Genomic DNA, 138,066 nt, shown 5'->3' on the forward strand with positions numbered 1-138,066 from the left:
TCAGCTGTGTGAGTTCTCTGACATCCGTAAAGAATGGACTTTGCCGTGGCAGCAGACAACTTAATGATGCAGGCTGGGAGACGTGATGAGCGCTATCTTACTTTCAATTTGCACTGTCTCAGTGTATATCAAGATGGCCTTCGAAGAAACCTTGACTGTGAATTCCTGGAGCTGTAAAGGCAAAGCACCAAGCCCTGAACTTGGTGTGTTAGAGGGAAGCCAGTGCTATGAGTGGGGTTGGGTGTGACAGCACAGGGAGCACCTTCTGCGCTCTTGGTCCACTGAGGTTTTCTGAGTGCAAAAACACCTTAGTCTAAGCAGGGTGCCTCATTGTACACCTGGATGACAGTGAAGTCTCATGTTAATGAGGCCAAGGCCCTGTCTGTAACAGTGACATACAGTCACGGATGGCAGACTGAATTGTCTCTGTCCACCACTGTTCAAGAGCTCTGTGGTTGTCAGGAGCCCAGGAGACTCTGCAACATCACTAGGGCAAGATGGTAAGTGTCCTTGATTGAGGAGTTTACTCCATGGCTGCAAACAGCATCTCTTTTGAGTGGGCCTGACCTGTGTCTGGGCTGTGAGATCCCCAGGGTACCGGGCTCCTACTAGGTGGGATTGAAGTTGTTGCAGGCTGGGAGAATGTCGTGGGGATGTGACATTATGTATTGCCTGTTCCCAAGTTCTTTCCTGGGCAGCTACTTTTGGCTGCAAAGACAAGAACTGGGCTGATACATCTGCCTTTTATATGTCGGTTGGCATTTAGCTGGCTTCTTAGCAACATTTAAGGGAAGAGAGATTTGATACTTGGCAAGTGTTTTCTGAATTCATTGCAGGATTGGAGCAGCCTCTTTGGTTTCAACTGGACAGCTACTTGTGTAGAGGAGGAAGGGGACAGTTATTCTATGCTTGAGAGGCTGGTTGTGCTGTTCCATGAGGGCCTCATCAGTTAAATATTCTTGTTTCCACATTGCTGGTACAGAGATGCTTTATGAGTCAGTGACACCAGGGGGCAGAAGAAAGAGAAGTTGTCATTAAAAACTAGTTTAATGTGGAGTGGCAGTCATTTAAATGACTTAAGTATAATTGTAGCCATTCCAGGGCATCAGTGTAGGATAGACCTAGGAATTTGGGGGTGCCTACACTACATATTCTCATTTTAAACGTGTTTGGATTGCTTTTTGATATCATCTCAAGGATGAATGGGTGTGATGCATTTCCCTGTTGGAAGAGTTCAGCCACATGATTGTTTTAAGTGTAGTCTCCATTCCTTGGAGATATTCAAAGCCTGACTGGGCAAGGCTCTGAGCAAACCTGCTCTAGCTGACCCTGCTTTGAGCAGGGGGGTTTGGACTAGACAATCTCCAGAGATGCCTTCTAACATCCACTATTCTGTGATTCTATGATAAGGATGTCAGGGGGTGAGTAGAGGTATGGGTTGATTTCTCTGTGAAGAGATGCCATATATAGACTGACTGATGCAGCTTAGAAAGAAGACCTTGAGAGTTATGGACATTGGGGTGAAAGAACTTAGTAGTGGTTCCAAAGTGAATGAGGACACAGGAGTCTCAACTGCCTTTTATACTTCATAGATGAAAAAGGTGACAGCCTAATTTCAAGGATCCAGTTTAGAATTTTGTTGGGAAAAATGGTGAATAGAGCTTAGCTTAGCTTCGCTTGTTTTTCCTGACCTGGGAGCAGGGTGCATGACTGAGCAGGCTGTTGGCTGCTTGAAATCATGTCAAAGCTGGGTTTTGAGCTGTGTCTTGCTTCCCAGCACTCCTTGGTCTCAGACCTGGGAAAAGGTCTGGGCTGAAGGAGTCAGTTCTGTGGTATTTAAGAGTGGTTGCAATACGCTGGGAAAAGAAGGCTTGAAATTTAGCACTTCAGCTTAATGCTAAAAGCTTATCGAAATTTGGAGGCCCTCAAAAGGTGCATGCTTATACACGCGTTTGTTTTTGGGGGGATTTGGTTTTAGTTTAGCAGGCGGATGCTTGACTTGGGGTGATAGTCTCAGTGTGAAACAAGGCAAACACTGTAAGTCAGTGAGAAAATAATCTCACTCATACTGAGGGGTGTTTTCTTTGGCAGGTGGCTGATTTTTCACTAATGTGACTGCTGATGTGGTTTTTATATCTCTTTTTGCTCTTTTCCTTGCTGACAGAATACTTTGGATTGCATGCAGGTACTGATATAATCCTATCAAGTAGGACGTGTTTCTCCTCTGCCCTAACCTTGCTTGATGTATCTATTTTAACTGTACTCTGTAAACGATTGCAAGAGTGTCATCTCCAAAAAATAAATATAATGAAAGGAGCTACCACTACAAGTTTGATGGAGCAGCTGCTCTTCTGTTTAAAAGCTTTGCTTTCTCAATCAATTAAAATTTGGAGCTTTTATTGGGCTTTTCCAGATTTTCATTTTTGTCAAACTCTTCACCTTCTTCTGGTGTTACATGCATTTGAAGGTCTTTTGGGAAATACTTGCAGTCCAAGATTGAAGTGTTTCTTTCAAATGAGACTGTGATGGAGAAAAAGGCAGGTCCTGCTGGCTTTGTAATTGGTTGGAGGGCAGGAAGCAGAGATTATGAACAACTGTTTTCACAGAACCAGTAGTAACTAATGAAATAGTAAAGGTGTTATACTCTGGGAGCTGTGCTAGTCAAGATATTCACAAAAGATTTGGAATGATGTTTTGTATCAGAGTTATGAGATTTGTACCTGATGAAAAATTGTTTTTGACAGTCAGCTTCAAATCTGACTGCAGAGAGCTGTGGGAAGATCTTATGAGTAACTGGGAGATTAAATGACAAATATCAGTAACTATCAGAAAGTGCAAAGGCATGCACATGGAGGAGAAGCCACAGGCCTTATCAAAAAGGTAAATGCAGCAATTGAAACTTTCAGAAAAGGAATTGGCCCCGGCCCAAGGTCGTTATTAGGATATGACCACATCTTGTAGAAGTAGCACCCACGTCTGTGTGCAGTGCTGGATGTTCCTTTAAACCTGATCAAACTTTGGAGTTAGCCATCCTTTAAGCAGGAGGTTGGACTGCAGACCTCCACAGTCTCCCCTTCTAAACTAAATATTTCTATGATTCTCTGATCTCAAAAACATATAGCAGAAGATACAGAAAAAGGTAGCAAGGGAGATCTGGATAGGGAACATCCTCTATATGAGGAGAAACATAGTAGATCAGCCAAGAAGGAAAGTGTCTGGGATGACAGGAATGTGCTGGTGGTGGTTGGGTCTAGCTTGGTGGGAAAATAAGAGCAAATTCCTGAATCAATGGTTAAATTCACACCAACTTGCTCTGCTCCCTGCTCTTGCAGCCTGTTCTAGTAATCATGCTGCTCAATTGCAGTTGGTGTGTGGTTCCTCTTTCTCCCCCTTTTGGGTTAGGCATAGACACAAAAGTCTCCCTTCTCTCCTATGTCTGGAGTTTGGTTTCTGCCTGTTCCCTGCAGTTCCTGATCATGTCCTCAGGTTCCCCCTCCTTGTCCACCTGCTTCCTAGCACTGCCCTGGAAACTCACCGCTTGCCTAGTTGTGTGTGAATCTCTGAGAGCAGTCTGCTAGAACTATACATGGTTTGTGATGTGACAAAAATATTTAGGGGATGCTTGTGCATTGTTTTGAATAACACAAGATGTAAAAGACACCTGACCATTTAATTAGGTACCTCAGAATCGAACTCAGGATTATCCAGGATGTTGGCTTGGCCACCACTGTAAATGGATTTAAACTGTGATTAACAAACTTACAGGATGGAGGTTTATGATGCTGTTAAACACAACATCCAGATGCATCTGCTGGCTCTGGTCTCTGGATCACAAGATGGGAGAACCCTCCATGGTTCCTCAGTCATTCTGTACCTGTCCCTTGTCAAAGGCTGTGTCCCAAGGTGTGATCAGGGACAAGGTGCTGGTCTAGAGGAAGTCCTGGTTTGATCCAGTACAGTTGTCCTTATAGTCTGTAGTTTCTTTTTTTTTTTATTAAGCCCAATGCTTAGGGAGGAGCATTTATGTTAAAAATCTTAATTGAAGTAAATATAAGCCCTCATGATTGCAGAGAAATCCTATGTAACATGGCTTCAGTGAACAGGAAATCCTAAAAAACAAAAGGCAAGTAAAAGAATATCACCTGTTGCCATTGCTTACAAAAAAACCTCATAAATTAAAAATGGGTCTCATGGTTTCTTTGAACTCTGGGACTGATAATGCTGTCAGAGCACAAAAGCACCGTGCTAAAGTGGTAGATCCAGGTATCTGGAGGGTAAAGGAATGATTGTGCTTTTTCTCTCCATTTCTGGTGTGACGTGGCTAATAGAAGGAATTGGCTCTGAGGAAGTGGAGAATGCAGACACTTCTGGAAGCTGTTAATGAAATCTAATAATCTCTTTCAGTATAGAGACTGTTTCTTCTTGCCAGATTTTGTATTGGTGAATTTCCTAAATAGTTTTTCCTTAAAGATGGAGAGCTCCTAGCCAGTGGGTAGGAAACAAGTGATAAACTGACATGTTTTAAACAAGTACAATGTGATAAAGTAAAATCACATGCATACTCAGAAGTTGGTAGGGAGTGAGCCAGAAAGATTTTGTGGTCCTCTGAGACAAGAAAGAAAGCTTCCTCCAGGTCAGATGTGTTTTAGAGCTGCTTAAAAAACAGACTTTCTGTCTCTCGAGATATTTCAAGGCATGATTCAATTTTTGAGGTGGAAGGAGGAGTAGACATTTAAAAAACATTTTATAGAATGGAAAATTTTGAAGAGCACAGTTCAGAGTCATCTGTTTTGATGTCTTACCTACACAAAATGATTAGATGAGTGACTAGAAAGCCTGATGTGATCTCAGCCAAAAGGGAAAAAAGGGAATAGGAAGCACTCAAATGTCACCTCCTGCAAGGCAGAGCTGCACCTCAGCCAAACGTGCTAACACCAAATTAAATAAGTTGAATTTTCTGCATGAACTCTGAAGAACTACTGATTAGATGAGAAATTCCTGTCCAGCACTGGTGATTTTTGTTCAGTTGTTACCTGAAGTGCATGAGCAGGTCCTACACAGCAAATCTGTCTTGGAACCTAGAATGAGCTGTTGTATGGTGGCAAGAGTGAGAAGAAGAAAAGGAGAAGTTGTGTTCTCCTGGGAATGAACTTGCCACAGCTGGGAAATACATGGGGGTGTATAGGGACAGTAGAAAGGGTGGCCAAGACTTGGCAGCATCTTGGAAGGGGAAGATCTAGAGATGGTAGAAAAAGACTACTAAGAAATTGAAACAAATATTTTTTCCCTTCTTGTAGTAGGAATGAGTATTTCCTTCTTTACAAGATGTCCCCAAGACTCCTCTACATCTCTTTGCTGACAAGTAGCTTTCTTTTACTTATTGTGTGTTTTCCTGCAGCAATTCACCCCTGTAGGACCTGGCTGCAAAGTGTGCAGGTTGCCTGCATCACACACATATTTTGCAGCATGTGCAGGGCGCTGAAGCTCTCTGCCCTTCCTGGTGCCTGGAGGAGCTAAGGCCCAAAGGGAGAATAGGGAATCCTGCCCAGAAGCGTTTGTGGGGAGGCCAGGGTAATGTTGTGGGAGCTTGCTGAAGCCTCTGCAGTGGTGGGGCAGATGGAGCATTGGGAGGGAAATTCCTTTTGGAGACGTGGTATCAATGCTCCCATAAATGCATAAAGCCTTCTCAATCTTTCTGTTTTCAAGGTTTGTTTATCTTTGACACATCTCACCCTGTCTTGTGCAGGGCTTGGATAGGACATTGATGTTCAAACCTAGCATTTCAGGGATATTCCTGATTCGGGGATTCCTAATTGAGTTTGTAGTTGGCCTCCTAAGAGGCAATGAGTCTGGAGTTTTCAAGGATAGTATAGGCATAGAGCTGCCAGCTCCTATTGACCATTCCTGGACCGGGGACACTTTTAGGTCCCTGGAGTTTGAGTGTCACTCAGTTTCTAAAAAGATGCAGCAAAGACAAATGCTGTTTGGAGGCTTGTTGGTGGTTTAGTTATGTCCTTGTACCTCACCTTATGTCTCTCCCTTCAGGCCCGGGTGAAGGATCTGGAAGACCAGTGCCGCAGTCAAACAGAGCAGTTCAGCCTCCTGTCTGAGGAACTCAAACAGTTCCGTCTTCAAACAGGAAGACTCGACCTTCTCGCCTCTACACTGGTGACTTCTGAGCCTCCTCTCAATTTGTGCAGCTCTACCCCGCAGCCCCACTGGGAGAAGGGTAATTGCTGGGTTTATCTGCAGGTGTTTTGACAAGCATGTTGTTATTGATGTAAATGGAAAGGTGTAAAGAAAATAATGGAATGTTTATTTAGCTTTTGGGATCTCTCTCTGGCTTTCTCTGTCTCTCTCATAAATACCTTTTCTTTGTTTTGTGGTCATCAAAGAGAACTCAGCACTTCTCTGACCAAAGAGAGCCCAGGGTATCTAGTCTGTTGCACTGTTAAATGAATCACATTTTTAGAGACTTGAGCTGCTTTAAAGGCACTTTGGTACTCGCTGCTGATCTTGTATTCTCCGTGTACTTAAAAGCCACAGACAGATTATTTTATTGCAGATTCGACTGTTGTCCCTGCATTGCTGACTCACCACGACACAAAGAAGATTCACAATGAGGAGGTTGAGTTGGAAACGTTGCAGCAGATGCCTGATGCCACTGTTGGCTCCCCAGTTGCTGCTACCAGCTCTCAGAAACAAGCCAAGAAGGTGGAATCTCAGTCAAACTCTTCAAAATCAGAATCCATGCAGAACAGTCCAAAATCCTGCCCGACTCCAGAGGTCAGTATGGGAGACCCCTCTGGGGTCTCTCCTTCCTAGCCAAGAGAGAATAAATGCACTGCTGAGAGAACTGTATTTCCTGGGTATTGCATTCCTTCCCTCCTGGCTGCCTGAAAGAAACAGTTGTGAAACATAAGAAAACCTGCATGAAAAGTTGAAAAGGCTTTGGATGCCCGTGTCTGTAATTCTAATTTGTACAAATTGCTGTGCTCCAGGAAGAAAGCAACTGTCTGTACAGCATGCTGTAAAACATGTTGTTGTGACCTTGGAGAAGGTGAGGGAAAGGCAGGGGGTTGGGTGGTGGGTAGTTTAAGAAAGCTCTGGCTAAGGTTCCTTGTGACATCTCAGCCTCAGATGACTGCATAAATGCTACAAACTGTTATTTTTAGCATTGTGAAGGACTGTCCAGACTGTTTTTGGCCCCAAGCTGTGGGTGGGGTTTTTGATGCTCTTAGGTGTAGAAGTCTTAGGTGGTGTAGGAAATCATGCTGAGTTTGCACTAGCAGAGGGATGAAGTTAATAGGCTTTGGTTGTTTGTCTCACCCAGATATCACAGATGACTGTTACTTCTCCCCAGGAGGTCATACGTGTAGTATTGTGTGGTTCATTTAAGCAGTCTTTCATACTCATTGCTATATATCACTTGATATGATAATTTAAGAGAAGACAGTGCTGTGAGTGGGAGTAGGTGTGATGGCATGGGTGGCAGCTTTTGCTGTCTTGGTCCACTGATTTCTGAGCGCTAATGTGGCTGAGGCCATGCGGAGTGCCTCATTGTACACCTCGAGGACAGTAACGTCTTGTGCTAGTGAGGCCAGAGCACTAATGGAGAGATAGAGTCATGACAGGCAGAGCCCACCACTGTGGAAGAGCTCTGTGGTTGTTAGGAGATAAGGAGAAGCTGTTCTGTTCAGTGACAAAGTGAAGGTCACACCAGGAAAGGAAAAGATAACTATAAATTATGTAGTGGGAGAAATGACAGTTGCTTAGTGTACAGAAGACTTGGAAGCCACCACGCCTTCATGGAGAGGTGAAGCTAGTAGTGCCTGGAGAGATCAGACTATGGTCTGTGGAAAAGATCTGATGTGTAAAGCATTGGACTTCAGCAGCACACGGTTATGGGCATCCTCCAAAGTGTTAGCCAGGCTACTGAAAGCTACTCCTTTTGTCTACCTGTGAGTGTTACAGGGTGCAGATGTTTGTTATTGTGAGACATGGTGCAAGATGGCATTTACAGTAAATCACAAGAAGTACATCCTTTCTTGGAAAGGCTAAAACAGAAGTTATTCTTCACACTTCTCTTGTTTAAAGATGCCATTGCAAAAATTGGGACATGAATACAGTCAGTGCAGTTGGAGAGGTCTGTGTTGCCTCTGAGCAGACCTTCACCCAAAAGAAAACATTATCTGTTAGATGCTTGAGCTTCCATTTTAAATAGGTGAAAGCAGTTATCTTCTGCTAGAATGTCACTAGGCCAAGATTAAAACTTGAAAATTGCGTGGAAGGAGCATAGTCTCACATTGATTAAACTAAAACAAATCCTTTGAACAGACTGTTTTGAAAAGGTGCTTGGAATCCTTTCAAGGATAAACTTTGGCAGTTCATATACTAGAACAATATCTACTGTGTGTTCTGGTGCCTGCAATGGGTCTTCATCAAAAATATATTTGCCTTGAAGTATGCTTAAAAAGGCACCTTGACTTGGTTCATTGGCACTGTTTCAAACAAACACAAGGGAAGTACATTGTCTTACAAAGTATGATTGCATTAGGTAACTCATTGCCATTATATGTGAAATTTCAAAGTATCAATGGGCTTGAAAAAGATTGAGGCAAATTTCTGGAAGCTACTTCTGCCAGTAGCCACTAAATGCATTCAGGATGCAACCTTGAGCTTAGGAAGTCCCTACATAGCTGATTGCTAGAAACTGAGAGGCTATACCTGGAAGACAGGATTTCATGCTTGTCCTCTTGCTTGAGCGCTACTAGCGTTTAACAGAGCCAGGTTTTGGAGTTGGATAGAGTTTTGGTCTGAACTAGTATGGCCTTCTAGTGTTCTGAAAGTAAATAAACATCATGTTGAGGTATTTATAGGTAATACAGGGGAACTGGAGGTGAAAACTTTAATAAGATTGAAATTCCTTATGTTGAAAGCCAGCTACAATTTTGAAGCCTGAGGCCTTTGGTGGAGCTTTTGCTTATTTTGGGTATTTTGTTACCAACCTGCTGGTGTGAGACAGGTATGCCTAAGGACTGTTCATGTGCAGAACAGTTGTGTGTTACTGCAAGGTACGTTCTGAAGGACAAATCAAAATGATTTAAACTTGTTTTTAAGGCTGTCACTCCCTGCCTGAATTAAATAAGATTAATTTAAAAATGAAAGCTGGACTAAGAGGTCTAATAAGGTCCTTTTTGTTCAGATTACCAGCAGGGCCTGCGTGCTGGCTTTTCTATTTCACATAGCCATTTGGAGGTAAGAGGAAGTGAATATACTGAACTAAAGAAACGTAGGGTGGAAGGGGCCTCCAGCGTTTCCAGTCCAATCTCCCACTCACAGTGGGACTGTCACCAACGCTAGATCAGGGTGGCCATGGCTTTGTCTAGCTGAGGCTTGAAACCCTTCAAGGGTGGAGATCCCCCACCTCTGTGGGAACCTGTCCCAAGGCTGCATCTCCTTCCTGGGGAAGGGGTTTTTCCTAATGTCCCACCTGAACCCTTGACACTGCAGCTTGGAGCTGTTGCCTGTTATTACTGCTTCTGCACTTCATCAGTAAATCTTCCAGATAGTCCTTGGCCCAGTGGGCAGACTGGCAGTGTACACCAGCTTAGAGGACTTGTTCACTGCTCTTGAAATCCTTTGAGTGTTCCTTTATTCTGGTTTGGGCCATATCTTATCCTCCATCTTTAATGCTTTTTTTAGGTGGACACTGCAAGTGAAATGGAAGAACTGGATGTTGACAGTATCTCTCTAATTCCAGAGCCAGGCAGCCAAGGCCCTGCAAAACTGCAAGTCTTCTTAGCTCGATACAGGTACTGTGTCATCTGTTGTGGTCTTTGAGATTAGACAGGTTATCTCACAGTTGCCTCCTTTACCCTGGTTGCCAGCATTAGCCACTGTTAGGGATGGGTATTAGTGTGTCTGTGTATCTGTGTATTCCTTCATGGGAATTTTTGTGACCTGTATTACCTGCACAAGCAAATCCAATGCACTTAGTTTAACAAAAACATAGCAAACTCATTAGTTACTCAGTGAGCAGCACTGGTTGAAACTTTTCTTTTGAAGATGGTTTTGGATGGAAAAGTGAGTTTTGAATTGACACATTTCATGAAATCTGTGATTTCTACAGGATAGTCTAGTCTTCTCCAAGAAAATCTTATACCTAAATACAATTTCTAAATTAAAATTTTTGGCCAAAGTCTTTCTGGTTGAAATTTCCAAAAAAAAAAAAAAAAAAGGCAAGAAAACCTAGCATTGAATAAGGCCAGATTCTTCTGATAACTGTTCCTATCCACTGAGTTGTTATGGTCAAACCCAAATCCATATTCACAATGCAAAGAATATTGACATATTACTCACCTTTTAGATTGCAGAGAAGGAGGAGGAAAACTGGGACAATTCTGTACTTGAAAGGAGCAGATCAAATATGATCTTTGTCCTCAGTTTGGAGTTTTGGGCCTATAAGGTCTCGCCAAGCTCATAGAGAGGATAATGTTGCTTTGGCATGCTGGAATCCCTTTTAAAGACAAAAGAGCAGCATTTAGCAGTAGGTGCTTGCAAAGACAAGATTTTTCTTTAGGCATTTTTCTGTGATAGGCCCTCTGATTAGCTTGAAGATCCATGGATAGGTAGGTTAGAACTACCTGGAGCACAAATCCTATCACCAATGTATTTATTTAAAATTTTCATGCTAGTGGAGCTTTTGGACTGCAGTTTAAAATATGGAGTTACAGTACTGGGAGATGTGTAGCTTGCATCCTGAAGACTGGATAGTTATGATGAAAAATGAGAGCTGGAAACGTTTTCTTCACTCTTATGTAACATTCTTCTTGCACAAATCAGATCGTTCAGGTTTTAAACATGAGAATTTTGAGATTCGGTGCTGTGCTTGTCCATGACAGCTGTATGTCTGGTTAAATATATCTTAAATGCTTTGGGCATTTTCAGTGTTTTTCCAAAACTATTATGTGCATGAAATGTAGGAAGTTATCTACATAAAATATTTACGAATGCAGATGGTTTTAAGGGTGTCAGTTTTAGAAATGCTGAATCCTACAACTTATGTACTTAATATATTAACATGCGGAAAACCAGCAGTCACACAGATACTTCAAATAACCATTTTTTTTAAAACACTTTTTCTTGAATCACTCTGCTCCAATTCCTTCAAACTTCACGAGATGTCTGTTCTGCTACTCAGAAGAGTCATTCTAGATGCTGTTTGAACATGGAGCAAGATGTTACTAGTTATATATAAAACCATAGAGTCTTGACCCTTCTCTGTGGAATTAGCTGCTTGCAAAAAGTAGGTGCTGTTCCAGTAGATTGTAAGCTTATCTAACATCACAGCTTGAAAGTGTTGCTATAAAAGTTGCTATACAAAGTAAGTTTTCTAATTGTAACTATTTCAGCTACAATCCTTTTGATGGACCTAATGAAAATCCAGAGGCAGAGCTTCCACTAATTGCTGGAGAGTATATTTACATCTATGGAGACATGGATGAGGATGGCTTCTTTGAAGGTGTGCTTTAGTAGAATGAAATGTGACTGAACGGCTGTAGAGATGTGATCTCCTTAAAGAATCAGAGAGGAATTTAGTATATCTTAAAACTATAAGAAAAAGGTTTTCTATCCAAAGTTAGTTTGTTGGAGGAGAGTGCAGATTGTGTTGGAAAGGAGTTTATTTATGTCATGATTAATTGAATCTAAGAAGTGGAATCCTGGTCTAGTGAATTCAGTGGGAATTCTGCCATTACTTTCAGTAGAGCTCCAGGTTTCATGCACATGTGGCCCCTCCCTAGCCATGGGGAAGAGCAACATTCAGTCCCTAGGCACCTTCTGCATTCCCTCTTTCCACTGGCTGCATAGTGAGCCAGAGCCTGTAGGCAGTTGATGGTCTCTTGCTCTTTTGGGCATAGCAGGGCAAAGCTAAGCAGCCCAAAATACAGCCTTTATCCTGTTTGGTGTCCTACAGTGTGTTTCTCTTTTGACACCTTTGAAAACATGGTTCTGCTTGATTAATAGGCAGATGCAATTGAAACTAAGAATTGTGGACTGCAAATTTGTAATGAAGTTTCTTTGTGGAGCTGGCTTACTTAATGGGATCTAAGCTCATAGCCTACTCAGGTGCTTTGCAAGAGCTGAGGCAAATGCATGCCATGTTGCTCTGCTTGCTCTTTGACTGCTCTGGCTCGCTCTTTCTACTTTGAAGCTTCTCATTTGTTTATTTGTTTGTTGCTTAAAGAATAAAAAGGATATTCTTTATTAACATTTTCTGCTTTCCTTGCTTTCAATTGATTTGCTGTAGGTAGGGTTTGAAAGGGGAAAGTATGCACAATCCTTACCCACTGCGCATTTGATTCTGTTTTGATGGTTCTTATACATACCAAGAGTTCTGTGGTATCAGTCATCCTCATGGTTTCTTTCTAGACATCTTTATTACAGAAGCTAGCATGATAATGGAGGGAGCTAAAAAGAAGGCCAAAGATGAATACAGAGCTGGAAAGATGGAATTTCATGAGGAGAATACTGCAAAAAACAAATCTGTGTGGCTGGGAGAAGAGACATGCTGAGAGTCTGCATAGTTTGGGAAGTCTAGAAAAAGAAAAAGTTAGTAAAAGAGCTGTGATCAGGAACAATGGGATAATGAAGAAGGAAAAATCCTTAAGCTGATTACTCAAAACACTGTCTGGTTAGTTGGCTCTGGAATGTATGGAGAAGCAGTGAGTTTTCTCACTGTGGCCATTGGGATCTAGCTAGGGTAGTCATAGGAAATGGAGCAACCTTGGCCAGGGATAGTCTCCCAGAGCCGCTTTTGTTCTTGACTGCAGGGCAGTTATGACCTGGCATAGATGATGCCACACTATCTTCATAGATGGTTTGGAAGGTTGAAAGGTAGTTTCAGCGGTAACAGGTTTCCTGTTTTTTGTTTAGGGGAGCTGATGGATGGCCGGCGAGGGCTGGTCCCCTCCAATTTTGTTGAGCGAGTTTCAGATGATGACCTCATGACGTTTCTGCCTTCGGAGCTGAATGATCTCACCCATAGTTCATACCAGGAGAAAAGTTTTGTCAGTGCAAGCACCAGCAGTGGAGATAAGAGTGATTACTCCATTGAAGATAGTAGCATCAGCCCATTGACCAGTAGAACAGAAGGAGACCAGGAGGAGCCTGTTAGTCATACAGCAGTGCCTTATCCAAGAAAATTGACTTTGATCAAGCAGCTTGCCAGAAGCATAGTTGTAGGCTGGGAACCACCGCTTTTACCAGCTGGCTGCCCAGACATACAAAGCTACAACATCTATGTGGATGAAGAGCTACGCCAAAATGTGAAGAGTGGCTTTCAGACCAAAGCAGTGATTGAAAAGCTGGATTTAAAGACAAAGGCTTACCGTGTGTCTGTGCAGAGTGTGACAGAGCAAGGGTGTTCTGATAGACTGCGATGCACTTTCTTTGTGGGGCAAGATTTTTGTGTGGCACCAACTATGCTGAAAGTCAGAAGCGTCACAGCCACATCTGCAGAGGTCATGTGGCTTCCCTGCAACAGCAATTACAATCATGCAGTGTATCTCAATGGGGAGGAATGTGACATAACAAAACCTGGGGTGTACTGGTATGCCTTCCGCAACCTGCAGCCCAGCACTCAATATGTTGCCAAGCTGGAGGCCCGGCCCTTGAAAACACCTTGGGAAGAGCTCCCAGAGGGGCAGGAGCAGAACTCAGCTGTGATACACTTCACTACCCCGCTAGCAGGTATCAGAGCAGTCATGCCCATCGCCACTGTGCATGGAGTGCTTGGGGCAGTGAGCTCTGTCATTATTTTGCTCTGAGGCCTTGGGGCAAAGGGAAGCAAGGTTTATTAGGTTCCAAAGAGTAAGATGCTGTACTGTTTTGTCTTAATATTTTTCTTCTTTTATTTCAAAAAATTATTACCTTTTTTGTTTTCATTTGCTCTGGGAGAACATCCCCCGTGCTGATCTGAGCAGCATGCCTCTCAGGCAATGGAATATATGGTTTGCCATGACCTTCACTCACCCTGCTCTAAGGGTTGCTGCATCTTGGCTTCAGCTACTTTTGCAAAGTTGTCTTTTCTGTGCATTAAAACTTTCACAGAACAAGACCACCTTGTTTGTTCTGGTTTTGTCTATCGTTTTCTGAGAATAGCATAACTATTCCAGTGTGATTCTGCAGTGGCAAATCTGGTGTAAGTTTGCTCTTTGCTACTAACCAAGGTTTAGTTTGGCATTATGCTGTAGTGAGACAAACGAAATGAAACTCTGATCTGTCGCAGGTACTCCCGATGCTCCTCTGGATGTCCAAGTGGAAGCTGGCCCTTCCCCAGGTATCCTAGTTATCAGCTGGTTACCTGTCACTATTGATGCGGAAGGATCTTCAAATGGAGTTCGAGTCACTGGTTATGCTGTGTATGCGGATGGACAGAAGGTATTGTGCTGACACTGTGCAAGGCTAATGTTTGTGCATGTGGTTGGCTGGAGGTTGGTGCTGCAGGTAGCAGGCAGACACAGAGCCGCAAGACCTGGAAAGCAACTGGTAACTGTGTGAGTTAGCCAAGGCATGTGATGAATGTTAGTTACTGACGTGCTCCTGTGACCTAGGCAGAACTGAGAGGTACTTTATATGTTAGTGAGGTATAAAGAGAAAGGAAGGCAAGGGCATGCTCTAAAAAGCAAGGAAATGGATTTTTACTGTGAGAGGACTTCTCTAATAAATATGTCATTAGCATGGTGCATGGAAGCCAGTGCTGCAGGCTGACAATGTAGGGCTGATCCAGGCTTGTGGGGTCCAGTGTGGGAGGCACGTTAACTGGTGAATATAACTGTGATGGCAGAACTGTTTCATGCTGGAATCCATAAGGGAGATGAATGAACTCCCATGTGGAAGTGTCACTGGCTCTCCTGGAGCTCAAGGAGAACCTCAAACATGAACAGAGTGTTTTAGGTCCTTCTGGGGAGAGTAAGTGGGAGAGGAGGCACAGGACTGAGGAGCTCAGCTCTCTTCCACTGACCCCTGCAGGCTGGACAAAATTCCTTCTGTGCTTCCCTTCTTGCTCTTTGTGGAATGGGGATCCTTCTCCCTGCAGCAGGAAGCCTCTAGGCTAGGTATATACCAGAAAGACTATATGCCTTGGTAATTATTTAGGCTAAATTCACTGGAGATAGAAGAGGCAAAAAACACAGTCTTTCTTCCTAAAGCTAAAGCAATTTTACAATATCCTGCCAGTAACCCTGTCTTTTACTACTCACTTGTCATTTCTTTTTGTAGAATCTCCATAGGATTTTGAACTGGATCCAAAGGCAAGGCAGGCTTCGTATCTTCTTGAGGACTCCCAATCTAGTTGCTCCATGAAGTGCTCATTGATAGTGTCTTAAGAATCTGATCTCTGCTTCCCATCTCAATGTGACGTTGACGCTGTCTTCATAGGGATCCCATTACTATTGTATTTCCTGCCCTGGCTGCTTCCATGCTCTCCCTCAGCATATTGGAGTCAGTGTCTCCATCCAGCCCAGGCAGTTGGTAACATAGTCCTAGTTCTTCCTGTCAGAGTCTGAAATTTCAGTCTGTACAGATTCTCTGTTCCTCATTGAGGTACTTAGCTTGCTAATTTGATTCTAAATTCTTTGGCATGTAGTAGCGCTTCATTGCTGTTGACTAAACAGTTTTCTTGAGCATGAACATACACGTTTGCATATGAGTCCTTCCTCCATCATAGCTGAGAATCTCATGAAAAAGCTCTTGGGGGAGCTCTGGCTGGCTAGGAGGTCAATGTTTTCAGTTAATAGAGCATGAAGCATTTGAACTGCAGGTGTTACAGAAACTCTTGGAGACATTCACATTTGAAACACTTGTGTTTTCAGTATTTCAGCTTTCAAATTTCATCTCAAATTTATTTATTTATTTGTATTTTCTCCTAGAGGAAAAAAAAATCAGCTTAGTTGGGTCTTCCAGGTGACTCAAAAGGGAAAACAGGGTCATTGTTTAGGAACAAAATCATTACTGATACTCACAGGAGGAATCTGTGGTTGGGAAAGGAAGTTTTGTGAAAAGGACTTGGAGGCATTAGGAGTCTTTGCTGGCTACCTGACTGTGTTCTCCAAAAATGGCGTTCTGACTTTGAGACCAGTCTTGTCCTTGACTGTACAAACTGGGGATAGTGAGTAGTAGTAGAAGTTGTTTTCAGTTTTGTTTTTGGCATGGATGTTACAGAACAGTGCACCAAGTCTTGCTCTCCACATGGGAAAAGGATAGTGACAGAAGAGGCTCCATAAAACTTCAGAATTGATTTGTGATCCAGTAAGCATTCCGGGAGGAGGCAATAACAGTACTTGGCCTGGAAAGAAATGATATCAGAGAAGAGACAATTTTGCCCCTACTTGGGCTGTTTGTTTTGACTGATGTGCACCAAAAAAGATATCTGTCCAGATTTGTGATGTGTTCTTGATTTAACTAAACTAGAGCAGTTTCTGTGGCAGGAGCCTTCACCAGCAAAACAGGACAGTTAGAGTGTCAGCCTCCTCTCTTTCACCCTAGCCTCATTGTAGCTTGATCATCCAGGCAGCAGTGAGCTTTGGAGACACCCTGCCAGCACAAACTCTTCTGATTGTTTCAGAGCAAGAGCATCATGAATCCTGAATCCCCAGGAAATACCCTGCTAATTGTGTCAGCAAATTGCCACTTCTGTGGACACAGGGCATGGGTAGAGAGAAGTACGCAGCCTTGTCACCACTTGGGGATTGTCCCTGGACCGAAAAGTGAGGTGTAGTTCTCCAGCCCATTCCTAAATCAAGAACAGGTAAAGGGAGAGGTGTATGAACAACCCAGTGTCTAATACTAATACTGATAAAGCAGCTCCAAGGATTTTCTATATTGAAACTGGCCTGCAGGCTTCTGCACATGTGACATTGTGCCATTGGCTGTGAGAGAGACAAGCCACAGCCATTTAAGGAAGTACAGTGCAAAACAGAGTGATGCTGTGTTGGATGTTTGCTGTTTATCATGGAAACGTCTTTTCCCTATGCAGGTCAAAAAGAAGGAATCTACAAAGTTTTGCCATGACAAAAGAGATGGGATGGCCTTTGAAGTGTAGGGAACAAGAAGAGTTAGAAACTGGAGTAGGAGGGAATATAGTTTTATTTTATAGAATATCCATGTTTCTCAAGTGGTTATGGTAATAAGTTCTCTTTACTGTTCTTGCTTTTTGATATTGTGCAGAAGGGTTGGAATCCTGCACTCCTGTTGTCACAAGCTTTGGGGACAGTTGTAAACTTTGGGTTTAGGAATTGGTGCCATTTCCAGAAGGCATGAGCTGTGCATAATAAATAGGTCCTTCCTGGTTCTTTGCTTGCAGGCAATAGAAGTTACCTCTCCAACAGCTGGGAGCATCCTGGTGGACTTGTCCCAGCTTCAGATGTTCCAGGTGTGCCGGGAGGTTTCTGTGAGAACAATGTCTCTGTATGGGGAGTCAGTGGATTCGGTTCCAGCCCAGATTTCCTCAGTCTTGCTGAGAGCCTCTCGTCATTCTTCACCTTCAGATTCTGCTGTTTCTACCAGTTTTACTTCTAGGCTGCCCTGTGGAGAATCCAGGGGTTCTCTGCCTATGCGCAACCCACCCACACACCAAACAGCTCCACTCTTTCTTCAACAAAAAGTTCCCACTGATGGTTCAGATGCCAAATTGACTGATCTTGCCTCTAGCTGTGATGGCTCAGCACAATCTCTGCTAGAGAAAGCCTCTTCACAGCTCCACTTCTCCTCTCCCAGCGCTTCCTTGGTGCAGGTTTCAGGCACTTCCTCACAGGAATCGGACACTGCACAAGACAAGAAAAGCCTGACTGTCCTTCCTCAGCAAGCTGGCAGCACAGTGCTCCCAAGTGAGGGCACAGAGCCTCTCTCTCCAAGGGAAGCAGAATTGAAAGGCCCAGGTGAAGGAATGGAAGCACAGGTAAGTGTTCACATTGCCCACCCAGAACCATGTGTACTGGGAAGAAGAATTAGATCATTTTGGGAAATGGAATGAAATACCATTGATCGTCTCTCTCCAGTTGTGACACACTGTCCCCTTGGGGCTGTCTTCCAGTGGCTGGCAAACCAGCAGGGAGTATTGGCTGCTCTTGTGTAGCTACAGCAGGATGAAGCAGGTGAACCTCACTGCTTGACTGCATGTGGGCAAGTAGAGCAAGAATATGGTCAGAAAGGCAAGAATTCAGCAGAGCTAGAAGGTGAAAAGGATGTTTCCCCTGATGACGATGTCAATGTTAGTCCAGCAGTCTTCTCCAGTCTAGTGAACTTCTGCAAGGCAGAGTAGGCAGTCTAGAAAGATGGGCACTTCTTAGGCTGCGCAGCGAGGTAGCCGTGTCTGGAGAAGAACTGTGAATCTGTCATGGCACTTGGTATTTTGACGCCCATAGGGTGGCTGGGTGGTTTCAGAACTCTGTAGGACAGTTGTCACAGCAGCTGGGAGATCCATAAGAAAAGAGGTGGATGATCTAGAAGGTGTTCAGGCTGTGACAAGAGGGAAGGGTGCATCTCGTAGGTGTGTGATGTATTATATCAGGAAGCAAGATCTTTTTTCCATTCTGACACTTGACATTAGGCAGGGTATTGTAGTTATTGCCTAGAACCATATTCCTTTAAGAAGGATTTTCTGCAGTGGAGGGCAGGCTCCCATACATGAAGATAGAGCCGCAGCATTCCTTAAAGGTGCCCATTGAATTCTTTGTCCCAACACTGAGCTTAGCTTCTTTCCGCCATCAACCTGGAAACAGTCTGGCTTAATAGCAGACTGTTTCTGGCTTAGCTGTTACATTTGGCATTGAAACAAAAGCAGGTAGTCCCAAGTATGTCACAAAGCCCCTTCTATCTTAACAGTCTTGTCAGAAAGGGAGAAAAAATACACTACAGACCCACCCATGGGGGGGGGGGGTGCCGGTTTCCAAAAGCAGAATGAGGCTGTGTGTTAAACAGAGGCTCCTGTGTTGACCTTGCAGTGACAGGGGGCTCAGGGGAGTTCTTCAAACCATCAAATTCAGTGTGACTTTATTAATCATGGCAGTGTGAGTTTGCAAAGGCTTAGGGTTAGAGAAAAGGATGGGAAGACTTCTGGTAACTGCTGGAGCATCAGCAGCTGTGTGGGCCCTAGACCAAAGGCCAGATAGATACACAGTAGAACTGAGATGTTAAGTCCAAAGCTGTGATTCTGATTCTTCATCTCCTGCTCATTTGCTGCCCATGGCACCTCAATTGTGATTCGTTTGCCCACATTTAGATGTCTGGGGTAGATGACTAAATATGAGTGGGTCACTTTGCCTTCTCTGTAGTCAATGGAGAAAAACAGGTGCTTCTAGGGTGCAAATCACCTTCTTTGTTGAGATGTCTGTCTTCATTCTGTTTCAAGAAAGGGAAACGGGAGAAGGGGTCTGACCATCAGATTATTCATGGGATCTACACCTGCCTATCTTTCACCTAAGCCCAGGGGGGATTTAGACTGCAGTGTCTAAATCTCCAGGGGCCTCATCCTGTAAATATTTTCGGTGTGTCTAGTAAATAAGGACAAAGTCATGCTCCATTGCAAAATGCAGTGGAGGTGACTACCCCTTAAAGAGGGTTAAAAAAAGAGGTGGTTGATGAAGTCCCATCTGCCTTTCCCTCTTCAGTCCTTGGGATTCCACTCCTCCATCTCCCACAGATTTCCCTAAACACCAGACTGAGCTGACCAATCATCAAAGACAGAAGCACTTATTGGAAAGAGATCAGAATTTAAAGTTTCTTTAATCCCACTAAGTGACCAAACCACTAATCTATGCAGTTGTATTCTCTCTGTAAATTCTTCATTCATTCTCATTTTCTTCACAGCACTCACCAGCTTCAATGAGTGCTGGGGTTATGTCCTCACCTCCAGCTCAAGCTAAGCTGTAAGCTGGTGCTTATGACATTCCTTTGGGACTGAGGTGGGAACTGGCCTAGTTGTGTAGGTTGGGCTCATCTTGTTCTTGCTGCTCGAAGACTAGTTATTGCCAATATGCTTCTGTGGCTCATGGGAGCCCCATGTGGCAGCATGACCCACAGTGTGGTGCATACCATGATGTTATAGTGAAAAGGCTGTGTGTCCCCTTGCAGCTAATGGCAGGGAAGAATTCATTCCATGAGAGGCCAGCCTTCCTGGCTACAAATTGAATGCAAAAATCTTCATATGGCAAGAGACACAGAATGCATGGTGTTTCCATCAGAGAGCTGGGGGGTGGAGGGGTAAAGGACCTTTCAATTCACAGTGTCTCTCCCAGGTTTCATTGCCCCATGTCAAGAAGGGGCTAGGTGGGGGATGTAGCAAAGTCCCAGTGCAGACTGGCTAATTGGCTTAAGAAATGCTGGTAGGGAGACGATGCTGGAAATTCTCAAACTGTCATTGACAGATCCTTCACAGAGGAGCAGAAGTAGGACACGCAGTGGAGGGCATAGGAAAGGTTCTGCAGCAGATACTGTTGTTTTCCTGATGATGAACTTTTTGGTTTCTTTTGCAGATGGAGCTCTCTGTAACAAGTGCACCAGAGCTGGAAAGCCAATACAACAGCAGTCTGAAGATATGTATGGAGACCTGCCTTGCATGCTCTGTGGAGGAGTCACCAAAAGGACCCAGTGCTGAAAGAGAGGCAAAGGAGAAGCACTTGAGTCCAGAGCCTCTGCCCTCCCCCTGCCAGGTTGAAGGAGTAGAGAGTACTTCCCAAGACTCAAGCACCAGTGGGAGCATCTGCCAAGAATTCCTGAGATTGTCCCCTGGCAAGGAGGTGATGAAAGAAATGTCCAGAGGAGACTCTGGAGTAGTGTCTAGAGTGAAGAGAGAGGTTTGTTTTACCTTTGTTGAATTGCTGTCCGGGGAGGGATGTGGATTGTATTTGACAACTTTGAGCTGCAGATAGGTTTTACAATCTTACGCCTACTGTTCTTCTCCTTCAGGCTGTAAAATATGCCTGACAGGGGTGGGTGGGTGTGCGTGCGCATGCGCGTGCATGCATGCACAGGCATGTGAGACCCTGCGCTGAGTGCTCTTCTATTTCTTGCTGCATTTTAGCTATATGTGTACTAGAGAAAGAAGGTGGAATGAATGCTATTTCGTTGCAAACGTCTTTCGAAATGTCTTTTGAAACAAAGACAGCCTAGAGGTCTGAGTTTGCATTGATGGAAATCTGTTTTGCTTTTCAATAGCAAGAAGAGAAAATGTCTGAAATGGGAAGACGGCAGCTGGCCCTTTTTGCTGAGCACAACCGTAGTTCTGACCTTTCAGATATTTTGGAAGAGGAGGAAGAAGAGGAACTGTCCTCAGAAGCTCTGGAAGAGAAGAAATGGGATGCAAGAGAGCCCTGTTACCAGGAGAATGGGGAAAAGGTAATTGCTAGCAGAGTAGTGCTTGTGGGGAGCACCAGTGCAACCATTCCATGTCATCAGCTTACAGGAGAAGGTGCCTGTCTGAGTCCAGCACTCTCAGTGCAGTGCTTAGCCAAGTTCCTGCCTGCTCTGCTTTACCTCTCAGTGTTGTCTTAAGCTAGTAAAAATGCAAGTTCCTTGTGAGAGGGGAAGGTATTTATATGTAATAAATGTGTCCAGGGTTTAATTAGCTGGAAAAATAGAAAATGTAACGTGAACTATAGAACCCAGAGTGAAAAATCAGTCCCATTGATCTAATTCTTAATATAGATACAAACAGTGATCATATAGGAATCTGTGAAGTTCACCCATATGTAAGATCCTATATCAACCCCCCCTCCCTCCTAAAGTAAAACTAACATGTAATAGTCCTGCTATTTGCACATAATAGTGCAAATTATTTTGCTTAGACCTTGGTGCTCTCTGTAGAGATGGATGGCTTGCAGGAGCAGTGCCGTGGCTGTTGTACAGTTCAGATGTGGTGAGCGAGGAAATACTGATTAAGCTGAACTATGAGTGATCATGTTCATTCATGTTAGAAGTTCAAACAGTTAAAGCTAGTGTATTATAATGCATCTGCAACAGGACATTTGCTTAAAACTGCATGACTGGAAAGTGGTATGTGATTATACAAATTATGGCATTTGGGGTGAGTGTGCATAAGGGAAAGTATTACAGTTGGATGTTTGAGAAATTAGAAAGATCTGCAGGAAATGTGATATGGTTGTATTGCAAGAGACCATACTAACTCCTTTCATGTACTCAAAGAGCAGCTGTAATTCGTTGATGCTGATCTATATGACTGCTAGCCTGCAGCACAGATGGGGTGGATCTGTTGAGCATTAATAGGTCAGCAGCAGACAGTGTGATGAATCTGGAGTAAATTTGCTGCCTCTCCTTTTCCCCTTCTGAAAGGGGTTCTACTTCCCTAGTGGGGAGGTTGGATTTGCAGTACAGTGTGCTGGGAGCCTGAGGAGAGGCCTCCTCCTCCAGCGGGAGCTGCTGAGTCTGCCCAGGAAGGACATACCAGAAAGGGCTTCTGGCTGTTGGGATTGTGCTGGAAAAAATAGGGAAGAAGCCCAGTTTTCCTGGGAGGAAAAAAGGGATGATAAGAACAGTCAGGAATGCTAAGTTTTGTCACTTTTTCCTGGATATCTTATTGTCTTGAATATTTTTTTTGGGGGGGGGGGGAATTACATGCACCCTGATGACTTGAGCAAACTGTTGTTTCTTTACTTGATAAAGTACTTGTTTTCTGTTCTGGCTGTGAAGACTTGAGGGAGTGAGGAGCACAGTGTGACGACAGATGCTGAATGGGGAGAAGGGCGTCCAAGGGCAGGAAGCTTTAGGGCACTGAGCTCCCTACTCTGCTTTTGTAGAATGAGGGAAGATGATAACTAGACTGGGTCAGGCCTCAGCAGGCCTGTTTTGTAGGCCTCTGCATATCTGATAACATTTGGGGTTATTTCAAGTCTCCTCAGCTAACTCTTTCAGGAATTGTGGGATGAAAGTATGGAGGAGTGCTGATTTTAAAATGTTTAACTTCAAATATGTTGTTAACAACTTTCTCCTTGATTACAAATGGGCGACAGAGTCCCATGTCCCCTCACATAATAGAAGTTTACTATTCTGCTCCTTTCCAAATACACAGCAGTGTTTTTTCTTCAAGATTTGTCTTTTTCAAATCCTTGGATTCATTTTGTTTCAGTATTGAAACCAAACTTGCATAAATGTACTCTTAACTTGCTAGAAACCAATTATTACATAAAAAATCCAAACAAAAGCCACGACTTTGTAGGTGGCTAAAATAAGTCTGACTGGATGTATTTTATGGTTGCATTAATAAATTCTGCTTATTATTATTTGGTAGTGGAGGGCTAACAAGATAGTCGGGGCCTAGAGTACATGTCCTGTGAAGAGAGTTTGAGGAAGCTGGACTTGGTTAGCCTGGCAAAAAGGAGGCTAAAGAGAGATATAGTAGCTGCCTAAGACTGTTTGAGGGATGGTTAAAAAGATGAGAGAGCCAAAGTCTTCTTGTTAGTGGCAGATGGTGTAAAAAGGGGCAGCAGCCACAAGTTGCTGCTTGGGAGCTTCGTGTTGGACACAAGGAAAAACTTCTTTCTCAGGAGGGTGGTGTGGCCCTGGGACAGGTCTCCGGACAGCTGAGGGATCTCCATTCTTTCATGTTTTCAAGCCTCAGCTAAACAAAGCCATTGATCTAGTGTTGGTGATAGTCCTGCTGCAAATAGGAGATCAGACTAGAGAACTTTGGAGGCCCTTTCCAACCAATTATAATTCTAAATATAATTCAAGACCACTTCTGTTTGGAAAAAAAGTTATAGATGTGAAGTGTTCAATAGCTCACTTACAACTGCCTTTTTCTCTCATTATGTTTCAGTTTTTAATTATCTCTAAACAGGACTGTTCATGGCTGTAGCTTATAATGTCGGTAGCTACATATGCTTTGTAAGCTATTTAGAAATGTTTCTAAAACATGTTGTGATCTAAATTGTCAGGGAGTTTGGATTGGACACCTCCAGAGTTCTCTTCCAACCCAAACTATGCTATGCTTCTAGTATTTTACCTTTTTATTTTATTATTAATATAGCAAGAGACAAAACGTAAATTACATTGTTGGTAGAAGACAAACTTTAAAGTGGAACAACGTTTTCTGGAAAGTTTTTTGTAACCTGGTAGGTTCTTACCCAGTTGCAAGTGAAATACAAGTCTGTGTGAGCCCTTTGAGGTAATGGTTTTCATGTTTATTCATGGCAACTCTGTGTTCACCTGGATTTACATGCAACAAACTTCTGTAGAGCTGGACCTTGGCAGACCAATGGAAGAGACTAGGGAAGGTTCTCCCACAGCAGCCACATCTCCAGTGGGTGTGCTGCTGCACAGTGCTGCTTCCTTCTGTTCCAGTGCAAGGACGCAGAAAGATTAGGGAGGACAGTGGGGTCCTTATGTGAGCACAAGCTGTGTGGTGTCAATACATTGATTCTTCTGGAGGGAGGAACCTGATCATCATATACAGTGAACAGCTGTGGAGGAACTGTGCTGGTCCTGCCCCCATCATCCCAGACACAGGATGCTGAAGCTCTAGGGAATGAAGTGGACAGGATGAAAGGTGCTGCAGAAAGTTGTGTGTGTAGAGGGAGAGGTTGGGAGAGAGCTGTTCCATGCATTGGCCTTTCTCGCTTTCCACTGCATTGCTAGCTCATCTAATTGGGTTTTTTTTGTTGTTTTTTTTGCCAGAAGAACCATTGCTATCTTTTGCTTCCTACCCTTGCTTCTCTGCAGATCACAGTCTCCGCTCCATCCTGCTGTGCTGGGAGGGAATCGGCTGTAATGTTGTCTCTCTTTTTAATGTTTATTTCCTCTCTTTTTTCCTTTGCTTGTCCTGGCTGTGGCTTTTCTCGGGGGCTGGGTACAGATGGATCTTTGTGATACTGACAGCGATGAGGAGATTCTGGAGAGGATACTAGAGCTCCCGCTTCAGAAGAACCACAGCAAAAAATTGTTTAGCATCCCAGAAGTGACTGAGGATGAGGAAGAAGATGAGGATGAGAAGTGTGTTCTGGAGGAAAAGGCAGAGCCTCAAAAATCCATGGAAAGACTTACTCACCATGCGGGAAGGACAGAGAAGCCGCTTGATATCCAGGAACCATTTCTAAAGCCAGATAGTAGTGATAACTCCCCAGATCTGTCTGCTCAGACTCTGCAGGAGGAGCATGCTGTTAAGGAGAGTGGAGGGGATGCTGACCAAGAGAATCCTGCCTTTGGGCAGCTGACCTGGAATCAGAAAAAGGCAAACTGGACCTGGGGCTACCAGGAGAGCAATCTGAAGTCTGTAACTGGGGCGAGTCCCCCTTGGAGCAAGAAGAAGGGAAATAATTATAGAGAGAGGATCCGGAGTCGGCCTGAGATGGGTAGGAAGAGACAGAATGATTTCACAGAGCACTGCAGTCGTCTGCTGGGCAACTGCAGCCAGATGGGAGGCGGGTTATACAGAGCTCCTAGCCTCAGAGAAGAGCTGAACGTTGTGAGCAGTGCTGGTGGTAAAGAGGGGTTTGATGTGTACAGTCGTGCCAGACAAGGCACCTCACGAAAAAAACACAGGAAGGCAGCAGTTTCAGGTCTTGCAGAAGCTCCTGTGGTGGCAACACACTGCTCCAGCCCCAGGAGCCTGGAAATAGACATTGAATATGACTCAGAAGATGATCAGGATTCAACCTGCGCATCCCCCCCTGAGGGCAGGCCGTGGCCAGATGGCAGACCAGAAGGATCCCAGAGCTGCCAGGGGGAATGGAGTGATTGTTCCAGTCAATCTGAGGTTGCCCGCATTGGTGGCAGAAGGGACCTGACCAGACGGGAGATGATTGAAGAACAGGGTATGGAGTGGGCTGGGTCTCCAAGCAGTCGCCTGCGATTCCTCTGCCGGGATAAGGAAGTGCTGAGGTGTGAGAGCAGCTCTGAGGAGCAGGGCTGGGAGTTGGACTGTAAGTCACCTGGCTGGAGAAGGAGGCTCGAACATCCTTGGAAGGGGATACGTAGCACCTCCTTGCACAAAAGGGTTGGGTGACTTTTCCTATTCTGGCTTTGAAGCAGCTTGTAGTGGCATTAGCTTTCCTTCTGCTTCCCCGGCCTGCCTGTATCTTGCTTTGTTCAGTGTTGTACAGAGAAAGGACCGTCCTCTAGGATTGTCCAGAAGAATATCTGGGAGATTCTATAGTTCTGTGCTGCTCTGTGGCTTTTCTCGTATTAGCTGCTTCTGCTTTTTCTGCTAAAAGGCATAGTGTCACTGATGCAGTATTCCTTTTCGCATTGGGTCTTCCTCCCTATGACAGAAGGCTGTGGGACCCAAATGAAAATTCCTAGTGAAATAAACTGATTTGTGAAAGCTCTATGTGGACGATGACTGTAATGTCATTGCCTCCCCTCGAAATGCCCTTTCCTGCTTCCTCATGCTCACCAATGGGGTCATCGCTTGTTTCTGGCAGGGTGCCTGCTTGTATTTGTTTGGTTTTGTTTTCCAGCTCCCATGGTATTTTCAGCTCTAGAGTGTCCCCGAAGAGGAATGTTGCATTTGGATGCACTGCTCTTTTGTGGAGTGCGTATGGGCTAAGCAGTGTTCACATGAGTCAGAAGGCAGAGGCTGCTACTAACTCTCTGGTGGTTCCTGTTGCAGGCTTCTGGTAATAAAGATCCTAGGGGCCAGGAGCTGCCTGGCTCAGCCGCCTGGCAGGCTCCCAGCAGAAGAGGGAACAAGAGCATAAGAAGAAGCCATATGCAGAAAACTTTGCTCTCTAGTCCAGGTGAGTGGGCAAAGGGGAGAGAGTCAGGCAGCAGAAGAAAGGGAGGCTATTAGAAATTTCATGGGGGAGGCTAGTAGGCTGTGTTTGAGGGACATGCAGGTCTATGGCAGGGGATCTCTGGGATATGGTGCTGACATTCTCTCTGGTGTATCCCTGTCTGCACACAGGTCTTCCAAGGAGCACAGCTTCAGAAACTGCTGTTAAAGATGATGCTGTTAGGATATTTGTGGCCCTCTTTGACTATGATCCCATTTCTATGTCTCCTAATCCTGATGCGGCAGAAGAAGAACTCCCGTTTAAGGAGGGACAGATCCTGAAGGTAAAAGCACACCTTGGTGAACATCTCTGTATGGAGCCATCCCATGTTCCAGGGACAGCTGAAACTTGGGAGGCAGAACTCCTTTATTTGGGGAGTTTCCTTAGCTTCCTTGTTCTACTTTTTTTTCTGTGTCTTGGTCCCCGTAGCATAAACTGGTCTCTGGCCTTTCTTTTCCCTTGCAGGTGTGTGGAGACAAGGACGCTGATGGCTTTTACAGGGGTGAATGTGCAGGAAGGGAAGGGTACATCCCCTGTAACATGGTATCTGAAGTCCAGGTGGAGAATAATGAAGTCAAGAAGCAGCTCTTAAAGCAAGGGTTCATTCCTGCTGACACACCGATGGAGAGTGTAGGTAGTGTAGGTACTGTATCTCCTTTACATGCTTGCCAGCATGTTTCTTCCCTGAAATGAGGAAAGCTCAGCCATGCTTTCAAGCGATGTGCTTTCACTTTGTGGCTATGTGATTTCTGGTAGATTTGTGTCCTTTGGCTAATCTAGTGTCTAGGAAGAGGTGAGTTTTCAGTGAGGCTTTTTCCTCACCTGAGACGTACATAGTTTCTCCTGTGTATATTCACTGGTGCTCACTGATGGCTAGATGCTTGTGGTGGCCCTTGCCCTGGGAAACATAAAAGGCTGCCTGTACCCTGCCCCACTGCATGTTCTCGGAAGCATAAAGGAGCTTAATAGCTCTGAGACTGCATGAAACATAGTGGAGCTGAAAGTTATCAGGTGGATGATGATGGTGAAAAAGACATACACGTGTGTGAATGCACCAAGTGTAAACCCTTGTTTCCTTGGGCAGCCAGAGTGTATATTCCTCTTTGTTACTTTCCTGCTGCCATAGACCTGTATTACAGTCTTGTAACCAGGAAGTGCCATATCTTCCACAGGCTCAACTGGGGACTCTTCTTGGGATGTATGTTCAGACTCCTCTAGAGATCCTCTCTTCTCGTTCTTCATGAACTTCAGGGGCACTTTGAAACATCTGTCTAGAGAGCACTGCAGTGTGCAAGGGCAATGGGTTTTGAGCCAGGGGGCACTTTATGGTGCTGCATAGCAGAAGAACAAGAGAATTGAATTGAAATTTAATTAATTCAATGTTTTATGAATTGAAACAGAGGTTTTGACTGGAGCAGGTGTCTTTCTATGAAGATAATTAAGCATTGGAATAGGGACCAAAGAGAGGGGGGAATTTCTGTCCTTGGAGGTTTTCAAGACCCAACTGAACAAATCCCTGAGCAACCTGGTCTGAATTCAGTATTGACTCTGGCTCTGCTCTGTGTAGAAGCTTGAATTAGAGACCTCCCAAGGTCCATTGCGACCCAAGTGATTTGATAGGGCACACTTCACCTGGCATTTTTCAGGTGTTGGTGGTGTAAGGTTTTATTTTACCCTTATGCTTCTGAAAGTTAAAATGCAGGGAAGTAAAGAAATTTGTCTGATGTGTTCTGTGGTATTACTGATGGGCATAAACATAACATGGATTTCTGTGTATGTTTGGGATGTGGATCATGCCACATCTGAGTCCGCATATGATAAATGGAGATTTGGCCTTTGCCTATGGAAATCACAGTGTCTGCTTCCCAGGGGAAGCATGTCATGCTACTCTGTTGCCTGTTCACTCTTCAAGAGGATTTTCACTTTCCATTCACTGTCTGTTTCTCTTGTCTATTTATTTGCTTTTTTGGATTTTATTAAGGAAATGGCACATTTTCTCCACCTCCACGCCGCCAAACCGTCCCTCCTCCAAAACCCAGACGCTCCAAGAAAGGTCTGTGTTACCCGCTGCTTCCTCTTTGATTTTTGCAGTAGGATTGCAGACTGCATTGAATTTTTACTACTTGCTTCCAGGACCCTCAGATGTTTGTCTCTGTACAACTGCTAGGAAGTGGAAAGAGAGCCCATCCTTTTTGGTCAAGCAGCATTGCTCCGTGCTACAAACCTGGCTCCAGTGTTAGAAGTTTTTAAGGATAATGATGTCTTTTATAGTTTTGGAGCTTGACCTCTACTTCCTATTAGGTCCCTGAGTCATGGTAACTGGCTAGACTTTGAGTTGCATGAATGGTTTGCTTTTGTTGTTTGCTACTTTGTTCTTTGTTCTTTTTATCGTTGCTTGTCACTCGTCTGATGTGTTCATTGTTGAAAGATGAATACCCACTGACAAAGTGTTTTCTTCCCCTAACAGAATTGAATAAACAGGAGAAGTACAAGTCTCATCCAGGTGAGAATTGCTCCTTCCTGTTAGAGAAGAGGCGTGTTATATTGACATGATCATAATACACACAAGTGCTTTGTGGTCATGGACTGAAGTTAAGGGCCAATGCAAGACCCTGTAGTCCTTTGAAGCATTGTAAGAAAAAGGCTATTCCCAGAAAAGAGAAGTTTTAGTTTATGAAATTTAGCAGTGGGTGTAGTGGCTTTTGGCTAAACAGGGAGCATTTGAAGGTGGAGGTTTTGCTTTGGAGGAGCAGGGAGATCTCTTATTGATCTAATGCCACAGCCCCTAAAATCCAAGGTCTCTTACACGGTGAGAGGGAAGGGGGGTTTCTCTGTGCTCTCTCTGCTTAGGTGCACAGTCATCTGTTGGGGTCAGGAGACACCAAGCCTGCAAACCCCTTCTTAGCCCATCCAGTTTTGGCCTGATGCAGGGATTAAATCCATAAGGTGAAGGATTGGACAATTTGTATTTTCTGTAGTGCCATACCTCTCTTTTGTAGGCTGTCTGTGAGTAATGAAGCCAAGCAGACAGATAGTTGTGATAACACAGCTTTCTCTGGGCTTCAAGGCCTGCCTTCCATTTGTCTGTCCTGAGCTCAGTGCTCCTGTGGCCAGACTGCTCGTTGAAGCTGCTCCCCTGGCTCTTGGAGGATAAATTTCGCAGCTCAATAGTAGAGCAGTGTGTGGAAGGAGGAGAAATGTCCTTCCAAGGCCTGTCAAAGCTAAGGATTATCAGGAGACCGTTGCTGGCTGGGTGATTCCTGAATATAGGTAAGACATCAGGTTGCTGGAGCAGGGAGATATCCCCAGTTCTGTGCTTGTAAGGTGATACAAGAGATCAAAAAACTGCTTTATTGGATATATCTGGGGCCTGTGAGATCTTTCCCCCATTCAGTTTTCCCCTTGGACTCTTTTCATACAATCCACTCCAAGAACAGTGAAGGAGCTGCTGCAATTTGGGATTTTGTCCTAGAATCTCAAGCTCAGGATATTCTGTTTTATTTTTGTCCTGCAGAACAAAAGCGTCAGGACTTTGAAGCTGAACTGCTCCCTGCTCGAAGTATGGTGGCTGTGTTTGACTATAACCCCAAGGAGAGCTCTCCAAATGCAGATGCAGAGGTAACCAGCAGCTGCTCACTCCTCTTATAGGTTTCTTTTTCTCTCTCTCTTTTTTTTTTTTCCTCCTATTTTATCCTATGACAGTACTTTGGTCAGAACCTACAGAGTTAAAGCTCAAAAATATAACTGATAGAAGGGATTGACTAAAGTTATAAAACACAGAGTTTGTTTGTATGTTCTTTCATGCATTCTCTAATAACTGTTTTCAGTTACCTGTGAAGAGCATGAAACAGTATACTCCTAATTATTTTCAGTATATGTGTCTCAATTAAACCACGTAAGCATCATGTGGCCTCCTAGGGTTCTCTAGTGCATTGATAGGGCTATCGACTGAGTATTTTCCTGACTGTGATTTTTTTTCAGTAGCTCTAGTAGAAGCCTAGGCTCTCATCCAGAATCCTTTATTCTTCAACACAGCAGAACTGGGAAAGAACCCCTTGTGCAAAACAACCTAAGCAAAAATATGCTCTGTTCTCTGCTCTTCCTTAGCAGCATTAGTCTGCTCTGAGCAAGCCTAAACAGGGAGTCTGGATTCAGATTCTTTCCATGCATACTGAAAAGAGTGTACGGCCAAGGACAATACAGATAATGTTTGCCCCCTCAACTGTCTCTGAATGTCTCGTGAATGTGACAGAGCCTGCTTCTGATGACAAAGTGTTTCGGGGGTGATAGATTGTGTTGGGAAAGGTGTAATGAGAGCATGTGTCAACCTGCATCCACGTAGATATTCACACATCTGGCCAAAGAACACTTCTGAGCCTTTGTCACAAGAAAAAGATTGTTATTTTTAGCAGTGATTTGACCTTCCCAGAACCTTCCCTGTGAAGGGAGCTTAAATTATTGAGACAAACTCATGCAGTTCTGTTGCACTGGTGGAAATGCTCCCCTGTTCACACTGCCAGAATATTTGGTCACCTGTTTTGCTGTGAAGGCTGCAGCTGCTGTTTGTGAACTTGCCCCAAGCCAGTTCTGTGCAGTTCTTTGTGTCTGTGAATGAAGTTCCCTAGAAGTTTCTATCTGCTAGAACAAAGTAATTCACAGCCAGCAGTATGGACCTGTGGCTTCAGGAGATAAACTAAGCACTAGAGAGTAAATATAAAACCTCCCTAGAGATCTCTAGAGGTCTGTTCCAGCCAATGCTTTTGTGATTCTGTGAAGTGCATATAAAGCCAGACTGGCTGGAGTGGGAGTTGTCCATTACACAGCCTGTTTGCAGACTCACCTTTTGTATCCTGGAGAAGCTGTTTCACTGTAACTGAGGGGTCTCTTTCATTAGGAGAGACTGCTTTGGCCTGGGTCTTGTGCTCCATGGAGTACAGGCTGGGGTGGCTGAAGGGATGGATGGATCTGATGGGGAAGGGTTATGTGTCTGTTTTCGGGTCAAGCCTACCTGTTTGTGCGCATTCCTACTAGTCACTAATCCCTGAGCATAGCACACAGAATAGGCTCGTACAAAGGAAGGGATTTATGTATCTGTATTTAAAGAAATATAAGGTATTTCTGATGCTTGTTCAGGTTGTTTTCAACATGCCTTTCCTGAACAGATTGTAGGCATCATTTTAATGCTTTATAGATATTGTTTTAGGAGACAAGCTTTGTTCTTATCTTAACTTGTGAAATGCTTTCTTTGCACTGCATTTCATAATGCCCCACTTAGAATCCTGTTCTGCATCCTGGTCCTGCAAGTCCTAACACAGTGGTTTCTCTTGCTTGCAGTGAGATCTTGCAAGCAGCTCAGGGTGACCTCGTGTTTCTGATGAGAAATTCCAGGCAGTGCTCTTCCTGTAACTGTTGTTCTCTTGCTTTTTGCAGGCTGAACTGACTTTCAGTGCAGGGGACATTATCACTGTGTTTGGGTCCATGGACGATGATGGATTCTATTATGTAAGTACCAGTGTCAGGAAAATCCAGTGGTTATGTCTGGAGTAGTTGGAGTCCATCTAGTGGCAGGAAAGCAGAAATTAGGGGATGAAATACTCTGCTTGTGGAACAAATGAACCCGTTGCTGCTTATTGCAGGGCAGATTGTTTGTCGCAGTCAATTCTCCTCTTCTAAATCCAATATCCAAATGGTTCTGAGTTTCTTTCTTTGCATAACTTCACTGTGGGTGTCCTGAAGCCTAGGATATGTCTTACTGCACGTGCATCAGCTGCATCAGCATCTGCTACAAGCTGATTTGTTACCAAGGACTGTGACACGTGGGTATTATCCAGGGCAGGAGTAACATAAGAAAAAAAATGTGCCAACCCCTATCCTGCCACACTTCAGTGTATCAACCTATATCAGTTTAATATACTATGGATACCTGGGGGCTGTGCCTGCCAGAGAGCTGTATATTGGACAGGATTCTTACTCCTTGGATCATCCATCTTTTCCTGAACAGAAAGCAGTGTGTCTTCACAGATCAGAGTTGAGGTTCACCTCCAGGTAAAGTCTGGAGGGATCATTGTGAATGTCTTGTTTGACCAACACTACGAAAGAAGTCAAACAATGTTACTGGGGTTGTTTTGTCTCATCCAATCACCTGTTGATGAATTGGAGACAGTTTTTAGAAAGAAATGGAAAGTTGGTTTGCAGCCCTAGGTGTCAGTGTGCATAGAGACAATGCTACAGGACAATTGTACCAGTAATACCTCATTCCTTAAACAAAAAGAAAAGAAAGAAGGATAGAAAAAGACAAAAGAAATACCAGGGCAAAGCAAAGGCCCTTAATAAGTCTGTGGCACAGTCATGTTCCAGTTGCTTCCAGCTTATCAGTGGAAATTTTTTGAGTTTGTAGAGTGCAAATAGGCTTAGTAATTTAGAATTTAGAAGTGACCAGATTTTTGTAATACATTTATCACTGCCTGCTGTCATCTTGTGTCACTTTACTCTGCTCCTCTATATTTTTGCGTTCTGAATTGTTCCACTACTAAGCAAGAATGCAAATGAAATTTGCTGAAGATCCTTCCAACATGAATGTGTGCCTGGGCCCCTGTTTTCTCTCAGGCCGTAGCCTAGCCTTCTCTGCATGGGGCTGCACCTCTATTTGTATCTGTCAGTCAGAAAACCTGATGTGAGAATTGAATGTTGATCCTGCAGGGAGAACTGAACCAACAGAGAGGGCTCGTCCCATCTAACTTCTTGGAAGCTGTAACTTTGGATGGAGGCACAGTTGAGGAACTTCATTCAAAAGATAAAGAAGCTTTTCCTCTGAGTGCTGAGAGCCAGGTAAGATTGCATGACTCTGTGCAGTACAGACAACCAAACTATGACATTGCTGTGGACTGGAGACCAGGGGGTTATGCAGCATGCTGCATCTGATAGAATCATTTATATTACTGCATGCAGCTGGGTGCATCCCATGGGAAAAGCTCAAAGGTTTAGAGAGGAGAACTAGGAGCTCTTGTTAAAGACTTAACTATAGTGCAAGAAAAGACTTAAAGCAACAATTCACTGGGGCCTCAAGTATCATGATGGTGGGGTGATCAAAAAGCTTCCCAGGTCCCACCAGCAAATTCTTTAGATCCAAGCAAAGGTCACTGGTGAAATCCTGCTGCCTGCAAAGCAGACCAGCCATCTCCCAAGACACAGGGAATTCCTCAATGCGTTCATGTTCATGCCAGGGAGTTCTAAAGCTGTTTATACCCAAACACCAATGGCCTTCTACCTATCCCAAGTTAGATATATCTTAATCCAGTCAAAGATATTTTCTGACACACTCAAAGCATGCTGAGGAATTTCCCAAATAGATCTATGAAATGGTTCTTAAAGCTTTGAGAGCAACCCACAAATCCAGGAAATACGTTACATTGCTGTCACTGTTTTAACAAATGGCTAAGATTTGGGTCATCTGCCAGATTCAGTCAGTTCTCAGTGGGTGAGGCCAAGAGTGTGGCGCTTCCTTGGTCACTCCCAGACCTCCATGCTATGTTATTATGGAGAATGGGATGCAGGGAGGGCACAACTTGGTCCTAGCCCATATGTACTCATCCTTCAACCTTTAGTTTTTCTTGGAAAGTTATTGGCACAGTCAAGTGGTGCCAGACCCAAAGAAACGTTGAACAGCTGGCCCAGATTGGCTCTGAGCTGGTCTTTAAGCAAGTATGTGGCCCTGAATCCTCCTTTGTCAAACTTCCCACTGGTGTCATCCTAGCTTTTCTGCTATTTGCACCTTCTCTTATCCTACTTTTCATGCTCAGCCCCTCCTTTTCTCTGTACCTGCCTCCCATCTCTCTACATTTAAGTGCTTCCTGACCTCCTTCAGGTATCTCCTTCAGGCAACTCCGTCTCTTGCTTCCAGGCATTTTGAGCTTTGTGGGTGTAGTATCTGTGCTACAGCCTCTGTGCCTTCCTATGAAGAGAAAGTGACAGGCCTGACTTGGAAATAAAGTTTGTGGATAGTTTTCTAGATCATCTTCCAAAGTCAACAGTGCCTTGTCCTTGCCTGTCTAGGACCTTTGCTCGCAATTCCTTTGCTCTCAAGTTGTAAGGACTGGTCCATGCTGGGGCATCATAGGAGTTAATGAGCTGTTACTACCAGGGTTTGCTAAGGCCATGAGGTTACACAAGTCTAACTTCCTGGGTAGAAACAGGTTTTCAGAGTGGGTTTTCGTCTCCACTTTCCCTCTTAAAATGATTTACTCTTCCCAAAGTATACATTTATCAGAACAGATGATGCCCAAGGAGACCTGTAGCAGTACAAATATAACAGTTTGAATTCACAGTGTAGCTTATTACAGATCTAACCCTCCTCTCCAGTGCTGACTGGCAGCAAAACGGCCCATTTCAGATGTCGGGGTCACTATTCCATAACCAGCCTGTGTCCTCCTGGAAATCTTGGGAAATTCAGCTAAGCTTCAGGGCAACAAGGTGGTCCTGCCACTTGCAAATGTGAAGCGTGTGGTTTAGCAAATGGTATTTTATTGAAGGGAGAAAAGAGAAACCCAAAAGGGTGATAAACAGAGTAACATACACAACAGATCTGCCCTTACTTAATGTATGCCTCTTTGCATCCCTCTCTTCTGGTTTCTTGGTGAGGAAACTGTGACACCAGTTTGGCCATGCCATGTCTCAGAGCTGTGTCATGAGCCCTTCTGGGTAAGAAGGCCGTGTCCAGTCTGCTGCTGAGTGGGAAGCATGAGCTGCTCCTACTCCCTGCTCTGCAGCTTACTGCTGCTCCACTTGCCTCTCTTCTCTCCACTGGTGCTGGGTTCAGTGAAAGGTAACTGTTCCTTCAGGTTACAGTAGTTTGGCCCAGATATCCCTGCATGTTCACAACTATAAAATTTTCTCTGGTTCATGACACCACTTTTTTTTTTTTTTTTTAAACAGAAACTCCTCTGAAATGTGATAAAGTGACCTACATAAAATCAACATGTTTCAGGCTTGTCTGCCCTTCAGTCTTTTCCATTTGTCTCCTCCTTCTCTCTGCCAGAGATCTACAGAGCCTCCTCTCATCTTGGCTCTAACTTTGAGTCTGCAGAGCAGGAAGCTGCTGCCTTAGGTCAGGATAGATTTGGTGGCTCTGGGATTTGACTGATCCATGAGCTGCTACTCTTTGTAGTCTGTGAAGTCTGGGGACTTGGAAAATTCAGTTGTTGATGATTAAGCCAATTTTATTTCAGTGGGAATCCATGTTAACTATCTAGGTGTGACTTTTTTTTTTGTTTCACCGTCTTGATGCCTCATTCTGTGCAGTGACAGGGCTCCCACATTCACCTGTCTTGCTGCCTCTGTGCTGCACCTGGATACTTTTCCTGAGTGATTCTAGCTTAGCACTCTTTAACAATGTGCAATCCAACCTCCTGCTTGTGCTTTGCAATCCAAGTCTATCTAAACAGCTTCCAAATATGAAGGGCATATTTGCCCCCTTTTAACAGCAGTGCATTTACCCTGCTTGTAACCAAGCCTGTATTAGTTAACTAGATTTAACTATGTTTAGTAATTACCAAGGGGAGACAGAACCTGACCCCGCTGTATTCTGGGCTCTGTTACAGCTTCCCGAGTTATGAGTAGAGCATCTGATGGGTAAAGCAGGAGGAATATGTCCTTCTGTTAAAAAATACATATTCTAAGGGCCAGCCCTGAGCTGAGATAAACTCTGACAGCAGTACAGCTATGCCTGAGGCTTTCCAAACTCCAGGGACATATTCACTTCTGCAGAGTTTAGGAACTTGCTAGTTAAAGTGTGTAGTTGGCATATATATCTAGGCACAACACAGACAGAGAGACGGATGGCTTGCTGGGAAGGGATGAGTTCTCACCTTCGCTGCTGCTGTTTGGGAAGGGGAGGGGGGCATTCGTCAACCAGTTGGAGTATGCAAAACATCAGCAAAGGCAAAAGATGCATGGCAGCCTCTAGAGAAGTATTATTTGAATCTTTTGAAAGACAGCATGATAAGTAGTCTTCCATCAAATTTACTAACCCCAGCCTGAGACCTAAAAAATCAGGGAGCATGTGTATGCACCATGATATCATGACAGAGCTTTGGGCTAGCTCCAGTCTTAACAGAAGCTTTGCCAGCATGATCATGAGTGATTTTTAAATCGCTTATAACTTCTTGGATTTAAAGTTTCCACCCAGTTTGTTTTCCCATTTATGTCCCCCCTGCTGCTATGTCAAAGACCTGTGAATAAGGATAGTTCACTTTCCAAATTGAACTGGGGAAGGGTGGGTCATTTAAATTATTTGTGAGTACATCTTAAAATGCTGGAAACTGAAAAAGGTGAAGAGATTTAACTTTCAAACTGCCAATGTTTTGGGATTAAGCTGAGCGATGAAAAATGCAGCCCAAAGAGGACTATCCAAGAAGTTATGATCACAAGCTAGGGCACTGAAACACTCATGTTCACTAACTTAAAGCAGTTGTTTTAATGCTGCGGCTATGGAATGAATATTTTTGCATTGGTAATATGCAGTTTCTCTCAAAGACTGATTGTAAAGCACCTTTAGAAAGTATTCAATTCTAATTGATTTCATGTATTTATTTCTGCCTATATTATGCACCCATGGCGCTTATTTTCTTCAGAGAATGAGGAAGAGAAGAGTCCAGTGATAGATATGAATGATACATAGAGAGAGAGAGCAACCATGTAAGTTTGTGTGAGAAGATCTCTTCAATCTCCCACCTAGCCCAGCAGATTAAAGGGTCCTGCACCTGCAGTTCACTCCTTTTCTTGCTTGTAGCTTGACTGGCTGGTTTGGGGCTCTGCTAGCAAGTCCAGCCTCAAATCATCCTGTGGCAGACCTTTACCTGCCAAACTGGGTCTGTATTAAAGAGAAGCCATGATCTGTTCAGCACATGAAGTGCGACTGTTTGGAACAATTATCTGGTGGTTTTGGGGACTGTGAATGGGAGTGTAGGAGCTCTGGATATTTAGGTTTAGAAAAGACCTGCTTTGTAAATCAGCCTGTCTCTTCTACCACTGTGCAAGCACATGAGCAGCCAAAGCTTCCTTTAGCCTTTGCAGGATCCTGCACAGGCTGACTACACCCATATTCAGCCTATATTTTTCTCTTCTTGATTTTACTCCTTCCAAAGTATATTCCAGAACAACTCCTGCCCACCAACAACTGAAGGAAATAGTAACATTTAGTCCCTAAAACTGACCCTGTGTGGATAATTGTTCTGTCTGACAGCACTTAAAAAAAACAGTTTCGGTGTGGGGGGTGAGACCCCTGCTTTTTGGGGGGAGGGGCAGGAGATCTGTGTTTTTCTTAGCTGCAAGCTTTCTGTTTTTTTTCTGAAACTGTGCAAATAATAATACCTGAGAGAGCACTGAACCCCCCCCTGAAAACTAGCATGACTCTTCTGTTTGTGAACCATAATAGCTTTTATCAAGATCTTGCCAGAGCACTTTTTCCTTCTTTTTTTTTTTTTTCCTTAGGGAAGAAACCCTAATTTTATTATCATTTATCTCTTACCAGATGAATCTGTGAACTGGTTCTGTTGCTTTCCTGTCATACAGCAACCTCTGAGAATATCTGTACATGTTTATGTGTGAGGGTGCCTGTGCATGTGGAAATCTGCCTGGGCATCATGTACCACAGCTTGGAATCAGCAGGACTTGCAGCCACAAAGACAGAAAACTACTAGTCATTTCCTTTTGACTGTTTGATATTTGATAATGATGTTAATACTGTGGTATCCTTATTACAGTAAATAATTGTAACATTTGTGAGTTGACCTGGGTACCTGAATCTCATTTTCCATGCAGTTTTCATGCCTAGCTCTAAAGGAAAAATTGTAGAAATTCTGCTGGGCCACTTCAGACTTGCCCTAAAACTGTCCCACCTTTGCCAGAGAGGTGGTTTCCAGTGGTGCATGGGCACAGAGCCTCAGCCACCCTGGCTGTGCAGGGGGCTTCACACCTCTCTTACATCCTTTGGGGCTGCTGAGCCAATGGCCCAATGCCCAAAGTTGCTGCAGTGGGAGTTCATTGGGGAGATCTCTCACTGCAGGTTGGTGAGAGCCCTTCTGATGTTAGCTTAACGCTTCTGTGCATTTTATCCAAGGACTTTGCATAATGCATAAATAGCACCTGGACCAGCACCCAGGGTTTCTTACCTTTTGCAAAGCAGCTAACCCAGCTGGCTACCAAGTTAGCCCTTTTCTGGCTTACTTTGTTTCTCTGCCTCCATAAATCTTGCATTACTGGCTGAAAGCGGCTCATTAACAGATTTATTTCTGGAATTTCCAGACTTGTCTAGCACTTGTGTCATCAACACCAATATTGTGCCTTGCATGTGCATGCTACAAGGAGATGTTGGGATTGCTGGAGATACTGCAACTCAGCTGGAGGTTTGGACCTTGCGTACAAAGTGCTGCACTCGCGAGGGCCAAGTTTTACTGTCAGCGTGTCAGATGGGGCCTTTCAACAAAGATAAGAGTACTGCATACCTGAAGAAACAGAGAAGTCCTCTGAATGAGTGGGGACAAGACTGCCAGGTGGAAATAGAAGATGAGGTCAGGAAAAATCAGCCACCATACTGGTCACTGTAAAGAAGAGAGGTGTCCGGGTAGTCCAATGCCTTAGTTCAGGCAAGAAACAGTCTGGTGACGCTGTCACTTGGGTCAGTTTAAAGTGATTGCTGCAAGACATTTGTTGACCCTCAACTATCTGGAGTTGGGAAGAGAGATATATCCACACAAAACCTGAGTTCTTTCAAAGTCCTGTACTCCAATCTGCTCAAAACTGATTTCATACGTATTGCACATATTGTGGCTTTGAGCTCTGGCTTTCTAGAGAAGATGTTTCTGCTCATCTTGTACCAGAAATACTTTCTTCCTACAAAAGAATGAAGTGACTGGAATACAGTAGGCATAACTTTGGCCTTCAAGGTGAAGAGATATCATAGCTGCTTTTTGTGCTCTTTTTCACACAAGGGGTGGGGTGCTGAAACAGCAGTGGGGTAATAGAGCAGTGCTGCATTTGCTTTTAACCCCAGGACATTTTAAATAAATGAACACACAAAGAATGAAGTGTGGCTGTGTTATAGCGATGGCAGTAGCGTCATGTCTCTGCATCTGCTTGATTCCCAGGAGCAACATGCTGCCAGGACCAAAGCATGTCCATTCTTGCCAGTGAACTACAAGTAGCTGCTGCTGTGACTCTAGGCACAGTTCCTCTGCAGGGCTAATGTCTTTGCTCTTCAATAACGCTTGTTCCCTTGACAGTGCATCCTGCTGCCTGTATCACTGACTCGTCTTCCCTGACAGAGCCATTGGCTGCTTGAAGACCCTTAAGGAGCATGCACTTGTCTCTTCCTGCCTTAGTGGCACCCAAGCAGAGTCACTGAGGGCTACGATGTTTCAACCTGCCAAGGCAGAACCCTCTTCCTTGCCACAGCTCCAGCCTCTGTCATGTTGTGTTTTGGAGGATAACAAGATAGGATATACAGCAGGGATCTGGGAAGATTATTCCTCTGTCAGGCACATTGAGGCTGGTTTGTAAAAGCTGTGTGGAAGAGAATGCAGTGGGACAAGGGTTCTTTTAGGCCCCAGCAACCCAGAACATCTCCCCTGGCAGGCTTTGCAACTTCTTGGGAAAGCACATGCTCTCAGACACCAAATGGTCACTGTCCGTACACCTACACCCAGTGAGAGCAGCTCTCAGGAAGAAGGCTGCTGCCGGGAACTGACCTGTCGCTGGCATGTTGTGAAGAGGAAGCTGAGCCAAGGACCAGAGCATTTTCTGACTTCCAAAAGCCCTTTCCAAAAAGAGTAGGGTACAGTGGGTCATTTGGAACTGTGGATCCCAGGTAATATTCTGGAATGTTTGGATAATTTAGGCTTATGAGTAAGTTCCCCTCTTTGAATTTGTGGAGGTCTTGCAGAGCCTTTGCTCTTATTACCTCAGTTTCCTCCTAATGGCTTGCCTTCTGTCCTAGTGTGTACTGGGAGCCCACTGGTCTCTCCCTGGCTACTGGCAGCCAGCAGGCATACTTGGATGTTTCCAGAGTAGTCTGCTGGGCCCATGTGATAATCCTGTTGGTATCTTTCCCTCCTGGCTCTCAGGAGGTGCTCAAACTATAGTTTCTTCAGCTGTGAAGCAGTGTCTTTTAACAAGTCCTCAGTGGGGGCTTTCCTGCTGTACTGTTCTTAGCCCAAAGCGTGGAATAAATTTTGGAACGTCTGAGCTCAGGCAGGGTCTGGATGGGGGGCAGGGGTGTGTGTGAATCCTTTGCAAGCTTCCTAACTGAATCTGCAGCTGCACAGAGTAGCTGAGCTTTGCAGGGCGAGGCACAGACTGACAGGGAGAAGGCAGGATTCTCTGGCTGAGGTTTATGTTGGCATAACATCCTTATTTGGCTCTAAAGTATGCTTTTTTATTTTGTTTTCTCTTTTCCTGCTTAGTTAAATCCAGATGGCTCTGTTGACCAGAGAGACTCCTCACCAACTCCTCCTGCTGTACCATCCTCCTACCTTCTCATGGGTGAGCAGTGTCCAGAGCAGGCATCGCTGGCAGTTCTCAAATGCAGTGATTTACCTGGTCAGAGTAAAAAGAAGAGAGGCTTCTTCTTCAAAGGAAAAAAGCTCTTCAAAAAACTCGGGTCCAGTAAGAAGAATTAACAAGGGATTTGTTGCTATGTGTAAGTTGTCTGTGCAGCCCACACAGGCACTGGAAATTCAGGAGAAGCCCTCTGCAATAAGCTTATTAGAGTATTTTCATAGGGAAAAAGTATACATTGAATAGAGGAGAACCCTTCAGTGGGTCTGCAAGCCATGGTCTCTGCCGAAAACCAACCCAGCACAGGCAGTGGCTCTGGACACAGTATCATGGCACTGGGGTGTATGAGGCCTCAGCTCTAGGATACAGCTACCTCCACAGTAGTGTGTCCTGCTCCATGCAGCCCTCAATGCACCAGTTCCCTGTAAATATTTTAATTTAAAAATGATATTCTGGCTGTAACTTTAGCTAAACAGCTTTTCCCAGCAAAGCCCCAGCCCCTTAGGAAGAGCTCCCTTGTACTATGCACCCTGGTATCACTGGTCCAAAGGAGGTTGTCTCAACTCCTTCACTTCCTTCAAAGAACATTTGCACTCTTCTGTTCCTGTGAATCCCCTTTGCTGTCTCTGGGCTGATGAGTGAGTTATTTGTACTGTAAACCTGTAAATATGCAGCTGTGCCTAGGAGCATCCCACACTGCCTCAGTCACGTTTCAGCGCAAGGGTCCTCATGGAGGAAGGAGCGATACCCTGAATGGGGCCAATACTTCTACATATAGCATGGGCTGCTGTAAGCTGCTGTTGGCTGGTTCACCTTGACCACATGCTGGCTGGGAACTCTGCCTTATTTATTTATTTATTTATTTATTTATTTATTTATTTATTTTTGTCCGCCTCTTTCCTAGTTTTATTTGGCTGTTTTAATGGGCTGCTCATGAGTTGGAGCATTTGGAGAGCAGAGCTGGGGATGGAGAGTTTGCAGCTATTTTCATATGATATGATGTGTTTCTTGAGTTAAGACACATCCCTTTATAAGCCACGGAGAGTTTTGTACTACATGGTTTCTATCCTTTTCAGTGTTTCTTTCTTTGCATGTTTCAATAGGGTATTTGTTTTAAGAAAGACGGTTATGTGAGGTATGTGAATGATGCCAGCACAATGTCCACAGTGTTGGTGATATAGTATGTTTTTATTTAATATCAAATTTTATTATAATAAAGTCTATTTTCACAAAAATACATTTTTCCTTAAAAAAGCAAGATTCATTGCTGCTTATTCTGTATGTGGGATGGTACCAATCACCAGTGCCTTGAGGATGATCCCCAGCACCTCACGTAGGACTTCACCTTGCCCACAATCATCCTGATAGTGGCCCTCTCTGAGAGTGAAGACCCTTTACCTCTCCAGTCTCAGAGACCTAATCCTGGAAGAGGAAGCGCCAGGGTGCAGTTACACAGCGTTACAGTGTGCCTGCATGCAGTTATATGGTGTCTGATCCTCAGCTGTACATGCACATAGCACTGTGTTGTGCTGTCTGGATGGCTTTATGCAGCATTAGTCCCTGATTCTGGACACTGGGCTCCTTCAGTGTGGCACCAGCGAGCCCTGGGGGGCACCTGCACAGCCACAGTTCTGTTCTCACCTACGTGTGGGTGTTCCTGTTGGAGCACATCTGGTTTCTCTCCTGAGGATGTGCTGTGAAGGGTATGGGGCTGAGGTGGCTGCCCAGACACCAGTGCATTCTGCAGGGGACCCTGGCTCCTGGGTTTGCATATGGGCAGGAAGGGTTGCCAGGCTGGAGAACTGCCAGGAGCACCCAGAGGGCACAGATGCACTCATGCTTCCATGTTGTGTTGCAGTAACAGAACAGTGAAGGCGGTATCAGGTGAGTTGGCTAAATCCAGAAAACAGTGTTTCATTCCCTATTGATTTTGTTCTAAGAACAGAGCAAGAATTAAGAGAAGTGCAATGGTGGATTTTCTCAAAGACACCACTTCTTCCTTTGAGTTTTAGATGCTTTAACTTTTTCCATTTTTGGATGGGGATTTTTGACCCCTAGAAAGGAGGAGGAAGAAAAATGTTAGAGGCCAAATGAGAGGATGCCAGTGCACTGTGCTGTTGTGACACCAGGAGATGAAGGTCTGCAGCAAGATTGGGTTGGCTGGAGAGCAGAGGGTTGAAGTAGATAAAAAAAAGTCCCATCCATTGGCCCCTTGTCTAAACAATGACTCATGGGATATGCTTTGGAAAAGCTGTGCCTGTCTAGGATCATTACACTTCAACTCTCTTCTCCTGGAAATTGCTCTCAAAAAAGCATAAGGTTCTGTGCAGCTTTGCTCTCTGCTCTAGCTGGCACAGTTCATTTTTTAAAATAAATTTCTTTAGTATACTTTGGGTAAAAGCATGAAAAATAAGGAAACCTGGAAAGCTCTGAGGTTGGGCCACAGATCTTGGCTCTGTACCTTGCTCTTATGACTTGCTGAGTCATGATGCCTCATAGCCCCATCTGTGGAAATACGGACACTTGAAATGGAGATTGCAGTGTTAGATGGCACTCTGTGAAGGCCAATAATGTGTAAATGTTGGATCCATTGCATAAAGTGTACATCAGTCCTCTGGAAATCCAGCCGAGGGGTCAAAAGTAGCTGTGGGGATTTCTGGAGATTTTGCAAAAGGATTTCCCTGATGGGGAGAACCTGGTTGGGAAGCTGCCGCTCCTTAGAGGTAAATGTTTCAGGAGGATCTTGATATGACAGTGCTCCACTCTCTCCTGTAATGGACTATAGTCAGGGCAAGGACAGCTTGAAAAGTTTCAAAGTGTTAAAGTTGCTCTAGCTTCAAAGGCTAGAAGTTTTCTTCCAAAACTTCTGAAGCAGGCTTAAGTGATGAAAGTCATTGGTAAGCCAGTCTTGAGGCTGGCTGGATGTCTCTCAAGTCTGCATGCATGCAAGACCCCTCTCTCCTCTGCGTTGGGTGTTTTCTTCCCCTAACTGCAGGATGTGAGACTTGCACTATGTACAGAGCTACATTTTTGGTAAATAGTCTGAAACATCTCTAGAAATGCCTTCCATGCACTGTAATCACTGTAATTTATCTTCCGCTTGCTCTGCCTTGGAGGAAGCTGGTTGCAGTTTTAACTGAATTTACCAGCTGTAGTTTCCTAAGCAAGTTGTTGAAGGTCTTTTGAAAGAAACTGTCTGTTGTTACACTTATTAATCTTTTCTTTGCAAGAGCACTTACAGAAATTTTCTCTACTACTTGCTTTTTCCTGATGCCAAACAGAAAAAGAAATTTTCATGAAAATATGATCCAATACATTCAGTGACTGGGAACGGTTTGTATGGAGAGGCAATATATTGAGATGGCAGACAGAAGCACTGAACTGATACTGAGAAACATGTGTGGGTAAGTAGGAGGTGTAGACGGAAAAGAGCAAGGTTAACATAAGCAAAAAACTCTGCCACGGCTGCAGAGAGGCAGTCTGAACATCTGTGCAATGTTACAGAATCGCAGAATCACAGAATGGTTGAGGTTGGAAGGGGCCTCTGGAGATCATCTAGTCCAACCCCCCTGCTCAAGCAGGGTCACCTAGAGCACAGTGTACAGGATCACGTCCAGGCGGGTTTTGAAAATCTCCAGAGGAGACTCCACAACCTCTCTGGGCAACCTGTTCCAGTGCTCTGTCACCCTCACAGTGAAAAAGTTTTTCCTCATGTTCAGATGGAAATTCCTGTGTTTCAGTTTGTGCCCGTTGCCTTGCGTCCTGTCGCTCGGCACCACTGAAAAGAGTCTGGCTCCATCCTCTTGACACCCTCCCTTCAGATACTTGTACACGTTGATAAGATCTCCTCTCAGCCTTCTCTTCTCTAGGTTAAACAGGCCCAGCTCTCTCAGTCTTTCCTCATAAGAGAGATGCTCCAGTCCCCTAATCATCTTAGTAGCCCTTTGCTTGACTCGCTCCATGTCTCTCTTGTATTGGGGAGCCCAGAACTGGACACGGTACTCCAGGTGTGGCCTCACCAGGGCTGAGTAGAGGGGCAGGATCACCTCCCTTGACCTGCTGGCAACATTCTTCCTGATGCACCCCAGGATACCATTGGCCTTCTTGGCCACAAGGGCACATTGCTGCCTCATGCTTAACTTGGTGTCCACCAGCACTCCCAGGTCCTTCTCCGCAGAGCTGCTTTCCAGCAGGTCGACCCCCAGCCTGTCCTGGTGCATGGGGTTATTCCTCCTCAGGTGCAGGACTCTGCACTTGCCTTTGTGGAACTTCATGAGGTTCCTCTCCGCCCACCTCTCCAGCCTGTCCAAGTCTCTCTGAATGGCAGCACAGCCCTCTGGTGTATCGGCCACTCCTCCCAGTTTTGTATCGTCAGCAAACTTGCTGAGGGTGCACTCTGTCCCTTCATCCAGGTCATTGATGAAGAAGTTGAACAGTACTGGACCCAGTACTAACCCCTGGGGGACACCACTAGCTACAGGCCGCCAACTAGACTCTGCACTGCTGATCACAACCCTTTGAGCTCTGCCATTCAGCCAGTTCTCAATCCACCTCACTGTCCACTCATCTAAACCACACTTCCTGAGCTTCCCTATGAGGATGTTATGGGAGACAGTGTCAAAAGCCTTGCTGAAGTCGAGGTAGACAACATCCACTGCTCTCCCCTCATCTACCCAGCCAGTCATTCCATCATAGAAGGCTATCAGATTGGTTAAGCATGATTTCCCCTTTGTGAAGCCATGCTGATTTTCCATCCCCTTTCCAGGGATGGAGGTGAGACTGACTGGCCTGTAGTTCCCTGGGTCCTCCTTGCCCTTTTTGAAGACTGGGGTGACATTGGCTTTCTTCCAGTCTTCAGGCACCTCTCCTGTTCTCCATGACCTTTCAAAGATGATGGAGAGTGGCTTAGCAATAACATCCACCAGCTCCCTCAGCACTCGTGGGTGCATCCCATTGGGGCCCATGGATTTGTAGGTGTCAAGTTTGCTTAAACGATCTCTAACCTGATCCTCCTCGACCAAGGGAAAATCTTCCTTCCTCCAGACTTTTTCTCTTGCCTCCAGGATCTGTGGTTCCTGAGGGCTGGCCTGAGTAGTAAAGACTGAAGCAAAGAAGGCATTCAGTAACTCTGCCTTCTCTGCATCCTTCGTCACCAGGGCACCCACCCCATTCAGCAAAGGGCCCACATTTTCCCTAGTCTTCCTTTTGCTACTGATGTATTTGAGGAAGCCCTTCTTGTTGTCCTTGACAAGAACATCCTCCCCTTACAAGGGAGGATGGACTGAAGAGCAAAACCTTTATGAAGAATAACAAAGGCTGTGACGTGTTAGGGTCTGCCCAGAGCCAGAGGCTGTCTGTCTGCAATCTGTGTGTGCAGGATGGCTCACTTGTGCCTGCTGCCCCCTTCCTCCCTCCATTCAGCTGTGCCTGTGCTACTAGCAGGTGCACATTGTTGCTCTGTTCCCCCAAATATGCTGGGCTGCCTTTCTGTCTTGATGTGGGCAGATTTTACTGTGATAGACACAAACTCGTGTCATTTAGCAGAGTCACACCAATTCAGTTGGTTCTCCAATACCAGGCCAGCTTTACAGCAAAGCTGAGAAAAGTCTTCTTGAGAAATGTTTAAGACTTCAAGGTTTTGGTAGCTAAAAGCAATAGACTACAACTCCCCTTCCCCTCTCCAAAATAAGATAAAATGCAAATACAGTCTAGATGTTTTGCTTCTGCATTCTTTGCTTTGAATTGTTGTGCTATGACCAAGCTATTGATGACACCCCTGGTGACTTCCAAAGCTCTGGATAGATATTTTTGGTTTCCTCCTCTGCCAAACTGTACCTTCTTTGTCCTGCTTACCTTGGATTTTGCTTTGGATACAAATGCAAGTGCAGCCAATGGTCAGCTGGGGAGTAGATGTCCTCTACTGACCTGGGTGTTGCTCCTGTCTCTGAATTCATGCATAGTCAGGGAATAGCTGTGGTACTTGGGTTTTCTTCCCCCACCTAAAGTGGGTGGCTGTGTTTCCGTTCTCAGGCCTTTGATGGGTAGTTATTGAATGTACATTCTCTTCAGCCTGATGACTCCAGGATGTTCATAGTTTTTGATAGACACATCATCAGTGACAACTCTGAGCATGTTCATTGCCAGACATGGTGGGCCAGGCACAGGACTCTTCTTTCCCTCTCCAGTATCCATTGGGTTAGGACCTCCTGATTCACAGATATCCTCTACAAATTAAAGTGCTGAAGAAGGGGGGAATGGGGTCAAAGCCAGTAGACAGAATTGTCTATATTTTTATAAATAAGTTCCCTGATAAGTTTGCTGTTCCCTAAAAGGTTTCCTCAGTGTCTTCTCAATCCTATACTGGGGGTAAAACATCAGTGTGTGGTTGGCCACAATTCGGAAGGTGGACTGGAGTACCTGAGCTCTGACAAGTTTCTAAGTTCACAAAACTTATTCCAGAAGAACAAGACTTGGGTTCTTTACAGAACTCAAGCAATGCATGAGTTAATCTTTGGTATCTCTATAGCTCTTAATTATGAGCTCTAAAAACTGAACTGAAAAAGTCTAGAAATATATAACCCACATAGCCAGTTGCTTTCCTAGAGAAGTGCTTCTTTAGCATCGAGACAGACCAGTGATCCCATCAGTCAGCGGGCCAGACAAGTATGATCAGAGCTACTTACTGCTGTTACTCTAGTGCTGTGTGCAGCGGGAGAAGCTGTGGATCTGCAGCTAGTGGTACCCAGAAGATTCCAGGATAGGGCAGAAGGAATTTCACAATGAAACCTAGATTCATCAGTGGCCTGGAGCCGGGTAACGATAAGGACAGATGATTCTCGTGCGGCTGGTGCCATGGGCAGGATGCGGGCATTAGAGAGTGAAGAAAGTCAGAGCTATAGATAAAACTGTCAATCCTGATGGATGCAGGTAAGTCAGAACTCACCCTGGGAGAGACCAGCTGAGGAGAACTTGACCTGGTCTAGGGGATCACTGCCATGGTCCCAGAGAGCAAGGGAAGTGGCATGTGGCTATGGGTAAGATAGAGGGGTGCAGAGGGGCTGGAATCGGATCATCTATCACCATAAGACACTTAATATGGAATCAGAGTCCAAAGCTGCATATTGTCTAGATAGCTAGCAGATCAGGAGATCTTCCTGTGTGTGTGCTATAGCAGACAAGCCCACTCTGGAGGATTTGCTCAGAGCATGACTGAAGAGATCAGCCACTTTCCCTCCTTATGTAGAGCTTTTGCAGAGTGTGCTGGGAACGTGGTTCAAATCCCTCTTGCACCATCCTGGCCTGTCCCCCCAGCATAGTCTTCTTTCCTGCCTATGTTGTGGTTGCCCATTGATGCTGTTTCTCTTGGATAAAGTAGGTTTCCAAGCATAGTGTAGACTCCAGGGACCCGCTTCTAGGTGCATTCCCCAGTCTCTGCACTACATTTTTGTTGTAGTGGTTGGACCCTGTTAATGGGCAACTGCTCTCCCCTCCCTTCCAAATATCTATGACTGCCCTGTGTGCTGTAGCCCCTGGAGACCTGTGGCACAGCTGTGGGGAGTCTGAACACTGGGCCTCACCCATGAAATTGGAGGAGCTCTGAGCTTGGGACTGCTGGAGATCCCTCTCCTTTTGCTGGCATCCATGAGCACAACCAGACCCAGAGACAGAGGGATCTTCATGGTGGGCTGCTGGGGGATGGGGAAGTCACAGCTGGTTTTGGTCTCATCCCTTTAAAGTGGGAGCACAGAGTTGCTGGCCAGGATACATGCTTGGTTATTCTGGGGCTTCTGGCTGCTCTTAGTCCAAGCATGTCTCTTAAAAAAAAAATGCACTAGATGTATGAAGCTTTTCCCAAAGATCAGAAGTGGTCTTGTTAAGTGTCAGTGCTACTGTCTCTGCTGCACTGCTAAGGAAATAATTGTCTCCATGAAAGTCGTAATTGAAAATGAGCTTTTGTATCTGCCACACTTTCTTCCTGATGGCTGGGAGGAGAGGTGCTATTTTCCAGTGGCTTTCTCATGAAAATATGATTTGCTTTGTAAAAAGGCACCTATTTTGTCAAGAAGCCATTTCCTGACAGAAAAGCTTTGTCTGGCAGTTTGGAGGGGCTGAACCATATAGTGCACAGCTCGAAGGAACCACCATAAGGGCAGCTAAATCCTCTTCTGCTCAGCACAACATGGAGCTGCACCATTTAAGCTCAGTATTTTGCCCTTAAGTACGGCTGAAGAAGGCCCTTGCTCCCTTGAGCTGCACCTGAGCATCCTGATCTGGCCGTGGATCTGATCCTGATCAGTCAAGTCAAGACAGGCTCCAGAGGGACCTCCCAACCAAAATTATTCTATGGAACTGCCCTGTTGGCACAGTCTGAAGCCCAGCTGTGATGATTCAAGCCAGGTCCAACCAGGAGGGCTATTCTCTGTCCCAGCAGCCTGAGAAGCTCAGTGCCTCTGAGTCTGCCCCATGAGTAGCACAAATTACCTCCAAACACAGCCACCACTCTGGTATTTCTTACCAGGTACACCTGGGGTTTCTCAGTGTTGCTGAGACACCAAATGCTTAGATCTGACCCTCCCAGGTGCATCCCGCTGGCTCTGCCCAGACTAAGCCAGAAAGACTCCTTGTAGCTGAGCTCTAGGGAAATGTCTCTGCTCTGAGGCAGCTTTGCTTGAACTGACTCATTCTTGGTTCTTTTTTCTAGAGGACCTCTCTGTGGTCTCTCCTTTTTTGCTGGAAGTGGTAGCAGGAAGGGCTCAGCACATGCACTGATGTTCAGCAGAAGGCTCAGTCAGATCACAGAATCACAGAATGGTTGAGGTTGGAAGGGACCTTTAAAGATCATCTAGTCCAACCCCTCCTGCTCAAGCAGGGTCGCCTAGAGCACGTTGACCAGGATTGTGTCCAGACAGCTTTTGAATATCTCCAAGGAAGGAGGCTACACAGCTTTTCTGGGCAACCTGTTCCAGTGCACAGTCACCCTCACAGCAAAGAAGTTTTTCCTCATGTTCAGACAGAGTTTCCTGTATTTCAGTTTGTGCCCATTGACACTTGTCCTATCACTGGGCACCACTGAAAATAGTCTGGTCCCATCCTCTTTACACCCTCCCTTCAGATACTTAAACACATTGATAAGATCCTCCCTCAGCCCTTCTCTTCTCCAGGCCAAACAGGCCCAGCTCTCTCAGCCTTTCCTCATAAGAGAGATGCTCCAGTCCCCTAATCATCTTGATAGCCCTTTGCTTGACTCGCTCCATGCCTCTCTTGTATTGGGGAGCCCAGAACTGGACACAGTGCTCCAGGCATGGGTTCATCTGAATAGAGGGGAAGGATGACCCCCTTTGACCTGCTGGCAATGTTCTGCCTAATGCACCCCAGGATACCCTTCGTCTTCTTGGCCACAAAGACACATTGCTGGCTCATGGTCAAATTGTTGTCCACCAGCACTCCCAGGTCCTTCTCCGCAGAGCTGCTTTCTAGCAGGTCAACCCCCAGCTGGTACTCCTGCATGGGGTTATTCCTCCCTAGGTGCAGGGCTCTGCACTTGCCTTTGTTGAACTTCATGAGGTTCCTCTCTGCCCATCTCTCCAGCCTGTCCAAGTCCCTCTGAATGGCAGCACAGCTTTCTGGTTTATCAGCCGCTCCTCCCAGTTTTGTATCATCAGCAAACTTGCTGAGGAGGCACTCTGTGCCTTCATCCAGGTCATTGATGAAGAAGTTGAACAGTACTGGACCCAGTGTTGACCCCTGGGGGACATGGCTAACTACAGGCCTCCAACTAGACTTTGTGCCACTGATCACAACCCTCTGAACTCTGCCATTCAGCCAGTTCTCAATCCACCTCACTATCTGCTCATCTAGCCCATTCTTCCTCAGCTTGTCTACGAGGGTGTTGTGGGAGACAGTGTCAAAAGCCTTGCTGAAGTCAAGCTAGACAACAGCCACTGCTCTCCCCTCATCTACCCAGCCAGTCAGCCCACCACAGAAGGCTATCAGGTTGGTTAAGCATGATTTCCCCTTTGTGAAGCCATGCTGACTACTCCTGGTCACCTTCTTTTCCTTCATGTGCTTAGACATGGCATCCAGGATGAGCTGCTCCATCACCTTCCCAGGAACTGAGGTAAGACTGAGTGGCCTGTAGTTCCCTGGGTCTTTCTTCTTGCCCTTTTTGAAGACTGGAGTGACATTGGCTTTCTTCCAGTCCTCAGGCACCTCTCCTGATCTTCATGATCTTTCAAATATGATTAAGAGTGGCCTTGCAATGACATCAGCCTGCTCCCTCAGCACTCGTGGGTGTATCCCATCAGGGCCCATGTACTTGTTTATGTCCAGTTTTCCTAAGTGATCCCTAACTTGATCCTCCTCCACCAAGGGAAAGTCTTCCTTTTTCCAGACTTTCTCCCTGGTCTCCAGGGTCTGGGATTCCTGAGGATCAATCTTACCAGTACTGAGATGAAGAAGGCATTCAGTATCTCTGCCTTTGCTGTATCCTTTGTCATCGGTGCCCCTGCCCCATTAAGCTGCGGGCCCACATTTCCCCTAGTCTTCCTTTTGCTACTGATGTACTTACAGAAACCTTTTCATTGTTGTCCTTGACATCCCTTGCCAGATAAAACTTCAGATGGGCCTTGGCCTTCCTAGCCCCATTGCTGCATATTCAGACAACATCCCTATATTCCTCCCAGGTTACGTCTCCCTGCTTGCACCTTCTGTACACTTCCTTCTTAAGTCTGAGTTTTGCCAGGAGCTCCCTGTTCATCTCTGCAGAGCTCCTGCTCCCTTTGCTTGACTTTCTGCTCATTGGGATGCACTGGTCTTGAGCTTGGAGGAGATGATCCTTGAATATCAACCATTTTTCTTCGACCCCCCCCTTCCCTCTAGAACCTTATCCCATGGGATTCTTCTAAGCAGGTCCCTGAAGAGGCCAAAGTCTGCTCTCCTGAAGTCCAAGATTGTGATCCTGTTCTTTGCCCTGCTCCCTCCTCACAGGACCCTGAACTCTACCAGATACAGGGCTTTTCCCATATGCTGTTATCTGGGAGTGAGTCTGAGGAGCCATCTTCATGGAAAATGAACTTTCAAGAGACAAAGCAACTCTCAAAACCTACCGCTTTCATGTTTCCTGAAGCAGCTTTGAGAGCAATTAAGTAAGTTCCTAATTGTGAAATGCAGTTATCAGCACAGATATGCACTAACTGTCTCATTAGCATTTTAAAAATCCTTATCCTCTTCTAACTGGTGAACTGCATGATACAGCAGAGGAAGTACACAGATAATGACTTTGAAAATCTGCCAGCTCTGCCCCTTTGCACAAGAACAGTACTGTGCTTGCTGTTGTGCAAGCAGGTGGTGATGGTGGTGGCTCAGAGAGCAGACTTCTGCTTCTCTGTTCAAATAAGCTGAGCTCACAGAATGACAGAAAAGTGCAGGGTGAGGGAACCTCTTCAGCCTCTGGTCCAGACCCTGCCCAGACTAGGGCTAACTCCAAGGCCAGGTGAGGCTGCTTAGGACCTTGCCCATGTGAGTGTTGAAAATCTCCAAGGATAGAGATCCTACCACCTCCCTGGGCCCTGTCCCAGGGCTCCACCACTGTCACAGGTGTTTTTCTTAAGTCTAATGGGAATTTCCCTTGCAGCAGCTTGTGCTCATTGCCTTTCATCCTTTCACTGTGCACCTCTGAAAAGGCTCTATCTCTGTCTGTTCTATTACCCTTCCATGAGATAGCTGAAGCCAATAATTAGATTCCCCCAAACCCTTTCTTCCCCAGTCTGAATAAATCCAGCTTTCTCAGCCTCTTCTTAAATGTCATGTGCTCTAACTGGGTTCACTCTAGCTTGTCAATATCTTTCTTGGACTGGGGGGCTGCAAACAGGACACATACTCCAGAGGCAGCCTCACCTGTGACTCATTGCAGATTTTGTCCCTGTGGGAATATGCAGTTTCTTTAAAACAGTAAAGTACTAATACATTGCTTTAAAGGGGTATGGCTCCACCTGTAAGTGAGCTTTGGGAACACAGACACTTTCAGAGTGGCTGCCAGAGATGCTGTACTACCAACACAGTTCCTAGAATTCAGCATGCAGGGAAGGGTTCAGCTAACAAGTATTTGTTTAACCTATCCCTGGTGAATACCAGTAGAGAACTGAGTGCTCTCAGCCTACTTGTGCTGCTAACTCAAGAAGTTTATATTACAGAAGGAAAAACACAATTGCAATAAGCAGGAGTCCCAGTTAGAGGTGAGCTGAGGAATTCCCTTGCTTCTCTGGACACCAGCTTATTCAAGCACATCATTTTCTTGTTTCACCAGTATCCCTTTTCCCTGAATGATTAGCACAGTTGTAACATGGCAAGTGTTTAAGTCAGGTAGTGTTGAAAAGTCCTGCCTCTCAAGTACAGAAAGAATAACCTGAACATCAAGAGTGCAGCTGATCCTGGACCTCCTTTGCTCGGGAAGTGGGCACTGCCTTGCTTCTTTGGCCTCACCCACTTGCAGAAGGGGGAGTTCCCACAGCAAGTGTGGGTCAGCCTGCTGCACATAAAGGTGCAGGCACAAGGGGGCTGTGATGAGGACAGCAGAAGATTGCAGGTGAGAGTATGGCCTGTTTCATGCTTGCTTTTGCTTTCATGGAGCACTTGCTTCTGTACTGTGAGTGGAGGGAGCCGGGGCTGTGTGTGTCTGGGTGAGGTCTGTGCTTCCCATTGTTTGTGTGACGGCCTCCTCCACCTTGCTCTAGGGCTAACAGAGCTGTTCTTTGCTATAGCAGTAAGGGCCAGCTGGAGCATAGTGAGGATCTGGCTGGACTGCATTGCTGTTGTTGCTGAGGACTCCTCCACAGGGAGAATCTTGTGTTATCTTTGCCTACTGCTCCATGGTGGGTGCTAAATGATGCTCTGCTGGCACAGTCCACAGCCTGGGCACTGTTCCTGATAGAGATTTGCTTTGGAGTGGCCTTGTTCCACATTGGAGGTGGATGAGTAGGGCCTGAGTAAGGTCAGCTTTAGGCAAAAACAGCTCAATTATCTGCATGTGGAGAACCTCTCAGGCTTCTCTGGCTGACCCCTCTTCCCATCCAGCCAAATCACTGGTAGCAGCTCTCCTAAACCCATGCATGGGCTCTCACTGCATGGACAGGTAGCTGCCTGGGCTCACTGACAAACCAACTGCCTGCTGAGGCGACAGCATGTCCTTCCCTCAGCTGCCCAGGAGGGCTGCCTGCAGGGACATTACTCTTAATAAAAGCATTCACTGAGTATCTGGGTGATGGACTTCTCCTAAGATGCCATGGAGATCGATGGTCTCCAAGGTGAGGCCCATCAGCATGGGGAGGAGAGCTGGGACTGGGCAGGGTTTCCAGGTGCATGGGCTGGGAGAAGACTGTCCAGGATGGCAAGGAGGTTGCAGTGATGGTTGCTTCTAGAAACCTGGGAACCTCTGCACTCACTGCATTTCACAAACCCTTGCTGTGTCTCTGCTTGGCACCAGTGCCTGCCTCCCCTTCCTTCCTTGCAGCTACTGCTTATATTGGAGCCAGGCAGCAGGACGTGGCACGGTGGCACAAGAGCAAGGGTGAACACCTGTGAATGGCTCTGCCTTGCCCCTTATTCAGGTGCTACAACATTTGCTGCATCTCGACTCTCAGACAGGTGAGTTCACCTTTTTTGTGTTGCCCCCACAGAAGATGTTGCCCCAAAACAGTGCATTCCCAACAGTATCTGAGGGCCCTTGGATAGTGAAGAAATCCCCTGAAATAGGAGGCAGCTCCCTTTCTTTTTGCCAGCCTCCTCCACCTGCTCCAGAAGATTCGAGTGAATTCTAAAAATACAGTTGTTGAATTATCCAGCTGCCTTGGGCAGGGAATCCTCTCTGTGGTTCGGCAAAGACACAAGGTGAGCTCCTGGGGCCCCATAGCTTGTATCCTGTGGAGAATGTGTAATTTAAAAGCTCTTGCCCGATCCTCTGACCCATGCATCCATACTGCAGGTTTGAAACACTGGCTGGGTGCAGGCTGGCTCACGATGTGATGCTGCTGGATTAGTGGGGAGACTCCAGACTCCCACACATCTCACTGGGCACAGGCCAATTCACCATTATCCACCATAGTCACCATATCATTGCAAGGATTTCCCTGGCAGCACACTTGCTCTCAGGGAGCATTGCGCTGGGAAGAAGACACCTTGGTTAGAGCTATGGGCTCCCTTAAGACATGCCATCAGCAGTGTGGAGACTGACATTTTCAATGCATGGTGAAATCCATGACTTCTTGGTCTTCTTCACTTCTTGCATTTTTTTTCAGGGATGAAGGCAGAAATCCTCTTTCTGGGGTTGTTGGTGACCCTCAGCCTGTTCCAAGCATCTGTATCATCTTCATATGGTATTGAACCTTTCTCAGGTTTAACAGATCAGAGGCTTTTATGTTCCGAGTAGGAAAAAGAATAAAGTTTAGTTTAACAGAACCTGAATTACTCTCTTGTAAACAGCTAAGACCCAAAGAGATATCAGGAATGTAGCCTCATGTACAGTTTGTATCTACTGCATTAGCAATCCTGACTATTTCAGGTTTTTATCAGTTAATTTCCTATCATCTGGTTTCTTAAAATCACATTAAGGGAGAGGTTAGTTCTCAGAATAGCTCTTGTCCCCACAGCACAGCTGTCCTCCCACCATGCATGCCATGCAAAACAGAGCACGAGTCCCTCCTGGGTGAGCATGGCTCAACTCTGCCTGGGCTACAATGCTGATAGCAGGTACCTCCATTATCACATTCATGTTATGTTTTTATGGAGGCTGGAATTTGAACTCCTCGCTTGCTGTGGGAGCTGATTCTCACTCTCAAAGCATGGAATGAATTAGTGTCTCTTTTTGAAGTGAACTCATTTCTGCTGCCATAGTAATTGATGAAGCAGAGCTACCAAGAGCTCTGATGTTTAGGCATGGGGCAGTTGCCTGGCACTCTTCCAGCCTTGCATTACTCCTCTAAAATCTACAGAGAACTCTGATTGTTAATTTATCATTTAAAATCCTTACAGAAACCACATGCCTGACCTTTCATTTGTCTCAAATATTGGTTCAGACAATTAGTATTCCTACCATAATTGTCAAAGACGTGAACTCTAAGTTGATCCAGGAAGATATTTTAAAGACTCTGGGAAGAATCTGGATATTTTTTCCCATTTGTGTTGTTTTCTGAAGTTTTCTCCTTCCCTAGAAGCTAGAGGAAAACACTCTCACTTAGAGCAGCACAACAATGGTTGTCCTCTCCAGTTCTGTTACCCACAGATATCAGATTACAGGGACACAGTCCTTGTGCTTCTCATTCATTTTCAGGAGCTCCCCAATGTAGGAGGAAAAGCAGTGAGAGTGGCAGAAGGGCTGGGGGTTGCAGAACATTTATAGACAGACAGACTGGGGAAAGCAGTGGGGAAATCCTTCTGCTTTGTGGTGTAAGGGAGATATATGAGCTACTGCTTTGGCTAGTTGGTGCCAAGAGGAAGCAGCCAAATTCAGCATATACATATCATCAAATGTGGATACAACCAGGCTAGAAGAAAAAGGGTGGGGACAAAGACAATGATGAGAAAAACCAGAAGACAAGAGAGCTCACTGCCCTGTTGTTCATCATGGCAGCCAGCAATATCTTGATTTTTGCACAGGTCCTCCACAGTTAGTTATTGCTGGAGTCATAGAAATAAGAAGAATCACATTCATTGGGGCTGCAAAATATCTTAAAGAAATATCAAATACTTCCCTGTAAGGCAGGAGTAGGCAGGACAGATCATGCCTGCATCTTTCATGGAGGCTATGTGAAGCCTCTGCTGATGGAGATACCATTTCCATGCCCAAGAGTGACTCTCACTGACTCCCCTGAGAAATATATATATACATATGTATATGTATATCTCCTTCTGGTTTCATGAGATTGAGCAGGGCCTGATAGGAAGTGGAGAGAGTGGTGACAGTTACTTCCAGCACTGCAGTGCCTGTATCCCTGGATGCTGGAGGCACAGAGGGCTGTCAGAGTAAGCAGCCTCAGCACAGGGAAGCTCTGACCTCTGAAGTGAGCAGGGTGGAAGACAGCATTCTCATCTCTGCCCTTTTCTTTCCTTTGATGAGATCTCTTAGAGGAACTGTCAGATGCATCACTCCTGAGCAGTGTCAATGAAGCGAAGCAGCTAGTGAATTCAGCCTACAAGCGCACACGTGACAGGTGAGAGTGGGGTCTGGGCTTAGCTGCTTGAATATGCTGCATGCTCTCACTGTGAGTGGGTGCTACTGTGCCTTGCAGTCCTTTAGCTACAGAACAGTTGGCTCTTCCTCCTAACTCCAGTATAGCATGTGAAGGTGCAAGGTTCTCCATGAACATGATGGGCTGCAACCCGGCATTTTGCCCAGCTGGAAAGTCCAAGGGTGTTATTATACTTCAGGCTGCAACTAGAAAAAGATCCCAAAATGCACTTAGTGCCACTCCTCCGGGTAGATGCAGCCCTGTGGGCCACACACTTGGGACAGACAACTTTCATAATGCCTTCTCATGCTTATGAGACCTGTCGATGGCCTGGGCTACTCTGTCACGTTTTGGAGGTGCCATAATCTTTCACTGCTGGTGGGTGTCCAGTCTCCCTTTCATATACGACTTCTGATTTTCCTACCCATCCTTTGCAGCCCACTCTCATCTACAGATCCTCTGGTGAGTAACCACACAGGGCTTTGCTAGTCACAGTCATGCAGCTTATAGTGCCGCCTGGTGCCTATTGGCTTCCTCCTATTTTTACATCATGTCTTCAGTCTGTGGGGTTATTTTGAGCTGGGACTCTTGTCTTCTGCATACCTGCTGTCCCTCCCAGCTCAGTATCACTTGGCTCTGTTTCATCCCTTATGGATATCCTGAGGAGGAGGGGAGCCCCTACTGCATTCCAGTTGTTCACCAGCTACGGAGGGAGTGAACTGCTGTAGGTCATAGTGAGGGTATTTTGGGGGTCTGACAGGAGAGCCCTGCTTTTGACGCCAATAGTTTGAGGGTGTACAGCTTCCTCCCAGCTCATGCACAGCCTCCATCAGTAGCTGTCTTCTGAAGTCACTTGCTGGCTTATGGAAGCCCTTGTTTAAAAGCTTTTCTGGGCTCAGGGCTCCAACTACTCCAGCAGCATTAAGACAGGATGACTTGGAGATGTTTGGGACCTTGTGGACCTTTGGATGGAGACAGGCATCCACTGGTGTTAGGGAATAGTTGACTGATGTTTGATTGCCTCAAGGATGTAAAGACCTAAGAGCTCTGATGTTTGTCTTCTGGAAGGTGGAGCTCTGTCATTTAAGAGATTTCCTTCATGTTACCCACCCTGCTCCTCTGCCAAGAGTGGCAGGAACAGCCCTGACCTCTCCAAGTGCAGGGTGTTAGACTGACCCTGCCTTTTTTGGCAGTTCAGACTAACATGCCAGGTGGTGAGCTGAGGTGCCTGAGAATCAGATGGGTAACCTGCAGGACTCTTGGGTTTGCCCCAGTGCAGTTCTGCAGAAGATGCGTTTTTTTTTTTCCTCCTCCCCTTCCCCCCTCCCCTCCACCTTGTAGCATAAAGAAGAACTTGCAGAACAATGCCTTGACCCCAATAGAGCTCCTGGGATATTTCAAACAGCCAGTGGCAGGGACTCGGGCTGCAGTTCGGGCTGCAGATTACATGGAAACCACCCTGACCCTCCTCAAGGAGAAGCTGCGATGGACTCTGAAGGGGGATTTCAATGTCACAGGTAGGGATGTCACTTTGCTAGGAGGAAGGCAGAGCAGTGCTCTTTCATGAAGATGTGGGGCTTGGTCAACAGGTCTTCGTGGGACCTGGGAGGAAGGAGTAAAAGGGGGGTTATTCTGGGTCACTTCTCAAATCCCTCCCATCTGACTGCAGAGTGAAGCCTCTTGTTGCTGTGCTGAGGAACAACCTCCTCCATGATGTGGAGGTCCCGACCTACCAGCAAAACCTGTTTGCTAAGAGCGGAAGGCAAGTTAGGGGCAGTTAGAGAAACAGTCCAGGGAGGAACAGGGAGGGCTCTTGCCATACATTAATGAACTCATGGGGATCCCTGGCATTAAGGCAAAGCATTGGCAGGCCAAGACCCGAAGCCCTGGCATCACTCCACACAGGGTGTGAGGGAAAAAGGGAGGCAGGGCTGGGGTTGGGTTTTCCCTGGGGAGCTCCACTCCTCTGATAGCACTGTTACCAGAGGGGAAACAGGTCTTGCTGTGCCTCCTCTAGAGCATGAGTCAGAGATGGCTGCTTCACAGTTACTGTGAGGGACTGACAACTCGTTTGCCCTCCTCAGGCTCCTTCCTCCCTCTGGATATCATACGTGCTCTGCGAGCAGCTGCTGTGTGCTAATGTCCATCTGGCACTCGCAGGCAAGAGGGCCGTGCAAGGGTGGCCATCCATCCAAGAGGCACAGGTTGAGCGTGCCCAGCTCCTGCCTCTCTGAAGTCAGAGCTCTGCCCCTCAGTACTGTTCAGAGGGACAAGCTTACCTGGCCACACGTCTGTGACCTCTCATCAGTGGGCATCTGCACAGGAGGCAGCAGCTGCTTCCTAAAAAACATCGATGAAACTGTTGGTGGCAGTAGTGGCTAAGAAACCTCCGAAAGACTGTAGTGAGCTAGCAGCAATGGCCAAGAAGGCTTCATTGGTTAATGTCAGCCACTTACCTCCCATTTCTAGGGGAATCTTCACAGTGGAAATGCAAAGCCAGTGTCCCCTTGTGGCGTCCAGCAGTCTGATCGGTTCTTCTCCGGACAGCAGTCCTCTCTCTGAATGTGTACTCAGCAGCAGTGGTGCAGACTGGTGGCTGTTTCCATAGCGAAAGAAACTTTTAACAGATCACTGGGATAACTGTAGCTTTTAGCAATTTATGGTGAAGATAAAGGGGAGGGGAGAGGAAGAGAAAAGGATTGTTAATGCCAGAAAATAATTCCCCTTCTGCCCATTCTTAACACGTACTTATATTTAAGATTTGAACACAGCATTGTGGTTTTTGATGCCATTCCAAACCAAAAAGAGAGCTCTGCTGCTCTGGAGAACATCCTCAGCACAGACGTGTCTGAGCAGGATGACCTTAAAAGACAGTCTCTTGCATTCTTCCTGTACAGGATGATACTATGATAGGAAACCAAATCAAGGTTACAAGAAGGGAATCTTTTTCCTGAGCCTGGGAGGCACCCCTACCCAGCAGAACCAGTATGTTCACTTCTTATTGTTATCTCACAGACATGCTCACACCAGCTCAGCTGGGGATGATTTTCAAGGCAACTGGATGTGACCAGCAAAATAAGAAAATAAACTGCGAATCTGCTTCCCGTTACCGAACGATCACTGGCGAGTGCAACAACAGGTGAGGGGCTGTGCCAACAGAGGATGGATAATTGGTTCCTCTCTCAGTAGATCAAGACCTATATCCGTCAGGATGATCCATATAGGATGCCTTCCTTAGGGTTTTACAACCCACTATATTGTTTCCTAGGCATGTGGAGATTTTAATTCCAGTCTCACTTCAAGGGCTTGTGGTGTTGTACATGAACTAGCTCTTTGGCCAAAATGCAAACAAATCTATATTGGTGACTGACCCTCCAGCCCAGAGCCTCTGTCACCAGGCTGCATTTTTCTGCTTTCTCCTGGTTTTGTCTGGCTCTGCCCCTTGCAAGGCATCAAAGTGCTTCCTAGCTTCCCAGGTTGGTATGTGACCTGGCTTCATCCCAGCTCTGTACTGCGGCATGATCTGGTCTGGCTCCATGCCCCACACTGTGCCGCCTGTGCCCAGGAAGAAATCTGGGCCCACAGGCTGGGAGGGAGCACCTTGTCCATGTCCCTTGGTTAGACAAATGGGGGGCAGGACTGTAAGGCAGGATATAAAATGTTATTTCTCTTTGTATCCAGAGCTTTCTTTGCATAATGAAGGGGAAACTGTGCTAAACAGTGGAGCGGTTTCAAAGGGACAGTATAGGAGCCCATCCCTCCGCAGTCACCAAGGTAGAGCATCTCCTGGGACATGTGGCCATAAAGCACCTCAGGCAGAGGAAGGAGTTCAGTCAGGTTTGTCTGCCTAGAGGATGCTTTAGCTTTCAGGTTTCTGTAAAAGAAGGGAGGAGAGAGCTACCTGCCTCCTTCACTTTTCAGAAAGTGGTGGCTTCATTTAGGAGGGGGGAGTCTGGTTTCTGGGACAGGGACGGATCTGTCAGACCTGAGCCAAACCGTGAAGCCCTGGTGTGCTGTGTCCCTCCATTGCTTGGCCATAGGCAGTGCTACATCCACAGGCATTATGGGCAATTAGAGAACACACTGTATACATGTACCCCGAGATCAAAATTTATTAGTAGTCTAACTAGGGCTTTAAAAGTCTAATCAATATATAACAACTACTTATTCTTAGTCCAGTTTCAACACAATAACACTCACAATGCAAATCACCCAATTTCCGTTAAGATCATTGGTAATTCAGTAAAATCAATAGGCACAAGTCTCTCCTCCTTTTCTCTGATGTTATGAGGGCCCTTCTTCCTCAGGTAGGATGATTCAGTGAGTTGCCAGAATCCACAGTTCTTGTCAGGGAGAAGTACAACGGTGAGGGTTTCTTCCTCCTTGGTGCTGATTTCCCTTGAGATTATTTTTATATGTTTCAATGCCACTTATGTTATACTCTTTGATATAATCTGATATACTTTTGCAGTCTTTAGTAGACCTATACTATTGGTCTACAAGGGCTAGTTACCCTGTTTACTTAGGTTAGCCCTTCTCCACGTATTATTTCTTTTAAAAGGAGAACCATCCATTTGCACATAGCTAGGCAAAACTTAAAAAACTAAAATGAGTAAGGTAATAATATAATTACAACAAGCTCAAGATCACAGGGCAAGTAACAGACACTGACCGTTGGCTGATTTTGCTGCTACAGCCAAGGCAATAGTCATCTGATCCTAGAGAAAGTTGCAAGCAAAGCAAAAGGTTCTCAAATAATTTTTAGCTATAGGTGAAGTCAAGCTCAGATATGTTCAAGACTAGGCAAGCCCAGGCAAGGCCTAGCATCTACTGAGGCCTGGTGTATATTATTATTATTATTATTAAGCCTGAGGCTTATTGTTGGAAGTTGGCAACACCAAACTGGTTGCACCACAGGGCTCCCGCATCTCCCCTGCTATTGTACGTAGCTGTGTCATCCCTTTCCAAGGTTTCCAGCTTTCTCCATCCTTATTTAGGGATCAGGCACTTACTAGTTAGTTACAGCAGGACTCAGATTGCGATTTTGTTCCTCTTGGGCTTAGCTGTCCCTCTGGTTTCGCTGCTTCATTTGAGGGAGTATGAGTCATTCGGAAATGTGAACGTATTTGCTGGGCTGGATTAGGCCTCAAAGGCACTCCTGTACTCACTTCAAGCACCAGGTAAAGATGAACTCCATCACCCTGTGGGAAGACCCTATGTGGTGTCTGTCTGCACAGCATAACAGTATCACATGGAGGAACTTGCTGGGTCACAACTCATGAGCTCTTGGCACTACCACGATCCTAATGCTACTAATAGTTTGCTGCTCTTTCATTCACTTGCACAGGAGAAACCCATCACTAGGAGCTTCAAACAGAGCCCTTGTCAGATGGTTGCCAGCAGAATATGAGGATGGTGTGTCACTCCCCCATGGGTGGACAGAAAGAAAGCGTTTCTCTGGATTCCCTTTCCCATTGGTAATATTTCTAACATTCGTCCGAAAATACAGTAACAGCGTTTAGGGATTCTCAGTGCTTGGAGATATCACAGGTCTCAAATGTAAGTCCACCAACTAGCATGGTGGGGATCAGCAGGCAGGAAGCTGAAAACTCTATCTTTAGGTGTCATTTGATCATATGTGAATCTTCACTGTGATTTAATAGAAATACATTCTAACTTCCCATGCTTGCAGATGAAGCAAAGGAAAATTAATTACTTCAGAACCACAGGACAAAGACAGATGATGCATTCTTTTAAATCAAGTGCATTTAAGCCAACTTATCTTGTCTTAACTCATCTTTTTTGATCTGGTTTGTGGAAGTTGGTAAATCATCCCCTGAAAAGCAACATCCTAGAGGATAAACAGAACAAGTGACTTCACTTGTCACAAATCAAAGAATATCTAGCTAGAAACTCTGTGTGGGGGTCCACAGGTGTGCATGGTCTGTGGGTGTAGGCGTACAGCTTCTGTAGTGCTTGGAGGGCAGAAGAGACACTGAGGTGGCTTCTGATCACTTGAGCTCGGTGCGAGGAGAGCTACAACAAGGAGCACTGAGATTTTCAATGTTAGGTGCCTTCTGCTCATGCTTTCATTGCAGTTTTAAACTCTGTTATACAGTACAATAGCATGGCTCGAGCAGAGTTTTGACCACTTCTTCTGTAGTGGTAACTGAAGAAAGAGCTGGTGGAAGAATTATAGTGGATGGGGGATGAACAAGAAGAGAAGGGACTTCAGAGAACATCCTGCCTATGAAAAGAGTGTAGCTTAACAAGAGGAATTTGCACTGTGAAGAATTCTAACTAGAGGAAGTTAGTAGAGGGAATTTACTGAGAAAACCTTCAGAAATTCCCACCGACCTTTTTTTTTTTTTTTTTTTTTTTTTTTACACTGCTATTTCAAAACAGTATTTTAAAATCTTTTGCCCCCATTTTCTGGTCTATTCAGTAGTGGCTCTTGCTTAACTGCTTCCATACATCCATGAAGGGATGCGCTTGGCTCATGCTAGAGGCTAAGAGACCTAGTCGGCAACAGGAACAGTAAAATGCTCGACAAAAGGAGCACCCAGCAGTGCCTTCCAACTTGGACAAAGGCTTGGCTTTTTCTGTTTAAGAGGAACTCACATTGCATGAATTTTTGCTGATGACCCCCAAGAACTGATGCACTCATTCTTATGGTCATTTCCTAATACACATGTTCTGCCTTAATCCCTTGCAGGTTCGAAAAGTGTCAAACGAGATTGTTCGTTTCCCCCCTGAGCAGCTCAAGCTGGACCAGCAGAGATCACTCATGTTCATGCAGTGGGGCCAATTTATTGACCACGATCTGTCTTTCAGTCCCCACACTCCTGCTAGAGTTTCCTTCAGTGGCAAGGTGGACTGTGAGACCAGTTGTGCCAAACAACCCCCCTGCTTTCCCATCAAGGTACAGTCAGCTGGCTTCTTTCAGGGAAGTGGGGGAGGGCACCCATTCGCTAGCTGAGAGTGACTCTCCCTGTGCCTAAGATGGGTGAAATTTAAAAGGGAGAAGAATTTACTGTGAGCACCTAGTCTGATAAGTTTTGCATAGGCCATGTCTCTGTCCACTGGATTCAGCTGCCCCTTTACGAGAAATCTTTTCTCCAAGTCAAGTCTCTTAGACGGCAGTGTCTCCAATTTAGCAGTTCTCCAGCTGGGGCTGTTTTGTCTGCAATGGGGCATGGACATGACCTGGCAGCGGAGAGTGCTGGCTGAGGTCCTCCTTGCATGCCACAGGAGAGCGTGCTCCCCAGGGCTCCAGCCTGTGCACCCAGCTCCCTGCTGTATCCCTGCCCACAGAAGGAAAGCCTCCCAGAGCAGGCCAGGGGGGTCAGACTGCTGCCTCTGAGGTGGCAGTGCTGGGCCCAAGGGGCTGCCCTGGCATATCAGGCACAGTCACAGCCTGTATTTCCCCCACTTCCAACCATGAGCCCCATCTCCTTCAATGTTATGGTTTTTCTCTGGAGGTATAGTGCAATGGCAACATGGATGGTGTGACGGTTATAGTGAGTGTGTCCGAGGCAGGGGCTGATGGGCGTCAATGCCCCATTAACAGAAAATACATGCTCATTTAATGGTTAAATGTCGCATGGGGTGAGGAAGTAGAGTCACTCTCATGAATGGCTAAGGCATTCATCTGGAAAGCATTACAGTCACATTACAGTCTCCGCTTTGATAAATGCTTAATAATGTACACAGAGTTGACCTACTCAGACAGGAAAGACTGAGCCCTAATCCAGGGAATGTGAAGTATTCAGCACTTAGTGTACTCTCCAATGGCGGGAGAGCTGTGCTCCAAATCTGCTCTGAATCTTGATCATCCATTTGTGAGCCAATGTATTGGGGGAAGATAGGCACCAGATCCCCTTCTGCCCATATCTGGGTGGGCTTAGACATGCTCAGAAAACAATCCAGCAGGTAGACAGCAGGGGAAACACTACACTGCGAACTTTGGGCCCTGTCTACACTGCAGTCAGAGGCATGGTCCACCCTGCAGCCCTGCTCTCCTGCCAAGAACTTTTGAACATGTACTGTAGCTCTTGCCCCCTCAAGAAACTGTATTTCCTTCCAAAGAAAACTGTGAAGGGATGGGGCATCACCTGAGTGCCCAAAGTGTACTTAAGAATACAGCCAGGGTCACAATTTGCAGACAGCTGTCCGCAGTGTAGATATGGACACTAAACTCCAGTGTGGGAAAGGAGCACTTGGGCTTGCAAGATTCAATCAGATATGTACATATCTAGAGGAAAAAGTAGCCATAGGACTTTCTTTAGGGAAATGTAGGCATCTCCAGGCTTTCATGGGTATTTGGGACTTGGGTTTCCAAAACAGCATCTCTGCTGTGAATGTTACCCTTCATATCTGGGATTTATGACTGATCTCCACACTATCTACCATGGGAAATATCTCTGAAATGGTTCCTGCCTGGCTTTTCTTATCACTGTAATATCAGTGCAGAGTTTATGCATCTCTGAAGTGGTGATGAATTATTCTTTTACCTTTTTGCAGATCCCACCCAATGACCCACGAATTAAAAACACAAAAGACTGTATTCCGTTTTTCCGCTCAGCTCCTGCTTGTGATGGAGGCAAAGCAATTCGAGATCAGATCAACGCACTCACATCCTTTCTTGATGCTAGTATGGTATATGGCAGTGAAGCACCTTTGGCCAACAGATTGAGGGACCGGACCAACCAGCTGGGCTTGATGGCTGTTAATAAGAATTTCACTGACAGAGGGATGTCTTTTATGCCCTTTGACAATATGCGGAAGGACCCCTGTCTTATGGTCAGCAAGAGAGATAAAATCCCATGCTTTATTGCAGGTAAGTTGAGTGATGGCATCCGGAAGCTCCCTAACACTGAAATCTAGAGTGCACAACTCCACTAGCTTTATTTTATTTCTTTGATTGCTTGTTTTTCTAATTTAAGTAGAAAATGAGGCATAGCAAAACATCATGAAAGACTTAAACAGGCTGTTCTAGGCAAACTCTAGGTACAAGAGAGTTCTTCTCATCTGAGTCTTTTTTGTGACCATGTGCCTGGAGTGAAACTGTTCCAGGTGTGCTCAGAAGCCCTTGAGTAGGACCTAGTAAGCACATGGTGCTGCCAAAGGGGCACTGGGAACCAGTATCAGATAAGGCTCGTGGATGGAGCTGAGCGAATGCAGCAATAGCAGACTAGCCTGAAGGTGCTGGCTTGTCTGTGCTTGTCATTTGGCGGCTCTCTCTCTCCCTTCAAAACAGGTGCAGGTGTGTTCGTGCTGAGCTGGGTCACTGCTATGAAGCATTTGCCTGTGCTGCTGTACTTTTCTGTTTCTACTGTACTGTGAGAGGATCTCAGGTCCTAGCTGGACCAAGAATGAAACAAGCTGCAGACTAAGGTGACCTTTTAAGATGTGCCCCCATCACCGAGAGTGCTGGGGCTGCACCGCTTCTGCACTCCAGCCGAAACACAAGCACAGGCCTTTAACACATTGAGATGGCCTCCTGCTCTATTTGTCAGCGCAGTCTCCCAGGACATCTTTATCCTCTGTCAGACTTCTGGCATCCTCTTGACCACCTCTTCTTTCCAAGTTAACTCCTTCTGTCCTGCACAGAGCTTCTCAAAACCATGCCCCCCACTCCAGTCAAAATACTGCACAGCCACCACCACTTTCCCACCTGCTGCTGTTTGCTGTCTTCTCATCTCCTCAGTGCGTGGGGGCCAAAATCACCTGATTCCCAAAGCTCTCAGCATTGCTCCCTTCTCCTTGGCACCTGCCAGTGAGGACCATTATGCTGCCACAAGCCTTTGGGGCCAGAAAGAGGAATGTTTCTGATTGCATCTTGTGAATTAGCGTCTCACTCCTTGGTCTTTTTTTTTGTCAGCAGGACCTTCTTGCTAGCCTCCTCCTGGCTCTGGTCGCACTGGGCTGCTCATGGCACTGGAGGAGAAAGCTTGAAGGTATAACAGATCTCCTCAGCTGTGGAGCTGATTTCTATTCCCTTGGTGCCCCAAGTCTGGCCCAAGCTTCTCTGGATGGAATCCTCTGGGTCCTTGGATACCATCAGGGACTGGCAGTGGGACCAGCAGAATAGCTCTGTTTGGTGCCATCCTCCAGTTCCCTCATTTTAAGCTCTTGATGTTTTATATTTCCTTCTATCTCTCAGATATATCTGTTTTCCCATCCATTGCTCCATGTCTTCAGTTGCTTCTCCAGTTCTGTGCAGGTCTTTCCTCAATGAGGATCCTGCAGGAATCATGGCCAAAGGTGGATGCCTGGTGAGGAACAGAAAAACAAGCAGGCATGTTGGATGATTCCTGGGACAGTCTCCCTGCCTCCAGTACTTTGCAGCTCAGGAGCTGCCTAAGCAGTTTCTATGTCATGTTGCTGGTTACATAGCCATCAGTGAATTTCTAGTGAAGATTTTAGGCTTACTCTGCAGCACTTTGCATCCCCCTGCAAACCATTTTCAAAATTCAGTGCCATATTTGTGACTTTTCCAGTCCTTGAGTACTGATGAAATTTTAAGTGTGCAGCTGCCTAGCAGGGTTCAGTGATTTCATACTCAAGTTCCTTTGGAAGCCCTGGGTGGATGCTCTCCACTCATGGCAACTTTCTGGCGCTTGTTTTGTCTGTTATTCCATAGTCTCTTACAGGAGCTTTGAGACAGAGTCTTCGATGGTTCATGAAAAGACTCTGGCATGGGAACCTCCCAAGTTTTGCTGTGCTGAAGGCAGGAGCAAATCCTTGCTTTGAGTATGGCATTATCTTCTCCAGGTGCCTCTTCCTACTCTCATCACCTGCTTGCTCTCAGGTTTCCTGCTCTAGATGTTTGAAGAGGGGATTAATATTTCTTTGTGCTACCTTTTGTAATTTATTCCTCCAAGGTTGGACACACTGTGTGTGACTCATCATTTACTTACCAGAGCACTTGATCCTGTCTGCTTGCTTTGGCCATAGTTTCAGTCGGTTTAGGGATGCCTTCTCACTCCTTTAGTCATTCCAATTTCCCTTTGCCCACTCTCATTGCTCTCTTCAGCTGTGAGACTGTGTCTCTAATATGGGGGCCTGGAGGAAGCCTACTGGTATTTAATGCCTTAAATCACCTCTAGTAGCTCCTTTTTAACACACTCCCCCATTTCTAGGTCATGTCTCTTTCTAAGGCTGAACATAATGGTGGTGGAGTCTCTGCTTTTGCTGCTTCAATGGGGATAAGGCTTTCTGCTAGAGCTCTCCAAACCTCTGGGCCCAGATGCAGTTTTCCTTCTACTACTGTGTGTTTCTTACCCATCTGCTTCATGATGAAGACATCAATACATCTAAATTTTCTCTGTGTATTGTTCCCAAGTGTGACATTTGCCTGCTCCCAGTGTAAAGCAGCCAAGCACACACAGCTAACTGTCAGTACAAATATTCTCACTTGTGATACTTCTAGGTGATTCTCGAGCAAACGAGATGCTGGAGCTGGTGTCCATGCACACACTTTTTGTGCGGGAGCACAACCGCTTGGCTAGAGGGCTGAAGAGATTAAATCCCCGTTGGAATGGAGAGAAGATCTACCAGGAGGCACGGAAGATCCTAGGTGCCATGATCCAGGTATCAGCCACAACGTCATATGTATTACTGTCTGTCCCAGCTCTTCCTCCTTGTCTTGCAGTCTCACAAAATTCACATGATGGACTTTGTTTGTGGAGGGTTTCTGAAGACTGCAGTATTTTGAGGGGCAAATGATCAAATGTCTTTTACCTGCCCCTTCGGTCAAAAGCAAAATCATCCAGAGACACCTGAAATAAGAAGCACAGAGGGGTCCCCCTGAATCTTTGGTGTCTCTCTAACATTGAATCTCCAAATTGCTGATGTGTTTTAAATTGCAGGTTTTTGTTTGAGGAATACAGAGAGAAAAAAAATCAGAGAAAAAACTTTTCTAAGCAGTGTTGTATGTGATAAAAGTACTGTTGATGATTGGTTTAAAATTCCTCTGGTTGTGAGTCTCCTCCTCTAAAGTAGCCCCATGTGCTGACAGGTACAATAGGCTGTGATAGTCCTCTGTCCTTACTGCTTTTGGTCAAAGAGCCTCTTCAGGACTGTGTCTATGTCTGCATCACAGATTTCCCTCTGATTGAGGTCCTAGGGTCATAGAAAGTTTTCTGTGCTAGGAAGGGACCTCTGGAGATCTCTAATCCAGCCTCCTGTTTGGAGCAGGCCTATCTTCAAAGCCAGATCAGGTTGCTCAGGTGTGATGTGTCAGAAGAGTCCAACTTCTATGAGAGAAGAAGATATGGGGAAAAACTTCTTTACTGTGAGGGTGACTGAGCACTGGAACAGGTTGCCCAGAGAGGTTGTAGAGTCTCCATCCTAGAAGATACTCAAAAGCCATTTGGACAGGTTCCTGGGAAAGGTGCTTTAGGTGACCCTGCTTGAGCAGAGGGGTTGGATTAGATCGTCTCCAGAGGTCCCTTCCATTCTGTGATTGTGTGTGATTTTGTGTTTCCAAAGACAGTCCTTAGTCATACCTAATTAGAAACCTGTCTTCTGAGTTGGCTGGACCAAAAAAAAAAAAACAAAAAACACCCTCTTTCAGGAATGTCGGAAGGTTTAAGTTTTCAAAACTGTCAAAATTAAGTATTATGGTATTATTGAATGAATATATCCATGGATATAGAAAAAAGCCTTAAAAATGTTGGGTAAGGCAATGTGGAGAGAGTTAAACAATTGCACTAGAAGTATGTGGTCCCTCATCATGTCTAGACCAATGCTTCCATTTTCTTATAATTTTCAGACAATTAAGACATTTTCATCCTACTGCCAATGGATTTATTTTTATGAGTTATCTTCTGCAGCCCCCTCAATATCCCAAGAGATCATGAGACCAGGGTTGGAAACCTCTGCTATCAGAGGATCCTAGGGCACACACAGAGGATGAATGTGGGACAGGCAGTAGCAGTGTCTGTGCTTCCTATTGCCTGATGTTGCTGCAACAGTTATGTCCACTTTACATTTTCATGCCCTTATCAGTGACAGAGAATGCTGAGATTCCACCACACATGGCTGGCAGAACCAGGAGTCCAGGCAGTGGCTTGCAGTGCTTATGTCTGTGCCTGGAGCTGCGCCACTGGTGACATGATACAATGGCCAGGTGAAGAAGCAGCTCTGAACCAATGCCAGAGCTGAAGAAATTAAAATGTCACTCAGCAATGCCACAAGGGATCCTCACTGGACTGTGAAAGTGATTGGGTTAAGGTCTGATGAGGTGAAAGAGAAGTTGGCCCTGGGTACTCTCTCCCATCTCTCCCCCATCTTGTGCTGGCAAAATCTCCTACAGAAATCATCTTGAAGCAGTTCAGTATGATAAATCCTCTGGTTTGAGACATAAGTGAGAACTCTCCCAATATTGTGCTTCCAAGGAAACTGATGTTTAAGCAATTAATGATTCATCCTTTCTGTGTTTCCCCCTAGATTATAACCTACAGGGACTACCTGCCTCTTCTGCTGGGAACTCGTTTCCGGAGAATGATACCTTGCTACCGAGGCTACAATGACTCTGTGGATCCTCGAGTATCTAATGTCTTCACTCTGGCTTTTCGTTTTGCACATGCTTCAGTTCCCCCATCCGTGGATCACTTAAATAAATATTACAAGCCTGCAGGCCCCAAAATCCAACTCAGCAAAGCCTTCTTTGCTGTTTGGAGGATTGTGAAAGGAGGTAAAGTCTTTCTTGCACTGCTGGGTGCATTCAGCCCTTTCTGCCCTCCCTGGATGAGCTCTTGCTTCAGCCAAACTTAAAAGTCATTTTCAATAAATGAGCTTTACTGCCAGCCAGAGCTTTCCACAATGTAACTGTTCTCTGCAGTCAAAATGTGACCCATCTTATTATGAAGTATGCAGCTTGATAACTTACTTGGTGTAGTTTCTGAGAACATTATTCAAAGCATTTTCTTTTTAATGCTTTAAGTGCAGGAAAATTGATTCTGACATGTAGTATTTGTCCCTTTTCCTAGGTTATCCAATTCCTTCCTTCCTTTAATGCACTTTCTTTACTATAGTCAACATTTTATGTAGCACACATCTCATTTTTCAGGAGGGGAACTAGAGATATGACATACAGTGAAATCACAGGAGCTAAGATGCCTCAGTTAAAGTGCAACAGTTCCTGTACTAGAAGGTTATAAGTAAATATAAGCAGCGTTCAACTTTCCTGAGCCTCTTTCACATACGCTTTCCACCCTACACTGCTCACAAATCACTGCATAATTGTTGCAGGTGGTATTGACCCCCTTCTCCGGAGCCTGATGGCTAATCAGGCCAAGCTGATGACACAGCAACAAATGGTTGTGGATGAGCTAAGGGATCGGATGTTTGAGCAGGTCGAAAGGATTGGATTGGATTTACCTGCACTTAACATGCAGCGTTGCAGAGATCACGGCCTCCCAGGTAAGCTGGATGCGGGAGCAGGGCATCCAAAGAAAAACAGATGAAAATCAGGCACTTTTATAATTGAACACAGATAAAGATCTCCAACTTCCATTCACATGCCCACACTTCGACATAAGTTGCCTTGGCTGAAATTCCTCAGAAGTCTTTTCCAATTTTTTCCGTGTTTTCTGTACTGCTATAGATAAGTAAACAGGAAGTTATGCAATGAAGTTAGAACCTGGTTGGAACTGTAGGAGACACATGGAGGCACACAACCAGAAGAAACTTTTGCATCGCACAGACAGAAGTGTTCAGTAACTAACTTATATGCATTGTTATTTAAATAGCAAAACCAGGAATCATTAATGGAATTGGGGCCAGAAGTGCACTGCGGCCTCTCTCCAAGCATTTGTATGTCTCCAAGTCTAGTCCAGCCACACAAATTTGGAAGAGCAGATCATGATGTATGAATCTCATCCTATTTTCTCTGTAAAGACTGTTTCCCAAAAAAGAACATGTCAGAACTGCTCACAGGGCTCTGCAAGATGCAAAAACAATGTAATGACATTGCAAGATAGTCTTGAGAAACAGATTAATGATAGGCCTTTACAATTGGATTCTGGGTGTGCCGGTGCATAACAGTGCTATCAGGCTGATGAAAACTGATGAAAGATGCTGTGTCAGTAACATGCTGGGAGTGGCAGTAAGGCTCACTTTAAAACTGTGATGAAAATAACGCTAGGTTCACAGGTTCTAAGCCCATACAGACGTTTGCAATACATTCAAATGCATGATCAAATCACAGGATTACTCTGCCTTTCCTGCAACAGAGGGATTTGATTTTCCATGCTGCAAACTGGGAATAAAACGCGATCTGAACGAAAATCTTGAGTTTCTATCTTCAGCTGCTGATTTACTGTGGTAGAATTAATATGTATATCTAATGTAAATCAGATTCTAGCCTTTGAGTTTCAACCTACCGCTGAGTGCTGCTGTGTTCCCTTATGTTAGACTTGTCTAGAAAGATGATAATATAGTAAGATCAAAAAAGCTTCCTAATTCTTTTTCTGATAAAGCAATAGTTGGTCTCATTGAACTGCTTGTTAAGGTTGTCATCCAGGCATCATATGCTGCATCTTTTTCTCTGAATTATACCCAATTTTTAAACAGCCCGCTTGCAGCAGAGATGTATGCTGCAGCATCATCTCTTCTCTGCACCTAACAGTTCATTGAGCTGGCAGGAAGGAGTATGCATTAGGGCTCCATAGACTTTTCCTCTACCTAAGCAGTCATTGATAAAATACAGAGAGAGAACTGATTCCTAGCATGTCCTTTGATGGGTAAGCAGCCTGTCCAGCAAGATGTAGAATTGTGCCCTAGTTCTGCTCCAGTGAATTTTCATTTATTTGCTGTACACAAAAATTAGTCTAGCTGGCAAAGTCCAGTGCCCCTCTCTCACCTGTAGTAACTCAGGTTATACAGAGCTCGTTTTGTAAAGTGGGATGGCTTGTCCCTGTAGCTAAAAAGGAAGACAAATGAATCCAAATCTGGAGAAGTACTTGCCCACTATCATATTGTACAGAAGGTGGTAGTAGCAACATCTTGTCTAGATACACTTTCAAAGAAGGTAACATCATGAGTTTTATGAGGACCTCTATCCTATTGTTGTCTGACTGGGCTCCCAGACCCCTTGGGTTCCTGGTTTGCAGTGAAGATCAGGCAGCAATTGGGAATGCCCAGAGCCTTCATATGGGCACCCAGAGAACAGAGTTAGGAGCAGTCACAACACACTCAAGGTGTGGTTCAGATGCCTGAATACAAGTCTCCACTGCTATTTGAAATGCCCTGGGGTCTATCCTCTGGCTTTATGCTGCAGCTTCAGCAGGGTGTGGTTCTTCTGCGGTTCCTGTGTCACATTGCCAGGAAGTTGTTTCAGATACACCGTGACTCTAGAGCTTTTGTCCAGGCATCTGCTTTGGCACTAAGTGGAAAAGCAAAACAACAATGGGAAGTGACAGAGTGACTCCCACTTGCAAAGAAATGGCCCTTCCCTAGACAACACTGAAATGCCAGGCAAGAAAAATTGGCTCTGGAGGAGTGGAAATGTAACGTATTAACAGAAATACGGAAGAATTTGGAAAAAGATTTTAAACATACTGAGAACCTACTTGTGCCCTGGATCTGGGAAAGAGAGGAAAAGTGTCCTTCCCAGGAAGGATGAATGAGTTACTGACTGCTCTCTGCTCTGATATCTGACTTTCTTGCAGGTTATAGCTCCTGGAGACAATTCTGTGGGCTCTCAAAACCTCATAATTTAAGGACACTTGCTCGAGTGTTGAAGAATCATAGTCTGGCAAGGAAATTCATGCGGCTGTATGGGACACCAAAGAATATTGATGTTTGGATTGGGTCACTTGCAGAGCCCTTTGTAAATGGAGGAAGAGTTGGTCCTCTCATGGCTTGTATCATTGGCACCCAGTTCAGGAACCTACGTGATGGAGACAGGTAAGAGAAGAGCTAGCTACACAATCCCCAGAGGACAAGGGAGACTGGGGATATGCAGATTTGTTTATGCACAGTTTGAAATCGGTTCTAGTTGTTTTTTATTACTCCTCCAGGTGTTCTTTTCCCTTTCTGGCAGTGTTCTTACTTCCAGTCTAGGTCTATCATGCTTGGGATCCTAGGCTGAGACCTCTTCCCGGACAAGCATTTTCTCTCTCAGACTGTTCAGCTGCCTGTCATTACCTATGCAAATTGGATTGCCTTTCTGCACACTGATAGTGTACAGTGTGAATGTTAGAGCTCTTTGTGTTCAGAAAAGTTATTTCAAAGATGACCACATTACTATGTGTTCAAACACTAGCTCACTTGAGCAAATGGAAACGTATAAGTAATACTTAAACAGAACAGAAGTACAGAGGAGGAACAGATGTACCAAAGGTACAGCTCTAAAGATGGAAAAAACAGACCCTAGATGGTTTGACTCCACCAGCTAGAAGCAAGCTGGTAGGTTTTATCAGCCTAAGTAGCTTGCACTGATTGATAGTCCTGTTAGATGCTCAGCATCTGTTGATGTGGTAGCTAGTGCCTTGGGTAGTTTTGAAAATTTGCCTATACAAAACATAAAGACTGTGTAGATTCCTCTAAATGGAGATTTGGTTCAGTGAGACACAAACTAGGAGGTGTGAATGCATGCTAGGTGATTTTTCTCAATGAGAGTGAGCCTGGTAGTTTCTCTGTTGTTAACCAATAGTTAAATTATACAGACTGGAAATTGCTTAAGGACTAGACTTCAAGACTATGTATAGGCAAAGGTCCAGGGCCTGCAGACCAAAGGATCTTGCTAAAGGGCTAGTACACTTTGAGGTTTGTAGGGAGTAAAGGAGATTAATTGCTCTCTCTTGGCTAAGTCTCAGCTCAGCCCAGGCTGCCTCCAGAGGGGCATTGATGGTGTCCCTGGCACCTTTCTGCTGGGAAAGAGAGATTGCTCCCTCTGGGCTGCTGCGCTAGGATCTGCCAAAAGCACACATAGGTCCACTTTCCGATCTCCTGAGCTTGCAACACACAACTTTGCGCTGCTCTAGTGTGCTTCATCTCCAGCTGTTGTCTGGAAAAAGGTAGGATCCAAAGCACAGTCAATGAGAAAGGTGTAACCAGCACTATTAGCACTCCAAGCAGCCCCTGGAAATTTATAGAGAATGGTCACTCACCATTACCATTAGGAGAGATGCTGAGGCACAATAGCAGTGTCTCCTGCGCCTCTTGAGAATCTTAGAGGTGATTTTTTTACTATTTCTCCTTTCCTCTCTAGCTATGAGTTGGACTCTTGTGGCCCAACACGTAGCAGTGTTTGGGCTTGCACAAGGAGATGGTGAGTCAGGGACTGCTTGCCAGCCAAAATCGTTTAATCACTGTTGTGCTTTCATCATAGGAGGACCTGAGGTCCTCGTCCTCCTTGGAGTTGCTCAGGGCATCAGTTGCAGAAGTGAGCTATGTGCCCCATTTTAAGCAGTGTTTCCCAGTCCTTTCTGAAGCAGAGTCCTTGTATGGTTTAGCAATATTTTCTGAGGATGGGATCATGACCTGTGTTTCTGCAAAACTTTTGTGCCAGATACAGACCTAGAAAGACTTACTATGGGCTCACAATCTGGCATTGGGAACTTAAAGGTGAACATGGTTTCCATTGCACATCTAGAAATGGTATTGATATTGCAGGTATAGGAATCCATTTTTTAAAAGAGAGGAATGATAGGTCTTGTTCCACCATGGTAGGTCTTGACTTGAATAATATAAATTTAAATTTATTCTTGGAAAAAGAAATGTTATTTGTGTTGGAAACTTAATAGGAAATAAAGTATCAAGAGTCTTGAATGCAGAGAAGCCTGGAGGACAAAATCTATTGTGTCATTTTCTGTCTTCCGCAGGTTTTGGTGGGAGAATAAAGGGATTTTCACTCCTCAGCAGCGCCGTTCACTGGCCAAAATCTCCTTGTCACGAATAATATGTGACAACACCCACATCTCTAAAGTGTCAAGAAATATCTTCCGGGCCAACAGATATCCTCATGACTTTGTGAGCTGTAGTTGTATCCCAAAGCTGGACCTCAGAGCTTGGAAGTCAAGGAGGACTGAAGAAGGTACAAAATGAGGTACAAGGTTTAAACAGTAGACAGTTCCCACTTGCAAACATGTGAGGTAACCAGGTTAAGTCCAGATTTTAAGGGTTTTCAAGTGTCTAAGCAACACATCAGAGTTACACAGGAAAATAGCTTTCTTAAATACTCTTGAAAAAGCCATGAAATGACTGTTGACATGTTTAGGCGCTCAAATAGCTCAAGAGAGCTGGTTAATATTCAAACATCACTTCCTCCAGGCTCAAGAGCGGTGCATCCCTATGAGTAGGAAGTCAAGCAAAGGAGGGAGGAGACCTGCATGGATGAGCAAGGAGCTCCTGCCAAAACTCAACCAGAAGAAGGAAGTATACAGAAAGTGGAAAGGGGGACAGGCCACTTGGGAGGAATATAGGAACGTTGTCAGAGTATGCAGGGATGTGACGAGGAAGGCTAAGGCCCGTTTGGAATTAAATCTGGCAAGAGATGTCAAGGACAACAAGAAGGGCTTCTTCAAATACATCACTAGCAAGAGGAAGACTAGGGAAAATGTGGGGCCTTTGCTGAATGGGGTGGGTGCCCTGGTGATGAAGGATGCAGAGAAGGCAGAGTTACTGAATGCCTTCTTTGCTTCAGTCTTTACTGCTCAGGCCAGCCCTCAGGAACCACAGACCCTGGAGGCAAGAGAGAAAGTCTGGAGAAAGGAAGACTTTCCCTTGGTTGAGGGGGATCAGGTTAGAGATCGTTTAAGCAAACTTGACACCCACAAATCCATGGGCCCCAATGGGATGCACCCACAAGTGCTGAGGGAGCTGGAGGATGTTGTTGCTAAGCCACTCTCCATCATCTTTGAACGGTCATGGAGAACAGGAGAGGTGCCTGAAGACTGGAAGAAAGCCAATGTCACCCCAGTCTTCAAAAAGGGCAAGAAGGAAGACCCAGGGAACTACAGGCCAGTCAGCCTCACCTGCATCCCTGGAAAGGTGATGGAGCAGCTCATCCTGGAAGCCATCTCCAAGCATGTGGAGGAAAAGAAGGTGCTCAGGAGTAGTCAGCATGGCTTCACCAAGAGGAAATCATGCCTAACCAATCTGATAGCCTTCTATGATGGAATGCCTGGCTGGGTAGATGAGGGGAGAGCAGTGGATGTTGTCTACCTCGACTTCAGCAAGGCTTTTGACACTGTCTCCCATAACATCCTCATAGGGAAGCTCAGGAAGTGTGGTTTAGATGAGTGGACAGTGAGGTGGATTGAGAACTGGCTGAATGGCAGAGCTCAGAGGGTTGTGATCAGTGGTGCAGAGTCTAGTTGGAGGCCTGTAGCTAGTGGTGTCCCCCAGGGGTCAGTACGGGGTCCAGTCTTGTTCAACTTCTTCATCAATGACCTGGATGAAGGCACAGAGTGCACCCTCAGCAAGTTTGCTGATGATACAAAACTGGGAGGAGTGGCCGATACACCAGAGGGCTGAGCTGCCATTCAGAGGGAACTGGAGAGGCTGGAGAGGTGGGCAGAGAGGAACCTCATGAAGTTCAACAAAGGCAAGTGCAGGGTCCTGCACCTGAGGAGGAACAACCCCATGCACCGGTACAGGTTGGGGGTCGACCTGCTGGAAAGCAGCTCTGCGGAGAAGGACCTGGGAGTGCTGGTGGACACCAAGTTAAGCATGAGGCAGCAATGTGCCCTTGTGGCCAAGAAGGCCAATGGTATCCTGGGGTGCATCAGGAAGAATGTTGCCAGCAGGTCGAGGGAGGTGATCMTCCCCCTCTACTCAGCCCTGGYGAGGCCACATCTGGAGTACTGTGTCCAGTTCTGGGCTCCCCAGTACAAGAGGGATGTGGCACTACTGGAGCAAGTCCAGCAAAGGGCTACCAAGATGATTAGGGGACTGGAGCATCTCTCTTATGAGGAAAGGCTGAGAGAGCTGGGCCTGTTTAGCCTAGAGAAGAGAAGGCTGAGAGGGGATCTTATTAACATGTACAAGTATCTGAAGGGAGGGTGTCAAGATGGAGCCAGACTCTTTTCAGTGGTGCCCAGTGACAGGACGCGAGGCAACAGGCACAAACTGAAACACAGGAATTTCCATCTGAACATGAGGAAAAACTTTTTCACTGTGAGGGTGACAGAGCACTGGAACAGGTTGTCCAGAGAGGTTGTGGAGTCTCCTCTGGAGATTTTCAAAACCCGCCTGGACGTGATCCTGTACACTGTGCTCTAGGTGACCCTGCTTGAGCAGGGGGGTTGGACTAGATGATCTCCAGAGGCCCCTTCCAACCTCAACCAAATAGCTCTACACCTGACCCTGAGGCTCTAAAACAGAGCTAACATAGGTCTGAATACATGTGTTTAGATAACTCTGTTTCATCAGGTCCATTGTGAGTAGATTTTCCAGCACTGGCATTAAAAGACAAAGCTAACTGCATTGCTCTCGGATTTTTTGTGGTAATGTTCAGTTTTCATTGATGTTAATGCTTTTCTGCGTGGGAAGTGATGCCTGGATCAGGGAGGATGGTCCTTCCATCTAGGCAGTTGATCTCTCTTACCTTGCACAGCTCTGAGAGTGCTGTCAGCACATCCTGGTCAGACCAAAAGCAGCTTTGCAGCTAAATAGAGATTCCCACTTCATAGAACAGTTTGTGGAGTTTGATTCCTGCAAGGAAAGATTTTGAACACAGTGATTTTTCCTATATTTGTGGTATTTACACCAGCTGGCTTCAGGATTTGTAAAGTTCTGGAGTTTTAACACTTTCCTTCCAAAATGCTCTGTGAAATTCCTGGGAAGTGAATCTGGTCAAAAGTGACTCTCACTAAGAAAAGATGGGCTGCTTTGGTGCCTTAGGACCATGCCTTTTACTAAAAACCATGATCTTTCCCTTGTTCCTACAGTCAGGCCCTTCCACATGATCATGCCCAGATTCAGACTGTGAGAAAGGACAAGTATCTGCAACTAAAAGCAATATTTAGGACCTCAGATAACTCCAGCTGCAGTCAGCTTCCACTTCCTGGGAGGATGTTTAGTCACATTCTCCACAGGGCTATGGATCATGAGCTTGAATCTGTGGCAGGGTGCAGCCAAGAATGTGATCTTCATGATGCCAGAAAGAGCTTAGACAAGAGAAAAACTGGCTTAGTGTTAGGGCTCTTCCTCAGGAGGAGAAAGAAGGTCTTTGGTCCTGGTTCCCACCACTGTTATTTACACGCCAGCAGTTCTGTTCCATCTATCTGCAGAGCACGCTGCCTCCCCCAGCCATCACCTGCAGGTAGCCCTGGACAGAAACTTGTAGGACCATAGAAAACTGTAAGCAGGGAGGGGATTCCTGGAGGTCTCTAGAGCAGCCTCCTCCTCAAAGCAGGGCTAATATCAGGCTTGTCTCACTCTCCCAGCTTAACCCATGGAAGTAAATCACACAAGATGACAGGGAGCCACAGCATGTCTTCTCTCTTTTGTTAACACATTGCTTTTCATATCCTGTAGAAGAAGCATCTGGTGACTTTCAACACTGAATGTTGAGGATTTCCCCAGACGTCTTGACTTGGAAGCTGCTCAGATTTTTTTTTTTTTTTTTTTTTTACTACGCTTATGCTTTTACTGCTGAAAATATTTGGGCATAATTGCTGTTATTTGCTCAATTTAGTTTGCAGGAAACCTTTTCAGTGGGATAGAATCCAGCGATAAAAGAACTTTATTAAAAGATGTTCCAGTTCCATGCAAATTACTCAATATCACAAAGCAGAACAAAATGACATATCAAGAAAGACTGACTACCAATCAAACGGACTACTTAAGCAATTCATATATACTGGATTTCAGTAAGCTTTACCATCAAAAACATATTTTGTACTCTCCTTTTGCATGACAGCAAATAGTTGCCAGCCCACACAGAAAGAGATGGTCTAACTAAGGCTTTGGGAACTTTTCACGTCTCTTGCTTATTTTTGCTCTGCAATGTTTTATTTCAAAAAATACAGATTTTAATTTCCAGAGGAAATCTAATTGCTAATTACATGGTGCATTTAAACAAAGCAGTGACATGAAGAATCATGGAATTGTCCACACAGAAGAAAGAAGATGTTGTCTCATCAATTCCTGCCCTTACTCCAGAATGATTAAGGCATCATCTAGTGTGAGGGAAAACTGTGACAACATATTCCTGTAGCCAGAAATGAGTCTGTATGACTTACCTCTGGTCTGTAGAGGTGATGGGATGTGTCCTGGCAAAGACTAGAACAATCTAAAATCAAAATCCAGGGAATACTGGTATATCTTAACCATGCTCCCTTTTTCCTATCCCCATCTCACCTGGCTCCTGCCTTGCTGGCAGGAGGAAGGTGATATGAAAGCCATAGCGACATTCTTAGGAAGGAAAACCTCCCAGCAAAAGTCAGTTTGGACTGAGACTTCTGGCAGATGCACTTTAGAGCTGCTTTGCAATGTCAGCCTAGTGCAAAGAAACTTCTGATGAAACAGAGACTCAATGTATAGCCTCATATACAGCCTAATTTTGGAGAGCCAGACTATTAATCTACATGGTCTTTTAATTTAAAATTAACTAGGGTAAAGCTACCAAAGATCTTCTAATATGGGAAAGCAGTTGAGAAATGAACAGCAGTCGTTGAAAGCCATATTGACACCATCTCTTCTGTTCAGAGTTGAGTTCACCTTAGACTACTGCCTCTGTCCTGTGTTGTATCAGAACTGTATTGAATTGAAATTGTATCAGAATGAGCTGCATTGAGAGAGGACCATCTTTGTTCTAACTGTGTGGTGTTACAAGCTTTTCTGCTGGCTCAAAGAATTAAAGGTATAATCAAAATCTGTGGCTGTTTCTCTGTGAAGAACTGGCAGTTTTCGGGGAAGTTTGGTACATGGTCCTCTGGATATGAACAAACTTCACTTTTCTTAAAGTACAAAAAAGGAATAGCTTATCTAGTTTCACTCCAAGTTTTTTGCCTCAATATCTTTTGTTGAAGGGAGCAAAACTGTTTTCTCCTTCTCCTGTAGTTTGGCAATCAATAAACATGTAGTTTATCAATCAATAAAAGATATTCTGAGCTGAGGCTGAAATGTTCCTCGCATATTGTAACAGGTGCAGTAACCAGAGGAAGGTGGAGGATGGTGATACGTTTTGTATGAGGATCTTGCACAAAACATATCCAAGTGAAGTACACACTTATTTCTAAAAAAAGAAAGTATTCATGGAGGAGCCTCTGGCCCGTGCTTCTCTGTCATGTGGCACTAGATTCCTTAGAGAAAGGGCCAGGGAATGATTTGGTTCTAATAAATAACTGACAATAATCTCTTCCTTATTTCTTCCAAAATGGGAAAAAGTCCCTAGGAAGTACTCAGAGAAAAGGAAGAGACACAGATACAAATTCTGACAGCATTTGGCTAGAGTGGAGAGGTGATGCTGGGGCTATGGTCCACCCCAGGTGTGTAGGCTGACAAACACAAGCCTGAAATTATTTTGAACATCAGTTCCTACATGCAAATGTGCCTAAGCCCACGATTTCTTGGGTATATCCCTGATGCCAAGCGCTTCAAGGGAATCAATAGATTTGATGGATGTGAGATGCCTGACTACAAAGGATGTTGTGTGTCTCAGTCTCTCTAGCTTTAGTTTTCCAGTATTAGTTATCTAAGTCTAAGGTGTGCACTTCCAAACGGTCAGTGTCTGTTCAGTCCATTGGTGGCAGAGGAGGCTTCATTCATTACCTTTAACTTCAGCAACTAACTTAAGAGGGAGAAAATGACTGGCTCAAAATCACACATGGGCTCTCTCTGTGCTAAGCACAGAGGACACATTCTTCCAACTTTAAATGAGCACAAGGCTGAAATTTAGAAAATTTAATCAAGCTTATCAGCTTGATCAAACTGCTTAATCAAGCTCATGGAAATGCTGGTGTGTAGTGGAATCAGGGCTATTGCATAGGACTGTCCAGAGTGTGCCTCTCCTGCTTGGTGGAGCCACGGAGCTGGGAAATGCAGCCTGCAAGAGATAGGTACCTCACCAGAACAGGGACAGGACCATTTATCATGCTCAGCCTGTACTGCTGACTTAAGAAATGCAGTGCTCTCTCCTAGCTCTGTCTGGGGCCTCTCATACACCTTCTTTCTCACCCACAGCCTACTCCAGGTGCATCAGCTGCAGGAAAGGATGTCCACCATGGCTCCATCTTGCTCAAAACCATCTCCCAGCAGTGAATGCATTTCACTTGAGTGGAGAGCTACCAAGTTGTTCGGGGGACTGGACCACATGATGCACAAAGGAAGACTGAGGAAGCTGGATTTGTTCAGTCTGGAGAAGAGAAGGGGAGAGAGGGTGATTTCATTTTCAGTCTTCAACTATTTAATGAGTAGCTATAAAGCCAGATATCTCTCAGAGTTGCACAGTGAAAGGATGAGAGGCAACAGACACAAGTAGCAACAAGGGAAATTTCCATTAGGCAAAGAAAAAGTCTTCCCCGTGAGAGTGGTGCAACCCTGAGACAAGGACCTGAGAGGTGGCGGAATCTCCATCCTTGGAGATACTCCAAACTTGGCTAGACAAGTCCCTGACTAACCAAATCTGTTTTTTGAGTTACTCCTGCTCTGAGCAGATGTTTCGACTAGAGACCTCCAACTGTCTCTTTGCACCTTAGTTTTTCTATTTGATTCTGTAATTTATAATGATAAACTGATTTATTCTCCAGTTTTTAGTTCACCTGGCTGTGCTATGCAATACCTCTGTGGATGAAAGGCCTATAGCATAAGCTATTATAGTCTGTTGCACTACATTGCTATCACAGCTACAATGAATTGCTCCAGGGTTCTCTGGATGCCATGGGAATCTTCATGAGCCTATGCATACTTTCTCACAGAAACCCTCCTTCTTCTGTGATTATGGAAATTTCCAGATATTCTTCACTCATAAGTGGGTAGCCAGAGTTAATCTGTGCCTTGTAGAACTGTTATGCATAGATTTATCATGAAGTTACAGCTAGAGCATGATAATTACAGTTTCCTGAGCCTGGAGAAGAGAAGACTGTGAGGGGATCTTATTAATGTGTACAAATATCTTAAGGGAGGGTGTCAAGAGGATGGGACCAGACTATTTTCAGTGGTGTCCAGCAAGAGGACAAGTGTCAATGGGCACAAACTGAAATACAGGAAACTCTGTCTGAACATGAGGAAAAACTTTGCTGTGAGGGTGACTGTGCACTGGAACAGGTTGCCCAGAAAAGCTGTGTAGCCTCCTTCCTTGGAAATATTCAAAAGCTGTCTGGACACAATCCTGGGCAACGTGCTCTAGGTGACCCTGCTTGAGCAGGAGGGGTTGGACTAGATGATCTTTAAAGGTCCCTTCCAACCTCAACCATTCTGTGATTCTGGGATTCTGATGACCTGTGTCTAATATATTCATCCTGGAACTCTTTTGATTTTTTTTTTTTTTTTTGTCTCCAACTGTCTAACTGTCTAGTAGCTATATGCAATACATGAAATCCCGTTAGCACTTTCCTTTCAAGGACTGTGTAGCTGATATGGTCCTTGGCATGGGGCAGTCCCAAAGCTTTACCTTTTGATACCCTTTTGTTCCAGTCTGTTCCAATGGAACTGCTTGCACCAGAAGCTTCCAGTGGGAATTGCTCCTATTTCAGAAACCACTTCTCTTATCTCCATCTTGAAATCATTCCTGTCCAGTTTAGAAGGCAGCTGTGATCTTTAAGTTAAGCAGCCCTTCTCTCTCTCGAGTTTTTCTGTACTGACAGCAGCCAGTTCTCTCTTCAGCCTTCATCTGCTTACTGTGAACAAGCCAATTTTCTTAGTCTTTTCTCATTAGATTAGATCGCCTTCCCTGCCTCCACCTCTCTCCCCTGGCCAATGTGTGGCCTAGTAAAGTTGGTGAGTAGTAGTGTCATTACAGTTGCATCATAAAAACTCATGATATGAGCAAGTCCCTCCTCCCCTACTTAAGAGTCATTTAAATTGGGCACTCTGATAAGAGCACAAAAACCCAGGGCAAAAGGGAGTCAACTGAACATGGATATATCTAGGCTAGAAATCAGGACCTTCATTAGAGCTGCAGTTCCTGAAAATGCCTTGCAGGTTAGGCAAAACCTGACTGCTTTTGAAACGGGAGCATGATGGGTCTAGATGCTACAGCTCCTTGCAACAGAAGAAAATTATATCTGAGGATTTTAGTATCTGTGGATTTGGAGCCTAAACATTTTGTTAGATCTGAGCCGGCTATCCTTCTGTGGTGAGTTGGGAAGGGCATATTTTTTATTACCTCTTTTGGTCCTTGCTTTCTCCCATACTCATCAGAGATACTTACCAGCTCTTGAAAACCCCATATACATTGAACCTAGCTTCATACTCTTGAACATCTGGTGTGTCCTTGACACCATGTCTGTCCTTAGTGCTTCAAGTGTGCTGAGTTCCCTATTCTGCATGGAACAGTTTGGTGATGCCCAGATTATGTTGGTTATTCCCCAGCCTCGTGATGCCATGGAGAGCCACTCCACTAGCAACTGGGCGTGCTAAAGGACTAATGAATTTTCACACTTGTAAATCCATTATAGTGGGTCCTTCTCTGGTTCTATGTTTTGTTTTCATCATGTGGACACATGAGCTGAAGACATTTTTTTCTGTCTTTCCCTCCAGTTCAGGAACTTGTGGTTTTGTATTTTAACTGTACTTTGGGGTTGCCGTGTTCCTCTTGGTAAGACAGCAATGTGCTACAGCTTGGTATCTGTTTTGTCATGCACTTAGATGCTATAGAAGTATAACTTCATTAGAGCCTTTGCTGAAATTATTTGAAAACTGTGGTCTGTCACTAAAAATAAAGCTCTTCAGTGGTTTGTGATGACTTTCTGTTTGCATGCTTTCCTGTCCCTAGACATTCTGGGCAAGTTTTCATGAGCAGAGTTGTGTAAGATTTTCCTCTCTCATTAGGTACCTGACAATGGCAGCCTTGATTTGAAAGCTGCAGCTCTCCTTCTTGCAGGAGAACCATTCAAAGTCTCTTTCACTGGCATCACCTTTCAGGAACCTCTCTCATGGTAGCTCAGAATGAATGAGTTGGTTGTCAAAACAACTTCCACCCAAATGTGACAGAGCATAACTGATATTGATGGGATATTAGGAAGGTTAAGAGACATTAGGAGTGTAACTATTTCCTCGATCAGAACTTGGTTTCTGGATACACACAAAGCCTCTGTCATTGGTTGTCTATGAATCAGATCCAAAAGGGAGCTAATCACTGTGGTGCCAGCACTGAGGACTGGTTGCTGGCCAGAGGATTAAGAACGCCTGGACTCTTTACATGCACGAGGTGCCTATCTTTTGTATATGCTGATGCAGGGAGACATAGGTGTCTGTTCATGTCAGGGAGGACTTTTCTGGGATGCCCATCCCCCACAATGGTATGTCCACCCTCTTTGCTTTGGCTGCCTCTCCTGGGGTTGCAGGGAGACCTCAAGAAACCTGAGCAGCATGAAAGACAGGAGGAGGAGAAGAGCTGATGGCTAAACCATGGAAGCAGGGAGCACAGCTGATGCCTTTCTTTATTGTCATGCCTTTCCCCAGCTTCTTTGTGAATTATTGTTCAGGCTTGTTCATTTTACTATTCCATGGGATTTGATCTTATTTTCCAGATTGCAGGTGGTGATCAGTGTGGTTTTATGGGTCCTCTGAATCCCTCTGATAATCTGCAGCTCCTGGTCCTGTTTGGAAATTAATATTGTTACTCTTTTTCTAAGTGATAGCTGCTTGAGCAAGGCCTGTTGTGCAGCTGATGAGACACTAATCTTAGTCATTACATTTGTTGTGAAGATACTTTTCATGCTTTGGTTTTAGGAGTTGAAATACTGATGGAGCACTCCCAGGTTCTACTTGTTTTTTCCTGATTTATTTGTTACGTATGCAGATGCTGTCTAAACATGTGCCTGCCTCTGGCTATGAAAAAGTCGAGAGTAGCTGTTCTTGCTTTGTTTGTCTTTTTGTCTAGACATGTGGCAATTGTGTCACTTTTCCCACTCTAATTGAGGAATGCCCGATTGCTAAGCCTGGTCTCTTTAATGACTACATGTGTGGGGCAGGAACTGGCTGCTAAGATCATCAGTTTTCTCTTTCTTTCTCTCCTCCATAATACTAATTTCTGATTTCCTGTATCTGCTGGAGTCAGCTCACTTCCACACTGATGCTTGGTGCTTCCCAAAGGAGAGTGAGATAGCTGGGACAGTACAACAGCCACATGTTTATGCTATCCTGCCCATCCTGCTCCCTCCCATCAAAGACTTTCTCACAGTTTTTGTAGTTCCCATGCACAGAGCTTGATGAAAAGACATGTTTGCAATACAGTGCTCCTGTCCCTGAAGGTAGAACATCTCTTGAAACAGTCATTGCTCTACCAACCCAAACCACACACTCCCCCTTTGCAAAAACCATCTTGCTATTGCATGTTTTCCTCTGCTTGACAGCCTGCTCCTACACACACGATTCTGCTGGAGCTCGCTTGCTAAACCGGCTTTCCAATGTTATTTTAGCTCCAAGCAGCAGACAAAAGCAGGTACTTTCTGAAGCACCTCTCCTGAATCTTGTTACAGCTTTGCATCACCCACATGTAGCTGATCAAGTGAATCTAAGCTCTGCCCCACAATATCAGAGCCAGTTACTCATTTACTGCTCTGTGTAACACTCCTCTGATTAAGTCTGGGCCGAAAGGATGGACATATTGCCCATTCACTATCCCTTTACTTTTCTGCTCATCACATTTCTAGTCTTTTATCATGTGAATCCCAGATTCAGATATTTTTGCAAGATGTCCTTATAAAAGTTGTGGATCTTCATCTCATCCTGTCTTGTTATCATCATGAGTGCTCCTCGTGGACGTAACGTGGAAAACATAAAGTAAGTTGGCTGTGAGTTCTTTCTTCCCTACGCATTGATTGACTTGCACTCTATTTTGGAGGGTCACGCGAGTTCTGCTGCAGTGGGGAGGAATTAGTTGTACATTGGTGTGGAGAGTTGCCAGGCCGTGTAATGCAGAAGAGGGATGTGGTTTTCAGGATCATATTTGTCTGCAACAAGTTGCAGAACTTAACTGGAGACTGCATAACTGGATGTATTCATGTGATTAGTAGCAGTTTACATTAATAGACAAGCTCTTGGGGTGTGGGTTGAGCAGGGTGCTAAAAGTCAAGCAAATGTTCACCTCTGCTGACTCTGCTACACAGCAGTAGCTTCTGGAAGATAGGGCTTGTAGCCTCTTGAAGAGCTACAAAAGTAGGATTTATTACTTCAGAAGGTATTGTATGCTGCAGTGGGAGTTCCCAGACGTACCTCCTACTTGAGCCTCAGCCTTTCACTTTAAGAAATTTTCTTCAGTTCTTAAATTGTTTTGTGCCTTACTTATATTCTCTTCCTTTTAACACCTGTTAATAATGATATATAAGGATATAATGAAATAATGAGCTGAGGGGCCATACTAGTTGCTGTGCTCCAAGACAGACAAGTCATGGATCAAATCTGGGACAGCAGAGAGACAGGCTACTTCACAGGAGTAGACTGTGAGATGGACTAGTTTGGATGGGTGGGGTTTGGCCCCTCCATCCAATTTCAGCTTTTCTCTGGCTCGTGTCTGCCCCCTGTTTTCCAGGTTTCTTCGCATGGTGTTCCTGCCACTCAGATACATCTTTGGTATCAAGCTAGTGGTGAAGGGCAAGGAGAACCTCAGAACTAAGAAGCCCTTCGTAATTGTGTTGAATCACCAGACCTCCCTTGACATTATGGGTATGTAGAGATCCTGCCTGCCCTGCTCTTGGCCCTCAGTGCTCTGGGCAGGACAGTAGTATGAGAGGAAAACCAACTACTCCAGGGGGATTGCAGGCAGGGAGCGTAAGTCTTGGCTTGTTTCTTGCAGCTTCTCCCAAGCAGAAGTACCACAGGCAGAAAGGCAGGAGTATTGGCTGTGATATAATTCATTCCCAGTCAGCCCCAAGCCAGGGCTATTCTCCAGGGTATTACAGCCCAACAGGAATTTTCCAGCTAAAACAACTTCATTCTTTGCAAGAGAACTAGGATAAGAGTGCCAACTGACTGACCACAGCTGTGTCACAGCTGCTCTGATTCAGTGTTGGCAATGATCCTGCTCTAAGTAAGCGGTTGGTCTGGAAACCTCCAATGTCCCTTTCCCAACATGGCTATGATCCTGTGATGCTGGGTGGTCTAGTAGGAGCTGCAGGCATGACATCTCCCAGAGTGGTGTGCTATAGTCTAGAGCCTGGAGGGAACCTCAGGGCAGATGCCAACTTGTTCTGTCCCTGTTCTCCCCTTCCAGTGGCGATGGAGATACTACCAAGTCACTGTGTGCCCATTGCAAAGAAGGAAATCCTATACATGGGTACTTTTGGCCTGGCATGCTGGCTTTCAGGCATCTTTTTCATTAACTGTAAGAAGAGAGAAGAGTCTATCAATACCTTGACAGAGGTGGCACACTCCATGCACAAAGAGAATGTGAGTGGGAAGAACAGTTTGGAGGGGAGCAGGAGGCACTTTGTGCCACTTGAAAATGTGACCCTTGATGTGGCTGGAAGGGGATGTTTGTCTCTGGGCTAGGCACAGAACACAGCAGGGTAAGAGCACCTCAGGTGGGATAGATGTGCTGAATGTCCTGAAAGTGTTTGCGATGGAGGAAGAGGATGTATCTGCATGGCTGGGAGCAGACAGATCATTTTTAAGTGGTGTGCAGTGGTCTAAGATAGTGCTGGGACTGTGGTCCCTACATCTCAGTGTCTTCTCCCTCCTGCAGTTCCGAGTCGTGATCTTCCCTGAAGGAACTCGTAATCATGGTGGGTCCATGTTGCCCTTCAAACGTGGGGCCTTCCAGTTGTCTGTGAGAGCCCAGGTGAGAGCCACCTTCCTCCCGCCCCACTGGGATGCAGTTTGTCTGCCATGGTCCACCACCAAACCAGGGCTAAAAGGCTTCTGGTCCAAGGCTTTCCTTTGGATTGTGTACACATTAAGGAGTTTAGCAGGCGCTAGGAGTGGCACAGGCTGGGACAGGTGGAAAACCTCCGTGACTCAGCTTGAGAAAATGGTGGAGGGATCCTGACAATAGCCCTGGATCTGCATGGAGGAGTTTCTCCACAGCTGCTGCAGAACAGGCCACTATAATAGTGATTTGGCAATCCATGCATTGTTGACCTCAGTATAGAGATGTAAAGGTGAAATCCAACAGAGAGGATATTGGGAGATATGGTTAAATTATCTAAATAACCCTCTGAAATTCTACTAGCAGCTGTCTAATTATCAGCAATATGCTTAGCTCACCTGAGAACACCAGTTCCCTTTGAGGGGGGGAGAGGGAATTTGGGAGATTTGTAGACTCACTCACTGTAGACTGCCTCCCCTCCAGGTCCCCATTATTCCTGTAGTGATCTCTTCATACAACAACTTCTACAGCCAGAAGGAGAAGAGATTTACAACAGGTAAGAGTTACTTGGGGCAGAGAGAAACTCCTGATCTCTCTCTCATTATGGTCTGGGTGTTGGTACTAGCTGAGTCCTTGGAGGGAGCTATGAGGTGGGTGAGTAGAGGAGTATGTGCAACATGGGAATAGCAGCCAGACAAATGCAGCTTCTCTCTTCTCAGGAGGGGAGAGAATGTGAGATTTCAGACAACACTTCTGCCTCCCCCCATGAATTTCTCACAGTTTACTCAAGACCTGTACCAGGGAACCTGGGAGAAGCAGCAGAAACTTGGGGCAGATGCTGCCCCCTGCCCCACCACACTGTCCTTGGAGCTGCAGGTGCACGGAGAGTTGGGGAGCAAAAGGAAACAGAGCTTTCATAAAATGTCACACAGAATCCTGCTTCCTCTCAGTTACCACGTTCTTTCCATGTGTCATCCATTTATGATGACAAACTCTCTGCTGGTCACTGATAAAATTTCATGGAGAAAAAAAGACACAAGTCTTGTATTTCAAAAGGAAAATGCAGAAAAAACTGTCAAATACCAAGAACTTTTTGGTATTGGAAGGATTCTCCTGCGCGGGAGTCAGATAGGAGCATGAGCAAGGACTTCAGCTGTCTGCCCTGCTCTGCTAGCCTGCTCCGCTAGCCTGCTCCATCCTCTCTTCACCCATAACATCCCTCGTCAGTTGTACAACCAAGATAGAGCACTTTCCTGGGAAATCAGAGGGGATTTCCTGGGGAAAGTCATCTGGAGTGGGGAGGGACCTCTGGAGTAGTTCAACCTCTTACTTAAGGAAAGCCAGCTCCAAAGAGAGATCAGGTTGCTCTGTGCCTTGTCCAGTCCAAGGAAGGAGATACCACAACCTCTCTGGGCTTTTTATGAAAGACTATTTGCAGCTGTATGTACATTTGCCCTTATAATAACCTCACCCGAGGTGTTCATGGTTAACCGGGATTTTTGTGACCCCTAAGCATGTTGCAGGGTCAGTCATTCCCAAATTGATGATTGTTAAAAAGGTAGGACCTTCACTGCTGGAGAAAGAACCACAATGAGCTTTTCCTGTAACTTCACCACCACCACCACCACTTTACCCATCTGGAAGTTTTGCCAGGATTGATTTCGAAGATGTGCTACACAGAGCCAAGATTTCTGCATGTCAGGATGGCTGATCCTTTAGATCAACTCTCCATCTAAGCAGGGGCTCAGGGTATGCTGATGAACTTCTGGAAAGCTCAGTCTCGTATCTACTCTGTGCACACTGGAGGTGTCTATTGTGCATGGAGGAAGTCTGGTGCTTGTGGGAAGTCTGTTATAGCCTGACAGCACTACATGTACAGCACAGCCCTGTCATCCTTCAACTTTTTCTGCAAGGCCAAGAGAGGTGTAGGAGACTCCTGAGATACCATGCTTAGCTTTGGATGGAATGAATTTTGTGGATTTGCATGCAGGCAGGGAGGACATCCTCTTCTTTTATGAAAGACTCTTCTCTATGGTTCTGTTTCACCTTCCTTGCATGGTTTTACTAGCAGCTCTTCTGGATCTCATTTCATAGCACACTTGTAGATGCATGAAAACATGCTAAAAAGTTAAAAAGTAAAACAGACACTCTCCAGGTCTTCAGGTGGGTCTATGTACAGGCAGTCTCTTGTCTTCACTGGCAAGAATAAAGGCCAGTGGGTGGAAGAACAGAAGAGTATAATGATAACTTTTCAAAACACTCATCCTGTTTCCAGCAGTCTGTTGCTTAATCTTCTTGTCTCTTGGCCAAACGGAGAGTTCTGGCATGATTTCTCTCATCCCAAAGTGCATCCTGGAAGGGACAACTCTGCTATATTGAATATACATAGATCAGAGCATGGCCAGTCTGGATGTATTGTATTACAGACATCTCATCCTCTTTGCCCTGGTCTGGACAGACCCTGAAGTCTAGAACTACCCAGTTGTGGGTGACCTCTTTCCACTGTGAAAACTGACCATTTATTCCTACTGCCTGTTCCCTGTCTTGCGACCCACAGTGGCCCCTTATTCCACATGAATTATTGCTTTGGATATACTAGGGGATTAGTGTATGGGAGAGATTCACCTGTTTCTGTATTTATGATTTTGTGGTCTCTGGGAACAAGGTAAGTCTGGTTTGGGTTTCTGCTGTGTGTATTTGGGACACGACTGGGTTGCTGTGTGGAAGAGGACATTTCCATTTGTTTCTGTCTTGTTTCTTCATTTGCACTGATCCCTATGCTACACCTTCTCTGGCTCTCCTATAATCCTCACATGCTTCCTTTCCTCTCTCTGAACCTCCTGTCTTACTCTTCTAGGGAAAATCACCATCCAGATCCTGCCAGAAGTGGAGACCCTTGACCTGGGCCCAGACGATGTTCCCAAGCTCACCGAGCAAGTCCGTGACTCCATGCTTGCCACCTATCAGAGGATATCAGGCATGATGAATGGGTCTTCCCATTAGTGATCTTATCTTTCAGCTCCAGTTTTGGGTATAGGTGCTTAGGGAGAGGGCATGGCAGCCACAGGAAGATCTGGAAACAGAGACAACCCTGGACTGCAACATTGACATACCAGTGATGAGCAAAATGTCCACAGAGGAAGGAGAACTTTAAGTGAAGCTGGTGAAATCATCCCTTGTTGCTTCCAAAAAACCCCCTGGGCCACCTGAGCTGTGCCCTAAACACACCATGGATAGGAGGACATGTCTTTTAATCATAACCCTAAGAACTTCTGTCCAACTGGACACCAACCAGTCTTAGACAGAGCTGGACCCTTCCTACGATCATTGCTGCATGTTTATAATCACCTTTTTCTATCCAAAACCAACAAGGTGGAGACATTTATCTGTGGGTCCATGGCTATCCCGTCAGATGTTGGGCCCCCCCAGCTGACACCCTTGGGGAAATACAGCTTGGGGCGGCGGGTTACCACATTCACCTGGAAGCTCATTCAGGAGGAAGCACTGTCTCCTGCCTCTCAGTGGGGAAGGACTTGAGGATAACTTCTGCCACAAGATGGGGGAGCCAAGGCAGCTTTGGGAGAGCGGAATTAAAGACCAATACATACATTACATGTGTCTGCAAGGGTTGGTGGTTTCTTTGTTTTTTTCAGACTTCCTTTTAAACAAAGCAATATTTTGCTTTCAGTGGTTGGGCTTGGGAATGGGCCCAAGGGACTTAGGTACCAGAGGCAAACAACAGAAATGTATTGCTTAACACACTGGCAGTGGCTTGATAATCTCATGGTTTTTAACACACTCTAAAGATTTTTCAATCCAAATGCATTCTGAGATCACTGATTTTTAAATATTGCCTGGTTTTGCTTTGTCTTCTAATGTCCTAAAAGCAACAGCTATGGCAGGCCATGGACAACAGAGCGCTACAAAACAAAACAAAGCAGAAAGCCTGAGATTCAGGCACTTAACTTCAATTTTGCTGTGAGCTGTATTATGATTAAAAAACAAAAATGATGGTATGTGTTTGTATATGGGCCAGGCTCATGTCCATGGCCTGAAAGAGACAGCAGCTCACCATGCTTCCCAAGAAGTCCTGCAAGGATACATCTGGGAAGTGAACGAGGTTCTGTTGGCATGAGAGACTTTGATCCAGTCAGTGCTATCTGGGAAACCAGGCTGCACAGCTAGCGTGCCATGGTATCTTGTGCCACTCTGCAAAAACAGGTTGCAGGTCTCTGGAAGCAGAAGTGCACAGGCACCTACCAGCCCACAAGGCACCAGTTGCAGAAGAGCCAGGCATGTATTCAGGCACATTACTGGAAACAGCCACCACTTGTAAGACTGCTGTTTATTTGGTTTTCCTGGAGTCTTGCCTTCCCTGCCTGGAGGTCCCTGCAGTTTTGACCTGTGGCCCGGCTTATTATGCGGCACATTCTCCACTCTCCATTGCTGAGCCCCAGGCCTTGGCAGTACAGCTGGTCTTCATCGGGCTCCCTGGGTCATGGGTGGGCAGCAGCTCTTTGGCCTTCTTGGAGCACTCTGGGGTGAGATGGGCTTGGCTCACCAGCACATCCCCGTGGCAAAGCCTGCATGCAGGCTCTGTAGCCAGGGGGTGTTACCAGGCTATAATGACTCCTCATCAGAGAGTCACCTACTCCACCAAGAAACTTCAGACTTGAGTCTAGCTTAGGTTGCCACTGCTTGTAACTTAGTCTTGCTCCCATTTCCTGCCCTCCTCTCCAGCTGTGCCAAGGAGAGATGGAAACAATATAATTTGTGCATGTTGGTATTTACTGAATTAATAGTATCTTGGGAGTTATCACTCCAGCCAGTTAATTAATTTTTAATCCTAACATTTGTGAATTACATTATGGCTTGTTTTTTTTATGCTGCTAGGTCTAGCTATGAACCATAGTCAAAGAAGTTCTGGACAGATGTTTAATTCACACCAGAACTGATGCCAAAAGTAGATAAGTGCATACTATGTATTTTACTAATGCCTAGCACACCCAAACACAGTTCACTTTAGGATTTAAATAATAGATGCCTCTAGGCATCAATATGCAGCTGCCATTCTCCAGTGTCTTTAAAGACTGAAATCTCTGTGCTAATTACAAACAGTCCAAACAATTTATGCTCCTGTGCAAAACAAGTTGATAAGGAAAGTTGTGATAATGATTACATGAACTTGCTAATTTCTGAGCAGGTATGAAGGATAAGGAGTTTGATTTAGAATGCTAAATTAGTAATGAAGAGATTGTAAACAAAGATGACATTTAAAGCCTGTTTCATGAGAGCACTGCAGCTTTCAGATTTGCTGCCCCTTCAAAATGGGAAGTAGAAAACTTCTGTCTTGGTTGTTAATCTCTTTGGAGAATCGTAAACTGTACAGCACCTGACTAAGTCTTGCCAACCTCTGAACATTTAGGACAACAGAAAACAAAATGTCACTACCCCTTCTGTCTGAAGAGTTGCACTGCTGGAAGCTTTTGCAAATGAATGAATTAAAAAATCACAGTATACAACAGTAGATGCAGTTTTTAGTTTCTTTCCAGGAAAAGCATGTGCAAGAGGTTCAACTGACAGCAATCAGATTAAGCATGATGCAGGCAGCAGTTTTCCAAGAGCAGTTCAGCACCATTAGGAGTTCCCAACGTTGGTCCGAGGAATAAGATTAGAAACTGTCAATAAAGCAGAAAAGGCTACTGAGAGGCAGAAAGTCTTTCCTGGACATAATATTTCTCCTAACGTTTTTACTTGACTCCACAGCTTAAAACAGTCATTGATCATGGGTATTCAGTTTCCCCGAACACCCAGTACCCAGAGCCAGATACCCAGGTTTGCCTGTTTATCTTTTTAGATCTGAGACACTACAGTGCTTCTAGTCCTTTCAAAAGATAGCTTCAATGACCTAATGCCAGAAAACCCTTTGGACTTGTGCTTTTGGGGGAAATTTCTTGGCACTTGAGAATGTTTAACTTTTAACAGTTTCTGTTTAACACCCTGGGATTTCAACGTTGCTAGGTTATGCAAACACGCTTCAGATCATTTCCAGCCTGGTAGTAAAAAAGGCCACAGCTAGTGGCTCAGAAAATTTCAGTGACCATAAAGTTAAGTAAATAAAACTAATCTGGAAGCATCTGTTGTTTAGAGAGAAGCAACTGGAAGATATTCCTGAAGACTGGGATGGAATGACCAAAATTTAGGGTCTTTACATCAGGTGGGAGCATGTCTTGCTTAAAAGTCAGTCTCTGTCTCAAAAACAGCTAGTCACACTCAATACAGGAACTGCATGGAGATGCTTTCCAGTCTGTGCCTTGCAGAAGGACACAAGTGATCCTAATATACTGTGATAATCTATACATGGTTTGCTAGAAGGAAAAGTTCAGTCAAATCCATTCTGCTCAAGCCAAGCCTGTCTCAGTTCTCCCTTCATCATTTCCATTTGGGAGAGCCTATGCCAAAAATACGTCAGTAGGAGTACAAAGCTAGTTCTAGTTCCTCTTCTCTTCTACATAAACACTGTCTTACTGTCTTTCAGGATGTGGCAGATCATAATCACTGATTGAGTGTAATAGTATTGTGGTGTCAGGCCATACAGTGTCAAAACAATTCGAAATATGTCTTAAGATGCTTTAAAGATTGAGGGAAGGCAAGGTGAGAGTGTGGTCTTGAACCAGCAGAGTTTGACTTTGAAGCAGATATAGACTAATTCTGATAGATCTTTCTTGACAGGAAGACTATCCATGAAGGAATCAAATAGTCTTGAAACAGATTATGCTGACTTGGAATAAAGCACTTTTAGAGGAACACACATTCACAGGGGCCAAAACAGATTGGATTGCCTGGAATTTTTCATCCAGTTGACAAGAAAGAGACAGGCTACTAAGGAATGATGAAAATGATAGATTGCAGAGAGACTAGGCTAGCAGTATGTGAGTGCCTCTGATGGTGTCTGAGATGGGACTAGCAGGGGACACCTCTCTCTGAGCATGGAGTTGAATGGATAGTCAAGGTGTTTTGGGGGGGCAGAGTCACTACAATGACCTTAATTCTTTTATTTCTCTAAATGCCCTGATCTTGTAGGTCATTTCTTATTTTTGACAGGCCTCAAGCAAGGAAAATCCATTGCATACCTTTCATGCCACTCGCAGGCTAATCTTTCCAGGATGAGAGGTTGAGTGTGTTGATCTCATGGCAGTCTACAAAGTTCTCAGGATAAATGCTGACCTTGAACATGTCCCTGGGTATCTTTTTGATACGAGTATTGTCACAAATCACTTTTGACAGTGAGATTTTTCTCAGGGCATGCAGCTGCTGCAGAGTGAAAACTCCTGGTTTCTCCCACCAGAATCTGCAAAGATATTTTCAGAAGCATTTCATAATTGCTTTGAAGGCATTTGGTGCTGGTTATTTGCCAAGATGGAAATCTGGCCAACATCTCCTGCTCAGATCCACCTTGACTCATCAAGCACTAGGTGCACCCATTTGAAAAAAGTGTCTCCAGGGCGATCTGGGCCACCTCTGGATTTTTCCACTCATCTGCAGGGCAGAGAACTCACCTCTTTCTACATAGCCTCACAGAGGACATAGTGACTGATCCTCCCCGTTAGTACCTTGAGACCAAATGTCACCTCAGGCAGGAACAACTTCAGGTTATCCATGGCATGGAGCTGGCACTCCCCAACCATATGGGTCTGTAAGTAGGGGCTGCAAATAGAGCCCGTTGGCAGCTGGGACTAAAATCAAAGTGTGAACCTTGCTGGGAGCACTCACTGACATGTTGGAGGTGGACTGGATCAATGTGTGGCATAAACTATCACCATTTTTTCCCATAGCAAATGCTGTGGAGAAGGTTTGCTCTTAGAACTGCCTACCTGTCCCCATCACGAAGATTTCTGAATTGGGTGCCAATGATGCAAGCCAGGAGAGGTCCAACTCTGCCCTGGGGAACAAAAGGCTCTGTGATTGCCCCAATCCAGAGGTCAATATTGTCTGGTGTCCCATACAGATCTATTAACTTTTTGGCCAGCTTGGAATTGCCTAGCACCTCAGAGAGTTCACCCACATTTTGAGGTTGGGAGAGCCCACAGAAGCGCCTCCAGGCATTGTAACCTGCAAAAGCAGAATGGCAACTGATCAGGACCCTTGTCTTCCCACTGTCTGCCTAGACTCAGGAGCTTAACACACATCTTTGCTCATAAGCAATGCCTGCTTCATCCCATGTCATTAAAGAATCTGGGAGACAGTATTTTCCAGGTGGACACAGTCACAAAACATGATGTTTTCAAAGGTTCTTTTTGTATGCACACACTAAACTAACAATTTGATTTGTCTTTACACAACATTGAGGATTCAGCACATTGTAAAGGTTAAAACTATCTGATGGTGAGACTGAGTGCACCAGTTCATGTGATTTTGTGGGAATTAAATTTCTAGGATCAAAATCCTAGAAAATAGTACTATTTGCTTGTGCTTAACCCAAGAGCACCAGTTCCTCTCCAAGACCCAGTGGTAATCACACCTGCGGGCAAAGACATAAAACAAGCCTTGATGGGCCAAGATGCTCTGCCTAACTTGTGTGAAGGTTGAACTTGGTTTCTTGGGCCTGTTTCTTCAATTTAGAGCTCTCTGGCATCTTTTGTGTAGGTTATATCTAAATTCTGCCAGGTTTTTCTGTGTATTTACTCTAGGTTACAGTTTTTCTGATTCATCCCAGAATGCCAAATTCATATCTAGGCCTTTCTGATACCATGTTTTGATTAATATATATTTTTTCCCCTTCACAAATGCAGTCTCCTCTGAAATAACTATTTCAAATACTTCAGCAAAGATCATTTTACAAATGCATCACTTAAACTCCATGTGCTTTTGCTTTGCAATACACCACTGCTTCCCCCCTTCTTTAATACATCAGGCCAGCTATCATCTTTTCTTTCCAAGCCCTTTGTCCTCTTCTTAAATCCCTCAGAAAAAGACCTTTATAATACAGAGAGCTCTTCTTCCCAGAACCTAACTGTCCACTGATCTTTCCTCCTCAAATCAGGGTGCTGCCTCTTCCCATTGGTAGGAAAAAAAACTTAGCACACTCTTGAAGCTACCTTAAATAGCTGAGGAAAAAGGAGTACTGTCCACAGGAAGCGTGAACTTGTATCTCTTTACCTGGAAGACCATGATCTCTTCCCCGTTGCAAGTTCAGAGCTGCTAGATCCAAACCTATTATCGCTGTCTGTTCAAAAAGGTGATCCTGGAGTTCCTCAACGAGCAGTTGACTCTGTTTCATCAGCTTTGCATGATCAACCATCATTCCTCGTATGAGTGGGTCAATGCCACCTGTGTTTGTTGCAAATCAAGAAAAGACACAGACTTTTTGTACCTAATTCTAGCTTTGATGGTCCCTTTTGTGCAGCTGAAACAGTGCTGCAGTAAATGTCCTTTCTACTTTAGGCAGTGTGGATTTCACCTAGTCCAGCCAAACGAGACTAAACCACCTTCAGCTTAGACCTTTTGGAAGGATGACTATAGAGTAACTCTAATGATCATTTGATCTCAAGTGAAATTTCCAGGAAGGGCAACAGATACAGTAGTAGCAACACCTTCTGGGCACTGAATCCAGTCCCTTGCTTTTACAGGCAGAATCCCTTTCATCTACTCATCAAGTCCACCTTCAAACTAGGAGCAGAGTTTCCACCACAAGACTCCAACAGAAAACTGTTACACGCTCTCCTTCCTGGTTCAGACAGCAATGCCTAATTCCCACCCTAAATCTTAGGATGATAGCAGAATTAAGGTTGGAAAGGTTCTCTGAAGTCCCTGCTCCAACCCCCTGCTAGAGCAGGACTAGTTTCAAAACTAGAACAGGTTGATTAGGGGTTTGTTCAGTCAAGTTTTGAATTTGCCTGAGGATGGAGATCCCACCAGGTCTTTCAGCGCTTGTCCCAGAGACTCTTTTTCTTCCGTCTGATAGGAATTTCCTTTGATGTAGCTTGTGTCTGTTCCCTCTCTGTACACCTCAGAGAAGAGTTTGGCTCCATCTTATCTATAAACCCCCTCATTAGCCAGGTAGACTGCAATCAGATTCCCCCTCTCTCCCCTCCACCCACCCTGCAGCTGTCCCTTCTCCAGGTTTAAACCCACTTCTTGTTTCCCAGACCCCTAGGTCCCTTTCTGCAGAGCTACTCCTTAGCCAGTCAGTCCCCAGTGTCTACTGATGCATGGGGTTCAGGTCCAGGTTTATGTTTTGCAATTATTTTGTTCGGAATTAGCTATTAATTGACAATTATTTATTAATACTTTAAATGCAATGGTGACATCAGCTCATCTCTTTTTGGCTATGTTGTTTTCACAGCCATTAAGAAGACAGAATTACTAAAACAAAGCAAAACTGGAAGCATGTGTATATTTTGGTGTGTTTTCCAGAACTAGTTAGACTATTTATTTTGGAAGAGACAACATTTGTCTCCCTTGGTAAGAATCATGACTGCAGATGTCAGTTATGTAAGCAGTGTGTCTAAAATCTCTTTGGAGTTATGAAGAGAGATGGCCACCACTAGAAAGCAATTATCCTGTCTTAGCTCAGTTAGACTGGGTGAGTCACCTTCTGGCAGTGCCTATTAATTACACAGCAATATAAAATAACTAGTTTAGACTAACCTAAATTTTGATTAACTGACATTTGGTGCCTTGAGGCTGATGCTTCCAAGAATAACGTGAGCAATTGCACTAAGTTTGCGCCGATGTACAATGCACACACTGTCAGGTCTCATTGAATTGAGACAGGCAGCAGCCTGAGAAATACCTTCGCTCTGCTGTGTTTTTCAGTTATTTACTGGCGTGTTCAGAAGATGGATGCAATTATCATTGCCACTAAAGTGGCTCTCTCTGAGAAGTTTGTGCTTGAGGACGTTCAGCAGTTGGAGCATAACAACACATGACTTTTGGCAGGACTTCTTTGCCTGGGTACAATGCAGCGCCAATGTTACTAGGCTGTGTTTGGAGACAATTCTGCTTGTATCTGCAGGACTCTGTCCTGTTGTCCCACGTTTAGCAGACCACTAATTTGACTGCCTCCCCTTGGATAGACATGCCATGAGCATCTTCCAAGCTGAATGGCACCGTAATTTGGGTGACACCAATTAAATAAATGGAGCTGAAGAAGTTTTTGGTGTCTAGGTCTGCATGTCTTACCAGCTAACTACCACCTGAACATCTGCTTCAGGACTAGAGCAGGACTGCTGGCTGCCACATGTTCTTACCTTCCATTATAATTCTCCAGGAAGCGCAAAAAGTTAAATGAAGAGGAACATGAGAGAGTGAACCTAAAGGTTGAAAATTGTCATCTAAACGGGATACAAAAGGCTGTACTGAAGTATGACCAAACCGGAAAGCCAGGGAAAAAACATTTGCCACTGCAGGATCCACAGTCTCATTGTAGCCACTGTATAGAGGAATCCACTTTCTAATCTCCTCTGCAAGCAGAAGTGGAAGATAGTCTCTGTATGTTATTATCTGAAAGAGCATGTAAGCAGAGCTTGTGGTCAGTAGTTATAGCAGAAATGACATCAAAAGTCCAAATGCAGAACATGAATGTGAAGGGTAAAATAAGTAATAAAAAATGCTGAAAGGCAGCCATTTGCATCTGAGCAAGAGGAGGAGGACTTTCTATGCTTTCCATCCTGACTATTACTACAGAAGGTGACAAGAAGAACTGCTGAGTTGGAACATCCTAACATCTGCTGAACAAAATACACATGGATTTCACAAAAGCCCTTGGCAAGTGTACCATCTCCATCGGACCGTCTTTTTTCAGAAGCTTTTTGACTGCCTTAAAGAACTCTAACAGTTCTACAAAGCATGATTTTCCTCCTTTTCTGAGAGAAAAATAGTGCTAAGCATATGGATGATAAACAATGAGCAGTGACCAGTACCTGGGTCATAGCACCTATGATCTTTCGAGTCTCCTGGTAAAGCTTTTCTCCATCCCAGTGAGGATTTAATTTCCTCAGCTCTGTAACCAGGCGATTGTGTTCTCTTAGAAAGACAGTGTGCAAAGCAGAAAGTCCCAGGTTTTCAGCTACCCGTATATCACCTACAAATGAAAATATCTTAGGAATTTTGTAAACTGTTTTTTATTTCAATAGCAGATTTTTATGTCAGAACAGACAAGTAACATCTGATAGCATGACTGGTATTAAGGCTTGTGGCTAAGCTGCCTAGTGGTCATCACAAGGTCTGGTTTAACACACTGTACAAAACCATTAATGCCAGATATTTGTTTCCAGCACAGACAGACCATTCTCCCTCTCCAAACCATTTAGCTCTTATGGAGAAGGCGTTTTTGCCAATTTAAAATGTATTGCACATTTTCATGAGTCAGCTGTTTCTCATTTTGTGAAAATCTAATGCCTGCCTTCCTTATGCACATCAAGGCTTTTAAGGATATTCCTTTGTATCAGCAGTGTAAAATTTTGGTTTTGAAAATTTGTCCCAGTTCACCCAAGTTATAAATGCCTTTGAGAGATCTGTGAATGCACTTTTAGTACAGATGCTGGACAGAAAGCTGGATGGCATGCAGTGAAGTCTCTCTGACAGAGGAGGATGGAAGAAACACTGAGCATCTGCTCATTCAGCAAGGAGTTTTTCTCCCACACATGGAATAAGACAATAATGTGCAATAGGATATACACTCTATATTCTTATGATTGACTTTGCAAACTTCACATTTCTAATAATTTTTTTAATGTTTTGCTTATGCTGGAGCACTTCTCATTTTAAAAAACTCTCTGTTCTGAATGTAAATTTGTTTAAATTTCAGACTGAAATTTCTAGACTTATCTTCTGAAGTAAGTTGAGTATTTTCAACTATTAAAAATGTAGAATGTAGTACTAGGGATAGTTAACTGTACTGATAAAAAGCTATTAACAGTTAGTATTGAGTTGAAAACTGAATGGTGAATTCTAGGTAGGTGAGAAAATCACTTAGAAGTTTTAAATAATGGTTTTTTTTCTATGGAAAATTTCTTCTATTTCTGGAAAGAACTTTTAAAGGGTGGATGACTTCCTATAACCTTTTTGGAAAATTAAAAAAATTTGTTTTTATGTTCAGTTCAACAATTCTTGTTCAATTCTTGTTCTATTTAATTTTCTCTATCCTTTACCTTACACAATGTCTTCCAATGACTCATACAAATATAATGAGTTATCAGTCACTTGACCATAATGATCTTTTTTGACTTTATAGGCCAGAGAAAGATTTTTGTTGTTCACATCAGAAAACTGCACCACAGACGTGTCTTACCTGCTTTAAAACAGGGGATGTTCATGCTCTTGTTTGTGAACACACAAACACTTTTTGTTTTATTCTCAAAGGGCAATAATTCCAACCCTGCATCAGTAAAATTCTGGTTCACAGCCATCAAACCCAGTTGGTTTGTCTGATTTCGAATACTCTTTGCCACAGACTGTTCACTACCATACACCATGCTGGCATCAAGGAATGAGCTGACTGCATTGATCTGCTCTCGAATAAATATCCTGGGATTGCACACTGAAGCTGACTGGATGAACGGCATACAAGAATTTGATCTCTGCATCCGTGGGTCATCGGGGGGGAACTAAAGCAAACAAACATAAGCAATGCCTGAGAGAAAGTGGTGAGCTGTTATTTTTTAGCAAGTTTTAAGGCGTTTTAAGGTATTTGGGGGTGTTTTAAGGTAGCATGGAGTGGAATGAAGGTCATGATACCTTAATTGGGAAGCAAGGGGACTTGAAGGCACAATCAGTCTCACAGTGAAGCTCCTGGTTCACTCCTGCGCTACTGAAAGGGGCTAAATCCATATCGTGGTTGACCCACTGGCCCCAGTGCATGAAAACAAGAGAAAGCTCTCGATCGTGAGTGATGTTACTGTTGGCTGTTCGAGCAATTTCATTTGACACTTTTCGAACCTGCAGAAAACCAAAATGAAAATGTGTTTGACTATCTTTACCAGGATGAATTTATCTCTCAGTAGAAGACCTCCTGTGAGACCATGGACAAGACTATCTTAAATAGGCTCATAAGAGTTACCTTTGGCATTAAATAGACCTACACTGTGCCCCAGCTCTGTCAAAACTGGTGTAATGAATAGCCTCCAGCCCTTTGGCTGCTCCATCTTGACTCCACGCCTGGCAATCACTCAGCTAAGCCAAGTTTCGGAAGAGGCCTTTATTGTGCCTGAAAACTCATGTGTGTGCACGCATCCAGAAAGTCAGGAAGACAGCTGAGAAACACATGCATCTTATTGTTTATATAAAAAATCCTGCTATGTCTGAGCATGATCTGCATAAAACCTGGGGAGGTGCGTTTTAAAAGATGTTATGATATTGCCCATATTTTGCTTAGTGAAGTACTTGCAACATTTTTGCACAGCTCTGTCTCTGACAAACACATCAGCCAAAGCCACAGATCAACTGTAGAAAACAAGCTCCAAGTCAGTAACTGAGATCAGAGAAAAGTATCAACCAGTTTGCATTCCGGATGCTGTCGTTGTTTCATTTCTAACGGATGCAATAAGGGCAGTTTTCACTGTTATTATTTGGGCAAAAATAATGGTTCTTACCAGAGGGAGCGGAAATCCATTGTAAAGCTTTCCTTCGCTTACTCCTCTGGGAACAGACACTCCATCTTCATATTCTGCAGGTAGCCAGCGAGCAAATGCGTGATTGGAAGCTCCAAAATGAGAATGCTTTCTGGAATATTGGAAAAAGAAACACAAACACCTGTATTATTTCACAAATGAAAAGGTTTGTAGATGCAAATGTTTTGCAATCCTTTAAATCATGTTTGATTCCTACATAACAGAGGTGATGGCTGCGTTTTGTCCAGAAAACACTGAGAAAGTCATACCAAGATTATTACTGTAAATAAAAATCAACTTTTCTGAGGTTAAAAAAAGAGTCCTCATGTGACTATATTAATTTTATTTGTATTTTAAATCTTTGTTTCTTATCATATCTGTTTCCAGGGCTTCCCCACACAGATTCACAGAAGTGCTGTTTGGAAGGGACCTCTGGGGTCTGTTGTCCAGCCTTACAGCAGGACTGTCACCAATGATTAGGGTGGCCAAGGCTTTGTCCAGCTGAGGCCTGAAAACCTCCAAGGATGGAGATCTCCTACCTCTGTGGGGACCTGTCACAAGGCTGTCCCTTCAGGATTTTTTTTTCCCACGTCCCACACGAACCTCTCAAACTACAGCCTTTGACTGTTTCCCCTTATTATATTGTTTCATGCTACTGAAAAGACTTTGACTCCATCGTTTTGTAACTACCCTTCAAACAGATGAGGCAGCAACTACATCTCCCTTCAGCCTCTTCTTCACTGCCAAACTAAACAAGCCCAGCTCCCTCCACACCTCCTCAGATGCCACATGCTCCAGGTCTTGGAGCACCTTGGAAGCCTGCTTCTGAGCCTTCTTCATTTTTTCCACATCCCTCTTGAACTCAGGGATCCAAAATTGGACCCTCAACTGTTGGTCATGTTCATTCTGATATAATTTGCTCATTTGCAATGTGAGTGCACCCTTCAACACATCTGCATGCCTACCAGTTTTGAAGGCAGGTTTCTTCAGATGACTTTGGATAATAGTGTTAGTCCTGGTTTGAGACTTGAAGCAGAAGCACTAAGAGCAAATTCCCAGTAGGCAACTATGAAACATCAGAAGTTTTCCCCAAACATCCTCTGAAATCACTTAGTCAATAAACTCAAAGTTAACTTCAGTAAACTAAGCAAACTTGAAAGGCAGTAGTTTATTATGTATTTCTACACTATTCTAAATTCTAAAAAATGTCATCAGTTAACTCAGTAACACTTGTTCAGAAAAAAAGTATTGCTGGTTGAGCTAATGATCTATGGCATATAAAGGGATGCACGTACACAAGCTCTCTGGGGGAAAACAGTTACTGAATATCAGCTGCTGCATAGCAATTCTCTGTATATAAGCTCTTACATCAATAAATGCTGGATAATACCTGCCCATATTAAAAGAAAGGGGTGCCATGCTCACAGTTTATAGCAGTGTGCTGTGAAATAAAAGAGTACCCTAGAACAATTAGCACACTGTAGCTGAAGCAATTCCACTGAATATTAAGAGCGCAGGAACACCACAATTCTTGTTTTGATTGGTATGACTGTCCTTACAGACAGATTTTTACAAAATATTTAGGCACTAACTCATGGTGTGCTTCTCAGGCTGAGTGAGATCCTTGTAGAAATGTTTAAGTTTCACAGAACTGCCTTCCTTCTGAGTGCAAGGTTGTCTCTGGCAGCTAGGTGAATTAGGAAGGCTGAGGACAACCCTAATCTAAGCCTAAGTAACAGCATGGACATTGTTGCCCTTGTGGGTGCTGAAGGTCCTGGGGACCATGGGCAAAAGTATAGACTAACTAAAAAAACGTGCAAAGTGAGTGTGAGCTTCCTGCATTTGTGATGTAGGGTTGTGCTCTGTACATGCATTTGGTTTCATACCAGTTACACATTGGATACAACCCCACTCAAATCTGGGGTCTGGGATGCCACACAAGGCAACAAATCTGTCAAAGAACAGGAAAGCAGTCCTTGATTTCCAGGTATCAGACTAGAAATTTTGTCATCTTCTGGTCAAAAAAAAAAAAAGCTAAAGAGCAAATAAGCAAATAAATGTATAATCCCAGGTTCAAAGCAGGAGTGAGGGTATGCCCAAAAAGCTGAAGAACTCTTTTTTTTTTTCAGCTCACAGAATCACACTAGCCAGAGCTAGAAAAGCCAAGAATAAAAGTCTTCATTCACTTCCCATCCTTATACATCACAACAAAGTTTGTATTTGGGTAGCTACACAAATATGTTGAGAACTATAAATATACTTTCATTTGCATTATGCAACATATGAACAAGGCACCAAACCTAGACTTATGTGCCATGATGTTTAGTGAGTACAATAAACATGGATTATTTATATTCACAATGTCCAGGAGACCTACGCTTTTAAAAATCTTGCTCACGTATTCAGTCCAAGACATCTGAAATTTGACTGTCAATGCACTCAACAGATTCAAAGAATGGTGTCTGCCTGAACCTGGGCTAAATAATCCTATCCGCATCAAAGAAGAAAGAGAAGTGATTTTCTGAGGTCTCAAGATGAGTTAAGAGGCTGAGTTGGAATCACTTTCTGACTGCCACAGTCCCAATATCTACTTTCCTCTTCTTTTCATCTCCACCACCCCAAGAAGTAGCTTCCCTTCAGCCTAAGCAGCACATAGAGAGCAGTGGGCTCAAATTTGAAATTTCATGGAAAAGACATCTTTTTCATGCCAGGCAATAGGCAGAAATGAAGCAACTGTACAGGCATCACTGAAATGAGCAAGTCCTTCTTGCTGCTCTGTTGAAAGAAACTTATGCAGATGACCTAAAGGCATCTATCCTGAGTCAATACACAGACTGGAGACTCTCTTTGTCCACAGACAAATCCTACCTGTTGTTGCACTCTCCAGTGATGGTCCGATAATTGCTATCCTCTTCACATTTAATGGAACGAATCTGGTAGTAACAGCCTGTTTCTTTGAATATCATTTCCTTCTGTTGTCTATCTAGTAGGTCTGCAAGAGGAACCAATAACAAAGTTTCTCTTTTCCATCTCTCAGCAACATGAGAAACTTGGCATGGAAAACAGAGCAGGTCTATGCTGAATAAGTCAACCACAAAATCCCACAAGAAAATACTAATTTGGGGGAGATTTAAAACATCTAATGACAGTTCAGTACCTTTTCTCTGAAAATGGTGCATAAATGGAGAAGGTTCATGCACTAACTCTGGGTGTCTAGAGTTGACAGCTTCTCTGAGAACACCCAGGGCTTTTTACACTGACGGAATTCAGAACATGATTCATCTGACCAAATGTAGGCATCTACCTTAGGGTGACTAGGTCTCCACTTGTCCCTCTTTTGTTACAGATATTTGTTACCCAGCATATAATGATTTAAGAGCATATACACAGAAAGTGACTCTGCACCAGCTGATATTCAGTAACTGGTTTCCCCAGAATAATTTGTGTCTCTGTGCCCCTCTACTTGCCATAGACCATTAGCTCAACCAGAATTACTCTTGGAATACCTAAGTCTACCCTTGTCAGCCACAATCCATGGAGAGTCCAGTGGGTGGTTCATCCTCTCCTCAGGCAGATCCCAAGGAATATGGGATAAAACACCTCCAACAAGTGCCTTTTCCTCTCTATGAAAATTCTGTTCAACCTAAAACCTAGCCCTCATGCAGCTAACTTCAGCTGAGACAAATCACCTCCAAGAAAAAATGGTGATGTGGAGATTTGAGAAACAATGAGAAGAGTAGGCAGACACTGAGTTTTAGGAGCGAGGGACAATGCCACAGGGCTCAGCTCTTAATGAAGCCTTGCACAGGAACTGCTTTGCACTGGCAAATTATCGATGCTAGCTGGGTAGACAAGGACGCTACTGCTGCCTATTATATGGAAGAGCTGCATTCCAGTCTGTGCTCCAGTAGATGAGCATTGAGCCCAGCATGTCCTGGTGGCTGATACGCACTCCTGAGAAGTGACAGAATTTAGCTCTAATCATGAAGGTCATGTGTTAGTTGTTTTAACTCCTCTAACAACTGATCTATCAGGAAGAAGACAAGGTGTGCCGTCAGCACCACAGGAATGATTTGGAGAGCCCATTTTGATTGATATCTCAGAAACATTCAGGCAAAATAGATGAGAAATCTCTAATCTGTGAATCCCTTCTGTTCATTAGCACTGTCAGGATTTGGGCATCTAGAGTCATGCTAAATTGTGAGCTGAGTCAGAACTGTGGAGGTATAGCATCTGGATTTGAATTGTTAATTTGGTGCCTAAACCCCTTTGTGGATCAGCTCTAATCTCTGAGCAAGGGAAGCTGGTATGGCATGGAACAGTCTTGCAGGAGAATAATGGGGAGCACCATCACCAGCAATATTTTACACTAAACTGGAAAAAAAATCGGGAGCTCTCAGAACGATACACCCTGGACAGCTGGGCATGAGGACCAGAAGTCAAAGGTGGGCTTCTATTCCCAGGGGCAGGAGTCTCCCAGCACTCAACGCATTTTGCCCCAGATTTAGCTCACTTATTGTTAGCACCCCTGTTATTATCCTTCTCACCCTAGGCTGTTTTTATAGTCAAAGGTATGAGAAAGGCACTGCCAAAGAAGATGATTAAAATAGGAGGTAGCTTGGGTCTGCCTCTGGACATGCTTTATCTTTCTACCACTTGCAAGGTCTGGTCACCTGGGGCCTTAAAGTCAAGTGGAAACACCTTTATTGTGAAGGGTTTTATCACCATTTATTTGAATCATGGCAGAGCTGCCTTCTGACTTTCTTTCTGTGATAGCTTTTCTGCTATTAGCTGTATGCAAGATATTTTGGTCTAAAGCACATTACCTGTAACGTTCAAACCCCCTTTCCCACACAGCTGGAGCTTCCTTTTCAGTAGTTTCAAAGTAGTTTCCAAATAATCAGCAGCACGGACTGCAGATCTGGTTCTTCCTACTGGCTCTTTTAAGTGCTTCAGGAAATCTGCTGGTGTGGCATCCTTTTCCTCTAGTTTTCTCTTTGAGCTAAACATAAAAGAGTCCCATTAAGCACCATCTTCAAAATCAGACCTGGTCTGTTGTGCTGGGCTGGGTCATGTTCATGTACACAATATCACTATTCTGCTCACCTATAACAAGCTGGCTACTCATCAAGTTTACACATGTCCAATTCTTAGCTGAATTTTGGCAAACAAATGATTGTGATCCCTTATTTTCAGTTTGCATTATGTTCTCGTCACAATAAATTTTGGTAAATTATGTGTAAAGCTGGAACAATATATGAAAAAAATGATTTATTCAGTGACTGGATAACTTTTTACATTTAATATGTCACAAGATACAGTCTATGAACAGAGAGACAGTCTTGGTCATGTTGTCTCTCTTTCTGGCCCCATGGATCTTTATTGCACAATGAAACACCTTCCATAGGGTGAACAGAGAGATGCTCCTCTCCAAAACAGGCTGCTGCCTGGATTCAACCTTTTGGGGCAATAAACAGAGGGATACCTAGTTTCTGAGTTCCACCAAAGCTTATTTGTTACAGGGTATTCATCTGCACAGCTCTCTCATGACTCTGCTCCTTTTGGAGAAAGACAGAACTTCAGCACCCAGGAGAGAGCTCAACATGTATTGGCCTACTCATACCACTACGGACTACAAAGAGAGTGCATGTAACAGTGGTGTAAGTGGTGCTGGGTGCTGCAGGGTGATGAAGGGTGGTCCTGAGGCTGAGAGAGGGCACTAGAGGCCAGGAAGGCTGAGCAGAAGAATCTGTCTGACTACCTCAAAGAGACCCCTTGAACAAAGGTGTCTCCATAATGAATATGCATTAGGAACTAGAAGAAATTTATTTTCTCTTATTTCTTTGTAATGTTAAGCCCCTCATGCAAATTGGACTCACCTTTCTCGGGCACGTAAGTATGCTGCATTTACCAGCTGTCTGGCTTCACTAATGCTGCTCAAGAGAGATGAGTCTGATAGCATCTTTGAGTACCCTACTCAAAAAAGAAAAGAGCAGGACATAAAGACACTTTGAGATGTACATCAGGAGCTAAAGGAGCACATTTTTTCATACATCATGCTTTGAATATCTTGGACAAATTTTGAAGCACTTAAAACCAAGGCTAAACTTAGACCGAGTATCTGGGTACTATTTAGATTCATTATCTTGATGACTTACATCTTTCCCACAGGGCTAATTCTGCCTAGTTGTCCTTCTCCCTTCGCTTCTTCTGCATAAAGCTCTTGTACCAGGATCTTTGTACTCATCCTTGCAAGCCTCTTTTAGGAAGGAAATTAATGTGTAGGGATGTCTGAGCTGATGTCTGCCTTTGCTGGAGCTTTTTACCTTCCCATTTCAAGCTTACATGTGGCTGCTACACTGAGCAAAGCAGGTTAGAGGCAATCCCATTACATTATCCCAGATGAGGCAAAAATGTGTAGTATGAAGCTGTAGCTGGAGACCACAGGAAGCTTTCCTGACTTAACTTTAAATGCAGACAGCTCGGCTAGTCCTTGGCCTTTCTGGGCACTCCAGGCACCACCTAGCTGTGCTCAGGTACACATCCAAAATAGCTCAGACAAATCATACCCTCAGGCATCTCCCCCTCTTCACTGGGAGGCCACGCTGAGTGTGGCATCTACATTGCAGATGCCCAACGGAGGCAAGATGAACCTCAAGCTAGATGTGCTGAAGCTCACGACAGGCAATGACTCTGCTTTGTCCACACTAGGTTCGTCTCAGAACCTTGCTCCCACTGCACCAACCTGTTGACCAGATGACAGAGGGGCAGAAACAGGTTACTGGGAGGGCAGCTGCCAGGTTAGTATGGCAGGAGCAGCAAAACATATCCTCCAGTTGCCATCAAAGCAACAATATGTAACACAAGGAATGGCAGTGAAGAATGGGAGAAGAGGACAGGGTGAAGGAGCTCCAGCAGCAGTAACAGGAAGTGCAACAAGGAACTGAGCAAACAAATGACACAAAAGATCTTGCAAAACTGAAATTACCTTTGAGAGCTCCAAAACGCAATAAAAATTGGCCGACAGGTTCATAAAGATAATGGGAACTGAATGGGTACAAGAGGCTACATGGATACACACAGAGAGTGATTGGACAAGCCCTGGCTCCTAAAAAAATAGCTGAAAACTAGTTAGAGAAAAATGGATAAAAGTGAGAAAAGAAGACAGGCATTATCTATCAGGTCCCCTTAGTGTTCATCTAGTTGTTTCCCTGACAGATGCCTTTGTGTGAAAGGACAGGCAAATTTTGCTGCAGCTGGGATTTAAAAATAATCAGCAATTGTTTCACTTGGGTGTAACTGAACTAATAAGGCCTGATCATGCATGATATGACCCTAACATTGAGCTCTGGCATCCTGGAGGAAAGGCCGTTCTCCCCAGGACTGGGTTCTAAGAGCACACGAGACCACAAGTCTGCCAGAGTTTTTGGGTGGGTTTGGCAATAATGTTTTTTAAATGCATATGACAACAGGGTTTGTGAACTCTAGTGCTAGGTCTTATTACAACAAAATTTAGTACAGAGAAAATTCAGATCTGCCTGGGAAGAGGACAAAGGCATTTGTAACATCCCTTTCTCACACGTGTACAGGTGTCTCAGTGGGGCCTAACTTTCTATTCAGCCACTCATTGGCTTTCATGATTTCAGTACATCCCACATGGTCCTCCTGAGGCCCTTAGGCATGGGTCACTGGGTTCCTCTGCAAGGTGCTGTTACCCTCACTTGCTCAGTCTTCTGCCTGCAGCTGATTCCAAGGTTCCTGCCCCCAGCTTGTCCCACCTCAGCCCCTGGCTTGATTACTGGCCTGGGGTGCTCTGAACCCACAAACATGACTTTGAGGGTCTTGGAGCCCTTTGCTGCCAGAATAAAACTCTGGATTAGATGGTGTTGCAACAGCTACATCCTGTCCTACAGTTCTCCCAAAGCAGAGAAAACTGCTGGTCATCCTCCTTTTGGTTCACTGTATGGTGATCAGACCTTCAGCATAGTTACACAACCCAACCCATTGCTTCTGCATTAAGGCTATACATTATGCTAAAGTGTACCCTTGTACATGTTTGCAATGTACAACCATGGCATGTTCATGTCTGTGCATGAATTGTTTGAAAGAGTATCTCAAGCAAAAATTGCTGCTTGCTTTCTAATTTGATTTTCTCTAGCTTCCCCTTCCAGGCACCATCCTGTCCCATCTACTGCAAGTGAAGGCTTGTAGTTGTGACCTTTATTCTGGAGCATGCTGCGAGTTAGAAGAGATGAGTTTGGAACTAAGCATGTAAAGGGCCACCTGGTTCCTTGAACCTAGTCTCTTTTTATGTCAGGTGCCACCTGCACAAGGTCCTTTTTACAGTCTCCATTCTGAAGATAGTAAAGTTAGTTGTGTGAAATTTCCACTTATAATTATCCACTTATAATTATTTGATTTTGAAGTTACTGAATTTTAAGTTCTTGGGCCAAAATGTGCATGAACACAATGCATGTAAGTTGGATATTAATAGTGAGATAAAACAGTTCATCTCTTCCTATGAAAAAGCATAGAAGAAAACAATCTTGCAAATGCTAGCATTTTCTTTGAAGAGTCAGACTATAACTGAGACATGGAAAAAAAGACCTGAATGTGACAAAAGAACCATCCTTCTCCCCATTAACTTTGTTCTCAGAAATGAACTGCACACTTCTGCTGAAACTTTCAAAGAAGTTTCTGTAGAAAACTTCTGTGGAAAAGAGAAGAGATTACTTTTACTTATTGTATAAGTAATCCCACTGAGGAGCACAATGCTTCTCAGGTGTGAAAATAGTGGAAACCTCATTTTCAAAATACATAGGAAAATAGAATGTCATATGTCTACAGAACACAGAACAACTTGTTTCTGATAGGGCAATGGATTGTGTGACAGTCATATATAATGTGGGAGATGAGAAGTAAACGCAATGAGATGATATGACAGTGAAGCCCTGTGGGAACATCCTGATCCTAGATTCACCTATCCACTGATACTGGGAACCCTCCCCACAATTATATGGGTAAATACCAATATCCTTATATCTCACCCATTCACACCTTCATAATGCATGGCCCTACATGACAGTCATTTTGATCCAGAATGTCCTGAAGCCACTTTGCCTGTGATATGGTACTTTCAGTGCACCCATATTGGATAGGACTCGTTGCATATTTTCACGTTGACCTGATATTATATTGTTTGATGTAGTTACCAAAAATCCGCTGAAAGTTACAGGACCGTAAATGATCATATAGTAGTAGTTTGTCATCCATTTCACAGATCTGACTTGCATGGTTATGGGAGGTTTTGAAGGGATTATTTTTTGCCCTTCTTTTTGAAGATATTCTTCCTCGAAGAAGGGACATACACTTAGAACATGCCTAGAAGAAGCGAAATACATGACCTGTGACTCAGTCTGCCTGTCATAAAATGATAATCATGCCCTTTGAAGACCAAATATAGACAAGTTTCTTGGGCATTGATTTCATTTTTGGTGAGGAAGTCTACAGGATATTTCAAATTTGTACTTGAACTATATCTAACTAAGAACTCGGACTGCGTTCTGGCCCAAATCCTCCACACAGTATTACACCCTTTTAATCACAGCAGCAGCAGCAGCAGCAGGAGAAATGGAATCTTACTATTTAATGAGGAGTCCAATGCCCCGACTAGGCACAAGGTGATGATGGATCCTAAGAGAGTAATTCTTGGTTTTATCCCTAGAGAGAAACACAACAGAAGTCTTCTCAATTAGCTGTAACTGAATGGGCAGGCTTTCACCAAAGCATCAAAAGAGAGTGACTGTTCCTGTTTGGTTTGAATATTTCTTTCAGAATCTATGAAAAAAATACAGACTGCCTCTGATCATGTTTGTAGCTTGGCTGAAGAAGCTGTAAGTGTTGGTAGGACATGGGCCGTACCTGTGATGTGGGGCATTCAGTAAATTGAACAAAATAACTGCCAAGGAGGAGGTAGCCAAATACAGTTCAGCCTTCAGCAATGAAGACTGTCAGGCAGGTGGACTGGAAGAGGGCAGCATCCTGGTATACTGAATGGTAAGGAGGGTCCGTGGCAGGTGGCTAGCATAAAGAAGATTAGACTCAATATGTCCACTGTCATCCTGTCCCCTCTGCCCCCTTCTTTATATTCTTATTGATATGCTGAGCAAAACAAGCTGCTAAGACTAGCACAGGTCCTCCAGCCTTTGATCTCCTTCTTTAGTCTTCTTCATGATCCCTGATATTTGTCACTAATCTTCTTCACACCAACACCAGAACTGTGTATCATTTGATCGTTCGTTCGTTCTATCGAACACTCGCTCAATCGTTCTATATACAGAGGCAGAGTACCTTCCCTGAAAGGAGACAACTGGAAAGTTACAATTAGATATATTTAAAGTCATTTAGTCAATATTTTAATTGACTCAGATTACAATAGGAAATACTGACAAAGTTTGGAAGAACTAATGAACTACATACAGTGGGGCAGGTTATCTTTTATTTGCAATCTGTGGAAACTTTTGAACCATATTTTCAGGAATTTAAGGCTGCTTATTCCTAGCAATCTTTTACTGCAGGGTATCACCACATGAGACAGAAAAGCTCTCTTCTCTCACTTCTTAAAATAAATGTATTTCATGTATGGCTGGAGAATAAGGAAGGATGAAGGAGCACCAGCTCCTAGAGCTCTACTCTGTCTCCTCATCTCCTTGGGCTTATCCAAAGAACACACCAATACCCACACCAGAAATATCAAAGCATTTAAATACAGAAATAAAATTAAAAAGCACTGATCTCACCTGCCATGTCTGCAGAGCTGGTAGGGCATTTGGAATAAGGCGGCCTTTTATAGCATCTGCATTTAGCTCAGGGCAGAAATTAGCTGAGTCTGGTTTGGGCGTGACCAAAAGAGGAGAACTTGGGACAAGACTGAGCCAAGAGGAAATAGTTGTTTTACTTTCCTGGACTAAGCAGAAAGGTGTGCACTGCTCCATTCCTTATGGTAAGGGTTGACTTCCTTTTTGACAAATCAGTAAAAAAGACAAAGTAAAAAAAAAACAAGTAAAAAGTAAAAAAAAAAACAGGAATAAAGGCACACATTTCTCTTCTGCAAGGTAAAAGAGATCGTCTTAATGCTATTATTGCAAAAGATGATAATGGAATTTGTCTTCTTTTTCCCTTTTCCGTGACATGTCTGTTGGTTTGGAAAATGTGCCACATGCCAGCATTGCTTCTGTGAGGCATACCGAGGTCCAAATATGGTAGGTCTGAATGAGGGAACTGTGGGCTGCAGGCAATTTCTGTAAGTTCAGAATAACCGACGTGAACTGTAGACCATGGGCATGCAGAAGAAAGATATATTTGTTCATCAGAGAGCAACACAAAACTGTAAGTGGTAATCTGCTATTGAAATTCATAGATTTGGTAGGATTGAATAGATATGATGTTTATAAAGGATAAAAATTGAAAATTTCAACCTGACTTTAAAAGGACGTAGTTAGATAAATGCCATTCGAGGCACCCACAAAAATTTGCCAGGAAAACCAAAGCTGTCTCTGAACTAAAATTGGTTAGCTAAATCACTGTTAAATCATTGTGAATGCCAAAGACCAGACAAAGAACCAGGCAATTGTATGAAGCAGACTAGAGCTGTCTCCAGTCAAATCAAATGTATATTAATACAGACAACAAGTTACCTCAGTGCAAACAAGAATAGGTCAGAAGGACAGAATGGGATATTTCATCCTGAAATATCTGGAAAAGGCCAAGATGTTGGGTTGGTCAAGTAGTTGAGCATGAATTCCAAGAGCTAAACAGTGGGAAAAGAGGATGCACTTCAGTGTATAAACAGGAAGGTAGTATAAAGAGTTTACTTATTTGAACATCAGTCATAATGACTTCAAAAGACTATGCTGAGCGAAAAAGTTCTAAAGATGGCACCCAATGACTCTTCAGTGTTGCAGCTCAGAAGTGAATTTCAGCAAAGTCTCCCATGTGCAAAGAAAAGCTGGAGGCAACCACTGAGCAACCAGGAAGTTTTTCTTGTCCAAGTGTGCAATAATCCAGATATCATGGTAATTCCTATCTAAAAGTCATCACTAATGCTCAGTGTGGGAAAAAAAAAAAAAAACAACACATAGGAACAATGCTGAACTATAGGAAAGAAGCATTTGTTGATATGAGGGACTGAATCAGGAAAGGCTAACACCAAAGGTGGAGGGAATAAAATCTGCATTTTAAGGAAACAATAAATCAGTCACACAACAAAGCTTTAACAAACTAGATATGTAGAAGTCAAAATAAAAAGTAGTATTACCCATGGTCAAGAGTGTTTTCTTGGTGTCAAAGAAAATTCCATTAGAGCTTGGAAAGATAGACAGAAACATTAATAAATGAACTGGTAGTATCACAGACTACCTTGTGGTATTAGAGGAGTAAATAATAGAAGCAATTTCTGAGTAAACAAAATGTGTCTAATACCAGAGATTATGGATCCTTCCTGGTGCTGGTTTTGAGTACCTCCTTGTCAACTTTTTATCTGAATTATACTGAGCTTCAGCCTTTCTTAAACATCTGAGAAGCTATGACACAGTAGAAACTATGGAGAAAGGGGAAGAGGATGGTAAGGTCCAGCCTGTTTCTTGGACACTGCCATCTGTAGACAGCTGGGAAGAGTATGTCCCTGGGGCTACATGTAATTCATCAGAGTCCTCCCTGCAATCCCAAAGCACTCACCACTCTTCCCCCCAGAACATCCCCTCAGGGCAGTCTGAGGTGTTGTATCTCCCCAGGAACAAAGGAGAAAGAAGAGAGCAAGACTGTATTCTGGTTGGAATCTCTCTGCCCCAGGTGAGGACCTGAAGTCAGGAGCTCATTTGCAGATCATGTCCAGGCTGCATGAGGATGGGCAAAGTCACATCTCAGTCTCTCTGAGGAGCCATTGATCTCCATGTCAGTCCTAATGTTATTGACTTTATCCCCAGCTCCTGCTCTCCCTTTCCACTGGAAAAGTCTTGAGTGGTCCTTCCAGAACTTGGGTCATCCTTCTCTGAGCCCTTCCTGTGTCCACTGTGTCCTTTCTAGCATACGGTACCAGAACCACACATGGTGGCCAAGGTGGGACAAGAAATCAAAGTATGTAAAGGCATGATGATGTTCCCTTTTTTTTTTCTCCCAGCCTTTCATAACATTTGAATTTTTTTTGGCCACTGGCACTTGGTATGTAAAGTCAGTATTTCCCCATATACAGTCTTTTACATTTATTAATTCAGCATTTTTGTTCTGTGTTTGACCTTTAATTTGAAGGGGAAGATACTTTTATCTTATGAGGGTGAAGTTTCTTGTCCTGTGTTAAGAAAACTTGATAAATAATATCTATAAACATCTTAAGAAGCAAACTTGAGTGGTCCCAGACAACATGTCCTGGAGTACTCCATGGATGATGACTGAAGAGATGATCATGTTGATTTTTGGTAAATCTGATTTCATTCAGTAAATTTCAGAAGATGACCCATAGTCAAAATTGGTAGGTAAACCGACAATTCAGTTACACTTGTCTGGTTGAGGCCAGCTTATGACACAGCAAAAGTAGAAGTCATGCTTTTTGTTTGCATTGCATCTGCTCCAGTAGTCATTTCCACCACCTTCTTGGGAAAAAGTCTTCTTCACCTAATAAGTCACTGTAATAAATTAGTTACAGTTGTGATATTTGTCAACATGGTTATAAGGGTAATATGCCTTATTTATGAGTCAAAAGGTGCCTTTTTAATCAATTCCTGACCCTGAAAAAGTTATTAGTATAAGCACTTGTGCCTGACATAACTGTGTTCACAAAAGGAGAGTTTTCTGCTTTAAATTGAGCTCAATTTACCAAACCTTTGCCCAGACTAGCACTTGGAGAAGCCCATCTGCTTAATTCATCAAAAGGGAGATTAATTACTGACTTAGTTACAGTGTGCATGTTCTTTAATATTGCTTAACAGCAGGAAGCATTTAGGACAAATCTTGGCGCAAAAATGAAATGCACATATCTACCCTTCCCCTCCCTCCAGATCTAAGCTAGATGCCTACACATGGTCTTGTCTTTTTCAGTACTCAGAAGCAGGCACCTCCATCCTATCAAAGCTACTGGGGAATTTGAAATCAGCATTTTGATCACTCTGTGGATTGACTCTTGACCCTACTTGGAAAACTGAAACGAGTGGCAATTGTTGTAAATTAAATCCAGAGGAATAATAATCAGAAATAAGACAAAAATATTGAATGACAAGGACCAACAATCCTCAGAAGAGATTGCTATAATAAATATTCATCTTTTGTCTCTTGATAATTTCAGCTCAAGGTCAGGAAGGAGAGCTGAGTGAGTGTGAGCATGTTATCACGAAGTAGTAAACACTTCTCATTAGTAGGACAGAGGTCACGCTCAAGAAACCCAAAATTTCTTACAATAAAAAGACATTAATGAAACTATCAATTGCAGGTTCAGAAACAAACAGGAGAGATTTTTTTCGCATAGCACGCAGCTGTGAAACCCCTAGACACCGAATGAGTCCAAAGACTAAGCAGACAAATTCATGGAAGAAATAACCTTCCAAAACGTATTAAACACAAAGATCCCAATACGGTTCAGGAGTCCAGGACTGCAAATTGCACAAAGACAGAAAGTGGAGGAGAAATACCACTGCATGTTTGCTCAGCTGAATTCGCTTCACCAAGTGTGTACTAGTGACTATTGGCAGAGACAGGACAGATAGACATTTGATCTGATCCAGCACAGTCATTTTTATTAGAGGCCTTACTAGTCCACAGTAGCCCTAGAGGATTACAGTGTGTAGCTTACTTTACCTTTGTAGGTGTGTCCCAGGATGACATTTGCCTTTCTCACAACGGTATGAGAATGTTCGACTGATGCCATCTTGTAAGCCAGTTAAGCCTTGGATTTTCTTTCACAGAAAGGCTAATGCATCAGTTGTCTGATATCTGTAGGTCCGATTATTCCTGCCTAAAATCCCTATGCACTTGTATAGTGCGCTTGTATCAGCTCCCAGTTAGTATCATCTATGACCATAGCTATTTTCTATTCCATCAAACAAGTTATTAATAAAACCACCAAATAATGGTGGATCCTGAACAGTCACTCATGGCTCTCCAGCATTCAAGAGTGACCCATGGAAAATTCTTTTCTAAGCAACAGGTTATTTAGTTTGGCATCCACTCTGTATTGTTTTCTTCTAGACTGTGCTTTCATAGTTTGCTTACAATAGTATAATTTGAAGCTGTGCCAAAAGTCTCACTGGAACACATCTGTGATGCCTTTTTCTTCTTTCCCCACTGGATTTGCTGCCCTGATTGGTTTGGCATGATTACTTGACAAGCCCATGTTGACACTGGCTCATCACCTTAGTCATTAATAAATAATCAAACACTTTGTCAGCACTTGCAGAAGTTTTTCCAGGAATTGAATGAATTTCCCGGTTCCTTTTTCTGAAGGTCAGTACTGGATTTGTCCTATTCTGTGTCCTTCACTTTCCTCTTTCAGTTCTCAGTGAAAAATGTCACAAGCTTGAAGATTTCCTCAAAGAGTTCAGGAGAGTTTCGTTGGATATTTAAACATCAGGACCAATATTTCTGAAAACATCTAACATAAATCGAAAGCTAGAATCTTTTTTTTTGTCAGTATTATGAAAAACACCTGACTTGTATTGACCGTTAAAGTGAAGACTGATGCCAGGAAGGTAGTAAGTATTTTTGGCCTTCAGACATCATAGGCTGATAGCTGTCCCTCTCCAGCACATTGTGGACCTGTGTTTTGTTCGTTTCCCTTGATGCATCTAATGAATGATGTGTTAGGGCAGCCAGGCTTTGTGACAGATGGTGGCAGGAGGGTCACTTACACAGGGATTTGACATCTTTGTCTGCCCATGGGAGTTATGAGGGTGCTCCTAATTGCACTGTCTGGAGCGTGTGAGTTGCGCAGAGAGGGAGTGTCTGTGAAGCTCCTGGGGGCCAATGGTAAATTGTGTGTTTGTGCATAGGAACTAGGGAGCTACATGTTCTTTGAACCCGGGGCTGGAAGCTCTGTGGTGGCACATCCTCCCACCCTTGGGACAGCACATTCGTGTGGGGAACACAGAGTGCATATGTCTCAGCTCTTGAGCGTGGGAGTTGTACACATGGGGTTTGCAGCCCTGTGATTTACGGTGTGAGAGGGTGTGAGGTTGGAAGGCTGGATCACGGGCACCTCAGTCTAAGGGGGAGGCTGTCACCAGGGCTTATTGGTTCCTCACTTAGTGCATGTGTGTCTGCGCTGTGTGTATCTGCAGCAGCTGGTATTTGTGCCAGGCTGGCAGGAGAGGCGTGGGGGCAGGCATAGGGGTGCTGAGCTTCCTCATGCAGAGGTGGGAGCTGGGTGTGACAGATGTCATGGCAGGTTGACCTAGAAGGAAGTGAGAAGCAGCAACGGTCAAAAACCCACACGTGGTGCCCAGATGCTGCTGGTAAAGAACAAAATGGTGGCCAATTTGCCCTGGTGCTGTGTGTGCTAAATGGTGTATCACATCTGCTAGCACTTCAAGGCCACCACAGTCCTCCATGCTCTGCCCTGTGCTGATTGCACAGATTTCCAGTGCATTTAATAATCTCAGAATATTCCATGGCACATCAATGCTTTAATGCCAGAATTGCAGAAGATTCAAACTGTATAATGCATCACTAATTGGCACTCAGATATTTTAAAGTGAAGTTTTAATTCTGAACTACAAAAAAACTAATAACTGATGTACCAAGAAATAATGCTGTTTTATTGGATCAGAAATGAGTTGTTTTCAGAAGAAACCCTCCCCTACTGCAGCACTGTTTTTTATGATCATTCTACGCAACTTAATCCAAGTTTTTGTGGGCAGATCAGAAGTGACTGACATTCAAAAGGAAATTCTTGTTGACAATCAGCCATGCAAATCCCCAAAGATCAAGTAGCCAGTCCTTCCTACTGTTTAAATATTTTCATAGTTTTTTTTAATTAATCCAAAATAAATAAAAAGAAAATATGAGGAAGAAAATTGCAAAGTAATATCTAGTTAAATTCGAGGAAAAAAAATTAGTGAAGGTTAAGTTTTCAGGAGCTGAAAATACAATGTAAATTTTTCCCCTCTAAAGGGAAATTCAAAATCAAAATCAGAAGTTGGCCTCCAATATCACAGGGACTCTAATCACCCTGGCTGAAGCTCTACCTTGTCTACCTAGTGCTCTGCATACAAAATGTACATAAGTAGACATCCACAAAGGTGTTATATATCTAACTTCTTGCTGAAATGAAGAGAGGTGAGTCTTTAAATAGGAATGAGATGCCTGAATATATCTGTTAACACTGTTAGGTTTGGAATTTCACTCATTAGGAGGATAATGCTTGCAATTCCAGGTATCTGAAGGGTGGCTTTGCTAGATCTTTTTTGTATTCTTGACATGTATTATTGCAATTGCATTGGTGCCTCAGAGACAGTCTGGGAATCCCCAGTTGTTATTGGCACTCTAAAACTACAAAAACAGAGACGGTCTGCGTTCAAAGACACACACCGTCATTTGCAGGTGGTCTGATTGCACACTCCCAAGATCAGAGTCACTGCCCATTTGCATTGCAGCTGTGACATTGGATGTGCCCTTCCAATTACTCCAAGCCTAGGCACATCTGAACTGCCCAGGGCATTCAGCTGCCCACAGGGAAGCTGTCCTATGCCACCCCTAGATAGGAGTTCTGGTGTTTTGGTGCAGCCTTTCGAGTTTCAAGAGAAACCAGGATAGCTTGTCCATCAAGGGTGCTGTTCGTTTTAGCACAGCATGTGAGAGACCTGGGCAGCCAGTTATGCAGACAGTCTATCAAGCAGCAGGTTCCTCTATACTATCTCCTCTCTGTTCTGAATGGTTAGGAGTTGCTGATTTCCTTTCTTTCAGGCTTCTTGGTATTACCATTCAGTTGAAGGGAAATATCTTAGGCTGTGGATCTTCACCTGGAAATCCTACTGTGTATCTGGCAACCTGTAGCTGTGTGGTTGCTTAATACGCAATTAAGCATTAGCTGTAGCAAAAACATCACTAAACTTAAGCAGCACAACAAAGAAAAAGCTCATTATTATAGTCCTTGTTTCCCATCCTAATGGAAGAAAGCAACATCCTCTCCTTTTCTTTTTGACACACCTCTGATTTTCCTGCAGGTTCTTTCAGCCTCCATTTCCATGGCACAGACACATCTATGCCAGTAAGACCCAAACTTGAGCCAACATCTCTCAAGATAAAAAGGGATTAAGGGTTTATTTAGGTACAATTTCAAACCTATAAAGCTCCTTCTTCACCTGCCAAGGACACATTCTTCCTGTATTTCTAACTGTGGTTTTATTTACATATTAGGGACCTTGCCCAGGGCACTGTGGCACAAAACAGCGACCACCGCTTCAGAAAACTGTGTCCAGCACATGTTCTGGTCCAACAGACTATTATGCAGCATTTGTAAAGTCGTGGAGTGAGCAGAATAAAACAGAAAAAAGTGAGAAGTGATGGGCTACTAGTACCGAAATTGTAAGACAAGTAGAGGACGAAAAGTTCCCAGCAGTTCAGAGGTGCCATTTAATCAAAAACAGTTTGTCCAGCTTTACAAATGCAAGCTCGCAGCACTAAAAAGGAACTTTAACTCTCTATGGAGAAGGCCATCCAGTTCTATGCTCAAGGCCAGGGCATCATTGCCATACTGAAATACAGCCTCTGGACAACAAGGGAATTTTGGAAGACAATGCAGAGGGGAAAGCTGGTGATTCTGCACAGCCTATGGTTCAGCTTCCTGAAATAGCTCTCTTATGGACACAAGGCTATCTCCAGGGTCTGGATACAGGCTTGCTACTGGATATACCCTGGGGCATATGCAAGGGACTAACCCCAGAGCAAGAATATGAGTTGAAATCTGTTCAATTAAAAACAAAGAGACAGTGGGCTAAGCAATATTTTTTCCTTTACTTCTCTTCATCACAGTAGGGAGCTGCAGTTCTCCCACCCAGAACACTTCCCTTTTCTCCATGGTTTGGACTGACCTACACCCATCAGTCAGCAGCTCTGAAGGAGGAAATCCACACACTGGAACATCTCACCCTCCACCCTGAGATGATAACTAATGAGGGGTGCAAAGAGAACATCTCCCGTGCTCCCTGGCAGGAGCTGGTGACCATCTTGTAGTATCCGTATATGTGCTTGAGGGCCCCATGTCCAAGGCACAACTCCCTTGCGGTCTGACCACTTCTGACTCTTCCATCAGCAGGAGCTTTCACAGGGTTGGTGTGGGTTTGATAACAACAGCAAGGGATGCTCAAAAGACAGCACCACAGGTCCTTGCAGCACCACTGAGGTGCTCTGTTGAAGGACCTTTCCAGCTGTGTGAGGACCTCAGAGGAGATTCTTATCCCTTTGTGAAGACCACCTCAGAAGACTCATCAATGCCCAGGGATATGAAGCCTTCTTAGTGCAGGCCTCTGTCAGCTGTTATGGTGAGGTACCTAGGTGAGTGCCCAATGCCTATGTCCGATACATAGCAGAAAGAGGTGAGTCCTCCATTCCTGCCAGCAAACAGGCAGTACCATCAGTGACTAACGGACTGCATTGTGGCCATTTCCACAGAAGTCACTTATGGGGATATTATCCGTGGCCATATCAGATGGCTGAGTGCAAGGTGTAGGTCCACACAGAAGCCTAAATGCTCTTCCTTCCTTTGCCACCTGCAGCCCTCTCCACAGTCCCTGAGGTTGCAGGGGCCATGACACGACTCAGTGGGGTATGGCATTCAGGCCTACCTCTGCTCTGAGCAGTGGGCCAAGTTTCCAGGACATAAAAGCTGTGGAAGGCCATTTGTGCCTTTCTAGCACAACTGTAGGGCACACCACACCCACCAGGACAATAAAATTTTCATCTCCTCCTCATGAACCAAATTTCTTCCTGTCCCATTTTTTATTAAAAAGGTCCATCCATTCCTTTCCACCATTCTTTTACCCTGAGGCATACCTCATTTTATTGCACTTCGTTTTATTGAGCTTCGCTTTATTATGCTTCACAGATATTGTGTTTTTTACAAATTGAAGGTTTGCGGCAACCCTGTGTCAAGCAAGTCTATCGGCGCCATTTTTCCAACAGCACATGCTCACTTCATGTCTCTGTGTCACATTTTGGTAATTCTCACAATATTTCAAATTTTTTCATTATTATTATATCTGTTATGGTGATCTGTGATCAGTGATCTTTGATGTTACTATTATAATTGTTTTGGGGTGCCACAAACCCCATATAAGACAGTGAACTTGATAAATGTTGTGTGTGTTCTGATTGCTCCAATGACCGTCCGTTCCCCCGACTCTTTCCCTCTCCTCGGGCCTCCCTATTCCCTGAGACACAACAATATTGAAATTAGGGCAATTAATAACCCTACACTGGCCTCTAAGTGTTCAAGTGAAAGGAAGAGTTGCACGTCTCTCACTTGAAATCAAAAGCTAGAAATGATGAAGCTTAGTGAGGAAGGCATGTCGAAAGCTGAGACAGGCCGAAAGCGAGGCCTCTTGCGCCATTTAGCCAAGCTGTGAATGCAAAAGAAAACGTTTTGAAGGAAATTCAAAGTGCTACTCCAGTGAACACACAAATGATAAGAAATCGAAACAGCCTTCCTGCTGATATGGAGGAAGTTTTAGTAGTCTGGACAGAAGATCAAACCAGCCACAACATTCCCTTAAGCCAAAGCCTAATCCAGAGCAAGGCCTGAACTCTCTTCAATTCTGTGAAGGCTAAGAGAGGTGAGGAAGCTGCAGAAGAAATGTTTGAAGCTGGCAGAGGTTGGTTCATGAAGTTTAAGGAAAGAAGCTGTCTCCATAACATAAAAGTGCAAGGTGAAGCAGCAAGTGCTGATGTAGAAGCTGCAGTAAGTTATCCAGAAGATCTAGCTAAGATAATTGATGAAGGCGGCTACACTAAACAACAGATTTTCAATGTAGATGAAACAGCCTTATATTGGAAGAAGATGCCATCTAGGACTTTCATAGCTAAAGAGAAGTCAATGCCTGGCTTCAAAGCTTCAAAGGACAGGCTGACAGCAAGAGAACTAGAACTGACAGCAAGAGAACTAGAATTAGAAGTGGAGCCTGAAGATGTGACTGAATTGCTGCAAACTCATGATAAAACTTTAACAGATGAGGAATTGCTTCTTATGTATGAGCAAAGAAAGTGGTTTCTTGGGATGGAATCTACTTCTGGTGAAGATGCTGTGAACATTGTTGAAATGACAACAAAGGATTTAGAATATTACATAAACTTAGTTGATAAAGCAGCAGCAGGGTTTGAGAGGAGAGGATTGACTCTAATTTTGAAAGCAGTTCTATTGTGGGTAAAATGCTATCAAACAGCATCGCATGCTACAGAGAAATCCTTTGTGAAAGGAAGAGTCAATCGATGCAGCAAACTTCATTGCTGTCTTATTTTAAGAAATTGCTGCAGCCACCCCAACCTTCAGCAACCACCACCCTGATCAGTCAGCAGCCATCAACATCGAGGCAAGACCCTCCATCAGCAAAAAGATTACAACTCACTGAAGGCTCAGATGATGGTTAGCATTTTTTAGCAATAAAGTATTTTTTAATTATGTACATTGCTTTTTTAGACATAATGCTATTGCACGCCTAATAGACTACAGTATAGTGTAAACATAACTTTTATATGTACAGGGAAACCAAAAAATTCGTGACTTGCTTTATTGCAATATTTGCTTTATTGCGGTGGTCTGAAACCAAACCTGTGATATCTCTGAGGTATGCCTGTACTCAGTCTGGAGAGTAGGAGATGGCTTCCCTAGAGCTGGGGCTGGCAGGTCTAGTAAGAGACCTCTGCTGTCACTTATACCCAAACAGGAGAAGGATTTCTCCAGTTTACATTATCTTCTTGCTCTGCAGCCAATTCCTGTCTTGTTCCAGAATCTGGGACAGCTGTAAACCAAAACAGGAGCAGTTGTCAGGCCTCTAGAAAGCCACAGGGAGAATACATGGTTTCAAAAGCTCCAGCTAGTTATTTAAACAAAGGAGTAGAATAAACTTTAGGTGCTCACTCCGGTTTTCAGATGTGGTACACCAGCTGGGGGACTTGGGAGTCATTTGCTGCAGTGGACTCTTTTCCCTGGACTTGATTTCCCCTGGGTTGTTTTCTAGAGAGGCTTAACAGACAAGTAGGTGAGGAAATTTAGCACAAATTTCTGGGTTCAATTCAGTGCTTAATCATGTGAAAGCATGTCTGTATGAATCTCCTGTTTGTCCTCTGTGATGCTGTGAGTTTGCTCACATCCTGCCACAGCTCCTTCCATGGCAACTCAGTCCTTGCCTAGAACTTGCATCTGAGAGGCCGTTGTCCTCCCAGGCCCAGGGGAGAGACATCAGGCACTGCCTGCAGCCTGAGACCTGGGCAGCCACATCCTCCCTCTAGAGAGCCATCTGGATCAAGGACAGTTAATCCAGTCAGTGCCAGGAACTGTGCCCTGACACTTGTCACCAGGCTCAGAGGAGAGGAGAAGGAATGACTGGAGTGAAGTGGAATGGGCATATCTCCCCTGCTCTGGTCAGGGAATTAGGAGATGCATCGCAGGATGGAGTGAGCAGAGGAGATCTTTTCACAGCGGCTTCTCAAGAAGCCCACTGCCTGCACATAGAGGGACTGCTAGCAGCATGGCAGGAAGGGTTGCATCGCAGAAGGGAAGAGCATTGGGGCGCACATGAATGACTTCCCTGAGTGACAACATCAAGGATTGCCCTTGCACATTGGGACTGAAGAATCAAACCATTAGCCCTCCTGCCCCCAAAGCACCAGCCAGTTCCTTCCAAGCCTCTCTTTAGTCTCAGAGCGAATCCTGGCTCCCAGGAGCTGGCAGTTTGTAGAGAGCTGCAAATATTGGGAAAGTATGTTCTCTGCAGGACAGCATTTGCAGGGGCTTGGGGATGCCCCAGCAACACCCATCTTCTCCAGCCCCAGCAGAAGCATGCAGCTACTGGAAGAAAAAGCCTCCATGTACAGAAGATGAAGCCTTTTCTGAATCTGATGTGCAGATGTAGGTACTCTGTTTGTGCTTGCCTCCAGACAGGAGTGGAGAGAGGAACGCTCCCAGGAGGCATAGAAACCTGAAGTGCTGCATGAACAGTCAGGAACAGCAAAAGAGAAGCAGGTGGCTTTTAGCCATCATCCTCTTGGGTGAGAGATGTGCTCTGTCCCCTTCAGAAGTTTCAGAGCAGGTGTTTGTTCTTCCTGGGGCTCTCACCAGAGATGTTGAGACTCATCAGCAGGAAGATCTGCTGAAGGAGGGAAGAAGCAAGTCAGCTATTCACAAAGTTGTTTGTGTTTCAAGCCCACTCAGGGACAAGGCACTTGTGTGGTTTGGGTACTGGTGGAGAAGTCTCTCACCCTCACCCACCAAGCCAGTAGTCTCATTGCCGAAGGCTATCAGGTTGGTTAAGCATGATTTTCCCTTCATAAATCCATTCTGACTACTGCCAATAACCTTCCTGTCCTTCACATGCCTGGAAATGGTTGCCAGAATTAGTTGCTCCATCACCTTCCCAGGGATCAATGTGAGGCTGACTGGTCTGTAGTTTTCCAGGTCCTTCTTCTTTCCCTTTTTGAAGATAGGAGTGACATTTGCGTTCTTCCAGTCCTCAGTAACTTCTCCCAGTTGCCCTGAATTTTCAAAGATAATTGAGAGAGTCTTCACAATGATATTGCCAGCTCCCTCAGCACTCGCAGGTGCCTCTCATCAGGGCCCAGGGACTTCTGTATGTCCAGTTTGTCTAAGCATTCCCTAGCCTGATCCTCCTCCACCAAGGGTAAGTCTTCATTGCTCCAGACCTCCCCTCCAGTTTCAGGGGCTTGGGATTCCTGAGGGCCAGTCTTAGCAGTAAAGACTGAGACAAAGAAGGCATTCAGTACCTCTGCCTTTTCGGTGTTCTTCATCACAAGGGCCCTTGCCCCATCTAGAAGCAGGCCCACATTTTCTTTGTCATATCCCCACAGAACAAGTCCTCAGGCTACTTTCACCATCACTATTGTTGTAAATGGTGCCATTTGCCTTTCCCAGAAGAGCTGGAGCACTGATTTCCATATCTAGCCTCAGTGCCAGCCTTTGCTCTGTGCAGTAGAGATGACAGCAATAATAGCAATATCACTGCTGGGTGTGCGACAAGGGTCAGAACAGCAGGTGCAGGCCATGTTCAGGGTGGGATTAGGTCTTGTTGTGGCCCTGGTGTGGGCAGGGGGTGGCAGACAGCCTCCCCTGCCATCCCTGCCATGGCCTCCTGCAGAGACTATCAACACAAGCTGCTGTGATGGCCGAGCGGTGAAGGCGTTGGACTTGAAATCCAATGGGGTATCCCTGCGCAGGTTCAAATCCTGCTCACAGCGGGAGCTTTTACTGGCAGCCTCTGCCCTCTCATCCCCAGGATTGGAGGACAGACACCCACCCATTATTGCTCATAGGAATGACTTAGTGGTGGTGTGCACAAAGCAATTCAGCAGTCTGCTCCTAGGCCCGATCTCTAGCTGAGCTCTTCCCTTTAGGAGGGCTGAGGCAGGCAGTAAGCATGACACAATGCTCAAATGTTTGCAACTTGGCACACTTGTCCTTATTCATACTTGTCCTAAGACATATTTGTTCTTATCCATGCTCGTCCTTACCTTGTGCCCTGCACCCGTAGCAGTTTTCTGCAGGGGGGATCCAGCCTGATGGCACCTGGGGGGCTGCCACCCCACCACACACCCACATCCAGCCCTGGGGACACTTTCCCTTCCTAGAGCCGGCCAAAAGCTTCAATAGGACAGCTCTTGTCCCTGGGGCAGGACAGTCTCACTGTAAAGAAAAAGGCTTGGACCTTCCATGGAAATAAGAAGCCCCTTCCCTAACTAGGAATCGAACCCAGGCTGCAGCAGTGAGCACGCCGAATCCTGACCACTAGACCACCAGGGATGAGATGAGTGTGTACCTGGTGATGGTCAGTAGCCTGGTTCCGCAGGGACAGATTGACCCATGACCTCGCAGTCCCAAGGGGAAAACTAGTTGGGCTGGACTCTACAGACTTCCTGGGGGACTCTGCAGGGGCTCCTGCTCCTTTCTGCGAGCCATGACATGGGGAAGACCCTCTGCCCAAGGGACCCTGTCCCCACTAGGCCCAGGAAGCAGGAAGTGGCTATGCAGGGGCTCTGATCACCACTGAAAGCAAGTTTAGGGCAGGGAATGGTGACCAATGGTTCAAGTGAGAAACTAGCAGTCCCTGGAGGGTTCACCAGAGAGGCTCAGTTCTGTTGATGATGGAGCAAGGTGCTCATTTATACTGTTGCAAATTGGCAGGCTCAGATGCCACACATCACACTGGACACAGACAATCGAGTTTTGTGGCTTCTAATGCCATGGCACAAGGGCCCTGGCTTTTGGTGTTCAGCCAGCGTTCCCTACAAATGCCCTAGAATGAAGCAGAACAAAGTGTTAGGGAAAATGTGGGCTTGCTACTGAATGGGATTGAATGGGGAAGGGGCCCTGGTGACGAAGGATAGAGAGAAGGCAGAGTTACTGAATGCCTTCTTTGCTTCAGTCTTTACTGCTCAGGCCAGCCCTCAGGAACCCCAGACCCTGAAGACCAGGGAGAAAGTCTGGAGAAATGAAGACTTTCCCTTGGTGGAGGAGGATCAGATTAAAAATCATTTAGGCAAACCTGACATTCACAAGTCTATGGGCCCTGATGGGATGCACCCACGAGTGCTGAGGGAGCTGGCGGATGTTATTGCTAGGCCACTCTTAATCGTCTTTGAAAGGTCATGGAGATCAGGAGAGGTGCCTGAGGACTGGAAGAAAGCAAATGTCACTCCTATCTTCAAGAAGGGTAAGAAGAAAGACCCAGGGAATTACAGGCCACTCAGCCTCACCTTGATCCCTGCAAAGGTGATGGAACAGCTCATCCTGGATGCCATGTCTAAGCACATGAAGGAAAAGAAGGTGACCAGGAGTAGTCAGCATGGCTTCACCAAGGGGAAATCATGCCTAACCAATCTGATAGCCTTCTGTGGTGGGCTGACTGGCTGGGTAGATGAGGGGGAGAGTAGTGGATGTTGYCTASCTYGACTTCAGSAAGGCTTTTGACACTGTCTCCCACAACACCCTTGTAGGCAAGCTCAGGAAGTGCGGGCTAGATGAGCAGATAGTGAGGTGGATTGAGAACTGGCTGAATGGCAGAGTTCAGAGGGTTGTGATCAGTGGCACAAAGTCTAGTTGGAGGCCTGTAGCTAGCCATGTCCCCCAGGGGTCAATACTGGGTCCAGTACTGTTCAACTTATTCATCAGTGACCTGGATGAAGGCACAGAGTGCACCCTCAGCAAGTTTGCTGATGATACAAAACTGGGAGGAGTGGCCGATACACCAGAGGGCTGTGCTGCCATTCAGAGAGACCTGGACAGGCTGGAGAGGTGGGCAGAGAGGAGCCTCATGAAGTTCAACAAAGGCAAGTGCAGAGTTCTGCACCTAGGGAGGAATAACCCCATGCACCAGTACAGGTTGGGGGTTGACCTGCTGGAAAGCAGCTCTGCGGAGAAGGACCTGGGAGTGCTGGTGGACACCAAGTTAAGCATGAGGTAGCAATGTGCCCTTGTGGCCAAGAAGGCCAATGGTATCCTGGGGTGCATCAGGAAGAGTGCTGCCAGCAGGTCGAGGGAGGTGATCCTCCCCCTCTACTCAGCCCTGGCGAGGCCGCATCTGGAGTACTGTGTCCAGTTCTGGGCTCCCCAATACAAGAGAGACATGGAGTGAGTCAAGCAAAGGGCTACTAAGATGATTAGGGGACTGGAGCATCTCTCCTATGAGGAAAGGCTGAGAGAGCTGGGCCTGTTTGGCCTGGAGAAGAGAAGGGCTGAGGGAGGATCTTATCAATGTGTATAAGTATCTGAAGGGAGGGTGTAAAGAGGATGGGACCAGACTATTTTCAGTGGTGTCCAGCAAGAGGACAAGTGTCAATGGGCACAAACTGAAATACAGGAAACTCTGTCTGAACATGAGGAAAAACTTCTTTGCTGTGAGGGTGACTGTGCACTGGAACAGGTTGCCCAGAAAAGCTGTGTAGCCTCCTTCCTTGGAAATATTCAAAAGCTGTCTGGACACAATCCTGGGCAACGTGCTCTAGGTGACCCTGCTTGAGCAGGAGGGGTTGGACTAGATGATCTTTAAAGGTCCCTTCCAACCTCAACCATTCTGTGATTCTGTGATTTTGTGAAAGTGTAGGTATAGGCTGAGATCATTATTAAAGCCTGAACACCAAATTTTGTTGCAAGTGGCTTGCTTTGTAGAGGTAGGACACAAAATTTGATTGCAAGCCTACAACATTCCCAGTGCTGTTGCATAGCAGGAGTTCACTGTGGAAGAGCTTTATTCCACCTTGTACTGAAGACCTCAGCAACACATTAACAGACCTGAACGATACCTGTAAAAAATACATGATATTGTGATGACTGCCAGTCCTCTCTGGGTACATTTCAATCACACCCGAGCAGCTGAAGAGCACCAGATCCTTTGGTGCAGTAATGGATACTGCAGAAAGGAAAGTTCACCTCTCACACACCTCAGCAATGGCTGAGTCTGGGGAGATCAGTAGGAACTAAGCTGTCCTCCAGCTTTCTCTGTCATCAAATTCCTCCCTATGTGTCTGCCCCAAATTTGCGAGTAAGAAAATACAGGGGGTGGGATTCTTATTTCAAGCATGGAAAGACTCTATTTTCTTTTAAATAGTTATCCGACAACCAACATTTAAGTTTAGCCTACTTTCTATTTGCTTGTAAATGAAAGCTTGTGTGACAACCTTGCACAAGAGAGCCCAGAATGTTTTTTTTCCTGTGGATAGGGAGATACAAACCTTCATTGTCTGCAAAGGAATAAAATGTAAGAGTATGTCTGTGTGCAAGGGGGCGGTCAGGTCTCTCTGTATGGGAATGGGAATGCTGAGTGAATCTAGGAGGAGGTTTGGTGAGGGAGGTGGCTGAGTGCAGAGGAGGGCGGTCTGGAGAGAGGACCTGAAGGGTGTGATGGGCTGCTGCAGAGAAGCCTGGACGCATATGGGGGGTTGTGGCCTAGCCTGTGTTCCATCAGGGCTTAGGGTAGGCAGTGATATAAGAACTAATCAGACTGTATTGTTATTGATATAGTTTCGGGGAGGAAGAGTGTCTGCTAGGAGCAGCACAGACCCTGGGGCACTTTATGTGTGGGAAGGTTTCCAAATGCCCAAAGGAGCTCTGGTCTAGGATGACTATGAGCAGCAGCAGCCTCTAGCTTCACCCTGCTGGGCAGCACCCCCGAAATAGGGGCCTGTGGAGGAGTGTCACAGTCCTTCTGGTGCCCCATCCTTCTGAGATGGCTCTGGGCTTGGACTTATTGAGGGAGACACACTTGGGTGTCCCTCAGAATGTCACTGGGGCAGCAGGAGGGCAAGGTCAGGGCAAGGGGATGTGCAACTCAACCCACTGTCTGCAGCAAGTGTCCCCAGGGAGCTGGACTGCCCAAACCCACCACCCCATCACTGGAGATTCAGGGCAGGAAGAAACAGGGGCTGTCCTGAGCTACTCATAACATGCTGAGCAGCTGGGCTGCAGGGAGGATTTAGCACTCTCACTGCTGTGACCTGGGTTTGATTCCCAGCCAGGGAAGAGGCTCCTCACCGCCACAGCATTTCCAAGCCTGTTTTTCTTCATGGTGAGACTGCCCTGCCCCAGGGGCAAGAGCTGTCCAGAGGAAGGAAGGAGCTGCAAGTTTGGGTCAACCATTGGCACTCTGCAAGGACAGCAGCCCCGCTGCCCCATGGAGCTGGAGTCAGAGCCACTCCATCAGGGCAGAGACAGCTCCTTGTTTTTATCAAGGCCCGTTTGAGCCTCTGAAGTGTCTGTTTGTGGAGGATGTGGAAATGCCTTCCTTTCTCTGCCAGCAACTGCCTATGAAAAGAGATATGATATTTTTCTCTGGTTCAAGCCTAGTAGATCTCTTCCCATCTCAAAGTGCCCTGCCCTGCCCTTGCAGAAAGATATGGATCCTGATGGATCCCAAACCACCACAGTGTCCTACCCTGAGTTCACAGAAAGAAATTGCTGCCCAAAGTATTAACTAGCCAGACCAAGTCTGTGTGCAATAACGCTTTTATTGAGGGGTTAGAGCATTAGAGAGGAGCAGGCAAGGAGAGACCAGGCCCTTGAAACAGGCAAGGAGAACAGGCGATATATGTGCAGCTCTGAAGATCCCACAGTGATTCCTTAACAATTTCCATTATGGCGATCCCTCTCCCCAAATCTGAGACCTTATTATTTTACAAGTTGTTTGAGTTTCTAAACAGTTCTTAGCCTTTGACCTCCAGGCCCTGGACTACATACTATACGGTATTAGATGGTGTTACTTTCCCAGGCCATAGAAGGTGCCTTATTGCATTGCTTGGCTGTTTTTCTCTTGCTTCTTTGTTATGTTCAGACCATTCCTGGTCACACATTTTCAGTGAACAGTAAGTGATAATCCATAAGTGAGTTGTTTACAACCCTGCAGGCTCTGTTTTCAAAATGTGCCCACATTTCCAAGGCTTTTGTTATTATCATACCCTTAAACTCCACTTCACAGCATGTGACACCTGGTACGAAGCTCAGGATCAAGCAGCAAATTCTCATCACAAGCTCCTAACAAGTCTAAAAGGTCATGACTGGGACATGGCAAAGCTAATGTAAGGCCAAGTTAACGTAAGGATGACCACTAGCAGTGGCAATACTGTTTTCTACAGGCAACTTTGTCAATACACTTCACCTTCCCAACCCTCCACCCTACAGCTCCACAGGAGCAAAAGCAGAGTCCTCTGCAAAATCTGGCAACAAGACATGGAGTGAGCATCATTCCCTGTGGAGGGTGGCTGGAGCAATATCATTGAAATTAGGCCAGATGCCACTTCAGAGGGCAACCACGGCTGAAATCATGCCTGTTTTCCCTGCTGAAAACAGCTTCTTTCATTCAACAGCATCTGAAAGAAAACTGCCCCCAAGTTGCCTCTCATGAATACTCCAGAGTCTGTTGTCAGGGCCTTGTCAAAAGAGGTTGCAAGCTCTGCAGCCTCTTCTTCCACTTTCTTTCTGGGGGTTTGACTGCCATTGTTCAATGCCAGCTCTGATACAGCTCAGCTGGGTAGCCTGCAATCTGACTACTGCAAAAGAGCTCAAAAAGAGCTGGGAGAAGCCATTGCCCTTCCCTGCCCTGTTATCATCCTCGGCTCCCTGTTTGCTGTCCCTCAGAAAGCAGTCTGCCCTCACCGCTCCCTGGCGGTCCGCTCAGACCATTGCAAGCCCTGAGGTGAGCACCAGGACCCTCCGCACAGGCAGGGCCTTACCCCTACTCTACCACCTACCCAGGGGTCTATCTGACAGGTATTAGCTGCTCAGTGGTAATAATCTCCCAGCTCTCTGTATATGGAGCATGAAGACCATGCTCACTATCACTCATGGCCCTGGAGCACTGCTTTGGGGATTGCAATCACCTGCTGAGGCTGTGTCCTTGGCACTCTGACAGGGGAGCTAACCAGTGGCAGACCATGTTCTGACACGGGCTGTGAAAAATGAATGGAGGGAAAGAGCCCCTGCAGCCCACTCCAGAATAGGGCTGGTGAAGGTCCTCAAAGGTGAGGTGACTGGGGCTGCCCTGCCCTGGAGCCTGGGCTGCAGTCAGCCCCAGCTGTCATTGGAGAGGTGCCTAGAAGCATTCATTTACTCATGAGGGACTTTTTTCAGCACAGGCAATGGTGTATCATTGCAATGAAGTGTCAGAAGCACCTGGCAAGAAGCACACAGCCTTGCCAATACAGAAGGATCCAGGAGCAAGAAGAGATGTCAGGTAAGCGCCTCGAAACAGCAAGGGACCAAAGCTGAGCCCTCGAGGTGAATTTGGGGGCCTGAGCATTCAGCTCTCAGAGGGCTAGTTGTGCCTGGCACATCTGTGGGAGGTCCCAGAGGGGCATGGCAATTCCAGGAGCATCTGCAAGGACAAGAGCCTCATTCATCGACATTCCATCAGATTGCATTGAGGCCTTGCAGCTACTTTTTCTGGCTTGCTTTCTCATCCTCTTTCTTTGGATAGCTGTGAGTTGTAATGTCAATATGGAAGCTTCACTAACAACCAGCCAGATCTGATGACAGCTTATTGACTTCTTCAAGGAAAACAGATACCCATGTACCCCTCTTTTACAATCCCCAGGGATGACCCAACTTACTGTTTGCCAATGCTGGCATGGATCTGGTAGAATTTCCACTCTGATCCTATGGTTCTTGTGAACATGTTCTGTGGCAACTGAAGCCAGAGAAGCAGTTTGCAGAGGCTTTGGAGTGTCCCTTCCATTCTACAAACTCCTGATGGGCAATCTTACCAGTAGCTTGTTAAGCTCCAAGTGGAGTTTAAAGCCTCCTTCTATAGACAGCATCTCAGATGACAGCACAACAGCTTTCTTTTAGTGACTGAATGCTCTTCAGGCAGGGCTGGCTCTGTAAGTCTTACAAGCAGCAGTGAATCTGGCTTTCTGTCCCCCTTTCAGTGCCCTGCTACCTAGGCTGGGCCTCCTCTCATTTCACTTCACTGAGATTTGGATTTGGCCCTTGGTATGCTGAAAACAAAAGACTTCAAGCAAACCAACTAGAAAACTTTTCTGTTGAGTGTGTAAAGTCATTGCTGGTTTTCCCATCCTCTTCCTAGTCCTAGAGGATGATGGTAGGTGATGTGTCTGCTGGAGTGCTCTGAACTGTTGCAGAGCACTGTCAGAAGTCCCTGTGTTCCCTGGGGTGACTGCACAGGCATGGGAGCACTACCAGTCTCCCTTTCCCCACCCTTTGGGTGTCATGCTATCCTGCAAGTAGTTGCATGGAGAGTCCCAGTGTCAATCAAAAATAATGTCTTTAATGAGTGGTCAGGGCTGGTCTGCTGAAATGGCTCTGCAATAGGTCAGCATGAAGTTCTTGCTGAGTTCTGGTGCCAACTGGCATTCTGGCTACTTTCAGTCCTTCTGAAAGTCCTAGTCTAGCTGTTCTCCGGGAGCGTGTGTGTGTTTACATGTGCATATGTGTGCATGAGGGATAACAGACAGTCCTGAACCTTCCTCAGACGCATGAGATGATAGAAGGCTTGGTGTTTGTGAATGGCATCAGGTGCATCCAGGACATATCATGACCTAGAAATCACCCACTGCCTGACTGTTGCCCCTGGTGTTTGCACACGGGCCCTGGGTGCTTTCCTTAGTTTAGATTTCCCTTTTCTTTTCCATTCCAGTTCAAACCCATCTTCCTCAATGCAACCACGTCGCTAAACTGAACCCTTCATATTCACTTGCAAGACTGGACACTCAGATGCACATCCAAGCTGGGGGCAAGCGCAGTTCCCTTTCATGCACATTCAGCTCCTCCTCTCCATTCTTCTCTGTACACAGTCTTATCTCCAGATGCTATCCAGTCCCCACTTTGTGCACTCTCCTCTATTCCCCTTTATGCATTCTCAGATTTCTTCCTTTCCCCTCCATGAGCACTCTTATTCCCTCCATTACTCTACCTGCATGCTCTGATCCCTGCCATTGGCTACCCAAAATTAGATGTAGGAAAATAACATGCAGGGGATAGTATTCATACTTTCAGTCTAAAACCACTGTTTTCTTTTACAGTCATCTGAGTCTGTTCAGCTTCTGCAGGGTTTCTTTGTCTGCATTGCTTAGGAGGTAGATGATGAATGAAAGAACTCCAATATCATTTCCTACAGAAGAGAGCAGACGGCCTGGCAGATGGCCCCTGGCACTGAGGGTTTACACTTGCCTCAGAGTGGGGCTTGCCCACCCTCAGCTCCTGCTTCGTTGGAAGAACTGGCACTGCTCAGCTGTCTGAGCAGAGCCTGTGTGTGCAGGGACCAAATACAGGGGTACCTGGCTCCTGCAGGGAAGAACCTGGGGATGTCCTGAGCCTTGGAGACTCCCGAGGGGAGCACAGACCCATCCTTTCACTGAGGGAAATCCATTGCCAGTTTCCCTGGGGAGAATGTCACCCTCTGAGACAATGCATCTGAAAGGAAAGGAGTCCTATTTCCAGAAAGCTGAGGGGTCCTGCAGCTCCTGCTGAGCTGTAGAAAGACTGCCTGAAAGTCAAGTGTTAGAATGAATCATCATGAAATTACTTTCCATCAACTCAGCTTGGCCCTTCTTATCCAGGAAGCAAGCCACTGCCTCTGGTTTCTTCCCACTCTCTCATCTACTCCTGCCAGATTGGCAGAAGAGGTTCAAAACTCAGAGATCCCTTCCCATTTCAGATGCCAGGTGACAGGATCCACTTGTCCAAAACACCTCTTGCCTCTGTTTTCACTGCCACGTGTCTTGGGAGCAGAATACAGCTGATAGGTATATCACAGTTTCTGGAAACCGCTAGATCTTGTCTAGATGAGGGATGTTTGCTCTGCTGTTACTTCTCCAAATATTGTATAGAGGATGAAGAGAAAGGAGAGGAAAATTACAAGACTATGTAGGTCTTCCCCAGAGCTTACCAAAAGGACTCATCTTGTCCCTTTGTATGTCAGGAGTGGTGTGGAGCAAAGCAACATTAATGTGCTGTGACAAGACACCAGTCATTTTTACCATCTGCAAAATATTTATTCTTCTTCCTTCTTTCCTCTTCTGCTTCCAGGCTGTCACAATGTCTGAAATGGGGACATTCTCTGTGGTTAAACAACAACTTAGAGTTGGAGACAATGACTTTGTAACTGTTGGCAAACCAGTGTTTTCTGCCAGCATGCCATTACAGTCCAAATACTCTTCTCCTCAATCCTGCCAGTGAGGGGGATGGATGAGAGGAGGAGGAGATGGACTTTCCAAGTTAACGACTGGCTGCACCGCTGGTGTTGGCAACAGGG

The 138,066-nt window shown here is 44.9% G+C and overlaps 4 protein-coding genes and 1 non-coding gene across 7 annotated transcripts in view; 4 read left to right on the plus strand and 1 right to left on the minus strand.

The window, feature by feature from the left end:
• Positions 1 to 42,592, plus strand: part of TSPOAP1 (TSPO associated protein 1) — an 80,890-nt gene extending 38,298 nt beyond the window's left edge. For all 3 annotated transcript variants that reach the window (XM_026063685.1, XM_026063688.1, XM_026063686.1), the window contains 18 exons: positions 6,046 to 6,229; positions 6,566 to 6,786; positions 9,706 to 9,815; positions 11,415 to 11,524; positions 12,937 to 13,752; positions 14,291 to 14,442; positions 17,366 to 17,959; positions 20,535 to 20,855; positions 21,217 to 21,396; positions 26,624 to 26,750; positions 26,918 to 27,069; positions 27,252 to 27,429; positions 28,768 to 28,839; positions 29,254 to 29,289; positions 30,301 to 30,404; positions 32,217 to 32,288; positions 33,486 to 33,614; positions 41,243 to 42,592. In XM_026063685.1, coding sequence (XP_025919470.1) covers positions 6,046 to 6,229; positions 6,566 to 6,786; positions 9,706 to 9,815; positions 11,415 to 11,524; positions 12,937 to 13,752; positions 14,291 to 14,442; positions 17,366 to 17,959; positions 20,535 to 20,855; positions 21,217 to 21,396; positions 26,624 to 26,750; positions 26,918 to 27,069; positions 27,252 to 27,429; positions 28,768 to 28,839; positions 29,254 to 29,289; positions 30,301 to 30,404; positions 32,217 to 32,288; positions 33,486 to 33,614; positions 41,243 to 41,458 — 3,774 coding nt within the window. In that variant the 3' untranslated portion in view covers positions 41,459 to 42,592. The remainder of the gene's footprint in view (positions 1 to 6,045; positions 6,230 to 6,565; positions 6,787 to 9,705; positions 9,816 to 11,414; positions 11,525 to 12,936; positions 13,753 to 14,290; positions 14,443 to 17,365; positions 17,960 to 20,534; positions 20,856 to 21,216; positions 21,397 to 26,623; positions 26,751 to 26,917; positions 27,070 to 27,251; positions 27,430 to 28,767; positions 28,840 to 29,253; positions 29,290 to 30,300; positions 30,405 to 32,216; positions 32,289 to 33,485; positions 33,615 to 41,242) is intronic.
• A 13,037-nt stretch (positions 42,593 to 55,629) lies between these two features.
• On the plus strand, positions 55,630 to 76,615 carry MPO (myeloperoxidase). The gene is made up of 12 exons (XM_026063690.1): positions 55,630 to 55,705; positions 57,445 to 57,538; positions 58,898 to 59,073; positions 60,572 to 60,695; positions 62,904 to 63,033; positions 64,272 to 64,478; positions 66,080 to 66,395; positions 68,991 to 69,151; positions 71,012 to 71,258; positions 71,816 to 71,986; positions 74,236 to 74,473; positions 76,393 to 76,615. Exons 1-12 carry the CDS (start codon positions 55,630 to 55,632, stop codon positions 76,613 to 76,615), a joined length of 2,163 nt encoding a protein of 720 aa, XP_025919475.1.
• Positions 76,616 to 87,272: 10,657 nt separating this feature from the next.
• On the plus strand, positions 87,273 to 92,489 carry LOC112965042 (1-acyl-sn-glycerol-3-phosphate acyltransferase alpha-like). The gene is given in 6 exon segments (XM_026063722.1): positions 87,273 to 87,463; positions 88,212 to 88,345; positions 88,893 to 89,068; positions 89,364 to 89,459; positions 89,970 to 90,042; positions 92,344 to 92,489. Coding segments are annotated over 6 exon segments (810 nt in total). The 5' UTR covers positions 87,273 to 87,278.
• Positions 92,490 to 96,638: 4,149 nt separating this feature from the next.
• Positions 96,639 to 110,345, minus strand: LOC112964994 (myeloperoxidase-like). Its single transcript, XM_026063644.1, has 11 exons — positions 110,257 to 110,345; positions 108,925 to 109,100; positions 106,967 to 107,090; positions 104,081 to 104,210; positions 103,227 to 103,427; positions 102,781 to 103,096; positions 101,411 to 101,571; positions 100,739 to 100,991; positions 98,646 to 98,816; positions 97,361 to 97,598; positions 96,639 to 96,837 (listed from the first exon to the last, which is right to left on the minus strand). The coding sequence occupies exons 1-11, from the start codon at positions 110,343 to 110,345 to the stop codon at positions 96,639 to 96,641; spliced, it is 2,058 nt and encodes a 685-aa protein (XP_025919429.1).
• An 18,118-nt stretch (positions 110,346 to 128,463) lies between these two features.
• Positions 128,464 to 128,545, plus strand: TRNAS-UGA. Its single transcript has one exon. It is a non-coding gene; the product is annotated as a tRNA-Ser (tRNA).
• Positions 128,546 to 138,066: the final 9,521 nt, after the last annotated feature.

This window comes from Apteryx rowi, unplaced genomic scaffold (genome assembly GCF_003343035.1).
Source record: "Apteryx rowi isolate R43461 unplaced genomic scaffold, aptRow1 scaffold_20, whole genome shotgun sequence".
Taxonomy (NCBI): Eukaryota; Metazoa; Chordata; class Aves; order Apterygiformes; family Apterygidae; genus Apteryx; species Apteryx rowi.

What these genes read in the sequence shown, in the direction of transcription:
- MPO (XM_026063690.1), top strand. Translation starts at nt 55,630, where the DNA reads ATGAAGGCAGAAATCCTCTTTCTGGGGTTGTTGGTGACCCTCAGCCTG. An exon ending in CTGGATTCCCTTTCCCATTG is followed by an intron (nt 63,034 to 64,271) that starts GTAATATTTCTA and finishes AATCCCTTGCAG; the next exon opens with GTTCGAAAAGTGTCAAACGA. An exon ending in TTGGAGGATTGTGAAAGGAG is followed by an intron (nt 71,259 to 71,815) that starts GTAAAGTCTTTC and finishes TAATTGTTGCAG; the next exon opens with GTGGTATTGACCCCCTTCTC.
- LOC112964994 (XM_026063644.1), bottom strand. Translation starts at nt 110,345, where the DNA reads ATGAGTACAAAGATCCTGGTACAAGAGCTTTATGCAGAAGAAGCGAAG. An exon ending in AGGGGGTTTGAACGTTACAG is followed by an intron (nt 107,091 to 108,924) that starts GTAATGTGCTTT and finishes TTCCTCTTGCAG; the next exon opens with ACCTACTAGATAGACAACAG. An exon ending in ATGGATTTCCGCTCCCTCTG is followed by an intron (nt 103,428 to 104,080) that starts GTAAGAACCATT and finishes GGTTTTCTGCAG; the next exon opens with GTTCGAAAAGTGTCAAATGA.